Source organism: Accipiter gentilis, chromosome 9, assembly GCF_929443795.1.
Source record: "Accipiter gentilis chromosome 9, bAccGen1.1, whole genome shotgun sequence".
Classification (NCBI taxonomy): Eukaryota; Metazoa; Chordata; class Aves; order Accipitriformes; family Accipitridae; genus Astur; species Astur gentilis.
This window is the reverse complement of record NC_064888.1, coordinates 22128725-22250620: the sequence shown is the minus strand read 5'-3', so window position 1 is coordinate 22250620 and position 121896 is coordinate 22128725. Positions and strand designations below refer to the sequence as shown.

General features: G+C 47.6%; 4 protein-coding genes across 7 annotated transcripts; 2 read left to right on the top strand and 2 right to left on the bottom strand.

The window, feature by feature from the left end:
• The first annotated feature begins 964 nt into the window (after positions 1-964).
• WNT8B (Wnt family member 8B) lies at positions 965-17959 on the top strand. The gene is made up of 7 exons (XM_049811008.1): positions 965-1176; positions 7295-7328; positions 8640-8778; positions 10177-10302; positions 12411-12553; positions 12979-17726; positions 17783-17959. The coding sequence occupies exons 1-6, from the start codon at positions 1118-1120 to the stop codon at positions 13534-13536; spliced, it is 1059 nt and encodes a 352-aa protein (XP_049666965.1). The 5' UTR covers positions 965-1117; the 3' UTR covers positions 13537-17726; positions 17783-17959.
• A 548-nt stretch (positions 17960-18507) lies between these two features.
• SEC31B (SEC31 homolog B, COPII coat complex component) lies at positions 18508-54560 on the bottom strand. 4 transcript variants are annotated; one of them, XM_049810955.1, is made up of 28 exons: positions 54472-54548; positions 53911-53970; positions 49715-49803; positions 48021-48144; positions 47025-47220; positions 46148-46243; positions 44923-45063; positions 43765-43907; positions 43414-43513; positions 41355-41516; positions 39247-39399; positions 38270-38500; positions 36769-36843; positions 36078-36161; positions 35020-35128; positions 34447-34625; positions 33649-33775; positions 32370-32515; positions 30933-31106; positions 30096-30284; positions 29193-29406; positions 28485-28811; positions 27402-27440; positions 24421-24476; positions 23039-23185; positions 22503-22619; positions 21063-21134; positions 18508-20323 (listed from the first exon to the last, which is right to left on the bottom strand). In XM_049810955.1, the coding sequence occupies exons 3-28, from the start codon at positions 49791-49793 to the stop codon at positions 20144-20146; spliced, it is 3660 nt and encodes a 1219-aa protein (XP_049666912.1). In that variant the 5' UTR covers positions 49794-49803; positions 53911-53970; positions 54472-54548; the 3' UTR covers positions 18508-20143. The 4 variants fall into 4 exon arrangements, with proteins under 4 accessions (XP_049666912.1, XP_049666910.1, XP_049666911.1 ...); XM_049810953.1 differs by lacking the exon at positions 53911-53970 and having other exon boundaries at positions 54472-54560; XM_049810954.1 differs by lacking the exon at positions 54472-54548 and having other exon boundaries at positions 53911-54311.
• A 2378-nt stretch (positions 54561-56938) lies between these two features.
• NDUFB8 (NADH:ubiquinone oxidoreductase subunit B8) lies at positions 56939-60821 on the bottom strand. Its single transcript, XM_049811007.1, has 5 exons — positions 60689-60821; positions 60366-60492; positions 59646-59745; positions 57873-58028; positions 56939-57165 (listed from the first exon to the last, which is right to left on the bottom strand). The coding sequence occupies exons 1-5, from the start codon at positions 60786-60788 to the stop codon at positions 57073-57075; spliced, it is 576 nt and encodes a 191-aa protein (XP_049666964.1). The 5' UTR covers positions 60789-60821; the 3' UTR covers positions 56939-57072.
• A 2245-nt stretch (positions 60822-63066) lies between these two features.
• HIF1AN (hypoxia inducible factor 1 subunit alpha inhibitor) lies at positions 63067-73031 on the top strand. The gene is made up of 8 exons (XM_049811006.1): positions 63067-63280; positions 64467-64717; positions 66001-66149; positions 67873-68018; positions 68499-68605; positions 68998-69061; positions 69297-69407; positions 70607-73031. The coding sequence occupies exons 1-8, from the start codon at positions 63104-63106 to the stop codon at positions 70649-70651; spliced, it is 1050 nt and encodes a 349-aa protein (XP_049666963.1). The 5' UTR covers positions 63067-63103; the 3' UTR covers positions 70652-73031.
• Positions 73032-121896: the final 48865 nt, after the last annotated feature.

The window sequence follows — 121896 nt, the reverse complement described above, 5'->3', positions numbered from 1 at the left end:
TATTAACCTAGGACCGGTCAGAGTGGCTGTGGTGGGTGGCGTAACAGTAACTGGGATGTCCCACATGGCCAGGAAGCACAGGCTGGGTGCACTTCTAAGTAGCTCCAGCAGCTCTTGGCCTGGGATAAGCCCTCACTGAGAGACCGCTGACCCTCCCAAAACAAAGACCCCCTTCCATGGACTTCATAGGAAAGCCCAAAAGCAAAAAATTAAGGGGGAATGGGAAGGTTTAGTCAGAAGCTAAACCTGGGGTGAAAGTGGCATGTTGCAAACAGGAGGTGGGCAGAAAAAGCAGGTCACCGTGAAGAAGGAGGAGCAGATGGAAGTAGGAATTGGCCTCTATTCCCCTTAAAATTCTGGGGGAGACTGAGGCAGAGACGATGGTCACATATCTGTTTCCTAGCCTTCTCCCTGAAGCACGCTGCCTGGCCTCCAAGCAGCAGGCACGGGCAGCCTGAACCCAAGCCCCCCCATCCCAGAGCACCCAGTGCACCCTGGCCCCAGCAACGTCTCCAAGGCAGGAGGCAGCAAGGGCATGCCGAAAGCAGCCCTTCCAGTTGCCTTTGCGGGGGATGGAGAGGCAGGGCAGTGCTGCTGGAGATTGAATCTGGTGATTACTTTAAGGGATTTGCTGTCTCTTTCTTTATCCCTCTCTCTCTCTCTCTCATTTTCTTTCTTTTTTTTTTTTGTTTTCCCCTTTTCCCTCCCTCTTATCCCTTTCGTGGTGCATTTGTCTTCGAGGAACCTGGGGTGTTCTTTTCATCAGTTCAATCTCTCTCTGGCACTTGAGTCCTGATTGGCTGAAGGACTTAGTGAAAAAAAAAATCTTTAATTAAGTAGATAATCTCTTCTTAGGAAGTTCTGCGGCTCCATTTCACCAACCCCCTTTAGCTCTTACTTTAGGATTGGTTACCCTTTGCAGAAGTTGGGATTCAGGGGGCATACGCTTCTTCATCACACCAGGGCCGCCGGGTGGAAAATAACTCCATCCCTTCCCTAATTTTGTTGTGTTTCTTTTTTTCTTTTTTTTTTTTTTTTCTTTTCTCTGGTGGTGGTGGTACCCAAGATTTTTTTTAGGATCTCCTTTCTCCCTCTTTATTTGGATTTTATATTTCCCATGGACCCTTATCTGGGCATCTTCTTCCTCACTCCCTTCTTCCAATCCTGCTGTGCCTGGTGAGTATCAAGAGCACCTCAGTCTGTGTCACAGGCAGGTGCTCTTCCCGGACACCCTAAGGAAATTCCTCTTCACCTTCCTAAATATCCCCTCTTTCCCACTTAGCTCAGTTCTGGTCTTTAATGGGACCAGATATTTAACTAAGTCCCAACACACTCATTGGCAGAGAGGTTAGATCTAAGGAAGTCCCCTTTTTCCCCTGCACCTCCCAACAATAACTATGGGCCAAATCCTGAGGGGGGGTAAAATAGAATAGAGGAGAGCGGATGGGGAGGATCTAGCCCCTCACTTCCAACTGGGAAGATAACCCAGTGGGAGAGCCAGGGATTTCTGTTCTTCCAAAGGCTCACAGTCAGTTTGTCCCTTGTCTTAATCAAATCAAGTGGGGTTTCTCCCATACTCTCCGAAGAGGACAGTCCCCGATTAAGAGCTCAGAGCCAGCAGGGGTGACTTAGATCCACGCGTCACTCCAGATGAGCAGCCTGAGACCCAGGCTCCTCGGCAGGCACAGGGTCAGGATTACACATCTGAAATTTGTGTATTAGGATTTCCTGGGGAGAAGCTTTTGGTACAGAGATTGCTACAGCTTGGTTCCCAACCACCTGGGTCCCATCAGACCAATTCCCCCGTGCACAAACCTATGGTCTCCTGTGGGCCTCTTGCTCTGTCCTAAGGGTGGTTTTACATTTATTTCCAGGAATAAGTGTTCTGTAAGGGTGAACAGAAAGAGATTACACTTGCATCAAATCTCATATCATTCCTTGCCGAGTATATCTATCCCATGCCTGAATGGAGATGGACTCACATGACCTGGCTTTGTAGGTATTTTTTCCTATGTGACTTTTACCAAGTACCCCAAGCTTTATTCTCCATTTCTGTGATGCCCTGGGGAACCTGCTCAGTGGGTTACAGATTTATGTCTAACAGCAAGGCAAGTCTTTTTCCGTTCAGTTACTAAAATCCTGTGCCTCCCCCATAGCAGATCTCTAGGGTTATTACCATGGATGAGAAACTAAAATTACAGAAAGAGAAACTCAAGAATAAATGGGAACTCAGTCCTGTTAGGCTGGGAGTGAAATTTATGTTCTTTCAGAGCTTATTTACTCCCTTCATTAAAAGAATGTGCAACAATTTGTATGTGTCTAAATATTATACAGGAGCAAACTCAAGATAAATCTCCCTTCTGGAACAAGGGGAATATGTCTGTTATGCAGAGAGGCTAGGCAAGAATTCATGCTGCTTTTTTTTATTTTTCTGATCTTCCTGTATATGTTTCTTGCTTTCCTCAATATAAATAGATTTAGAAAACATTAAAAGATAACCCCCCCCCCCAACATTTTAAAGAAACAGTTCAAAGGGGAGAAATTTCAGACCACAAAGTAGAGTTAAATACAGAAATCCCAGGCATTTTCAATGGAATTTGGGTATCTAAATTCCCTGTCTGCCTTTTGGAAGTTTTTCTCTAAGAGAAAAGTTTATAGATAGTTCTGCTTCTCTCTGCCTGTTGTTCATAGGTCATGGTTTCCTGAAAGAAAGAAAAACTGAAAATCTTTATTCAAAACAATCATATTACAGAACCTGTCCCTTAACTCTTGAGGAGAAAAAAGCAAGGTTTGTGGGAATCATACAATAACCCTGCTTGCAGTTTTTGCTGGTTGTCTTTATCTGATCCAACAGCTTAAAATGCAACAAGATTTTTTCCTGTGATTTAATCATGAGAATGGCGGCGGGGCGGGGGGGGGGGGGGGGAGGATATAGATCAACAATTTTTTTTATATATGTATATACACACACACACACACACACATATGTGGCCACTTCTCTGAGTGTGGATTAGATTCTGCCATGTCAGCTAGGTTGAATGGTCAGCATGTTTCTAGATAAGCAAAATATCAGAGTTGTATTTAGGAACTAGAAAACAAATAAATATAAAAAAAGAGAGAGAAATGAAGGCGGGGGGCGGGGGGGGAAGTAAAGCTCCAAATGATAATGAGTTGCCTCCTGGTCTCCTATCCTGTGGGAAAAATGTGACAATCTCTGATGCAGCAGCTTGTTTCTAAATGTTTTTTTTACACTTCAGCTTTGGGATCACCTTTAGTTTCCAGTGCCACTGGTTTTCTAATAACTTGGGGGGGGGCTTGTACTTGAGAATGAAATTCAGATCCAAGATGAAATTCTATCTATTTTCTGTATTTACAGTAATGATGGTAAAGATCTAAATACAGCTTTATAATTTTCTAAAGAGCTGAACCAGCAGCACAGTAGCATGAGTAGGTGATAAGGTATCAAACAAATACTTTAATGGGAGATTTAATAAGGCTCTTGGGGCATATTAAACCAAGGAGTGGGGTGCTGTTACTGGTTAAATTTGTAACTGAACAGAAGTTATCAGAGGCTTATTAGTATTTGATATATGTAAAATATAATGGGACAGCTGCTTGGCAGGGTTATTTGCTTTCTGGTTCAACAAAACTATGATAGAGAATTCCTGCTATAGATACTCATTAGCTTTGAGATAATTTCCTAATATCAGACACAATGAAAATCACTTGCTCTAGATTTGCTTTTCACCTGCATGCATAGAGTTGCAGTGAGGGAAGCAGCGTGCCCTGCCCAGGGCCCTGCGTGGGCTGGGGAGGAGGCTGAAGAAATCAGCGGGACTTCTCTCTCTACCTGCTGAGGTCTGTCTCTGCTCTGCTTCAGTCCATGTAATGCCGTCCTGGAGTTTGAAGGTGGAGGAAAAGAGGTTTAGTTAGCTAGAAACCCTGGATCCTTTCTTGCAGAAAAGAAATAATTTCAAGTGTTTCCTTTCATGTGAGTGATGTCACAAAGTTTTAAATCAGTGTGGTGACACCGAAGTCATGGGAATTGGGCTGGTTTACACCCATTGTGGATGCAGCTAGCTAGTTAGTTTAGGATTATATTCTGCTTTCCTTTAAAGTAGTATGGAAAATTAGTAGAAATAAATAAATTTAAAAAAAAATCACACTACAGAGACAAAAATGGAGATTCATTTTCACAGTGATTCTTATTTGCAGCACAGAGATTACTCTAATGGCATTGTCAATATTGCACTACATCCGTGGAACAAGTGGCTTAATTACTCTCTGCCCTTGCTGGAGACTATATCCAGAATAGAGATGCATTTTTCTTAGCTAGATCATATGAGCAAAGACAAAGTGCACAGATTTTGTCTCCATTATTTATGCTGAGAGGGAAGGAAAGGTAATAAGAAAAATTTCAGCTAGCCTCCAGCCATACGACAGTCCCATCTCCCCTCTCCTGAATCCACTTGCAGTTGCAAGAGTTAAATGTGGGGTGTCAAGTGTACCAGTCTAAATGAATCCGTTACTTGTCTAAGTCCTACAAACTCACCCAGCAGCGTGCCCGCCTGTTGATCAGAGAGCTCAAGGAAAATGCCTTCTGTCTCTCCGACTTAATAAAAATGTTTAGAATATCCTGCTGGGAAATTGCTACTGTACCATTTGCTCAGCTGCAGATGGTGAATTGGCATATCCTGAACTTGGCCTTTTTGTGAACCTTGAGGTTTATCCTGGGAGGAACAGATCCTCTGCTTCAATGCAGTTATGTCAATTGACACCTGCTAACAGGCTGGTTTGCTGTAAACCCTGAACTCGTGGATTACTGTCCTCCTCCTAAAGCCACCGTGCAACTGCTCGGATGTTCCTAATCCAGGATGAGGCCAGCAAGGGTTTGAAGCAAATCCTTCTTGCACACTGTGATTTTGGCTTTTCCTACCCAGGTGGGAAGCAATGTATCTCTTGTTTTGACCACAAAAGCAAGAGAAGAGAGCACTTGAAATTGTCTAGATCTTGCCTACACAGGGGCATTTTACCAGAGTTTTCTCACAGCTGCTGCCAGGGGCTCAGATTCACACTGACACCATCCTGAGTGTGGTCCCCATAGCAAAGCGCTTAAGGTCAAGGCAAAGGACAGGAGGGAAACCAGATGGAAAAATGACTTGTTCATGCTGCTACCCAGTTGCGTTAGGATGGGGACCCATGGAGCTTACACAGTCTGAATAGCCCTAGGTTCATGGCCCTGTGTGATTCAGGTCACCCGATGCTCTAATCACCCGGCTACAGATGCCGTCTCTCCAAGTCCCAGGAAATATTTAATTAGCTGTACAATGCAGAAGTAGCTCCCAAAGGAAAATTCCTCTGCAAAACAGCCATCAACTTCGTGCTAAAGTACCCACGGGGGCTGGAGCATAGCTGGGTCTGGCCTGGAACAAAGGGAAAGGATCTCCTGCTCTCTCAGTGCCCTGGCACAGCCCTCTCCCTCCCGTTCTCACCCAGGGGAATCTTTCCCAAAGCAAGTTTTGTCAATATAGACACATTTCCACAAAAAAAAAAAAAAAAGTTAGAGTTGCCAGAGTGAAATTTGCAAACTAGTTCTCTCAACTCTTTCTAAACTGTAACGGCAAAGATCAGGTTTCTTGCGATTTGGACCAAGCTAAAATAACAAGACCTCCTTTTTGTGGTGCACCTTGGAGAGGATCTCCATGAGGGCAGTTCTAGTGGAGGTGAAATGGGCTTGTTGACCACAGGAGCAGTTTTCCAGGGCAGGGAAACATCCACTCTAAATCTCTCATGTGTCTGATGTCTGGGCACCAGTCCCGCCACCGTGGGTGCCCTCATGTCCATGGCAGGGCTGCAGCATGGCTACACTTTGTCCCCCAGCTTGGGACAGCAGTGCCTGCTTCTACCTGCACCCAAGCCCACTCTGGGATGGCCCTGTATTCTCTGTGCTGGATTTGTAGCACAACAGGACAGTGCCTTTCTCTCCCTTACCAAAGGATACCTCTGTCTCCAGACAGCATCACTTGAAAACACACAGGGGAAAAAAACCCATACCCTAACCTGCACCTTTCTCCCCTGCATCCAGCCATGGTCCACCCAGCTACTGGGATTTTCAGGGAATAGAGAGGCACTAGAAAACCAGCAAGCATCACTGCACACCAGATAGCCCAACTGCAGAGCAGAGCATGCTGGCCCATTGAAGGGACAGAACGCAGACGCTCCAGAGACTCATGAGAAGTAGTGATGAGGGTTATTTTGCAAACCTGGAAAGAATGGAATGAGGCATTTTTAGGAGAAACTTCCCTTTTCTTGCTTCATTTCTGGCTAGGAATATTTGGGGTTGCCTCTTAGGCCTTTTTAAAGCCTCAGTTCTTTCTGCTATGACACAGCTAAGCTGGATTCACCCAGCCATCCTCCAGATTCTTAATGATGGTCACTGCACTGCATGGAGTCCTAATGCTGATGGACCATTTGCACTGAAACAGTCTTTCACGCTGGAGAAGGAGACTGACACTGGCCAGCATCAGCTCTGCTTTGCAAGCCCCTGGAGAGAATGATGGAGACCAGCCATGCTGCCTTGTGGCCCTTAGAGATGATCCCTTCAGTGGGAACACCAGAAAGTTTAATTTTGGCTAGGACCACCCCTACGCATACCCCCACTCCACCACTGTGCAGTGCCCAGCAGGATGGGGAGGACAAGCATGTTTGTACTCAGCCATCACCATAACATGGCCAAGAGTAGAGCATGGATAGCCAGAGCTGGCACCACAGCAAAACAAGCAACCATCATCTGTGGGGGATGCTGCTGGGACACACACCATGAAGGAACAGTGGTGTGACCTCTTTCCCTCAGCATGGTCCCACAGGGAGAGTGGTGCTGGCACATGATCCAGCTCCTGGGGCTGGGGACAACGCTACTACCCTGAGTTAAGCCAAAGAGCAGTTTGGTAGGGTAAAAAGCAAGGCTGGGGGAACAGGAAAGTGAAAAAAAAAAAAAAAAAAAGAAAAGGGCAGGGGGGATTGGTATGAAGGGCAGCTGTGCAGAGGAAAGCAAAAGGAGACAGCAGCAAGGGGATTGCAGCCCAGTACAGCTTTGCTGGGGGGAATGGGGAAGGAGAAGGCACCATCCCAGCTCACAGGGAGCAGCGAAGGGAGATGCGGGAGAGACTAAAGGTGCCTGCAGCCAGGAGACAGGCAGGCTGCAGGTGCTGAGAGAAGACTCCTGGGATGCCAGGCATTCCCCAGGCCCCTCTGCCATCACCCCCTCCCTGCTAACACTGTCTCTGTCTTCCAGGTCAGTGAATAATTTCCTGATGACAGGCCCCAAGGTAAGAGAAATCCCTTTGATCTCTGTCCCTGATTCCACTAAACCCAGGGAGGGAGGGGCTCCTCCTTCCCACTCCTCTCCATCCAGCCTCAGCCAGAGCTCCCCTCACCCCCAGGTTTCCAGCATCAAGGCAGAGGGGAGCCAGCAATACCTGCTGTGAACCATAGCTCCTTGATCTTTGTCAGCTCTGAGCAAAGTTGGCCCGAGGTCCTTTTAAGCTGGCTGGGGCCAGATTTTGGAGATTTGTCTATTGGCACCAGCTGAGGTTCTCACCTGTCATCTATTGCTTCCTGATGATCAGGTTAGCATCAGGATCCACATTCATTGAGCTGAAAAGGTACTTTCTGTAGGTCCTGCAAATCATACTTCCCCCATGGAACACAAATGGAATTGCTAGGACCTTCTTCAGTATTTTTGACACACCCCCCCCGCCTTTTTTGCACCCCTCTTTCAGAGGCTTTTTTTCCTAGCCAGGACCAGGTGTAAAATTCACCTGATTTTTGTTCTAGCTATTTCCCAGGAACATCTCCAAGCCCATCTAGCTCTTTCTACAGCTCTTAATGCTAAGGTGGAGTGACCTTGCCCCAAACCACAGGCTGTCCCCCTGGAGCTGCGGTGAAGGAGGAGGCATGCTGAGGCACCTGCTGGCCTGGAGCTCCCCAGTCTCTGAGGAGAAGGCTCTGCCTCCTATTGCACTGGAGAGATAAGGGGTTCCCCATTGCAGGGGCTGGCTGGCACATCTCTTAATGTGGCTAACAGCCAACAGCTCAGCCTTCTCCCACAGGAGGCCCAGGCTCTGACCCAGCACAGCAGAAAATGCATTTGCTGCTGCTGCTGGTGGTGAGCTCCACTCCCCAGGGGAGCCAAGCCTGAGACACCTCAGTTCTGTACATCTTGTCTCTGTAAGATGGCATGCAAGTTATTTTCAGTTGAACGCCAGCCTTCTGGGGAGCCTGGGGCCATGTTCTTCCTGGTGTTTTGCACTGTGCATCTCCATCCATCTAGACCCCAAAGCAGCAGGACCCACAAAATGCAGTGCAGGGCAGGAAAGCTACACCTGCATCAGCCCCTCTACTGTGTGGGAAGCCGCTGGGGCTACACCAGCTTTGCACTGCCTGCGACAGAAACTAGAGCTGCTGAGTGACTCCCCTGGACCCTAGGAGTAGCCTGGGGACATTCCCAGTCTGTCACCCGTGGGGCTGTCCCTGTATGCTGGCCAATGTGTCCTGCCTCTGTTTTGCAAGTTAATGCTGAGGGGGCTGAAGTGGGGCACACACCATCCCCCCTTCCTGACCTGCTCCTCTGCTCCTAGGCCTATCTCATCTACTCCAGCAGCGTGGCAGCCGGGGCACAGAGCGGCATCGAGGAGTGCAAGTTCCAGTTCGCCTGGGACCGCTGGAACTGCCCAGAGAGGGCACTGCAGCTCTCCAGCCACGGCGGGCTGCGCAGCGGTAAGGAAAGCATTGGATACCACTACTGAGACCCCCTCGCTACAGGTTAGAGCCCATGGGCCCCTCTTCTTTTCCCAGGTGCCTCCTTTTCTTCCCCATCCCCATCTGGGATGTGCCTCTCCGAGGAATGCCCCGGAGGGATCGTTCCAGGAAGTCCCTTCACCCATCAGCTCCCAGACACACGCTGGGATCCAGCTTCAAGACAAGGCAGCCTCACAATGCCAGGATCACCTCCAGACCTGCTGAGCCCCAGCTTGGCAGGACAGGAGTGTCCCACCAACCCTCACACAACTGGCTCCCTGCAAGGATGCACCACCACAACGTGTGGCATGGGCTGCTGGACGTTCCATGACTATGTGGTGTCTCTTGCCAGGGTGTCCCAGGGAGGCTGAGAACCAGCACAGGGTGGTGGGGTGGCAAGCAGAGGGATATGGCCAAAGGAAGCAGGAAAGAGCTTATCAGTGGCTGTGCTCTGGCCAAGTGGCAGGAGAAAAGTCTTCCCACAGCTTCCAGATGTCAGGGTCACCTTGGGCGGAAATCCAGCATCCATGACCTGTGCCACTGCAGGGCATGGAGCTGTGGTCATTGTCACTCTATCCCATTCCTTGCCTGTTTGCAGGTGCCAGGAAATGTTTCGGTGCATACCTGGTCCTCTAGGCCCATGTATGGCATTGGGCTGAGCTCATACCTGCCCTGTACAGGCAGGACCTGGGTATGGAGGAGAGCCTCAGGCCTCTGGTAGGACTGGCAGCAGACGAGGGACCAGGGTCCCAGGCAGAGGTGGACAGAGGTTTCAAAGCGGGGCCTCGAGGAGGCAATTGCAAGACAAAGTAACGCTCTGGGACTGGGAGCGAGTCCCTGAAGCATTCCCATCAAGGTTATCTGCTCAGGTACCTTGCTGGTATTAAATGAAAGCCAAAGGCTCAGTGAAGTCCACTGATGATCACCACACTGGTCCTGGTGGGTAGGTATAGTCCCTGCTGTGAGCCCTGGACAGTGTCCAGAAGAAGGTAAGGCTTGAGATGGCTATGAGGAAGGAGCTCTTTAATACTTGGAGAGAGCCCCTTCCCCTCTGGGGTCTATTAGCACGACATGGGGGACATTTGGCTGTCTGCTGTATCCCCACTGCTGAGCTCCCACAAGGACAGCCAAGTGCTAAACTCATCCACACCCTCAGAAATGGCATGAGTCAGTCTGGACCGAATTTGGGAGCTTCTGCCTTTGTGCAAGCCAAAACTAACCTAATCTGACACGTTGGGCCTCCTCTCCACCCCACAAAGCCCTGCCCATTGCAAATTTCTTCTTATGCAGTCTCCTGCATGGCAGGAGTTGTTTCTAACACTGGTCTCGCCATGAAATCTTTAGCACATCTGCTCTCCTTGTATTTCCACTTGACAGCAAACCGAGAAACCGCTTTTGTCCATGCCATCAGCTCTGCGGGTGTCATGTACACGCTGACCCGGAACTGCAGCCTGGGAGATTTTGACAACTGTGGCTGTGACGACTCCCGCAACGGACAGCTGGGTAAGGAGAGATGAGTTGCCACCCCTCTCTCATGTCCCAGGTGGCAGGATACAGCTCCTCTCCTCTCTCCTCTCCCCTCTCCCCTCTCCCCTCTCCCTCTCCTCTCCTCTCCCCTCCAGAAACAACTCCTCCTCCTGGTCCCTGCACCTGGAAATAATGCCCAGAGCAGAGCTTTGCCTAGCTCAAACCGAAGTAGCTCTATGGAAGCTAATGGGGCCACCTCCAATTTACATCAGCCGAGGCTGGGCCCTTGGTGTTTTCCATTACTTTCTCAATGAGTAGGAAAGTAGAAGGGGGTTGCAGTTTCCCTGTTTCAAATCAAGAACCACTCTGTTTAAGCTGCTGGAGGGAATGACTGTATCATACCGGCGAAGGAGAGAATCTGATGCCGAACATCTAAATGGCAGGTCTGGTTAGAGCAGCACTGATCAGGCACCTCGGGGTTTTCAGGGTCTCCAGGACCAGAGTGGCCCCAGAGCAGAATTACCAGGAGGGAAAGTAGGGTGGCATTCATAAACCCCTCCAGCATTTGTCAGCGTGGCAGGTGCATGAAAGCACAACCAGGAGAACCGCTGTGGCAGCACACAGCCTTCACCCCATTCCTGACGCAGCAGTACCCAAGCCCACAGCCACTAAGCACCCCCGGGTGTGGAACCCAAGGCTGCACCACTCCAGTTCTCTGCTCGGCTTTTACAGAAAACATTGACATTTTGGTCTTTTGTTTTGAATGGAAAGAGGCCAAATTTCAAATTATCAAGATCTTTTAAAAGCCATTCCCCGCCCAGCTGCACTGGGCAGTTGGTACATGTTAGTTTATGACAAACTCCTCTGGAGTGTCCAATATTTAGTAATCTGCTTTATTGGCTAATAGTTTTTAAAACAGCCACTGCTTCTTAGGTGTCGGAGGCAGGGGATAGCCCATCTCTAGCAGAGCTAGACTTTTGGGCAATGACACACCCAATATTATCTTCTCTGGAAAACTGAGTTACTCATGCTACACTTCTTTTCCCCAAAACATATCTGTTTTTCATGAAAATTTTCCATTGTGAACTTAAAATCTTGGAAGGCAAAGGAAAATTTTGGGCTTGTCCAAAACAGTGTGATTCAATTCTAAATTACATTGTGCTGAATCCAAGTTGGTGAAAGGTTGCCATTCTGCCTTCGGTCCCAGCTCTTGATATGGACTTCATCATCCTCTGCAATTACTCACCTCCCATGAGACACCCCAGCCTTTCCCTGGAAGAGGGGACCGTGATCCTCTGGGGAAGTCCAGGCAAGAGCTGGGCCTTTCAAGAGAGGCACAAGGCCATTAAACCACAACTCCCAAGATGTACCGCCAAGGCACGTTAGGGTCAGAATGTTCCAGATTTCAAAACTTCAAAATTAATTTGACATTTTTCTCTAGGAGGAAAAGAAGCAAACCGCATGACATGTTTCCAGTCAGCCAAGCTAAGTTTTTGAGCTCCCACGCAGTTAGGAAAAGTACCCTCCACATCTTTCTGTGCATTCTCCCATTTCTGTGCTGACTTCTTTGTCTCTTTATGATAAGTGGAAAATCAGACCCTTCTGAGATGCTCAACATCATCCCAGGATTCTGTGTGTACCAAAAAGAGGGCCTCCTCAATACATGTGTGCTGGGCTTGGGTTGTTTCCCAGAGGAGGGGAATCTGTTCCCTCTGACCAGGATACCTCCACCAGTTTGCTAATCCATGTTAGCAAGATGCTGCCCCTGCGAGTTAGACTGAACCAGTTCAAGTCAGAGTTTGAGGGAACCTGAGTAAAGACCCAATGCTTTATCTATATGGCTGCTAATGCATGATAATTAACAGCTTCTGAATCCTGCTCTACAGAAAGCCTGGAAATCCCTGGGTTTGTCCCACAGGACATACCCCTTCCCTGCCTGAATGAGTCACTATCCAGGCCTCAGTAGAAATGTCATGAGCCCAAGGGGAGGGAATCAGGGAATATCGCGAGGTGAAAGGCTGGACTTGCCCCACAGCCTCCATTCCCTCCCATCACTTCTGAGACCCTTTCTTGTCCCCAGAGCCATAAGCCAGGCACGTGAGGGGCTGGTTCCCTGACAGCACACATCTCATCTCCTTTCCTAGGGGGGCAAGGCTGGCTGTGGGGAGGCTGCAGTGATAATGTGGGCTTCGGGGAAGCCATTTCCAAGCAGTTTGTGGATGCCCTGGAGACTGGACAAGATGCCAGAGCTGCTATGAACCTGCATAACAACGAGGCGGGTAGAAAGGTAAGCCCTTCTCTCCCTCCAGACCTGACAGTGCATACCGGATTGGCTCTGGCCATTCACTGTGGAGAGTCACAACTTGCTGTGGCTAAAAGCACGTGTCCAGAAAAAACAGCTACCGTGCTGAGGAGAAGGGGATGGCAGCAGTACTGACGTGATGGGTGATGTTTGTTCTAAGGTAGCAAACCTTCCGTGATCACACTGTTAATGGCTTCCTGCTGTAGTCTTTCTCCCGGTTCAAGCAGGGGAGTACTGTGGAGAAGCAAATCTGTGAGCTTTAAGCCAACAACCCCCGGGCAGGACTACTGTGCAGGGAGGGTCGATGGCAAACCCCTCTGCAGGCATGGAGCCATGTTTCTCCATGCACTGCAGCACAGAAATGACCCCTCTGGGCTTTATCCTGAATCCCCTCTCTCCTCACACTGTAGGCCGTGAAAGGGACCATGAAGCGGACTTGTAAATGCCATGGCGTGTCGGGGAGCTGCACCACCCAGACCTGCTGGCTGCAGCTGCCTGAGTTTCGGGAGGTGGGCACTTACCTCAAGGAGAGGTATCACAAAGCCCTGAAGGTGGACTTGCTGCAGGGGGCAGGGAACAGCGCTGCCAGCCGGGGCGCCATCGCCGAGACCTTCAGCTCCATCTCCAAGAAGGAGCTAGTCCATTTAGAAGACTCTCCTGACTACTGCCTGGAGAACAAGACGCTGGGGCTGCTGGGCACGGAGGGCAGGGAATGCCTGAAGAGGGGCAAGGCGCTCAGCAAATGGGAGAAGCGGAGCTGCCGGCGGCTGTGCGGGGACTGTGGGCTGGCAGTGGAGGAGAGGCGAGCTGAGATGGTGTCCAGCTGCAACTGCAAGTTCCACTGGTGCTGTGCCGTGCGGTGCGAGCAGTGCCGTAAAAGGGTCACCAAGTACTTCTGCGTCCGCAAGGAGAAGCGGGAGCGGAGCGGGGGTGGTGGGGCCAGCCGCAAGCTCAAGAGAAAGCTCTAACTTGCTTCTGCTCCTCCATGGCCCTTTCTGCCCCTCTGCTCTCCTGCCCTCCCCATCAGCCCCTGGCAACATTTCCCTTTGGCTTAGTTTTGTCTTGATCCCAATGCTGCCTCACTGGGGCTGGGGCAAGGCAAAAGAGCTTGCATGAGCCCCTAGACCTTGGCCATACAGGGCATTTCCCATTAATGTAGTGGGTGATGACCTCTGGGAAGACTCTCAAGTGTTGACAAAACAAGGTGAGATTTGGTCCCCTCAACTCAGAGTAACTCTATCCAGTGACTATGGTTTTATTGCTGAAAACACAGGTGGTCTTGGTGGCTCCTGCTCTTTTGAGTTTGTCTATTCCCCAAACAAGGATCTGCTCTGGGGGTTTTAGTAAGTGAGATCAGCACTTAGGAAAGCACAAGGAGATGGCACCACCACCAGTGTTGGGCAACTCAGAGTGGTAATCCCTAAAACAGAAGATGCTTCTAGTACCCTAAAAAAATAGAGGCACTAAAATAAACTTCTTGTTGCTTTTTATTAAGCCCTACTCTGAAAGGGAGTAGAAAAGGTGTGCAACTCCTTCCCGCAGCAAGCCAGCCTCCAGGAGGCCCACAGTGTCACTTCCCATTCTTTGACAGCTTTGCTAAACTCTCCAGTGCTTTACTTTGCATTCGGGATGGCAGCAGCAACACTGAAGCTGCTGCTTGGCCTGCCCATTAAACAGCTGTCCAAAAGAGGAGTCCCATCACTTGCTTTTTTCATGCTTTCTCCGTATCTTCTAAGCCTCCGGGTCTGGTCTCCCTTTTCACCCCAGCTTCCCTGCCAAAGCCCTTGACTGATGCCATAAAGATGCCCTCACACACTTCTCCAGTCCGTCTTTCCTCCCAAATCTCTCCCAGAGAGGAGCTGCCAGCTGAGCCCATTCCCCACCTCCTGGTGTACTTGCCAAGCACTCTTCCCCTGTCAGCTAACTAACTAACTCCTTCCTCCTAGTCTGAGAAAGTAAAGTCAGTTACTATTTAATGGTGTTGTAAATAGGAAAGTGAAGCACTTTGAAGTTTAATTTATTGCACAGTTACTGTGATGTATACATAACAGTTTTTCCTCTACCGCTTATTGTATATATTCTATAGGCTAAGCAAGCAGCAGGAAGATTTGGTTGCTGCATCTCTGTTCCCTTGCCAGGGTTGGGGTAGGGAGGGAAGAAGCTGTCAGCTGCAGGACCTGGGGAAGCTCACTGCACCATCACAGTGATCTCCCCCAGGCTGTGAGGTTATCATCTGCTTTGCTGTTTGAAGTGTCCTTTAGCAACATGAGAAGCCAGTAGAGCTGTGTTACTGGTCATTAGACCTGTCTTGTAGCCAGTATTTGTAAACCAATAGCCAATGCAATAAATCAGTAGCTAAGTGCTTGCAAAATGCTGTTGTGTCTGAGTTGTTGGGTATTTTTTTCATCCAATTGTGTGTGTGGATGAATGTAGTTACAGTTCTGGAGACTAAAACCCAGCCACTTACCCATCTGTCAAGCATAAGAAGAGCTGACCAGTTCCCTCCATGCAGCACAACCTTGGCCCCTACCAGGAGGGGAAAGGGCCTGCTCTCTCCTTGGGCTTGCTTAACGATGCATCCAACTGCAGTGCAGCTGCCAGGAAGAAAGGGGGTGGCAGAGGGGCAGACAGGGGCCCAGTTGCCCGCTTCAGAGATTATACATTAAAGACACTCAGCAGCTTGTATGTGTCTCTTAGTTTTCAGATAGCCCCTCAACCCTAGGACTACTTTGTTGGGGGTGGAAATGTGGACCCAGGGCAAGCTGGGGTCTCACCAGAGCAAGAGCATTCACGTCAAGCAGGAATCTGGCCCTTCAGAAATTGCAAGAAACAATCTTGACCTATTCTCAGGGAAATCCGAAACACTTCCACTTCACGCGCAAACCACCAGCTGTTTGCGCAAAGGTTCTTATTAATACAGTGACCCTGCCCACGGTCTCCCTTGCACCTCTGCCAGCAGGTCCTCAATCTTCCTGTGATGGGAATGCATCCTCGGGCAGGAAAGCAAAGAGGTGGCGAGAGCCTCTCACCCAGCAGGGAAAGCTCCAGCACAGGCTGGCTTGAGGACCACTGCAAAGCAGAGAGGACAGCTTCTACCCCCTTGTCCCTCTGTCCCCCCACTATTCCATGGCCAGCTGGAAATGCAAGAAAAGGCGAAGATGTGGAAGTTCTTTCCCCATTTCCTCCCCTTCCTCAGTGCATGGCAGGCTGTGCTACCCCGTCCCTCCCTGCTGAGATTATTGCCCCATGCGGTTGTCCCACGAAGGCCATGGCAGAGCCCAGGATGTGCCCGCTGGGCACAGTGACATGCGGGGAGCATTACAAGCGTGAGCCCCACCGCCGCACGCTTCTTTCTCTGGGAGAAAATGGCGACACCGCAGCTGCAAAATGTGCTGACCTCAGCAGCGGGTCGGGCGCGGAGGGGTCCCCCCGCCCCGGTGCAAGGAGCCCTTAGTGGCAAAGGCCCTGCTGCCATTGTGCGGCAGGATTGGATGCTTCCATGTATTCATTTCGGTTTAATGAAGGCGCATTCCTCAGAGGAGAAATATTTACATTCAGCTTCCCAGGTGGTCACCTTCGCCCAGATGACACACAAACAGGCAGCCCCCCGCTCCCTTTTCCAATCCAAACCTCTTTAGAGGGCTCAGGGAGGAGGGGAGCAAGGGGAGGGGGGCTGCTGGGGGAGCAGAATAGAGAAGGGAACAAAATGCTAATAAATCAGCCAGCCAGCCCTTTTCCCCTCCCCTCTGTGGAGTCAATGGAAAGTGTCATTTCACATGCTAATCCCCCTCCGCTCTCTTCACAACACCTTTTCCGAAAAGTGTTTGGGAAAAGTCCTTGTGGCCCGTTTACAGCTCCCTGCCGCTTCGGATTCCTTCTTGTCTAAGGCCGTGGCCCCCGTGTGGGTCTCTCCCTCCAGCAGGGCTCCTTACAAAAAAAATCTCAACAAAGACTTTGGAGTTCATCAGCCTCCCACTGAAATTCACAGCTGCTGAACAAACTAATCCCCTCTCTTGGCCTTTCTTCCTTTCAATGGGTTCTTGGCTTCAAAGACACTTTGGGAAAGGACTTTGTGGGGACTCACACTGCTCCCTCAATAGAAGTTAGTGCAAGCATTATCTGCAGAGCAAGTGGCTTTACAAACAAATACTGCCTAACAATCTCTGCCCCTCCAGCTCCCCCAAACACACACAAGCCTAGCCTGCAGACATGATGTTATCTGCAACAGGATTAGAGCTCTGTTCTCTGTGCCCAGAGATCCTTTCCTACTGCCCCCTCAATTCTTTGTCAACCCAAAGGCCTTCTTGCCCAACAGAAAAGGTTTTCTCTGTCAAGAGGCGCAGGGATGCTGTGGTAGAATGTGCCCACATGGGAGGAGGCACTGCCGAGGAGCCACTGTCCAGAGACCAGAAGCTGTTACTAGCCAGCAGAGCTAGTGCTATAAATGGAGGAGCACTTCCAGTGGGGATTGTGAGGACATATACCACACCAGGGCCCCAGCGACAGGGCTTCCACCACAAGCCTCTCAAAGACCCTCGAGTGGGTCACCTCGCTTCCCCCTGCCTGGTGTCCCTAACAAGAGTTTTAGGGACAGTGCTTGCTGGGATAAACCTGAAGCAAAACTGAGCAACAGCGGGACAAAGGGGCAAGCAGGAAGGACTCGCAGCAAAGGCAGAATAAATAGCCACTCTCTGCATGAGTCCATAGGTAGCGGGAGCTGTGCGTGCTGGAGGGAACTAAAGTCAAATGCATCTGAGAAATACATGGAAAAATCCATGCTTATTTCTCCGTGGTACAAGTGGCCTGAGTTAAAGAAAGAGAGGGGCTGGAATGCACAGGGTACTTACCGTAACTAGCAGAATCTAAGAAATACCAGGCATGTTAAATGATCTCAGAAAGCTAGGACTTCCCTTATATACTCGTTAAGCAAATGTACACCTCTGGGGCTACCTGCTCACTTGTGCAGCATCAAAAGTGGTCATAACACAAGTGCTGCCTTTGAAAATCAGCTTGCATCTTCCTGATGGGGGACAGCTGGGAGGCCAAGCCAGTTGCTAACTGCTCCCAGACCAGGCTGCAGAAGCTCTGCAAGACTCCCTTACACTTGGTGTTTGCTTCTGCCAGCAGCAGAACTAACAAAGGCTGGTTTTCCCTGAATGTTTATGCTGTGTCCATAACACCCTAGAGCTCTCATAAACCCTAGTACCTTCCCAGCAATGGCCCTTCAAAACTTCCCCATCCAATCTTTCTCAACCTTTACTTCCCCCCAGGTCCTCCAACCACAAGCCAGGTAATAGTCTTGCACATTTCAGTCTCATGTGTGCTGACTGGCTGGCCTGTACATATATACTAGCTAGCCAGCTGACAGCAAAAAGAAAACATAAGTTTGAGATTACATCAGTTTTTTTGCAGAAGCTAGTTTGATTCCCCCCAACTTTATTTCAGTACCGATGTTTCACTTCAGCCTTCTTACATCCTTAAGGGCTTACATGAAGTCAGCCAACAGATTCAGAATTTACTAACTAATGGTAAGAACTGACAATTCAATGCTGTAAATCTGATTTCCACACAGGTCAGATCCTCATCCTAGTTTAAGTGGCATGGCTTCAGTGGTGTAACAATGATTTCCAACAGGAGAGGATCTCATCAAAGGCTCTCTGTTTACTTACTGACTGAACAGTCACAACTGAGGCGGGCGGTCTGAAGAAGATCAGTTCTCTGACCCTGCAGCCTTAGGGAGTGGGCAAGGCCTAAGGTCTCACCACAGCAGGACAGCTGCTGCCCACACCAGCAGAGCCCAGAATCTGGTTTTCCCCACATCATTCTGAATTGCTCCCCTCACCAAGGCTGAGAACTCAGCTCTCAGTAGGTGGCCCTGCAGACTGAGGGAAGTCCCCTGTAGCCAGAGGTGACAAGCCTATGAAAAAAAGCTAGCAGCATCACAAAACACAGCTTTTATTTCACTGTTCTGTAATCAGTCAGTGCATCAAACCGCAGCAATAGAAACAACACAGCAGCAACAAGGAGGCACTTTGACCTGGAAAGGAGAGAATGAGACGTGTCCTCTGCCTCCCTTCTCTGGTTCTCCTCCCTCCTAAGTCTCATGGTAGAGCAAGTCACTGTGTAAGTCACTGAACCACAGGCCCACAATGGCACTATCACTCAAGCAGCAAGCAGAAGAAGCAGGGGCTGGCTGCAGCCAAATGTTGGGAAGAAGCCTTGCTCCCAGCTAGGGCCCAATGATTACGCTGCCTGGTTAGCATGAAAAAGGGTGAGAGAGGAAGGCAAGGAGGGAGGAAGAGTGGGGGACACACACACACAGAGATATGTCTTAAAATCTCATCTGTCTTGCCAGACTTCTTCCCCAGGACAGATACGCTTCATTCATCTACTTTACCACAGAGGAAGTGCCACAGTGATGAAAAGCTTCAGCACAGCCATATCCTCGAGACCTGACAGCATCACCTCCTGCAGCATATTCCTACCACCATAGTGCCAAGGGGCCTTTGAGAATCACCTTCGCACATATCTGTTACTGTAGGCAGAATGAATGCACCACACTTGGAGCAATCAGCTGTCTTCCCCTGCTCAAGTCTGGGCTGGTCAGAGTAGCTCAAGAGGATTCTTTATGGGACCTGAAAAATCCCTGCTGCTCTTAAACTGTCTGAAAAACCCAATGTAGGAAGCCTTTGGGTAACACCAGTGGGCAAAAGGCCAACTTGCTAACACAAAGGAAGTGAAAAAGTCCAGAAGCTAGAGAAGGTGGCTTTTAGCCCAAAACCAGGATGCGACCAGCTCTGGGGAAGAGCACACAGAGCAGTGCAACCTGCTAGCATTCCTGAATGGGAGAGTCCCAGGAGCTGGAAAGGGGAATCAGCCCTGGGCCTGAAACATAAAGGGCTCAAGCCTGCAGCTTATGGGGGAAAAGATATAAAGGAGGGGTGATAGAGGGTAAAAAGGAGACTCAACTATGAAAATAGAGGGCTGGGTGAAGAGATAGAGAAACAAAGCTAGCCCGGAGCAGGCTGGTAGTTAGCCCTAGTTGTAGCAGGATATGGGTACAGAGGAGTGAGAGGGTGAGTCAAGGATGAGAGTGAAAAGAAAGGAAGAACCAGAGGAGAGATCCTCACTGCAGCCCAATACAGCAGGGACACCCCAGCTTAGGTCCCAAGGGAGCCCAGCTATTACTCAGGCAGTTTACACTGAAAAAAAAAAAGCAAAAAAAAAAAGCGCAAAGTCAGCCTGGGAAAGAAGGAGTTTCCCCTTTGTGCTGGGGATACAGGGAAGAGGGAGGATCTCCATGCAACCTGGACAGCCTGAAATTGACATCTCTGGGCTGGGAAGCAGCCTCAGACTAGTTAAGAAAGAAGAGAGAGAAAGAACAGTCTCCAGGAGTCCCAGGCACCAGTGGGCTGTCTGGAGAGTGGATGGGGCCAGGTGTGCTGGCCCAGCACAGTTCCAGGCACTGGCACAGATTTATTTTTCCAGAGTCAGAAGAGTCCACAACCTGCAGCACATCAACAGGTGAGGGAGTCCATCAGCTTTCAGTGTGCACTGTTCCAGCTGCTCCACATTTTACACATTCAGCTTGCCAGCAATGGTCATGAGGACTTTCAGGATGGGCATGAAACCAGACACCTCACTGAAACTGCTGCTGCTCACCACTTGGGTGTGAACCAGGAGACCCTGTTGGTAGTTCCTAGCCTCAATGCAGCAGGCAATTTCATGAAGACCCATGAGGATGGCTGGAGAGAGCTGTGGGGAGGGAGCAGAAATGAGTCAGCATGCTCAGCTCTGTAACACAGGCCCCCCTTCCTTCACAGCCTTCCCTCCTGTTCCCCACCTCATCCTCACCAAACAGCACCTACGCAGTCAAGCACTGGCAGGAAGGATAGCCTGCTTTCTCCCTTGGTTTCCCAGCCTACAACAAACATTAATCTAATACCCAGGCTGGGTTACAGTGAATGCAGGTACTAAGTAATGATATTTCAGCATTAATTGAATATCTGATGTATCTGAGGAGGTCAAAGGTCCATCTAGCACAGAACCCTGTGTCTATATGAGGCCTGAATAGACACACAGGGAAAGGGTGTATGTTAAAAGGATTCTTCCCTTGATAGCTATCCCTCCAGCAACTGGCATCAGTAGCTTCAGAGTTTTCTAAGCCAGAGGTTATGCTAGGTTCACACTTTACAACTACCCCCAGTTGCCCCTTCCCATCTGGAATGTGTCTATATGCCAGTATACTTTCTAGGGGTAAAAGCATCCTGCAAATACCTCCCCAGTTTTTCCTTACACTATGTCTTGGCCAAGATTAAGAAAGAAGAGATAAGGCTGACTGGATTCAAGGTGCGTGGTAAGGTTTGGCACTCCCCTAGCTTTCTCAAGAGGATATGTGCTGGTAACCCCAGGACAGACACCAAGGCCCACAACCCAGTGCAAAGGTAGGATCAGGAACCCAGGTGGACACCAGGAAATGGTGGCATCTACTTACTGCCTGCTCGCGGAGCTTCTCATACAAACACTCCAGCCGCTGCAATGCATCCTCCAGCTTCCTTCGGGTTTTCTGAAGCAAAACAGGTATTGCCAGCTCTGCCAAAGCTTCAAAGCCACCTCTCCCAGAACCAAGTTGTTCTCGCTCAGTCCCTTCCCTCTTCTGTTATTCCCACAGCACCTTACAATTCAGCTGCATCTCAGCCTCAGCCAGCCACAGACTGTGATACAAGCCAGCCATGCCCTCACTGTGCACATATACATGCACGCATTCTCTCCCCAAGACAGGAAGCTGAATTTGCCCCTTTTCCCATCTCCCAGCCTAGGCATTCCTCCCTTCTGCCAGTGCTTGCAGACCATAGGACAGAGCAACTACTCCCAAAGCTTGAGAAACGTCCACTAGTTGACCCATGGGGTGTTCAGACAGTGTCACCCTGGCTGACCTAAGCAACAGCTTCTTCCTGGTCTCCTTGAGGAAGAGGGAATGTCACTCCCACTCCAGGTAACCACTAAGGAAAGGGCCTGAGTAGTGAAGCTCTGGTGGGACTAACCCCATTAACCTCACCTTGGATAATCCACTCACAGGTAAGTTATACCATGGATAGAAATGCCTGGCTCTGGGCAACACTGGGACAGGCCTGGCATCCTCAGGAGCTCAGGTGCACTGCATTGCTGTACCAACCCAGCTATTCAACCTCCATATAAGCCAAGTGCTTAAGCCCAAACCAACAGGCCTTTCTGTCCATAGAGGGAACCTTTAGGTTATCTCCCAGAAATTGCTACACTGCACTCTCAGAAAGCACAGAGCAAATATGCCAAAGCTGCTGCTACACACAAAGCAGCCTGGAGTCAGTGCTCATCCCAACACCCACTAAGCAGAGGTATTCTGGAAGGCTTCATGGTTCCCCCAAGGTCTGGGAAGACTTAGCAACTTAACACAATGCTGCAAAGACTGCTTTTCTGCTTCCAGACAGTCTGGCCTGATACATTCATGCAATGTGACGTGTATGCCAACAGCCTTCCTTCCAGGAACCACAGTGACTCGGACACAAAGATTGCCTCTTCCAGCCAGGGTATCTCAGCCTTTACCTCTAAGCTCTGAAGATAGCTGGTAATCCTAGCTCTGCAGAACTATCTACAGATCAAGCCAGTGAAAAAGGAAGCTGAATTAGCTGGGTCATTTCTTCTACTTTCCTCAGAGAGAAGAGCCAGAAGGACAGAACCCCTGCTCCAGAGAGGCAACGAAAAGCAGTGGATAAATGTTAGAGAATGCATCTCAGTTCCAAGAGATGGACAAGCCTACAGCCTAAAGGAAGGAGGCAGATGGAGATTAACTTGGTTATAGGGACAAGACTCTTCCTCTCTTTTCCCAACTAAAAGAAGGAAGCACCAGTCAAACATGAGGGCAAAAGCGCCAAATATCAGAGAAGGGAGGACTTACTGGATCAGTGGTGACAGCAGAGCAGCGTTGCACCAACCCTTCAAATGTGACCTTCAGAGCCTGGTGCTCAGGGGGCACCTCCTTCCTCTCAACCCTCTCCACAGGTAGCTGGTGATACTGACAGAGAGAGAAGCAGCTGAATGAATGCAACAGGACCATGAAAGGCTGGAGCAGGTAGATTCCCCTCCTGTAACTATGAACAGAAAGAATTTCATCCCTTTGCAAACCCAGAGAATACCTGGAAGCACAGAGTTAGATTATCATCTTCAGACTGTGGTATTGCTTCAGGCCTCTGTGTATTCCCAACTCCCAGCAGGCTGACAGCCTGCCTGGCCTCCCTCCCTCTCTCCCAGCCATACCCAGGTGTCATTTTCCACCCTGGCAATTCCTCTAACACTCAGGCAGAGATGTCTTATAAGGGCTAGGGAGCAACATAAGCCCTGCAGCTGCCAAGTAATAAGAATGTCAAAAGCCAAGTTGTTTTTCTACTTGACAAGGAGCTGGTGGCTGGGGAACACCCCACTTTTCCTGGGTACCTGCAGGCTGCCTTCCTTGGGTGCTCCTGGAGGTGACTGGCCAGATTCTTGCAACCTGGACAGCTGAGGATGGATCCCTTGGGGCTCAGCGGGCAGGCTCATTACTGGAGCTGTGATGGGGGTTGGAGGAGTAAATTTCTCAGGCAACTGTCAGCAAAAAGAAAGAAAAGGAAAAAAAATTAATTAAAAATAAAGAAAACCAAGTCCAAGGAAAAAAGGTTGGTTATACTCTCTGCAGTCAAATGCAACTTCCTTTCTAACTTGCAGAGAGCTCAGTTCTCAAGATGATGTGTAACACATCCCTGTTCTTTCAGCCCCCTGACTCAGAGTGTGGGGCCCTTCCTTTTGCATCCTAGATGAACAGTCAAAGCTACAGCAAGAAAACTCCTCTGGAATTGTTCAATCAAACAGATCCGTTGCCCCTGAAAGCACTGGTCCTCAGAAAGCCGCCTTGGCTCTGCGACGGCACGAGTCCTGAATGTAGAGATTAGCAGCAGTAAAATGTCCAACAGAGCAAGTGTTGGGGAAAATCCCACGACATGGGGGGAGAATCCTCCTGCAAACACTTCATCATGCCCCTGCTAAGCCAGAGAGTCAGGATAGATTCGCTCTGACAGGGCTAGATCAAAAGGAGATAGCTTTAACAAGAGGCTAATCCTGTTGTAGCGAGCACAGCCTGAAGCAGGTTCCCAGCTATGCTGCCAGAAAAAGGGCAAGAAGTCTGTTCCAAGCTAGAGGAGTGGGGGGTGGGAATGGTGTCAAAGAAGCTTCTTGTCACACCTGCCAGCAGGCAGCAGTAATAGAAACGGGGTACCAAGAGCATTTGTTGCAAAAGAGCTCAGCTCACAGGTCCTCCAGTGCAATCACTACAAGGCAGAGAGCAGCAGGGCCAGCATGGCAAGCAGCTCACAGCTACACCTATCTCAACTTCTTTCAGCAGAAGTGCCTTATCAGTTGGTATCAGCACCTGAGGGAAAATCTCTCACTGTGCTGAGGGGAAATGCTGCCCCCAACTGTCAGGTGTAAAGTGAGTGTGACCTCCCCAGCCACTATCAAAAAAAGCATGCGGGCAAGGGGACTAGATTAAATCCATATTTCTAGCACCAAGTGACTGTAGTCAGCCTGGGAAGTACTGACAGAGGATGCAGCATCACAGAACTGTGTTACAAAACAGCCACGCTGGACAACGGCATGTGAGTTTGGATGGCAAAGGTCAAGATGATTTAGACTCCACTGCTAGCTATGCATGTAAAGTAGAAGTAGACAGACCAGCATGGAATGAGACCTGCTGAGTGTGACAGGGAGCATTTATAGGAATGCATCTATTGCACAGAGCTCCCTGGCTAAAAGACAACCAACACATACTGCAGCTGAAAGCTTACCTTTTTTTTTTGAAGGCCTCCTCTTACAGCAGAGGCATCAGTCCAAGATTCCTGAGCTGCCAGGAAAGAGAACAAGACACAAATGTCAGACTTGAGAAGGTGGCCACAGCAACAATTTGTGGTTGCTTGCATGGTTTGGAACTTTCCTCAGCAAAAGGGCCCATGGCTCCAATTCCCCCATCATTGCACCTGCAGACCATTTCAGCTGAGGAATTTCAGGCCCAACTCATGGACCCAAGAACTGCTCTTGCTTCCCTTTCTCTTAATTACATTCTTAGCAATGGAGTATGTGCATAGGCTTCATGAGGTGATGATGTCTGATCAGATTGAATCTACTGGCACATACCCACTCCCACACAGAAAGCTTTTTTGCAACTACCTGAAGCTTTCTGCATAGGCTGCAGAAGTCAGCCTCAGCATCAGGCGTGAACCTTGTTTGGGACCTGTGTGTGTGTGCATGTCAGGGTTCAGGGAGTTCCTGGGGTTCCCCAAACAGAGAATCTAGCACTGTGGTACGACAGCGAGGGATATGTTATGGGTGAGAGCTTCTCACCAACACTCGCAAGAGTGCCTCACGGTGGCAGTATGCAGCAATGCAGGTTGCTGTGATAAAGTGGGGAAAAGTCAGGGGTAGGTTGAAATTTTCCCCTTCCAAAAATCACATTCAGAACCAAAGCTTAGCAAAATTTGCTGGCTTCCCAACTAGAAGGGAACAGACTTAACTAGTAAACATCTTGGGAGCAGAGGGGGTTCTCAGCAGATGCTTCTGTGGTACCTAGCCTCTAACCTCACTCCAGGCAATTAAAAATCCATCAGACAACATAACATCAAAAGACTTGTGACCACACTTAATTCTGCGAAGGTCAAATTCCAACTACCTTTTCTGCTGCTGTCCTGTAAGGGTACTTGCATGTCTAGACAAAACCCTGGTGCTTCTTTTGTCACCCCAGTATTAACAACCTCAAGCCCATGAGACAGGAGTAATCTGTGAGAAAGTGGCATAATTCTAAGAAGCAATATCAGAATTGCTGGAGCTCAGTGCCACACTTAATGAGCCACTGATCCTGAACTGAGCTTTAAAAATCACAGGGGAAAGACGCAAAAGGTGCTTCATTATTTTAATTACCTTTATTATTAAAATTCTGGCAGCCGCTTTTTGCCCTCCCTTTTCCCATCATTTCAAGACTCGCTCTCTGATGAGTTTGGATCAGTAGTTTAATTAAGTTGGCACTTATTTCTAGCTTGGGGATTCTGTGCCCTAGAACTCTGCGGGCCCCCACCAAGCCTGTGGCCTAGCAGTCCCTGGCACTATTCCAAGCCAGTGGTACTTTGAATCCTCACAGAAAACAGCTATTTAAATTATAATCTTTAAGCCAGGCATTTAATCATAAGACATGAGACAACAGGACTCTGCTGCATTTTGCTGGAATGAAACTCTGACTATCTTGCCTATGCTACTTGTAAAAGAGGATTTCTCACCAACCCTGAAAGGAGTGCCCCATGGCAGCAGTATCCAGCAATGCCTGTCCTAGAAAAAACAAGACTGCCACAGGGTGGAGTCAGGGATAATCCAGCCAGAAAGGAGATCAGCCAACATGTTGCTGTCCTTCACCCTGTCACTGACGCTCACCACGGGCGTGGGATTTCTACAAGTGGAGATGTCTCTTCACTGCGCTACTGAGAATGTGTTCATGAGCTGTTCACGTCATGTTCAGGAATTTCCAAAGCAAGCATGTTTGGCCAGTCAGGTTGAGTGATCTTACAGTCCCTTTCCAGGCTAAAGAAAAGTACCCATCAAAACCAGAACAATAATAGCAGGCAAGAAAGCACTCTCAAGGAAGCCAGTTTGCACTGCTGATCTGGGTGCCATATGCTGCCATTAAAACTGGGTGTAAATGCCGCCAGGAGAAGGGAACTTCCCAGCAGTGAACTCCCACAGGGCATCTTCAGACTGAGGAAGTCCTTGAAATCCTTGCCATGGAATCACCTTTCCTTTAACAAGGAAACATTGGGGTCTTTTGTTTCTCTGCTGAAAGGACAACTCCCTTTCTAGACTCCCACTCCATACAGCAAGGCTTGCTTGGTGGTGTAAGTGGCTACCAAGTACTCATATTTCCTAAATAAAGCTGGGGCTCCCAAGATAATCTTTTGTGCTTGGCAGATGGTCTTTGGCACAAGCAGCAGTCATTATGCAGAGACAGTCCACTAAAGATATTGAGGCTTACCCCACTGACAACATAGACTCAAGATACCTAGTCTCCATCATCAATGAATCCCAAGTAGAGAAATCAGTACAAAGCATCAGTCAGAAAACCTCTCCAGTCCAAATTCTCCCCAGCAGATGGACTGAGATTCAAAGCCAAACCTTGCACTGAAACCAAAGCCGAAAGGGCTTTCCAGTTCCCCTTGGAACAGAGCCCCCAAATTTTGCTTCGGAAGCTCTACTCCACCACTGCTCATGCTGGGACCCACCTCTTCCAAACGACCTGGAGAAAGCACAATCACAAGTAAAGCCATGCATAAGGCTGGGAGTGTAACAGGGAGAAAACAAGAGATGAGTTACAACCACTGGCCTGTTCCTTGCCTAGAGAACCAAGAAAGGAAAAGGGGCTGCTTCCCTGTCCTGCTGGCCCAGCAGCTGCCTGAAGGGACACAGAGACTGAGAATGCTCTAATTCCTCCAGGACTGGAGGAAAGTAGAGAAGGAAGAAGCTGGAGCCCCTGCTTTCTGTACCCTAACTCATCAGTAGGAGCACAGTGCTTTCATTTCATTTCCAACATACCCAGCTGTCACTTACTAGTTCTCAGGACAACTATGTCCACTACCCCAGCTGTATAGCTCCCCAGGCGTGCAAGGAAACAACAAATAGCAATGAGCATGCACACATGCGCACACAGTAAAACGTGCACACATCCCCCACTTTTCACTAGAAGCAGCAACATTGCCTCCCCCACAGGTCTGGAGGCTTCTCTGGGTACTACCTGCACGATCCATGTGGGGATCTAGCCAAGGGAAGAAACCTGAAAATCAAGGCAGGGTGGTAGAGTCATCATCACCAACAGCTTTTACTCAGTGAGTAATGTCCCTGGACTACTATCCCTGATACCTTTTCAGAAGGAATTCATCCAGCCTTAGCTAAGAGCCTTTGTGTGCAGTCCCCACAGGCTTCACACAGTGGGATTTGCTATCCTTGGTTAAACACAGCTCAACAAAGGATTCCAGGTGGAAGCAAACCTCAAAGCCTCAGTTCCTTCACTCTCAGACTACCCATGGCTTAGAGAAGCATCTGCTCAAAAATCTAAGGATCGTCAGCCTTGTTGTTAGGGTTCTCCACAGCCTGGCTAAACCTGTCTCTGAGACAGCAAACAAAGAATTAACAAGCACCAAATGTGGTGATGTTGTGGGAAATAGAAAGAGGGAATGCCCATCCACTGGGAACTAGGTCCAACAACACACTCTTTTTATTCATCATGCTAGCAAGGACTTCACAGTACTTGCGGGCTGTGCTGGATTCTAAATACAGAACCAAAGAGGAAAGGCTCCAGGTCTGGAGCACTGCACAGGGGAATCCAGAAGTGATTCCCAGGCAAGCACTTCATGGCAACAGGAAAAAAAATGGGAAGAACTAGAACACAGCAGAGGAATTTTATCCTGAAGCTAAGCAAGGGGTATCCCATGGACAGAGAAGCAGCACCCTGCTCTCTCAGCATTTCAAATGCACTTCTTGTGTAAGTTACATAAGCAGGGGAACCACCATCCTTTCAGTCAGAGCAGATGCCTCTGCAGTGGATGGCTGCTCAGGATACACTGAGGACCTGAAGACACAGCATCTTGTAACCTCAACCTGGGGGACAGAGCAGCTGAACAGGCTGAAGGAAGCTGTTGTCATTGCTGTGTTTTACCAGCACAGTAAGACTCAGCACAATGTGCCTGTAAGGTTAGCCTCAGCACCACATCCAGCCTTTATGGTGACAGACCAGACCTCAGAAGGTCCACGTCCATTATGTACTGAAAAGCCCATCCAGGAGCGTCCCTGATACACAAGTCACACAAGCAGTACTCACCTGTGGGAGGAGGAGGAACGCTGGCTGCTGGCAGAGGCTTAGTAGATGGAGCTCCAGGACCTCCCTGAGGGTAACCCATATTCATGGGGCAGTTGAAAGGTGCTGAAGAGAAACCTAGAGGAGACTGGCTTGCCACAGGGAGAGGACAAGCTGCAGGAAGCCGAGATGATGGGACTGAGGCTGGAGTGAACAGGGTGGGTCCGGGTGGTGGAACACCAGGAGATGTCATGGGCATGGACTGTCCTGGCAGAGAAGGCTGGCTGGGGAAGGGAGCAGGACCAACAGGTCTGACTCCCACTGGTCCGAATGGCTGAGACTGTGACACAGCTACAAATGAGAAAGAAAGTGTATCAGCATCGCTTGTTTCATGTGCAAACTATGCCTGATGCTCTCCTTCATGCTAGTAAGTCTCCAAGCCATACCCTAGAATAGCCATACCAGGCATATCCCCCATAACCCAGGCTACATCAGTCAAAGTCTGCCACAAACCCAGTTGTGGCTTCTCCACCCCTATATATGCTTAATATCAGTGCAGCAACAGATGCTAGAATTAGATGTGTCAGAAACACTGAGAGGCCTCTCAGACAGCTAACTTGTTCTTTGCAAGTACAATAGGCCTGTGAGGAAGAAGGTAGAGCAGCCATCCACGTTGAAGACTTTAGTCTAAGAAACCCTGGAGAATGAACATGACTATCAGACAATGCTTACCTGGCCCTGAAACTGTTGCTGGAACCAAGCCCAAGTTGTACTGTGGGTATGGTGGCCCTCTGGAATAGACACTTGTTTGTGGAGCTGTGCTGGCCTGGGGAGGGGCAATGTGGTGAGGTGTCATAGACATCGCTGGCACTGGCTGAGGTGTGAAGAGGGAAGGCACTGAAGGCTGAGAAGGTGCTGAAGGGGCAAATGATGACTGATAGTTGGGCTGCAATTAAAAACCAAAGAACTTGCAAATGGTCAACACAGTCATGTGCATACACACACAAGCAGATGCACTTTCTATCCCTGTCACTTTTCAGGCAAGAGAAGATGCTGCTGCTGTCAGTGCCCTGGATGGGTTGGATCAAAGGCCTTTCCTACCACATAACTTGCTCAACGAGCTGGACACCACACTTTTCAGAGTATTCTCTGGCTCTCAAGGATTAGTCCTCAGGAGCCATTTCCCATACAGTGACTTCCTCGAAGCACAACCAGAGAAAATAATGAAGGAACAATAATGAAGTAATAGAGGCTGCAAGCAAAACTTCCTGAACAGTTTTCTTGTGCAAGAACTGAGATTAAGCCATACTACACTAGTTTTACTGAGATATGAGAGTGAGATGGGCATAGGAGAGTGAACCAGCGCCCTTTTCCCTCAGTATGTGAGATCTCAGTGGATCACTACACTTGTAACAGTCTCCTCCAGTGACTGCATGTGGGACAGGGCTTTGTGAAAAGATGCCAGACAGCCTACTTTTGGATTATCACAGAGCTTGTGTTTAGTCCAGTGAAAGACATCACTGATGAGTTCTTCAATGCCTGCCATCTGTGTCATCTCATATTACTTCATATGCCTTAACCCAGTAAGCCTTCCTCCCTCTCCCCAAGCCATGAACACCGGAGTTTAAAGCCTACCTTCTCCAGATGTCTGGGACCTGTTTTGTGGACTGCTCCTTCAGGACCAGAACCACCCTTGGCTGCTGGAGATGTGTGTTTAATGACACCTACATTGACACGAGTGTAGGGAAAAGGGGGTGGCTGCTCATCACCCACATTGTCTCCTTGAGCATGGAAAAGCCGGTCTCGGAGCTGTTCGATCAGGAGCTGAAACAAACTATGCTTTAGGAGAAGTGCTTTGAGACCTCAGATGGAAGGTGCTGGGGAAGCATTCAAAGCAGACCCTGACCCACAGCACTAGGCATCAACCTGTAAAATTAACCATTTCCTCAATAGTCACCAGGAAAACAAACCAAAACCAACTGTAAGCAACAATCTGGGACATCACCTGCCATATTCCCAGGCAGATGAAGTCTCACCAATTCTTCCCCCAGTCTTTCAACTTTTCCCTCCCCAACCCCTACTCACATTTGAGCACTAGACAGATTTGTTTCAAACTACAAGGTGACCTCCTCATTCCCTTTCTCTACTAGTTTCAGGAATACATGCAGCTTCCCTGGAGAGCTGCTTCCCAGCATTGTTCTCCAGGAATCATTTTACAGTTCTATAGCTCCCTTCCTTTTTCCTGAATCAAAGGAACTACAAAGAAAAAGCAGATAAAGACAAAAGCTGTGTCCTAGAAAAAAAAACACCACAAAACCAAACAACCCAAACCCACACCTCTACTCTCAAGCCACCATAATTAAGGTGAAACCTTAAGTCCTGATGCATGTCAAAACCTAAGCTCTCTCTTGTATAAAGTACCATTTTTCCCCATATACTACTCTTTCCCACAACAACTTGTTTCTCACTCACCTCTTTAGAGCTGCTGGGTAGGTAATTCATTGCAGCTGCCAAGCACCCTTGTGATGCCAGGAGACTGGCATATTGGGTGATTCGTTCTGCCAAGACAGGGCCTGGCGCTTGTCCTGCTGTGCCTCGGAGCATCTCAATGGACCTGCTCAGCACCATCACCTTCTCTATGAGATCCTGAATAAGTCAGGGGGAGGGAAGAAATAAATCACTCAGAATCTGACTTGCTTTACCGGTCCATCTCATGCTGAGACAATACCAGATGGCTTTCCCCACTTTCAACCGACATTGGGTCCAATGTGAATAGAAGTTACTCCACTCTGCACCAGATACTACCACTGATTACCATTTCCTCAGGTGCACTTTGTGGAGAAGAACAGGAACCAGGAAGCAAACCCTGACACTGCTACTTCTATGGTAAGGGAAAACAAAAAATCAGAAGCCACAAGGACATTCCAATCAACTATGATCTTTTTACTAGGAAGTTACTACTGTAACTCTAGGAGTTACAAGCTATCGGCTTGGAAGAAGATTTAAAACCATACCAGAAGAAATTCACTAGGAAAAACTACTACTGCTGACAAATAGACCAGAAGGTTTTTAATTATTCAAAGTTCCTTCACCTCCTAGAAATCAAAGTAATGTTTATATCTGTGGAATGATATATGCATAGTTGGCTGATAACTGGGAGGAGGCCGGTTTCAAACATAACCAGGAATGCTGAAGATGCCTTTTTGTTGCTGTTATTCACTAGTGGGGTTGCAAAACCAGGGAACTCTGTAGCAGAGGGCATTATCTGCAGATATCCATGTGGAAGACTTATCTAGTTCATTCTGGCAACTGATGGACACAATAGGGGTTAGTGACTTAGCCAGGACTGGTTTAAGAGTAACAGGTAGGTAACAACACTGACTTAGAAGCCTTGATTCATCTACAAGCTGTGACTTCCCATACATCATCATTCTACTTGCAGTGGGAATAATAGAGTCTAGACTATTTTATTTTGCTAGGGGCTGTTCCGAAGGTACAGCCAGATAACTGGAGCATTACAGTTAGACATAATAAGGACAGCAGCAAATGTACTCCCAGGCAACCATCAGTAAGAAAACAGGTACAGTCTAAACTTCTCTGACTAAAAGGAAGCTCAGACATGATGTCAGTATACAAAGACAGGTGGGTAGGCCATAACTCTTGTCCATGGCTAGATTTATGTGCAATGTAATCAGTACTCTCTAAACTCACAAACCCTTAATGTTTAAGAGTGCATCTCCTTTAGATGTAAGCCCATAATCCAGGCTAGAAGGAGATACCTTGGTGACTACAAACACGTCTCCATTGTGTGCTGGAAGCCAGATACTCCGTTTGATGGCATAATGCAGACAGATCAGGGCTACCAGACTGGCCTAAAGAGGAGTCAAACCGACATTATAGCACCTGTACCTGCAGGGCAAGGGGTGATGAAGTCTCATGGTTTTTTACCCAGCATTCCACCAACCTCTCCACATTGCCTGATGAGATATAGCAGAGGCAGGCATCATTGGACAGGGCTGCATCTCCCTCTGACTCTAGGCGGGCACCCAGCATATCTAGAGAGGAAAAAATACAGCCAACATTTAACGCACACTCTTTTTCAAGAGCTCATTAACCCCAATGCTCATCTCTTAGCAATCCTACTGTGGCTTGTAATGAAAAGGTGTTGACAGCTTTGGATCTACACCTAATTCTTGGATAACACAGAGAAATTGACATCATTAAGGAATCCCAAAGCCAACTTGGTTGAAAAAAGTAGTAATTTTTTTATAATCTGCCAATTTTCATATGTCTGCCCAGACATATAAAATAAAGAAAAACCCTTAAAAATGACAGATGAATTCAGTGAAAAAGCCAATGCTTTTTTTTTTTTTTCCAAAGAGGTGTGGGAATCTCCAGGTAACAGTAGTGTCCAGTACCAGGGACAGCTAGTAATCTGGTAGTTGTCAACATTTAGCAAATGCTAGGATATAAAGGTGAGCTGAAGCTATCTCACCACTGCCTAGAATTTGGTCTGTAAAAGATGTCATGTTTTCTTGCATTTCAAGTTGTATCATCTTACTTGTATAAAGTGCTGGCATTTCTCCAACAGCACTTAGCTGTTCCCATCAGCCAGGAGCTAGCTCCCAGCTAAGCAACATGAGTAACTTCATCAGATTCAGTCACTAGACTGTGCCTGAACTCTGACTCTCAGAACAACCAGTTGCTGAGCATGTTGGACTATTAACAGGGCTGAGGAAACTACTGAAGCCATCAAACATTTATTAACCCTTGTTTCTCAGCTTAAAAGGGAGGGGAATATGCTGGAATGGTAAACCTCTTCCAGATGGAGTGAAGCCACCTGACTTTTTACTGTCAAGGAAATCCCTTTCACCCCCCAAAAAATAGTAAATAAATAGTAAGCATCACCCTCTCAGTGTCTCAGTCTAGTGCCTATCCTGTTTTTTCCATGCTATTGGTAGAGGTGACAGGAAATATCAACATATATAACTTTATACTATGACTCACAGCTACAGTGTGCATATATCATTCTCCTAACTCAACAGTCCACACTTACTTAATAAGTTCCAGCTAGCTGTAATAAGTAGGGAGTGCCTTCCTTCCTCAACAGTATCTACTTCTTTCTGAAAGCAGTCCAGAGTTGCCCTCCCCTAAGGGAAATCACATCAAAACATAGTATGCTGCATACCACAGAGCTGGGTATAGTCCTCATGCTTTGAGTATGTTAACAAGATGGCCAGTGCCTCCTTCCAGCTCTGTAGATCACAAGTGCAAACAATATCTTGCCAGTTCTGTTGCACAATGGAGGAAAGCAGCTGTAAGGGAAGCAGAAGGCCTGCCAGTCACTGAAGACAAAGATAAGCTGACTGCTTTAGCAAGTGCACCCACAGGGATAGCTCACTTTCAGGCACACTTCTCACTATGCAGCAACTACCTCACTGTACATTAAGGTCCACCAATCCCAGCATCCCAATGTTAATAGTAATTGGAACCCAATGCCTCTAAGAAAATAAAAAAAATCCAACAAAGCACTTAAGAGAATATGAAAACAGCCACACTAGGCAAGAGCAAAGATCTAATACATATCCTGTTTCAGAGCAGGTAGTATCAATGACTTGGAATATAGTATTAGGATATCCCAACCCCCGTTACACTTCCTCATTTGTCAATTAATAAGCTAGGACCTTCCTAGCCAAGCTGTAAAGGGGCGGTATGCTCCATGGGTTACAAGCATGGGGAGCTAAGGCAGAAACCATTAGATAAAAAAAAAAAAAAGGAACAGAGAACACAAACATTCTAGGTGGGCAATTGGAAATTGTCATAAAACTACCAAGAGATTAGAGCAAATGTCTAGCCAAGAGGAGATGCACAGATTCTGCTGACATTCTACTTCCTGCCAAAGCATTTCCACATATATTCAGACAAACATCTGCCAAGATATTGCACGCCTTCTCCTGCTCAGTAGGTACACAAAACTATCACTTACCAGGGAGAGTTTTGTCTTACGCATGGCAAAGTAGCGCTTCTGGGTCTCCTTCAGGAGGTTCTCCCCACCAGCTATAGCTAAGATGATGGCATCAGCAAAGCGCTCTGCCCGCATGCACAGCTCCACTGCACCCTCAAAATTCCCCAACAAAAGGGCTTGGCTGATGAGTCCATCCGTATCTACAGAGATGAGAAGCAGAGTTAACCCACAGGGACATCATCCAGATGCATTAATGATGCTCATTTTAAAGAGCAGGCAGTAAAAAACAATAAAGTATGGAAGCCCAGCTAAAAGAAGAGTTGGAAACCCAAATTAGGTTTAAAAAAACCCACACTGGCTTGACAGTAAGTCTTCCATCATCTAGAAGATTCTTCTATACTCTTAATGGGTCTCTTATCTGCAAAGAATATTTCCTGCACAATGCTGAGAGATGTTGCATGACACTGGAAGGGGTCATGTGTTTTAAAAGTACCCATCTGCTGGAGTGGACCAGATTCTTCCTGGTAATTTTCCGGGTTTTTTCCTCCTCTCCCTTTTTCCTAAGGGGGCAGAAACACATTTCATGTAACCTACCTTCTGTGACAGGAATCTCCAATGTGCTCATATTCTGTGGGATGAGGTTGTCGAAAAAGGCTGAAGAGGAGGAAACAGCAGCTACATCATCACTGGAATTTATCAAAAGCTGTGCAAAGAGTGCAAGAGGTTAATTCATTGCACACACAGATACTGCCCAAAACAGTTTAACGGATTACTGAGTGGGATGGGGCTGCTCTCCATTTAGTTGAGCATGCTCATATAAATCTGATTTCAACTTGGAAACCCATCATGTCTCCTGTCACTGCTCTATCAAGCTGCACGGTTTCACTGGGGCAGCAATAAGAGCAGTGCTGCTATTGACAAAGCTTAGGAGTTTGACAGTATAAGATATGCAATGCCAACAGTATCACTGGCCAGCATTCACCAACTCAACTGCCAGCCCTTGAGCAAACTGAATTTTGGATGGAATAGGGACAACAAGTGATATCTGTAACTAACAGGTAAGATCACAGCCATGCTTGGTGCTGTATTGAAATGTAGGACACAATTGCTACCCCTAGAATATCTCAGCAAGCGTTTAAGGTTTGTGAAGGAGATTACTAATCTGAGGATAGCAGTTTTAGATACCTTAGAGGAGCAAAATTTACAGTGCACGGTGAACCAGGCCTTGGAAGCCATCTGAAGATGGACATCCCAAAATCATGTGAGAATACATTTCGAAGGGTAGAGGTGAAAAGGGGAAGAAACGCAAAAGAAATACCACAGCAGAAGCTTCACAGAGGAAATCCAGAACAGTAGCATAAAGTTAAGCTGGGGTGAGGCTAATTCTATCACTGAAGAAATCAGCACTGGTAAAGCAAGTCTTCTTGCAGTGTTAACAGCCAGGAGTCCATCTTCATCATTCGCTGATTTGTTTTAAAGCCAGAAGGGACTGCTATGATCATTTGGTCTGACCCTGTGAGGGTCTGACAGAACTGTGAACTGCCCTCTGCGATGCCTGCATTGAGCCCAACAACTTGTAGTTGGAATTAAACCTTCCTGTTCGTTCTGCCTTCCACTTCTCTCCGAGACTGGCAAGAGGTTACAGGACATACCTGATCTGGCTGTGCAGCATTTGTCTCATCTGCCTCAGGAAAGGGCTGTTTATCTGAGATCCCATTACTCAAACATGAGGTGATCTAGAAAAGTAACAGACATTCACAGTGAAGCCTCTATCAAAGTTAAACACCTGGGCAGCAAAGCCACCAAGTGACTGGCATGCCCCAGACACAATTCCCCCAGCTCTTTCACCTGTTTGAAAAGTTCCACCTCTCCCTATTCCTGGCTGGCTGCCTATCAGAGGTTATTTATCCTTTTCAGAGCATTGTCCATGCTGCTCCAAAAGTTTCCTCCCCTGCAGCTCCATCAGTGCTATGCCAGACTGTCTTCATCTGTCACCTTCTTCCTGGCTGATGAATCCCCTGAGATGCAGAGAGCTGGATGCTAGAAGCAGCTCTCAACTGCACTGTTGCTATACATTTCCCAGAGCACCAACAACTGGAAGCAAGATAACTGTGCTCAAGATGCCTTTGGTTTGATCCAGTACAGCTACAGTTATACCCTTAAAAGTGCCCACATTTGCTTTTTTAATGGGGGATACTTGAGATGCCTCTCAGCTGAAATTTCATGCAGTTTGGTCTTTTGTGTGCTATGAGATCACTCACTCATTCCCAGTAGGGACCCTACAACTCTCCTGCAGCAGCTTTAGTCCTGTAAAGGTTTCTCTGTATTGGAAACACCCCTTACCTTTTTTTGCAGATCGTCTTTACTGTAGCCCAGCAGCTTGAGGAGTTTAGTCCTGGACTCTTGCTCCAGGTTCACCTGAGTCCCAAAGGATATTGAAAAAGACAAGAAAATATGTAAAATTCTAAACATCTACACACTGCCAACAATTGGCTGCTTCTGGCAGCAGCAAAGTCTAGAGCTCAGTTTATAGATAAAGAACACAACTATGACAAGTCTACCTAATGACTACTGTAGGAAAAATCTATGGAATTTATGTTATTATCATGATAAAAGGGTGAAATTCAAGTTTGTCACATAGTTACAATTGTGTATCAGGGCTATGACTGTATGCATACTTAGTGTACTTGGTTATTAATTCCCTGGATGGTCTAGGAATTGCCAAGCTAATCTCTGCATAGAGACAATGGACTGATTTGAGTCCAGATGAAACTGAGACAAGGTGGTTGCCTGAACTCCTAGCTGGCTTCACAAAAATTAGTTAACTAATTGTTACAGAAGCTCCCTGGGTGGGGATTTCAGACAGTCCCACAGATTCCCACAGGCTGCATGCAGCCTAATTGAGAGGCACTATTTGTATGCTTTAATGCATGATTAACATTCTGCAAGGAGAATCTGTCTGTCTCAGTAAGTCCCAGGCTGTTCCTACTACAGAAATGACCAAACTGTGCATGGATAAGATACTTGTAAACAGTCAGTAGAAACTGTTCATGCAGATGCAGAAATGGTCATGCAGAACAGTCTTTTGTACAGAAGCTTGGTTTGTAGTTTAAGACAATCAATAGTAAAAGATCTTGTATGTGCTGGAGTGGCCTCACAGGACCATGGGCCAGCTGGATTGTAAAAATTTACTAGAATGACAGTTTGACGAATCTCACCCAATGCAGCTGAAGACATTAAGGTCTTTTGTTGCATTGTTGCAATGACCCTTGCAATGAAGACTACTGTCACCACCTAGACAACAACCCATCCCACACACAGTCTGCCTACGAGTGTCTGTAAAACACTACCAAGGCTAAGCCCTGCCCCTGCAGAAGGGTGGCCACTCCTCATTACCAAACTCTTTCATATTACCAAATTGTCAATGAAACCATCATCATGCGTGGGGCTACAGTCAGTCCTGATACCACCACACCTCTCCCTTATTACTGGGGAATCTCATTGCCCATTTGGACTTTGCCTTGAGAAATAGTAACAGTAGAGTGCCACAGGTAGCAGGCAGATACAGCTTGGCAGTGGGATGAGATGAGAAAATCCTGTCTAGCACCTTGACAGGAAGCCCAAACAACTCCACCTAAAAGACCGTTCCTACTGAAAAATAAGGCAACCTCCAAGACCTCAGCTGCAAAAACTTTTCTTTAGACAAGTAACTAACTAGCCCATTCAGTGCCATTTTATATCTTAAAGAACAGGAATATAAATGGCTAGAGAGGACCATAATGAACACATTCCACCCCAGGACTGTAAAAGAACTGACCTCTCTGTTTCACCACAGCCATCCTACCTTCAAGAAGTTCCAAAGGTTCTCATCAAATGGCAACTTGGCTGTCTGGATCTTGCCCTGGCAGTAATCAAGGAGGTTCCCTGACTGCAAGGCCATCTGCAGTTCTCTAGATCGGAGCAGGAATTCAGTTTCAGTAGTGACTTGACTGATGAATACTTGGTGTGGGTATGTCTGCTGCATTTGCTGTCCAGGAGCTTTGGCAAGACCAAAGGAAATAAGTTTTCCTCCAAACTGAGAAAGACAAAGAGAGTCACAGTAAGCATTCTTATAAATGAAGGTAAAAGCAACGCAGCTCTTCATTCAGCACGGTGGACTCAAGCTCCAGCTGTGATCACAAGGAACGCAAACAGTTTAATGTGTATGGCTGGTAGGGACATTGCGGGAGTTCACATCACAAACCCTTCAGCTGAAGGCTGATAACCATGGCACTTCTGTATGTGCTATCAGGCCTAACCAACTGCAAATGCCAGAGGCACAGAGGAAGAAGTACCATTTGGAACTGTTTGTTCTTTTCTGACATGGAGAGGCAGGCTGCAATGACAGAAACAATCATGTGAATGGCAGGCACTAGACAGACAGAGAACAAGTCAAGCCACAGGCTAAAAGAACAATTCAGCCTTTTGATTTAGTAGCAAAGAGGTGAAGAAAATTAAATACCTAGATAGGAAGTAGAAAGACAGAGGAAAATGGGAACACATGTCACAGCCTACAAGGACAGCTTTTATGAGTCTTCCTTAGCTTTGTTAACTCTTACTTATAACCTTCCATTCTCTCCTGCAGGACTCTTTCTTGTTGGAAATATATCTGAATGTTGAGCAAAAGAGCTTTCCTCCATGGGACACCATACTTCACCTTAAAACAGGCATCAAAACAGCTAGCAGTGGGAAGATAAAAGGTTTCTCTAGCTAAAGAAAAGGATTGTGTCTCAAGATGACACACCTGTTGCATTTTAAGCTAACAATGCTCCATTCACTTACTGCAAATGAAACCCCCACAGGTCTGCGAATCCACTTGGGTGGCTTTTTTAATGGTGGAATCAAGGTGGTCTGAGCTACTTGCTCTGGCACCTGCAGAGGAGGAAGGATCTGTCCTGTGCCAAAGGGATCCAGGTTGTTGAAGGATGAAGAGATCTAAAATCAGATGGAGAAAGGAGTAAGATATAATTCAATTCCTCTCTGTACAGACTAAGCACAAAAACCTATTGCTTAGTAATTAGTTACTTTCCTCGCTGATGAAGAAAAAGGCTATTACAGCACCTCCCCCTGGAATACCACCAAGACTATGTGAAAGAAGTGGTATTTCCAAACAGTTCCAGAAATTATTTCTCAAGAAAGCTTCACCTTGAGAGATTTTCAAGTAATTTTTCCTTAGCAAGATGCAAATTCCCTAACATACACTGCCTGGCCTAGCAACCAGCTCATAAACACAGGAGTTACAAAATTACTAGTTTTATGCAAGACAGTGACAACATAAGCTGGACAACTTTTGACCATATTTCTTGTTTTGCTCACAAAGGAATGCTGACTCCCTTTCTGTTTTAGGGGTCTTTCAAATGGGGTAGTTTTATGGACTGTCTCAAGCATTTATAGCTTAGATGAGAATGGTGAAATAATCTCTCCAGACTTTCTTGCCTAGACAAGAGAGTGTCAAAAGTAGCCTCTCATCTGGATTTCTGACGTTTAGGAAGTCAGTGAGCATACATACAATGCTGTTCACAAGCATTCTTAATTTTTAACACTGTTGGCATAGATTCGTTGTTTGCTAAAGATAACCCTGTTCAAGTTTGACTGGACCATAGGGCACAGCTCTAAAATAATACAGCTGAAGGGCGTACCTGAACAGAAGCAACACAAGGCTCATCAAGCTAAGGTTACCAAACAAAGAATCACAGGCAAGACCTACGTGTTTTGTCTTTCAAGTCTTTCTTGAGGGGAAACCAATTCCAAAGACAGACCGTTTCCTGGAGGAACAGCTTATACCTAATAAATCAATCACTCTAAATCTTAAAAAAATAGATACACACTACCAGGGTACCAGTAACATCAACCACCAGGTCTTTTACAGAGTTTCTGTCCTGTTACCATGGAATCCAGAGGAAAGAGGCCCCTTGTTCATGAACTCCCCATCTCCATAATTGTCCTTATCTCCTCCTATTTTTGTTCTTATTTGTTATTCTATTTATCTAGGAGTTATTCTACCCTACTGTTCTCCAATTTTGAAAAGTGGAAGTGGGGTGCATGCACATGAAGAATGCACAGAAAGAAAATTCTCCATGGGTTAAATAAATCCTTAATCTCCTACAGCTGTTGCTTGATAAAATATTTTCTTTCTCTTGCAAATCCTATGAAACTGAACTCAGTCAGCTGTAAATGACTATACAAATAACATTTAAGCCAGCTCATACGTATTCTCTTAAAACCTGTATTGCAAGGCATTTGTTGGCTGGGAGAGAGGGAGGGAATTAAAAGACTAGACACCAGATTAAAAGTAAAATTTTAGACAGTACTAACATTTAATCTGTTCAGAGTTTGCCCATCTATTCATTGGCTAAGTAATGGGTTTCAGTATCAAAATATTAACATGCTCCAAGTTATAGTCAATTAACTGGAGGAAAATTGCTAATAGCGGCTTATAAGCTAGTTTTTAGAATTCTCTGCTGAACTAATAACGAACATGTTGTATTAATTAGTATCAATGTATTTAATTTTAACCTAATGACAAGACAAGCTTGTTGCTCCAACAGGTGTGCTGCTTTATTTTTAGTCTAGCAAAAATAACCATAAAATATATATAACATCAAAACTATACCTGATCTTGGCTCTTTTTCCACACTTTAATGAATTTTACAAGAAATTCGGAGACACCTTTGTCAAGAGGCAATGTAGTTCCTTTGGTACTTGGTAGATATTAAGTCCCCACATAGGTAGCTTCTGGTTCCCACACCATATAGCTATATGTCCTGGTGTGTGGGACAGACTGCATCGCTTAAAAATCATACTGTTACATACATGTGCTTCTAACGCTCTCAGAAGCCAGGTGAGTAATTGCCAATTTGTCAAGCTGTAACGTGCTCACAGGACTTTACCTTGTCAGCCTGGGTCCTCTGCTGAGCTTCTAAGTTCCCACCCATAACAGAATAAATGTTGATCCACCCATCGAAAGTGGCAGCAGAGAAGACTGAAGGATTCCTAGGACACCACTGGACGTCAAAGCACCACTGACTCCGAATGGGCAACTCATAAACCACCTATCACAGAAAGAGAGAAGGCAGAAGCACAACACAAATAGTCCCCTGCTTTCCCCAAATTACTTGCTCACAGCAAGTGTGTCACACTTTATTTACATATCACCACTGTATACAAGTGTCTTATTTTTGCTTCTTGAAAGACACGTTGCAACCAAGTTATAGCACATTGAGCCCAAATGGCAGAAAGCCACAGAAAGCTGCTGTACCATAGGATTCCTACTGTAGAACAAAATGCGAACGCAACAAGTCAATACTGTCACAGCGGCTGTTAACCAAGGGAGACACATCAGAAAACAACGCAAGAAAACCAGAAGCCAAAAGGCAAAAAGGTATCATGAGCAAGAACATGTAGGCAGAAAGAATAGTCTGGAATAATAAATTTTACAAGGAAAATAAAAGTCTACAGAAAAAAGTAGAACAACAAAAGAGGACTGTAATAGATGCAGATGAACTATGAACCAACAGGTTTCTGGTCCAGCACTCAAAAATCCAAAGTTCAATTCATGGCCCAGTCGCAGACTTCCTGCCTGATGTTGAGCAACTCACTAACACAACCTTGACTTTGAACCTCTAGTATGTAAAATTAAGAGATTTCCTTTATGCCTCACAGGCACAAAGCACAGAGAATCACAGCTTCCTTCTCTGTCAGAACATGATCTGTTTTCTGTTCCCAGGTACAAAACTTTACATTTGCTTATATTAAAATCTGGACTGGTAAATTAAAAAAAAAAAAAAAAAAAAAAAAAAAAAAAAAAGACAACCCCCCTTCCCAAATATCCCCCCAAAACAAAGAAACCAACTCTTCCCCAAACTCACCAGATCAGTCATTCTGTTAACTGTACTGATTTTTGTATTACCTGAAAATTTTCTATTAATTGGTACCAAGTCAAGAACAGTTTGTGCATAAATGCCTAAGTTGAATTTGGACTCTGCAAATCTACAGTAGCATGCATAAAGATGAGCCAGCTGCACTAAAATTGTTTTGTTGGGTTTTTTTTTTAATTTTTCTGCTAAAACACAGTGAACAGATTTTAGTAAAAATTAGACTTCAGGAACCTTTCAGAGTCTGATTCTCTTCTAACCACTAGACATCTGTACAGAGTAAGCATTAAATCCCATGAAACCACAACAGCAGCATTTCATGCATTTTATGGAAATGGAATATTTTTTCCATGCCTCCAAGGCAAAGGTGGTCAGCTAAGTGAAACTGTCCCATTAAATGAATCCAGCCTGGCGCTCCCAGCTGGACTTTCTTCAGTATTGTTACTTTCCCCATGTTATCATCAAGATCAACTGCTTGAATTCTGTTCAAAGTTCAAAATTCAGTTTTATCCAGAAATTCAGCATTGAATGAGTAGGTGTGCAGAAAAATTTTTTTTACACAGTCCTATTTTAATTCCGGTGATACCAAAATATTTCAAAGATGGTAATTTTGAGATACACGACTAACCTGAAACCACTGTACTATGAATAAAGTTTACACACATATTAGTTACATTGTTCCCCTCTCAATGACCCTAACAAATGCTTCCTCATTCTCCTTCAAGTTTCCCCCCCAAAAAAACTTACTACCCTAGGAGAAGGAAGAAGAAGAAACAAATGGACACAGAGAACACTACATGTGTGAACATAGCAAGAGTAATCATAATTAGCTGAAACTAAGTTTTAGTTAAAGCTTTCTTCCCTCTATGATTTCTGGACATAGATATATCAGAGAAAATCTCTGCCTGTCTCTGTTGTTTTCAGACTCATTCACTCCAGACAGAAGAATGCAGAATACATACTGGAGGAAATTACATTGACACTCGACAAGGATATAGAGAAGGGACACATACATAGCATAGCACACAACTCTGTATAAAGCAGACCATGTGTACTTATAGCTGTGGTTATGTACCTCCCCCACACTTGGGTTCCAGCACAAGATCCGGTTGTCTTTGGCGCTACTCAACAGCAGTTCGGGGTCAGCCTGGCACCAAGAGATGGAGAGAACTCCCCTAAAATAGATCAGAAAGAAATCAGTCATATTTCACACCCAGTCCACTCTCCCACCCTGTCACCAAGAAAGCAGCAGAAATGCTGCTTAAGCTCAGAAATGCTAGTTCTCATCTCTACCCTCAACCAGATTCATCTGTGAAACAAAGCAGGCCTAGCAAAAAATCATAGCTGTCCTAAGTCCAGTCTCCCAGATGTCTGCCTTTTAAAGACGGAGATCCTTGAAAAGACAACAGAACAAGCAGGCCCTCACCTCGTGTGCCCTTCCAGCTGGCTCAGAGGAGAGGTAGCAAAACGTAAGTCCCATATTTGTATCACTGGCAAGCGGTCATCCTCAGAGGAAAGGACTAGCTGGGTTGCAACTTCTGGATGCCAGGCCATTCCTGAGCAATGCATCTAGGGACAAAAATAACATAGGCTGAAATTCAGCAAAGCAAGTTGGCAATAGCAAAAATGGCCCAGAGCCACATCATTCTGCACTTAACTTGCCTAGAATGCTTGACATAAAGCAAGTCTAGCAACGTCTTGCTGTAGGAAGCAAGTATTTCTACCTTCTTGTCATGGTTCAAGCCCAGCCACCAACTAGGCACCATGCAGCTGCTCGCTCACTCCCCCCACCCCAGTGGGATGGGGAAGAGAATCGGAAAAAAAAGTAAAACTCATGGGTTGAAATAAGAATGATTTAATAACTAAAGTAAAATACAATGTAATACTAAAAATAATAATGAAAATATTATTATAATAATTGTAATGAAAAGGAATATAATAAAATAAAAAACCAGGTGATGCACAAAGCAATTGCTCACCACCCACTGACCAATGCCCAAGCACCGATCTGCCTCTCCTGGCCAACCCTCCCCCCCCGCCCCCCCGCTCCAGTTTACATACTGAGCATGACCTTCTATGATATGGAATATCCCTTTGGCTAGTTTGGGTCAGCTGTCCTGGCTGTGCTCCTTCCCAGCTTCTTGTACACCTGCTTGCTGGCAGAGCACAGGAAACTGAAAAAGCCTTAACTTAGGCAGAGGAAAATTAACTCTATCCCAGCTGAAACCCAGACACTTCTCCACAGAGCAAAAAACACACTAACCATACAGAAGTTGAAGGACTAGTTCAAAGCTGGTCTAGGAAGACAGCTGGGAGTAAAACACAGGAGGCTTCTCATAAATGAGCTGTGAACATAGAAATTGAATGCAAGGGTGCCCTAATTTTAAGAACAGATAGGGGTCTTGTTTCTCCATTTCATTAGGGAAAAAAAGAGATAAGCGCTTTGATGCTACAGTTCCAAGAGAACCAGCCCCAACAGCTCCCACAATAAAAACACTTGATCCCAAGAGCCTGTGCCACTGCTTTGCAGTCACATGTGGCATTGTTATAAGCTAGTCAGAATCACAGGCTTTCCTCCACTCACTCTGTTGCTGTGGTCACTGACTTTGATGATAGGCTCATTCTTCCTGAGGTCCCAAACCACAGCCTTGCCGCTGGGGTGAGCGGAGGACAGGATATGCTGTACCTGCCGATTCCAGGACACCACACTGACATCTTCATGGGGCTGCCAAGACAGGAAAGGCCACACATCCATTATTCCCATGTTGAGGGAACACTAATCACAGGATTCTGTCACTAACTTAAATAAGGGATTTGAGGATATATAGATTCCTCTCTTCAATCACTGATCAACTAACTGGAAATAGCAGCACTGACCAGAAAGACTAGGGACCATGGAAAGTCCTTTACTCAGAATGTACAGTGGACAGTCAAGTCCTACGGGGAAGGTCACCTGGAAAAGCATCTTTGCATTTTGGGAGCAGGTACTGGATTCTGCATTGGCCAAATGTGTCATAAATCAGTCCAGAGAGAACTGCAGCTGAGGGAACATAGATGCTTCTACCCTGACTCCTGGGATGAACTTAAATGGAAAGATGACCTTGTGCAACATTTCAGGGGTGCAGCAAGATGGAAAACGATGAAGCATTCAAGGATAATTGCCGTTACTGTATCTACTGCAATGCAGGAGATAAGTCCCCCATTTGTGTCCTTGCCTATTGCAGGAAAAACATGGCCTGCTTTTAGGCAAATTTACTATGATTTTTTTACTTTCAACAGTTGATTGCCTTGAATAACATAATCAGCATCAGAAGATCAGAAGCTTCTTCCTCTTCAAACTCTGGAAACATTATCTGTGAGTAATAGCCAAGATGCATTAAATGGCTCACTGGCTCTGCAAGGTATATTACTTTCATGAGATATGAAAAGCTTCAACTGAAGCCTGAAGTAAATTCATTCCTCAGAGAAGGTCCAATAAGCCTTCTTAATTCATCACACATGCACCAGCTGGATCACAAGATAAACTGGTCAGTTACTTGATTCAAATCCACAAAGAGCTTACCCATCCATGCAAAGTGCACCCTTCCAGAGCTTGCCAGTCTATCTCCCCACCCTTATAACACCCTTTCCACCTCCCCAGAATGAAGTTGATCAGTCAGTTCTGATTCATCTTTCTCCTGACAGACATCAAGGTCGTTTCCCCTTCACAGACTGACTAGACCAGGATGACTCCACACACTCACATCTTTTTGCCTTGCCTACTGAGATATAAAACTGCAGGGATATTGCCCAAAGAAAAACTTGTTTACCTGTGATTTAGCCCCTGGAGTCATAGGCACACTGAAGTTATTCAAGTCCCAGATGAAAATTTCAGAATCATTGGCTCCAGAAGCCAAGAGGTTACTCTGTAGAAAAAAAAGAAATGCTCAGCTGAGTTTCACAGGGAAAGAGGACAGATTTCTTAAAAATAAATGTAAGCAAAAAACCCAAAAGCTTCCAAAGTGAGGCGAGAGCTGCATTTCACAGCCACTGGTAAGCAGAAAACTACTAACTGGATTATAAACCAGGCACATTTGTGGCCTCCATGCCTTCAGCTGTGCCATGGTACAGACCTGTTCAAAATTTGTCTAGCAAGCTACATGTTCTAGTGTTACTCATCATGAAACTCTGCTACAGGCCTGGAAGCTGCTGTCTCTGGCCAGTTGAGCCTTTGCCCTGCATCCTGGCACCAGGGACATGTCTTCTGACAAGATGCAGGCTTCCCACAAGGGTCTGCAGACAACTGTCAATTTGCCTTTGTGCTACCACAAGAACTTCTGTTCACTACTCGCTTATGTTGCAGTCCCTTCAAGTGTGATGAGAGCCCCACTGAATTAAACACCAACTGAACAAATAAAAAAAGTTCTGATTTCAAATGGGTAATGGTCTAACACGTAACAGTATTACAAGACATGTTTTTACAGAGAAATAAGAGACTTGATCAAAGTCACAAGGGAATTCATTGGCAAAGCTGTGAACAGAACTCAAATCTGAGTCCCAAAGCAGCCTTGTGTCACAACTACCAGGCCTCTTTCAGGTTAAAGACTGTTCCTTCAGTTTATAAATCTCTATACACAAGGGGAAAACATATTTTTTTAATATGGAGGTTAATTTTCATTTGGTTATAAGTATCTTAATGTTGCATACCTGGAAAGGGTTGAAGTCAAGAGCTCGAACAGGACCTGAATGCTTCTCCGTCTGCCCAATTACAGGCTCACTCTTTGAAGCCAAGATGCGGTGCACACTGTACATTGTCAGTACACCATTATCCCCTCCACCAATGATCACTCCGGAGGACTCCGGGGACCCATTTCCAAAGTTACCCCAGATCAGCTTATGAAACCTAAAAAAAGACAAAAATAAAGCTTGCATAGGCCTCAACATTTGGTGGACGTCAAGACACCATCTGCATTACCAAAAACTACATCCATCTTCCAACTTATCAAACATAACCATCAGTCTGCACCTTAAATAGCCATTTCCCTTTGAAGATGACTGTGGCTCTTACGTGGAAAAAAAGAAATGAGCCTCCTTCCAAAGACTTTTAAGGGGAACTTAAAAAGGAAGAGCTAGTCTGTCTCTTTTTTTGTTGTTTTTTTTTTTACCTTAAAACATTCAGGACCTCATATGGGATTTGGTGGGTGAACTTGTCTAACCTATGCTATATAGAAGATTAGATTACAGGATGATATGCCTTCTTTTCCAGAGCTATGATCTGAAAAATATGTTTACCAACTGTAAAAGCTGCTAGTTACAAATCAAGGCTGTGTTTTACACCGGATGTAAATGTCACCCCCACTGATGAGCCTAAGAAAATCACCTTGTCTTAAAAAGCTGGAAGGCAATTTTCACTCTTCCTCTAGTCTCTTTATTGCAAATCATTAGCCCCAGCAAATTCACATGATACAGAATGACTCTGACTACCATATAAGTCCTTTCAGCCTTCTACAATGGTCCAACTGCTGTACTTTTACACCCAACATGATTTGTGTCAACAAAAATATTCAGTTCTTGAAGATGGAGGTCAACTGACCCAAAAGATCACTTTATACCCCAAAAATATGATCTCCTCCTCTCATTTCTTGTACCAGAAAAGCCCTTTCCAGCTCCACTGATTGATATGTCAGCATGAGCACCTAGTACCTGTTTGAGGCAGGAAGTGTTCCTTTCTGCTTCATATCCAGGGAGGGATCCCTGAAGTCAACCTCGAATATTTCCAAGGTGGCATTTGTACTGAAGGATGCATCCAGTTGTTGGGCAGATGTTCCTAGCAGAAGTACAAGGGCAAAACAAGTGGGCTCTTTTTTCAAGAGCACAAGATACAAAAAGAGCAACGCACTGGAAACCTTTCTTGATAGTCAACACAACCTTGGTTGTGCCTGTTCAAGGAGAGGACGTGTCTGAATACCTCGGAAAGAGGAACCAACAATTATGACAAAGACTTTGAAATAAATTAGAACTTCTTCAAGAAATTCTGGGCATTAGGGTCAGTGCTGCGCAAATACCTTTCTCTCTTGAGATAAATATAATTCATATACCCTCTTCCAAGCAGCCACATCTTCTGATATGAAGCCCTTATCTAAATTACAAATGCAGTTGCATCATGAAACCCCACTACACATATGATCCCAAACACTTTTGTATACTGCTCCTCAACCACAACCATATGTCTTGATCAAGCCTTCTAAACCTCATCTACAGCAAAAGTTCTTCAGCCTTAGCCAACTACACACTCCCCAACAACTCACGGACAGCTAGCAGTCACACAGTGGTGGCTTCCTTCCTACTCCCTAGCTTACAGAATAAAAGCTAAAAGTAGATTTAATATTGCCTAATGGGACACTGCCAGGCAAAGAGTCACCCAGTTACCACAGAGGTGCTTTGTAACAGCCTATGGCATGGAAAGTGCCTAAGAGACTATTAAAAAGCAGTACAAATTATGAAACTATGCAGTTTGTGGTCTAAAGCAGACTGAAGCCAAGGCCTTTGGTCCAACCAAAAATCTGTCCTTATTAGAGAAATAGACTATCTACCCCAAAAATGGTAATGTTGCTTTTAAGGCAACAGCCGAACTTTTGTCACTTTCTTTTGACAGTCACTCCTGGAAAAAAAAAAAAAAGCAAAACAATAGAGCAGCACTGCACAACCCAGGCAGGAGACAGAGCTGGCTAGTTCTCATGTAGGGCAGACAACCCAAGCTGTTTGTCCCATACAGACACTAAACTCACCCACTGCCAACTCAGTGAACAGGCTGACTTTGTGCTTCAGGAAATAAAATTATTATAAGAATAGTGAATAATGAATAATATCAACAAAATGCAAATTTAAAATTTTGCAGAAATATTGAAAATCGAATGATAACTGAAACATGCAACTTTAGAAAGAAGGGATTGTTATTATTTGATTTTAAAATCATGTGATAGTGTCTGAAAACCAACAAAGTAAAGGTAAGCTTAAATGAACACAATTAGAATGATTATTTTTTTTTCCACAGACATACCAAGTAAGTAACCTTATTTTGGTTTAATTTTTATAGCAAGCACATGTTGGAGTTCATACAGACTTAATTAGAAGTTAGATCAAAAAAGCCATGTATTCACCCTTTGAAAAAATCACTGGCCTTTAAGGTGTCAAAGCTGGGTGTACAAATAGACCTCTACAGGTCACTTAAAAAAAAAAAAAAAAAAGATTAAGGCTGCAATGTTTTCGGTATGTTGCTTCTAAGTTTTCCAGGGATTATTAAAGTGGGAATTGTTGAAAGTTAAAGCCAATACAACTCTACATAAGATCTCTCTGTGAATCATACTTTAATCTTCACAAATTGTGAAGAAATTTACCTGTTGCAAGATAAATTGGGTGGTGGTTTGCTGGACTCCATGCCTGGACAGCTGTTCGCTCAATTTCCTTTAGCTTCATTTTCTAGAGTCTAGAAGAAATTTCACGCAGTGGTTAGAATAGCCAGATAAAGTCAACACAAAAACAATCACACCAGTAACAAAATATCCCCCTTACGAAGGTACCGCATGAAAAAATTGCTCACAATAGAGAGAAGTTACTTGTTACTTCCTGAGCTAGTGAATATAGTTTCACAGGAATGAATTAGGGCATTTTAGAATTCATGAAAAAAATCCAAACAATGCCAGCTGTCTGATCCCAGATTTTCTTTCATATATAGCTCTCTTTTTCATAAACCCCAATTACAGTAGAGTTTCAGTAAAAGGAAGGGGATCTAAATTAAGCAACATACTCAAGTCTTCAGTCCAGGCTGGTTTAAATCAGCTGCAGATATTAATTTAAACAAATGTATTTGCAAAGCACTAGTTGCTGTCTCTGAACAAGCTGATGCCAATATATACATAGGCAAAAAGGGAGCAGAATGAATCTCAGGGCAGGCTAAATTCCAAGCAGAAAAGTGACGTGGCAACAGAAAACAAAGTACAATGCTATCACGTGCCAATTCAGTTAATGTACTTTGTTCTTATCCTCTGAGAAGTGAAAGGAAAAAAATCATTTGACTTCCTGCCTGAGTTTGTAAATGGTAGAAGGTGAGAAGAAGCGATCCAGAAGTAACTGCTGGGTTCCAATCTCAGTTCTGACAACAGTTCTTTTTATTTACTCTGGATAGATCAACTGACACCTGTAAAATGGAAACACAACTTCCCCATGTCACTGGAGAGAGATTAGCTGGGCATTAATGTAGCGGGATAATTGCAAGTCAAAAAACAGCAGGCAGCCAGGAGGTTGCAAAACTGAATATAAATACAAATTATTGTTCCATGTAGGATCCCGTTCTTGCTGAGGAGAAAGCAACCAGCACCTCTCCATCCCAGACTATGCCCAGGCCTTCCAGGCATGCCAGTAATACAAACGATGTGTGGACATATCATTCACAGGCTAGCGAGGTCACTCTCATAAGTGGTTCCTAAACCTTTCAAGCTTGGTTGCAGTGCAGTCTTTTAACTCTAGCTAAACAGAGCTGCTAACTATGCACTCAGATGATATCATGCTGAATAAAGTAAACTGTCAGCAGGCAGCACAGCAAAACACTGTGCATCTTGCCAGCTCGCTGTGATTAACCTCTCCTGGTTACTTGACACTGTTTGCGTTAGCTGGGCTGACAGTTAAACCACAGTTTGCATCCATGGCCCTCTCCAGATGCAGGGCTACAAGTCTAAGTGCTTCAGAGTTTGGCCTTACTCAGGCCAGAGTATGGATGTTTATTTGCAACCAAGTTCATAAAGGTAGCTTGCTGTGGCCAGCCCACTGTCTGGCCAAACCATCCAAAAAAACCAAACCAGTTTTGAAAAAGCCTTTTGTCATCTTGTGGTTTATATGAAGCTGTGGCCTCCCAAGGCCCACACAAATGGAAATCTGGTCAGTATTACTTATTGGGCTTGGACCTCCTGGGTAATAACTCCACACTCTTTTAAGGGTTTCTTCTCCACAGCCAGGCTGAAGCTAAGGACATCCTCTCTCTCTCCCATGCACTATCAGGACATGCTGTTTGATTAGAATTTAATTAACGCTTTTTAGCATTAGTCTGCAGTAGTATCTCCCAAAGCCCAAAGTGCCTATTGCTGTTCTCACATTAACCTTGTCCCAACTTAGCTGAGGCCCAGTGCAATCTGAACAGAACTCTTGTACGATAAGACAAGTGCAACTATTTCCTCACGCAGCCCAGGAACAGAGGTGGAAAGGTCATCTCATCACTGTAACAGACCTCTAAAGCTCATTTTCCTATCTTCCAGCACACAATTTGCAGAGTACTTGTTAGGGCTCCACCACATTCTCTCTGCCAAGAAGTTCCAGTGCCTACTCATCTGTCTCCCATACTAGCGCACAAACACTGTCTGGGTCTCCTCTCTTCAATGAAAACATCCCCAGGAGTCATCAGGTGAGCCTGCTGGCAACAGCCTACTGCACAAAGCACCACTTGACTTCACTGATGTGGGGGAGCAGGACAGCTGGTATGTTCCTTACCAGTCCCTTTCTTGTCTGTTCCTCCTCCAGTTACAATCCATCAATTGTAGGAGCTGGCTGTACATTCAGGCCTCACTGCTTCTTGGCTTTTGAGAGGGTAACTCGCCTGTGAACATTATTAGACAGTGGCCAAGAGACTTCTTCCCTCTAGTAAATTAACTGGTAAGGAAGCAATGAAGAGCACAACCACCACGAACTTAGAATGGTACAAGCTCCCACTCCTTACCCTCTGTGCTGGACTGACTGCATGGGCAGCACAATTTCCATTCAACACACAAACAAAGACCAGCCACAAAAAATGTGCAGAACAGTATTGATCAATTGTCAGCTTTTCTTGTCAATAGAGCATTTTGCATATGGAAGTCAATGTTATTGTTCTCTTTTCACAAATTTAAGTCAGGACAGAACATGAAGGTAAAGTGTCTTGGCTGTGATAACTCACCCAGACATAGGAAAGCAAACAAGGCACCATTTAGAGTGGCTCAATATCAGCAGAACAACTGTAGGTATTGAACAGGTACACTGTGTCCCTGATCCTCAAGGCAAGGCAGCAGTAGTGCCAACAGACTTGAGAAGGCCCACAGGAGATGCAGAAGAAGCCAAGATCACAGTATCACACCATCTCTTAAGCACCTCCTACCAGTTTGGCTCCATTACAGCTGAGGTTCTGCAGGGATGCAGTAGCACCTCCTCCTTAAATCAGTGAGCTCTGAGTTTGGAACGGAAAAAAAAGCCTGATTTGAGTCTTAGTCTTAGAGAAGTGATTGTTCTATACACTGTGCGTGTCTGTATCCAGGACAGGACTCAATGATCCTTAAAGCTGGAAAAAGCCCTTCTTTAGCAACCTCTTGTGGCTGCCTGAGAAAAATTCACAAGCATCGGACTCTTCCATAGGAGAATTTTTAGGGAGCCATTGCCACATGGTGTCATCTCCCAAAATAGCATCTAAGACTCCTGAGAAAGCTCATGCTTTTCTCAGGACTTCTAATTAATTAATCATGACAATTCCTCCTCCTTCTACAGACATCCGATTACAGAGCTAACGTATTAACAAACCTCAGCCCCAAAGGGAGCCACAGGACAGAAGCAGCATTTCCCCACAGCCTCCCCCGCCATGGTTTCCTGCACAGTGTCCTTAAAAGGTAACACTGTCTGCAAAGCAAAACCGGGCAGGTCAGAGCACTCCCCACCACTGGGAAATGGAGAGCACACACCTAAACAGTGAAAAGTAAAAGCACATGCTCTTAAACCATGACAGACCATGCAGGCAATGCTGACAAGAGGCAAAAATTCCTCACCTACACTAACTTGAAATACTTGTGGCTTAGAATATATCCTAAAAGACTGTGGTTGTTGTATCAGCTAATTGACCCTCAAAGCTGCCATGATAATCATCCCAGGTATCACTCTAGTAAGGCCTTCTCTCTCTTGTACCACCCAAATACTGTCAATCAGAAATCCCCTCCTACCAATTTCCCCAATCCTCCTCCCACCACTGGGCACCCAACCATTTCTCTTTGAACAGTTCCTGCTGATACTGGACTTCCAGCACAGCACACAAAGGAGCTGATAGCCTGATCCCCCTTAGCTAAAGGTGAAACTTGAGCAGAACAGAAAAGACTTGTCCAAGGTCACCCATGTGACAAGCAGCCATCCTAAGAATTGAAAAAGGCCTCACAGCCATGACACATGGGTTAAGATGTAAACCATCATACAGTCTCTACGTCCCAGCATCGATTTGAAATCTTTGTACTGCCCCTTCCCTTTGCATTGCTCTGACGCTCTCCCTTCACAGCTGCCCGATGTCCTATAGCCAGGCTATTCTCATAAATTCTTATTATAAACCCCGATTACAGAAGGCAGAAGGCACAGAGACACTAATCTCAGCTAATCGTTGGTGTTTGCAAGGCGGGGTTGTTGCAGGGCAGGGCTCAGCACATTCCTCCATGACAGCTCCCATGGTACCTAAAGAAACTTCCTGTGCTCCAAGTACTTTCAAAAGCTATTGCTAAGTGCCACAGCACTGTGCAGACGGCAGTGTGTACACACGTACCTAGCCAGCTGGCTCCGCACAACGGCGTTACACCGTCTGATAGTCGAAAGGAGCGAAGGTCTGGGAAGAAAGCATTGGCCTCGGACACCGGGTGTCACAGAACAGGCTCTCGGCTGCGCCAGAGGCCCCTCCGCGGCCCGGGTCAAACAGCCTAGCCCCCCGCCCCCCAAGCGCTCCCCGCTTGCCGCTGCCCAGAAGCCGGCCCACCGGCGGAGGGGAAGCGAACTCCGGGGCTCCCGGGGCAGAAGGGTCGGGACGGAGCCACGGGACCTGGGGACGGAGCCGGCACAGCGACACCGGGACCGGCAGGGCAGAAAAGCAGGCCGGGGCTGGGGGAGGGCGCCGGGGTCAAGGGGTCCGGCCCCGGGGCGCGGCAGGGCAGCGGCGCCGCAGGCGGGGCTGGGCTGGGCCGGCCCGGGGCGGCTCCCGGGCCCCTGCCGCCGGTGGCGGAGCCTGAGGGGCGCGCGGGCCGGGCCAGCCCAGGAGCAGCCGCCCGCGCCAGGCCGAGCGGCTCGGAGGCGGCGGAGGAGGAGGGAGGGGGAGGCCGCCGGCGGCCCTTACCGGCTCGCTGGCCGTCCCCGCCGCGCCGCCGACCCAAGCCCGAACAGCTCCCGCAGCCGAGCCCTCGCGACGGTGGCCGCCGGGAGCCGAAAAGCCCCCGCCCGCGAAGCGCCGCCCCGTGGCCCCGCCCCCGCGGCGCCCGCCTGCGCAGGCGCCGGCGGGAGCCCTCAGAGCTGCCGTACCGCCGACGGCTCCGGGGCCGCCGCGCAGGGCGGGAGCCGTCACCGCCGGCGAGGGTGCGGGAGCCCGTCCCCTTGCGGGGTCTGGGCACTACCGGCCCGCGAGTGTGTCCCGAGCCGGGGAGGGGGGGCGCGGAGAGGCTGCTTTTCGTCTCTCCTGCCCAGGTTCGGTGCGTCCGCGGCCGGGGGCCTCAGCAGCAGCCCGGGGCTCCCAAGCCAGAAGACTGTTTGTTGGGCACAGTTCCTGTTTTTAAGATACTTGAATACGCTCCCTCCACTAGTCCGAAATGGTTCATGCTGGAGGGCAAGGAACACCGTAGCTGGAGCCGGGGTCTGCTGCCTCTGAAGTCACCCCTCTCGGAAGAGCTTTGCCTCAGCTGCAGATTCAAGCCTTCCTGAGAGGGCACGCAGAGGGAAAGGCACACAGCTTAGGAAAATATATTCCTGAAAGCATTTTAGCTGCCAGGAAAAACAAACAAACACCCGAAGAAACGCAGAAGGGCCCAGACCTCCTTCCATCACCTCGCTCCTGTTTTGAGAAAATTTGCCTACACTACAAACCCCATTTTTAAGGATTTCTGAGCCATGTTCTTTGCCCAACCTATTATGCCTTCCCAATGATGAATAACGCCATTAAGTTACCGGTTAGATACAGACTGGGTGTGAAACTCCCAAAAGGAGGAGGCAGCGAACAAGGCTGGGGCAGGGCAGCCCTGTGGTATGCAGTACAGTAAGCAGGATGGGCTGCAACCTGCCTCTGTGCAACTGCTGCATTATCATTTTACATACACTAAAATAAGGTTCCTATTACTGCTATGATCGTTTTACTTTTACTTGAAGACTCTTACAACTCTCACAACACTGTATATAGTGCTGTCACGTAACTGCAGTGGATGGCAATTCTTACTCAAGTACTCCTAACAAGTATTTTCCTCTGCATAATACTTTGTAACAGAATTCATTTTCTAGGTCCCACAGCTCAAAAAATACTTTAGAAACCCTTCTGGGGTAAATCATCATTGTCCATAATTTAAAAGCAAGCATTTCTGTACCTAGAAGAGAAAGCAACAGCTTACAAAAACCAGGAGGAATGGTGATCGTTCAGCACCTCCAAAGAGGTTAGGTTTATTTACATGTAAATATTCATATGTCCTAGCAGTCAATCATGTAATTCCCTTGAACATAACACCCTTATGAAACCCCTACACAGAGATCAAGCTAAGTGTCCTTTAGATCTGGGGTTTAAAATCTTTATAGATTGAAAAATCATGAATCACTGTCTTCAAACACCTGCTTCTCTTAAAGCACAAAACTATGAGTCATGATGGGGCACTGAAAGCAGAGCACAGCATCCAGTTTATAGGAAACAGCCAGAACAGCCCAAGCCCTTAGCCTTCTGTGATCACCCACTCCTGCAGCCAAACAGCATGGTCTAAGACATAGCATAGGGGAGCTGAGAAAACTTTCACTGTAAATCAGTACTGAAGGTACTGTCTCCTCCAGTAACAAGGCAGGGGTGGGGGGGGGGGGTGGGGGGGGTGGGGGAGGAACTTATGTTAAAGGAAGAGTTGAGCTGGACAAATCTAGGAGCTTAATAAAATTGTATGTGTAACTGTCCCAAGAAAACAGTTGATGAAGCCATAGGAGGTCATACACCTGTGGTTTGCAGAAAGACAGGCAGACTTTGTGGGTCAGGCATAACTCCAACCTTGGTGGATAAGCTCAGGCCACACAGGAGCAACATGGGCATCCGTGCTCTTGGACCACAGCCCAGGCACAGCAGAACAGGTGTGGCCAGAATTGGACTTGCTCATTGGCCTTTTGGTACCGCTGCTGTCCACAGCTCTTCTGTCAGCTTCAAGCTATACACTGCAAGGCTCCGTGCCTCACTAGTGCTCCCTACTGGTTGTGCAAGCTTCACTTAAGAGGGCATCTAGACCAGGAAGAGATCAAAGCCAAATCCCAGTTAGGACAGACAGTTATTCACAAGGTATGAGACTTCCAAGCACTGGCACTTGCCAGTCTGGTTCTGCCCATCATTTCACATTAAATGATGACACTAGTTCAACTCCAAGCAGCACCTGCAGTAAGCCACTTGGTAACAAACAATATCTGCATAAACAGGCTTAGCTAAGGAATGTTTGTGCACAAGGTACATAAGCTAGCAGCAGTCCTAGGACTGCACTCAGAATTTTGCCCTGCAGATACTAGCCCATTTAGAAAAAAGGCAAAGGTCATTCAATTTCACTGGTTCAGCCTTCTCAAACCAACAGAAGACAACTAGCACAGTAGGTATCATTGATATATTTCACTGGAGTTAGTGGTTGAACATTGAAGAACAAGTGTTATATGCCACAGTGAATGCTAGAGAAGATGCCATCCCCAGCAGAGCTGACACAGGAGAAACAGAGCACTTCAACTTTCAGATTTCATAGTGCGTCACCACTGGTGGCTCTTTATTGGGGTCTCCTCCTCTCTCCAGGTACAGGTTATTGAAGGGATATTGCTTCGGTCCCTACAAGGAGAGATAAAGAGTGGCAAATTCACCACATTCACCAAGCAAATTAAGGGGTAAGGGGAAAATGTCTCATCCCATCCCACCTCCCCAAATCAAGGCTTGTCATTTACAACAAATGTCTATTTCTTAAGTGCTTCAGCAGGAATAGTAAAGTACAAGGGAAGTATATTCAGAGACAGAGTTCTTTTTATAAACCCATGTCCTTTAGCAGAAACATCAAGGTGGTCTTGCATTTGATCTTAACCAACAGTTCATCTCACAGCATGAGGATGATATATTGCAAAAGCAGTTTGTATAGTCAGATATATTTTTCTGAAGTACATTCTAGATGATCCAGATCATGAGATATAACTAAAAAACACAGGACAAGAGAAGAGATAAAGCATCTTCCTCAAGCAGATGCACACACGGAAGGAGAACACCTAAACCAAAGAAGGGATACTGTGAGAAGCATAGCTTAAAATTAGTTCCATGTAAACAGGAACTGCTCACTATGAAACAGAACCTGTGAGCTGAGCCAAGCCAGTCAACAGAACAACTGAGGCTGGATGAGGCTGCAGAACGTCTCTTGGCCCATGCCCTGCCAGCAGCAGGGTTTTGCATTCACCTTCATCACTCAGCTTCAGTCAAACCATTCTTAGGGGCATCAGCAGTGACAAGAAACACAGCTAGTTTTCCTCCCTTTACCCAAGTATGCCACTCACCACAGGCCTGTAAGCTGGAAAGATCTCTCCAAGACCAAACATGATCAGCATGGTACTCAAAAAGATAAGGAAGTGTTTGCGCATGGTGTGCCAGGGAACTGGAGTGGGGGATGTATCAACACGGTTCCGAATATACATGTCAAAGTCCCAGTGCATCTAAAGAACAAAAGAAAATGGCTGCACATTTACCAAAAGCGCTCAAGCTGCTTTTATCAAGGGAAGTAGTGCTTTACAACACTCACAAAACTGCCATAAGCTGTTTCATCTTCACCTCGCAGGTGGAGATAAAGCCACAGAGGAGATTAAGTGATTTACCTACAGTCACAGCAAGTTGTCACTTACAGTAAAACTCAGGAGTCCAAATGCCATCCTATGCTTATACCAGACCATATGCTTAATTATAGGATAGCAGCAGCTTTTATTTATGTACATAATCACTCCACCTTAGATTTGCTCCCCAGCACTGTTGAAAAGGCATGGTACAAATCAGTACCCTCATTTATGGAAGTTCAGTCACATACCCAAACAGAAGGAGCAGCGTTATTTCAAACAAAGCAGCAACTACCTGCCACTTGGAAGGTGGTTCCTCAAAACAGGTAGAGCACCTGTCACTGTTACCACAAGAGCAGGGCTGGTAGCAAGCTAATGCCCTTCCTGATTGAAGCAGAAGGGCATTTAAGCTTCTGCCTTAAAATATACATAGGGAAGTCCCAAGCACATTCTGCCTATAGTCTCCTTTCACATTAACGAAAGCAGAGAACTCAATAATTTGCAGCTCAAGTACTGCCTCTAGTTCCCCAGCCTTCCTCTTTGCACACAGAGCCACTGGCTATCAAACCCCGAGAGCCAGACTGAGCAGAATTCGGTTGCCTAAACAGAGGCATCTCCTGACACCTGGGATGCACCAGTATATTCTGCTTGGTCCCCACTGCCAACCCATCTGCAAAAGTACCTATACAAGCCTTCCTGTACCAAGCACGACAGCAACACAGAATCACTGTGGGTTTTTTCATGTGCTTCTACAGTTATTACAACATACACTTTACTGCAGTACTCTAGAGCTGTGATGCTCTGGCATGTTTATACTATGATATATTACATACCCATGCTTACATAATCTCTACTTTTAGTAAGGAGAGCTCAAGTCAATTACCAAGTTCAGTAATCACGGTTAGATTGCAGTCATTCACAGAAAGACCATGCACTAACTGAAAAGTTACTCCTGACAAGGAGTTTGAGGAACTCAGATTTTGAAAGTTTGAAAGTTAACATAAGTGCTCTATTCATCCATTTCTCTTAAGGATAACTTGCAAGCTTTCTTCAGAGAAAGCCTCCTTATTTGTATTCTATCCCAAAACAACCTTGGACTAATAAAGCAGCAATAGCTATTTCCGTTGTACTAAGAGGACTTTACTCAAACAATGGCTTCTTTGCTAAATGATTCTGAACTAAGCTCTCATACTGAGTCAGATCAGCCAAAGAAAATGGATGACACTTTCCTATTCCTACAGAGAAACTTAAGATTGTAAAGTCTCCCTCCTCATATGTAATAAGATGTTAACATTCCTCAGAACTTTCAAAATATTTACCCTGATGGCCATAGCCTACCTTTCCCTCCAGCTGACTGTCCTGTTTGCATAGGCAACACACACCTGCACTTGGGGATGCAATCACACAACAAATTAAACAGAAAGCACTAACAAGACATGCATGTCAGTATTTAATAACAGTAGCATTGATTAGCAGCTTGAAAAGTGCTACTAGCATTCCTACCGGCTCTCCCCAGTTATGCCTCATGTCTGGCTGGTCCCATGAGTACCAGGGGTCTCTCTCATGGAAAGACTTATTAGGGAGCTTGGGATAGTCACCATACCTGTGAGAAAGACAAAAAAACAAATAGATGTCTGTATTAATTTAGATAAATTTTGTACAGGACACTACAGGGTAGGCCTATGGAAATGGAAAACTTAAACCTTACCTTATTTTTATAGCTCCTATGCATATAGATGTTTTAAATGCATGCATGCAACTAGCACAACAATCATCACCTTGATATCAGGTGTTGCAACAAGTAGCCCAAAAAGGCCACTTTGAGGAACACTATAGTAGTGGGAAGAAAATGCAAGCTTAACTGAAATACAGAACCCTAGCTGTCTTGCATTTTGCACATAACAAAGTATTCCCCAACACTTAGACACCTTCTGAAATCTTTATTCCAGAGATGGCCTTCAGTTCATCCCTCTTAGCCTTGCATTACAACAGCATATGAAGTCTCTTGTACAGCATTTTATTCACATGGGCCTCCAACTCATTCCATTTCTCCCTGTTTTAAAACACTGACATGTGCCTTCAAAGCACTAAGCTCACAGCACAGCGCCCGCAAGCGTGCAGCGGGGACTACCAGCCCACAACAACTCGCCCCAAAGCCGGGAGGCGCTGGCCTCGGCCTGCTCCCCGGCCGCAGGGGCACGGGACCCCCGCGTCCCCGCTCACCCGAAGCCGTCGTCGGGGTAGGGCTCATAGTCCTCCACCCGCATGTTGTACTTCTTCGCGGCGGCTGCCCGCTCCTCCGGTGTGCGGGGGTACGGCCCGGGCATCAGGTCCTTGGACATCTCCGAGGCTGCCGGGAGAGCGACGAGGCAGGGTGGGCGCGGGCCCCGCCGGCAGCGGCAGCCACAACCGCAGCCAGGCCGGGGAGGTCGCGCCGCCCTCACACCCCGGCGTCACCGGCCCACCGGCCCGCCGCCCCGAGGACGCCCGCCGCCCCGAGGACGCCCGCCGCCCCGAGGACGCCCGCCGCGCCCCCGCCCGCTCACCCGCCCGCGCCCCTGAGGGCGCCGCCGCGGCGGCCCGCGCCGCCCACAGCCGGGCGGCCGCCCGCTGCCAGAGGACACCGCGAAGCCTGGCCGCCGCCATCACCTCCGCCGCGCAAGCGCGGCCGACGGTGGCCGGTAGGGACGGAAGACCTCGTGCGGGGCGTGGCTAGTGCGGAGGGAGGCGGGGCTAGGGAGGGGGCGGGGATGGGGCGAGGCTAGTGCGGAGGGAGGCGGGGCTAGGGAGAGGGCGGGGACGGGGCGAGGCCAGCCTCCGCCTGCGCTGCCGGGTACAACCCCCCCGCCCCGTCCGGGGCGTTAATTAATCAGCTGCCGTTAGTGCAGTACTGACACAAGAGCTAATGGACGGAGAGGGCGTGGGTGCGATGTTTCGCTCTGGCTGTCACGGTCCGAAGCGGGGCGATGGGAGCTTGCGGCAGGTATTCCCTTCCAGAGGCGGGGCCGCCTCCTGCGGGGCAGCCCCCTCAGCGCTCAGTGGGATCGATGCCCTGGCTGGAGGTGTTATGCAAATCGCCTTGTTTGTATTAAAGTTAATACCCGAACGTAATCGCCTTATCTGTGTGGAGCCAGGGAAACGCGAACAGCTGAAATGAAATGGCACGCTAATTTAGCGATGCTGTTCTTCAAACGTAAGCGATATATTATTGTAGATAAAATCGATATAAGCATTAAAGGATTTTGCAGTTTACTTCATTATGTAAACTCTGTGGTAGTCGAACTCATTTTCCTTCAGTTATTCACATCAGCCATAATGGCTAATGTCTCTATAACGATCTACATTATAAGCCTTTGCAGATCAAAAACTATCACGGACAATTTGTCATTAAAGTCATTCCTTCTAATAACAACATTAATTGTAAACCTACTAAGTGAATGAAGATGGCAACGAACCACAAAAATACATCTGAGATACGGTGTGCCTGAGGTGGGGGCATTGCCGCAGGCTAGAATAGGATCCTTTCACTTATCCAAAGAAAGGCCTCGTCATGTCATTTTAGGGACTAGGGACGGTATCTCAATTCAGCCAACTCCCTTACAACCACGTATGCAGTAAAGTTAGTATGTCAATTAGTTATTCAATAAAGTTACTAACTCTGAGCCCAACCCTCCGGTGCAGAGGCTCCTGGTGCTTTCCAGGGAGCAGCGTTCGGTCCCTGTCCCCACTCTGCAGTGCGTGGTGGTTTGGGGACAGCAAGGTCGCGCTGGAAGCAGGGACCTTCGGTTCCTGGCTGCGCCGTTGATCTGGGCTCAGACCTCGCTGCAGGCTCAGATTGTGGTTGGCTGCTCCTTACATCGGCTCTTCACTGCTGGGTATTTACTTTCTGGCTTATGCGTGAATCTCCCACAGATGTGGCTCAAGCTTCCTAAACATGCGAGTATGTTTGCAAATATGTTGTAAAGATTTTTCTTAACCTGTACAGGAGCAGCGCTGTAGATTTAAAGGGCAAGGGGGCATTCATTTTCCTGGAAGCTAAGCATATTAATAAATTTTGGAAGGACAGAGGAAAATAGATTGCATTCTTTATTCTCATGAAGGCAAAGTTCTATGCAGCCAAACCAGCAAATCTACCTGCTGTAAGATGAAAACCACTGAATGCCAGAGATCGAAATTTTCTCGAGACCTGATGCCTAATGTGGCACACGTTCTTGGGGAAAGGGCAATCATCATTCTTGCTGCTTCCAGTTTAAAAGCAAAACGTAGATTTGTCTCACGTGATAAAGATACACTAAGAAAAACAATCACTAGCTCCGGCCCTAGGCACACAGTTCATGCAATCTTGCTACAACGATGTAGTCATGCAATGTCCGTTCGTGATCGAAAGGCAGGTGCTAGTTATGCCGAGCAGCGCTAGGTACTTCTTGTCGCAGGCGTTAATTAAACCCCTAGCTTTCAGGCACAAACGCCGCTGTACGTCTCCCGCAGACGGCCCGAGGACAGCGGGCAGTTCGCTGCTGCCGCCGGGGTCCCACACGGCAGCAGAGCAGCTCCCCATTTTGAGCCGCACTCCCGGCCTGGCAGCTCTGGCGGCCTCGAGGGGAAGGGGCCGGCAGCTGAAGGCACGCAGGGTGGCACGGCGCCGAGCACGGCGGGCCACGAAGGCCCGCAGAAGGCTTCACAGACGATGCTTTCCCTTCTCGGTTGTGTTTGTTTTCCCGCGGGTGCTCCCGGCCCCCACGGGTGTCCGACAACCTCGGAAGGGGCCAAGAGGCGGCGAGTCGCAGAAGCCGCCCGTAACCTCCCCCCGCGCGGGGGCGCTGCTCGCCGCCGCCGCACCCTCTTGCCCTCTCCATGGTGCCCCCTCTGCCTCCCGCCTTCCCCTTCGCTTCCGGCGTTGCCATGGGCGGGCAACTTCCGCTTCTGGCTTTCTAGTTCCGGGTTCTCCGGTGGAGGCGGCGATGGCGGCGGCCTCCTCCTCGGCGGCGGCTGCGAGCTGCCGGGAGGGCCCGGTGGTGGCGGCAGCGGCAGGGCCCGGCTGGAGCGATTCCCAGTTCCGTCGTTACTCCTTCGAGACGCGGCCTATCCCGCGGCTCAGCCACAGCGACCCCCGCGCCGAGGAGCTCATCGAGAACGAGGTGCGGCGGCGGCCCGGCCCGGCCCGGCCCGGCCCGGGGGCTGCGGCGGGGCCGGGAGGCTTGTGCTTTGCGGCGCGGGGGTTGCCAGCCCTGCCCGTCAGGCCGGGCGGAGCAGGGCCCGCAGAGCGGCTGGCAGAGCGCGGGGCTCTGCCGGGTGCTGGTGCCGTCTCGGGTGCGCTCGCCTCCCCATCCCGGCTCTGTTCCTCTGGGCGACGGGGTGTCTGCCGTCTGCCGCGGGGCGTCCGCTGAGTCCCCTCCCTGCGCGGACTCGGTCGTTGCCCCTCTCCCGATACCCTTAGTCGTAGCAGACGTTTCCTTTCGGTGCCCCAGCGTTGACTTGTGAAATTTGCAGGAAACGTTTGCTTTAAGTGCTTTGTTGTCCGGATGGAAATCGTGGAAATGTTGTGTAAAACCATGGGCACGTGTTCGTTATTTTCTAAGTGAGAGTGACCACAGACGTGAAGGTTGCCTTGCAATAATGGCTCTTGTGTTGGTTCTGGACAAGCTCAATCTCGTTTTGGTAAGATTGCTAGTTGTTTATTTTCCTTCAAAGAAGGCCCGCAAGAAGGGAAGTTGTGCGTGCACAGCTTGGAAACACAGCAGCTGCCGTTCTTGTTTAGGTTGCTTACTACTTACAGGTGAGGAGATAGGCAGCGTCCTTTGTCTTCCTTTTGTGGTGGTTCTTTTTTTGGCATAGAAGAGATGGGGTGATGTCAGTTTTTTGATGGCTGAAGGTTATCTGTGATCCTCTGAGAAAAGAGATGAGTGCTGTCTCTTTTTTCTGGATTCAGAGGTATCTTTCTGCCAGCCTTTACCCCTTCATAGCTGAGGCTGGAGGTGACCAGACAGAATCTACTGTGTCTCCTTGTTACGTGGCAGGACCAAGTAGGCCTAAAACTGTTCCCGGCTAGTGTTTGTCTAACCTCACGTGCTAGAGATTAGCTAAGTAGATAGTGGAATCTGTCCCATTGCTGCCAGGAGCTCGCTGCAGGAGCAGGCCACTGCTTCCTTGAAACTTCCTGTCACGTTTTGCTTGTTTTTCTCCCCAGACCAAGGCACCTGATTACTCTAAATGCCTTTTCCAATTCCCTGTTTTCAAAAAGAGGTGGTGTGATTGCAGTAATGAATGTGATCATTCTCAAGTTCAAGAGGTCCTTGAATCAATAAACTTCCTGTTTTCCTCTAGGAGCCTGTGGTCCTGACAGATACCAATCTGGTTTATCCTGCTCTGAAATGGGACCTGGACTACCTCCAGGAAAACATTGGCAATGGGGACTTCTCAGTGTATAGTGCCAGCACACACAAGTTTTTGTACTACGATGAGAAAAAGATGGCCAATTTTAAGAACTTCAAACCCAAGTCAAGCAGGGAAGAGATGAAATTTAATGAGTTTGTGGACAGACTCAAAGAAATACAACAAAAAGGGAGTGCTGAGAGGTAAGTGATCTGTGGAGGTTTTTCCATTTCTGCAGGGCTAAGTAGGGTGTAAGTTTCTTATCAGTGAGTGTTGATGACTAAAACCTCTCAAACTTTTCACTTTTTTTACAGCCCTGCTTTTCCTGCAGGGCTGCTAGTTGACAGCAGCCTTGTTACCTGATTAAAAAAGTCATACCATTAGTTAATCAAACTGTTCACATTGTCTGCAGAGATTTATTTATTTATTTTCTTCTCTGTCCAAGGCAGCGTTTGAATAGAGAAAGCCTTAAGCTTTGCTTTCTTTTGGTAGACTATGGTATTGGTAGAGGAGCTTAGTTATGAAAAGATGCAGGCTGTGGCACTCAGCCTTTTTCACAGAATGCCAAGGTGTTTCACCAGAATACCAGCTGGTGTTAACCTTCTTTCAGAAAGATGAAAAAAGATTGCATATGTGCTGTATACTTGTTGGTAGCGATGGCCTACACCACTAACAGAGCTGTAAGTTACCGAGAGGAGCTTTACGTTTACATGGAATATAACTATTCGCAACTGTTCTTAAACCCTTAGTTAATTTTATCAGTCACCAGCCCTCTGAAAGGACTTACAGATGCTTAATTGTGCCTTAATTGGAAGCAACTCTGTGTCTGTGTCCACTTGTTGTCCGTGCCTTTCTCTTCTTTCTCAGCTTTGGGTGTGCTTTTTCCCAGAGAGAAGGCAGTCCTTGAACTTAAAAATGCATTTTTCTTCCAGCATTGTAGACAGTAGTCTGTAATACTGCAGTTGTTAATACAGATGTTTGATTCCTCTGATCCTCTATGTCTAAACGTGTGTGGCTCCAAAGTAACTTGATAAGGAAACATGCTGGGTTTCCTGAGCCCTTTTTTGCCCTCATGCGCTTTTACTAGAAGAGGTAATTCCTATCGCAGTTAAGTTAGAGTGGTGGCATCTATCTGGGGATTATTCATAAATGCATTTGATATTTGATAGTGGCCAGTCTGTTTAGAGTTTCCTCCTCCTGCACTGCAAGGGGGTCGTTCTTGCTCTAAAATTCACTTTTCCCCTTGTGATTGTTCAAGCAGAACTGAGTTCTGTTCCTTTCTGTACCAGGAAGTCTTTCAGCAAAGTTTGGGGACTTTTTGAAACTGTTTCCTTCCACGGTTGTTTATGGTGTGTGGTGACAGAGCAGAATGTTTAGGAGTTATGTATCTTTATTTTGAAATCTTTCTGAAGGGATGCAGAGATATGTCTTTATGTTCATGACAAAGCTGAATACTTGATTTCTGCTTGTCTCTGGGAATATACAGGCTATATCTGCAGCAAACCCTGAATGACACAGTTGGAAGGAAGATTGTGGTGGATTTCCTTGGCTTCAACTGGAACTGGATTAACAAGCAGCAAGGGAAACGTGGCTGGGGTCAATTGACTTCTAACTTGCTCCTTATTGGCATGGAAGGTAAGCAGTTTCCTCTGATTGGAGGAGAAGGGGAAAAGATTTGGTCAGCAGTTCTGTATTTCAGTTCCAGAAGGTCTTTCAAATGGATTTTCCACTAGTTTCTAAGTGTTCCCTCAGAGCAGGCAGTTTAAAGCTTTGGGTTGGGGGGGCCTGTTGTCACTACTTAACTTGGGTTATAGAGAGGAAACAACCAAAGGAATAGCTTGTATCTCCCCAGGGACATACTGTGAATGCCTGGATGTAATCTGCTCATGGAAAGGCTCTGTGTGGTGCTGGTAGGGCTGTGTTTTCAGTAATTGCTAATCATATTCTGAGACCTGTTTATTGTTTGAATGCTTCAGATGCTGTATATTTAAAATGCTCAGAGTCTTCAAATTTAAAATGCAAAAGGGTTTGCAAGTTGAGAAAAGTTTGTGTTCTGGGCTTTTCTTAGCATGTCCAATGTCTACCCAGGAGGAAATGTTGATTATTCTGTGAAGCATTTGTTCTTATTTGAGCTGGTACACTGTGGGGAGGAATTCTCTTTCAATTAGGAGCTGAATTTCTTCTTGGGGAGGTTGGAGGGCATTGGAGAACTTGAAGATGGATAAATCGTAAAAATATCTGGATGGAGTGGAATTCCAAATCCATGTGGAGACTGACTCATAGGCAGGCATCTTAGAAGACAGAGGTATTACTATGCTGTTGACAAGGAGAGCATTCTAGTAGAAAGTAATCTCAATAACTGGGCAAGGAACATACACAGTTTCATGAAGTGGGATGGCCTATAATCAATGTGGCCATCACATCCAATTATAATTACTTGGCAATTCATAGCTGTTCAGTTCTGACAGCAGATATTTTTTCTCCTTTGCAACGTCATGCTCAACTTACAGTAGTTTCTTTGCCATGTGTTTTACTAGCTGAGAGAAGAGAACTTCACATAAAAGCACTGCACCAACACTTCCCTACAGGTCATAAATCCTATTGTCAACAGTTTATGCACAAGAACCAAAGAATTGTCTTGAACCAGTGTTCAAGGAGCATCTTTACAGGAGCATGCGATTGTATGATCTATTTGATGATATGGGCTTAACAGTTATCTTAATTCTCTTTAGTGAAAATACATATAAAGAACAAGCTGAAAGAGTAATATCTGAATTGGCAAACACCCTGAAAAATGTAGTTGTGAGGGGTAAAAAATGTCCCGCTGTATTTAAAGATTTGATTAAATTTAAGACCTAGTGGCAATAGTCAAGCTTCAGAACTGTTAATCAGACTGAGGAGGTGCTATTGGGACACCCAATGACAAAGGGATCTGTTTACTTGTTCTCTTGCAAAACTACTAGGAGTTTTTTCAAAATCAGACTGTTAAACTCCTTTTCTCTAGACTAATAATTTTTGAAAGTCCATTCCACAACTTGTCATCTAAAGAGAGTGCTTTATGAAAAAGCTTCCTGTCAACACTGACCATCTGCCGTTCATGGAAACAAGCTGGAAATCCTAATCCTGTAGAGCATAAGTTGCCGAATATGGATTTAGAATGGAAATTAAGTAGCAACTGCTCAATAAAGGCAGACTGATAATAGTGATCAGTTTGTAATGTTCCTGTGGTCATCTTCCTTGTTTAGTTTTTTAAATATGTGAGAGTGTATTTACTGTCTTTAGCAAGGAATACAACTTGCTTCCATCTTTCATACCTGTACTGAGAGTGTCTTGTTTATCATCTTTTCTCTCTGTGTAGGGAATGTGACACCAGCTCATTATGATGAGCAGCAGAACTTCTTCGCTCAGATTAAGGGTTACAAGAGGTGTATCCTGTTCCCTCCTGATCAGTTTGAATGCCTCTACCCTTATCCTGTGCACCATCCATGTGACAGACAGAGCCAGGTGAGAGTAGCAGATCTGTTCTCTGCCCTATGCCAAAAATGGGCATTTGTGAAGATGCTAGGTGGGAGGAAGCTGCACTGGAAGGAAAGCTGCATACCACTTGCTGAGCTTTTGCAAAACCTGTGTTCAGATCTGTTAACTGGTGAATACATGGAAGGACTAGTGATGTTTTTGTTTGTGTCTGGTCCTGACTTCTAAGTGCTAGGGCTATAAACATCCCCTTACTGATAGCACAACTGGGCTGCAGTTGCTACCTTCTCTGTTCTGTTTCATTGGTCACTTGGTCAAACGGAGATTTGCTTAGAGATAAATTGCAGGACTCCTGTCTAAGTTGGTGGTACTTTGGGGGTACTGCAGGACCTCACAATGGGAATGCAGAAGCTATATAGGAAGATCAGGATGACTTGATAGTGGGAACCAGTAATGAGGACTTTGATTGCAGGAAGCTCTTCTGATTTTCTTAATGTTTTCTTCTGTTAGGTGGACTTTGACAATCCTGACTATGAGAAGTTTCCAAACTTCCGGAGCGTGGTTGGCTATGAGACGGTGGTGGGTCCGGGGGATGTGCTATACATACCTATGTACTGGTAAGAAGGATGGTGGGACTGCACAGTGACCAGCAAACAGCGATTTAAAAAGTGTTCTGCTTAAAGTGTTGGGTTGGCTCTTAAAAGACTTTTGTTTTGACTTCTCCAGCAAGAATGATATTTTCTGTGATATCTTCAGCCAGTCTGCTTCTACTTCCTGTCTGTTGGATGAGAGTGGTAATTCTCCCTGATGCTGTGTTATTGTGCAAGTACTCCACTAATGTGTGTGAGATCTGTATTTAAATAAGGGGAGTTTTCCAGAAGTTCTGAGGTCTTGATGATGGAGGTATAGGTCAAGGCTTGCCTAGTGCTGTCTGAACTCATCCATCCAAGGTATTTCACTATAAGCTACGGCAATAGTTTATTTTCTTTTTTGTGTGGTTTCCATGCAGGTGGCACCACATTGAGTCTCTCCTGAATGGGGGTATTACCATCACTGTGAACTTCTGGTACAAGGTGAGTACAAGCATCTTCCTGTACAGCTTGGATAGGTCTATCCCAGAGGATTTTTTCAAATAGAGATGTTTTGGCACACGTCCATATGAGAACTTCATTGCACCAAATCCTTTGCCTTAAAGCTGAAAGCTACTTTCTCCCTTTAGAGTGGTGTGTGAAGAACTGGGTGGCTGGGAGAAGGTGGAATAATCTGCCAATTCAGGAAGCATGCAATGGGCTATTTTTGATATTTCAGGGTGCCCCAACCCCAAAGAGAATTGAATATCCATTAAAGGCTCATCAGAAAGTGGCGATAATGAGGAACATTGAGAAGATGTTGGGAGAAGCCTTAGGAAATCCACAAGAGGTACAAAAAAGAATCATATAGTCACTGCTGCTGAAATCACTGTGGCTTAATGCAAAACTCGAGATGCCAACTATTTGGCTCTGCAGGTGTCACAGTGAGGGTAGAGGAAAGCAGGGTTGCTCTGTTGCTGTGAATGGTTCTTCCCGCAGTCTTCAGAAGGTCCTTTGGCTACAAAAAGGCAAGCTCTTTAAATTATAATTCTGGAGAGGACCACTACAAACAGTGGAGTAATTGTTCTTGTATGTGGGGGAAGGTATACTTTGGCTTTGGGCACTGCCAGGAAAGTGTTGCTCCCAAACTCCCTGTAGCCTTCAGTGCAGCAACAATACCAAGTATTTGCCAAAAAAATGAAACTGTTTTACCTGTTGAATCCAAATCTCTTATTTAAGAGAAATCTCTTCTAGTAAGTCATGCACTTTCCCCTTAACGCAGGTCTTGGTCATCTCTGAATTCATTGCAGTTTTAACCAACTGGTATTTCAAAAAACAGATTGAAGTACTAAGAGTATGCTTTTGAAGATCTCTTGCTGATCTGAAATTGGAAATACTGGATGTGAATAAAAATGTTTTCATGGTCTGTAACCCTTACCACTGTGCAAGAACTCCTCTTTAGCGCACTCATGCCTCTCCCTTGAGATGATTTTACTGCCATATAGCATGCTGAACTTCCCTCAGTGATCAGGCAATGCTGAGAAATGGGGAGTGGTCTTGACTGAAAACAAAACCTTAGCAAAATTGTCAGTCCTAGCCTTCCTTCCAAGTGACCCTAAGGACCAGAGATGATTCAATGAGTTCTGAGGATTCGACAAGAATGTTCCTTCTCTGCCCTGCAAAAAGCAACCCCTGATGACTATTAGCTCCTTTTTAATAGCAGCTACTGAGAAATCACAAATCTAGGGTGAAAAAGTTTCAAAAAAATACCAATGGATGCAATGTTTTGGTGACAGCTAAAGTTGGGTGTTGGCAGAGAACCTTGCAATTTTGGTAGGGTATTTGAGGATGTGGTCAAGGATGCCCCAGTGTTTTATCTAGAAAATACTTTGAAACTGATTTGGTCTACCTTAGGCTCAGTTTGTGTGCCGAGATCCTCTGCCCTGGGCTGCTCAGCTTATAAAGTGTTGTGATGCAGAGGGAGCAGGCTCTGCAGCTGCCATTTCTCTGTAACTGTCCTAGCTAACAATCTGTTTCTGCTTTGAACAGGTGGGTCCCTTGTTGAATATGATGATTAAGGGACGGTATGACTAATGCCTGGCTGCCTGGGTGACTGATGTTGGAGCTGCTTTGTTCACAAGCAATGGAAGATACTGAGCGCTAGTATTGCACGCAGCACTTAAGAGACTGATGGGTTTCCTGGCCCATCCCTGCCCCACTACAATAAAGGGGGCTACTGGAACTGCAAAACCGTTAGTACCCCATTCATCCTCCACTCTCATCTAACTGAACCTCCCAAGAAAGAGTCTGCACTTACTGGAAGCTGGATTCGTGTTCACTAACTTGTTTTTTCTCCCTCTGCCCTGTTTGCCACAACAAGGAGCATGGCTTCTGGCACTTGGATGTGTCACTTCAGGATTTTCAGGCATTTGAAGAAGAGCTTGGATGAGAACCAGGAGTGATCTTGTTTCCTCAGCCTCATGGGCTTTGGGCCTCCTCGCTGGGTTTATGTGTTGGTGCCTGCAGTGGATATAAGATGGGAAATGATAGGTCTCATGGTCCTCCCTTGTTAAGAGGACCTGTCCATGCTCAACTCTGCCACCTTTTTGTATAACAGAAACAACTATGTGATATGGCCTGTGTGTGATAAGCAACTGGACAAATGATTCAATTTCTTCAACTTAAGACATCTATGCTTTGGACTTAGTACAGGGTAGACATCAGAGTGAATTCATCTAGTGTGTGAGCGCCAAATCCTGTGCTGTCCAAATAACATCTGTGTTGTAGGAGTGTAGATAAACCTCCTTTGTGACAGCTTTCTCTGGGGAGTGAAGGCTTCTCTTCTGCTCTTCTGAAACTGCAGTGTGATTAAAAGGGGATGTAGCATTATGAAGGGAGATGCGTAAATGCCAGGGCACTCTCCAAGTCTTGAATGATTAAGCCACATTTTTAAATAAAATTCCCCAGGGGTGCCGAGCTAGACTGTCAAAACACAGTGTCAGATAGGTACAGAAGCTCCCATCTCCCCATCAGGGGTGCTGGCTCCTCAGACTAACATGGGAAAGAAAGTGCCCTTTTTACTGAAACTGCAAGAACTCAAGTGTGTGTGGCTGCGCACAGGTGCGCATGTTTGTGTGATGTTGTGTGGCTCCTGTCCATCAGTTAAATCCATGCCAGTGTGTGGTTCCCTTCTTTGTACAGTCATGTGAAAGAGGTCAGGGCTTTCTGTTTAAATGTGGTTAAGTTTATCTTGATCCTTGTATTCCGGGACTTGAAATGGCAGGCTAGGAAGTGACAAGACCAGGGCACAGGAAGCATACAAGCCTCTATTTAAGAGTCCTCAGCAATCACCCTGAAAAATCATTTTGCTTTCTTCCTCCTCTTCCATGCAAAAGCCTTAGGCTTATATGGAGGCTGGCTTTTTATTCCCTGAGGTGTGCTGCATTGCTGTCCCTGGTTTGGGGTGTGGTGCAAAGGTCTTGTATATTTGATGCGGCTGTAATGGGTCCCAAGAGCTAGAGGTGTGAGAAGCTGTTCATAGCCCGTATACCTCATCCCAGAGAATAGTGGGGAATTTGTTCTGTTGAGACTTCCAGTGCTTCAGGGCTTGTTCTGACAAGGGATTCTGACAAAAGTGTTGAGAGCATGCTGCTCAAGAAGCACTCCATCTTTGGCCTTGGGTCCCATCTTTTGCTGGGACAGCTCCTGCACCACTTGCAGTGAGCTTGTCTTGCACAAAGGTGAAAGGCTTCTCAAACAGGAGGTCCCAGGGGCTAGGTTTCTGGCTGCTTTACAGGTCAGAACAAATGAAGTGTATGTAATTGGCAGCTGCAGGGTCCTTGTTTAAGAAATACATTTGCGTCACTGAGTAGTCTGCCACATTACTTGTTGCAGACTCTCCAGAGCTGTGGTTAGATCCAGATGAAGGTCACTCAGCTGGATACTTATCAATGCTCAGCATTTGGGCAGGTGGGGAAGAAGGCTAAGCTGCTGACTCTGGCCAAAAGCAAGGCCTTCCCAGGAATCCTGGGCACATGCCCTTGGTTGAAAGATGCTCAAATGTAATCCCTTCTCTGTCCTATTTATTCAGTACATGGTAGTATCCAGTACTACTTGTTAGACACCATCAACTCCTGAAACTCAGGGTGTGAGTTCATATCCCATGTGGAGAGAGAATGGTACTTAGAGAAGTTTAGGATCCTTTTTTTTTCTTTATTTGCCAAAGGTCTAACTTTTAAGTGTCTGAACAGGTTTTGCTGCACTTGACTTCGTGAAAGCTCATTTACAATGCACTGATGGACTGACTTCCCTCCCCCTTCCCTTTTCACCTTGTGCTTTCAATGCCCCTTGCCATGGTATTGGGAAGCTGTGTGTGTTCTCTGCTAGGGGTGTGTGTGCAGGGGGTGGGGTGTGACAAACACACGGTACCTTCTGAAGTGTAGTTCTTAAATACAACCATTGTTGAACAACAGAACTGTGTGGCTTTTGTTTTGTGAGCTGCTGTATAGGAGAGCCATATAAGGAGATGTGCATATAAAGCTACCTTTAAGTCTTTCTAGTAACTCCACTTGTGTTCTTCACTGGTGAAAGCTGCTGGTCTCCAGAACTGCCTTCAAAACAGCAATACCAACTGCATTACTGTGTGTCCTCACAACTTTCCCCATCCTACTTCCATAAGCCTGAAAGGAAAGCTGGGAATAAGATGGTATCCTTGAACCCTGTCAACAGCAAGTGTTGGTGGGGAGGGAAGAAATTCCCCTCCCTGCTGACCTGAATGGTGTCACCATGCTCTGGTCACTGACAGGATGTTGGAGCAAACTACACTATCGGGTCTAATGAGTTCTATCAGTTGCTTATCCTTTGGGATATCTTGTCTTCCATTTGGTCCTTTATCCAGTTCATACTTTGGTCAAGATTTTGGGGGGACGCTCCCTCTGTGTACCTGTGCTGTATGTTAGCAGCCTTGGTGGTGGAGTCCTCTCTCTACGTAATAAAGACACAGGTTATTTTATGGTAATATTAACTCTACAGCAATCTTGGCATCTAACCGTCAGTGAAATGTTGGCTAAATCTGAAGAAATTTCTAATGTGTAGTGAAATGGGGAAGCATTGAATAGAGATTGGGGATGTTGGGGCTGGTGATGGGAAGAAGGACAGCAGCCTGAGCCTGGGTTACCACAATTGGCATTCTGTCCTCATGCCCTTAGGGGGCAGGGTAAATGTGGAGGGAGTAGGAAAGACAAGTGGATAAAGTCTTCTCTGACCATGGGTGTTCACCCTTCCCTGCTGTACCTGGTGGGATCATCATCTCTGAACACATACTTGCTTCTGTTCCACTGAACTTAGTGGTCTGTTACATCTGAGCCTGTAGGCTTTCTGTTGTGCATGTGCCTCTTTGGGTAACATGCACGGCTGGCACCAATGTCTCAGGTTGTACAGAGAAGCAGAGGAAACTGAGGGATGAGAACTGTGTCATTTGAAAACCTGATCAGACTCCCAAGATTTTTCACTTTCAGGCTTTTTCTTGTTTGCTTTTATTACCTTAGGTCATATAATACCTTTCTTCTCTTTTGTATCCTCCAGTTCCCTGTTCCTTGAAAAGTGGGATTTTTCTAAGGAGAAGTGACCTTTCTCTTGCTGCTTGTGGGTCATGGCTGCAGGATCTTTCCCATGGAAAGAGAAGAGCATGAGACAGATACTTAGTGATCAGAGTCAGGCTCAGCTCAGTAATCATCCAGGAAATTTAGAGTGATAAAGCAGGTCCAAGCTGAAGCCAGTGGGTCAGGATCAGGGCCAGGGTTGAGGGGGTATGAGACATAGCTGCAGTGCAGGGGCAATCTAACATAGGTGGGGGTGAACAGGGAGACCCTCAGCATCAAAGCAGCTCTTGAGGGAAAGAGGGGCAGGCCTGGGCTGAGACTGCTGCTTCTTTTCTTTGCAGCAGTTCTTAGCAGTGAACAAGTTGACCTTGAACACAGCCAACTGCTCTTTGAAGTCCTAGAATGGGGATGGTACACTCAGGGTCTTGGCTATCTTTTGGCAGGCCTCTGTGTTGATGCATGGTCAACCCATGCTGCTGTCTCAGCCCTGGAGGCAGAGCAGCAACTGCAGTGGGATACTGCCTTTGCATGTGTATTTTTTCAAAGCCCTTTTCTCTAAGCCTCTCTTCTGCCACATGTGTGTGAGAAGCTTCCTTGCATTCTGGTCTATGGTCTTCATCTTCTGTTCCTGTTTCGGCAACGGCGCCTCTGCCATCAATGCCCTGGAAAGTCCTGAAGTCATCGTCTTCCCTGGGCCCTTCTCTGCATTGGCACTGCCTAGAAGGAAAGGGAAAGAGATGCTGTTACTGTGACAAACACATGCAAAGTAAGTTCTAATTACTGCCTTGCAAAGTCAAATATTTGTTGCAAGCAGAGGACTAATTGTGGGGGGAGGGAGCGGAAGTTGAGGCTCTTGGAGTGTAAGTGGAACAGATGCCCGGACGCCTTGGGGAAACGCAGCTTTCCTCTACAAATCAGAGCTTTAAATTACAAGGCTTTTACCAACGAGAACAGTTGTGGGAAGTCGTCTGCTCTCATTTGCGTAATGGCTTCTGTCACTGGTGATTAGACACAGGATGAAGGAAAAGAAATTTGACAATTAGGAATGAGCGATCATTAATCAGAATCTTTGTTAGAAGGAGGAAAGGGGGGGAGAATATCCCACAAACAATGGAGGCAGCCACTAGAGCCACAGTGAAGTCCATGAGATGCATAACTGTGAGTGCTACTGATGCTCTACAGAGCCCCCGCCGCCTAGGTACGGAGCAGCAGCAAGGGTCTTGGCTGGGTTAGAAAGCTTGTGGAGGAAGGCAGCTAGGCGAAATCCTTCCCGTGCTGTTCAGTGATTCTCAGCAATCTGCTTAGTAAGGGAGGGAGCGCATCTTTGAACCCTCTCATTGCCCCATCAACACCTTGTGCTTCCTTCTCAGTGCCTGGCTGCAAACTGCCAGCAAAAACCACGGAAACAACTTAAAATTTTTGTGGTCTCCTTTCCCCACACCTTGCATGCAGCCTTGCAGTTTCTGCTGCAGAGGAGAGCAGGCATGGGCCTTGACTGGCATGCAGAAAGATTAGGATGAGCAATGTGAAAGCAGTTCCAGGCTCTTTTCCCAATAATGTCATTTTCTACAAGAACAAGGGGGAACCTGATGGCCTGCATGACAGGTAAAGAAAAGAAGGCAGTTGTTACTTCTCTGTCTGTCATTTGCTGGTTTAGCGCATCATCCAGCCATGCACAATCCAGTGTACGCATTTGTTTGCATTTTGTGGGTTTTGATCAAATTGTCAGTACACATGAGATGTTACCTGTTTTTTCTACAGCTGTCATTCAAAGTTTTGTCAGGTTAAATATTTTGGTATAATTTACATGAAGAGGCACTGTCTCTGATTAGATCAACAGCTATAACTTGGAGGGGGGAATGTCAGACCACTTGTGGGATGTATAATGCTGGTGGGTTCATCTCAAAACTTAAGCTTACTGGATTCATTGATTTCAGTGACAATTCCTGTCTTTGCAAGGCTGGGTCATTCACTTGAGGCAGAGGTCTCCGTCAGGGTGATTATTCTTTCTGTGACTGGAAATCAAAGTGGATATCTCCAAAATGGAGAGCTGAAGCCATGTTGCCTTGTTCCCAGCTGGCTCTGAGCTCAGACAAATGATAGCAGCTTGTATTTTCAGCCTCTTCCCATGGCTAGTGTTGTTTACCACAGGAACTCAAAATGAAAGAGAAAACAGTGGATCTTGGGACAGGATCTTACAGGGCTTTCATCCAGTGCTTATCATGAGAGAATTCAGGAGAATCATTGGTCACATTGCTCAGGGTGGGGAGATGTGTCAGGTAGTGACTTTTATCCCCTCTTAAACACGTTGGGGGAGGGCTGCTGCTCATTCACAGCAACATTTTAACACGTGTTTACATTTGGAGGAATGCACCTCATGCTTTCTGTTGATGGTAAGGCAGCTTGTGTGTTGTGGGGTTGCTGTCAGAATTCACTTCATAAACTTGCAGTAAACCCTGAGGAATTCCAGACTTTGACATGGCAGGGTATTGCCCTTCCTGTAGGAAATGTTACTGTGCTGGATGGCAGGAGCCACAGGTGCAACTTTCATCTCAGAGTTTCAGTTGTGTTTTTTTCCTGAATAGTCAGGATTTGCCACCAGGTGCCTTTACAGGGAGGACCTTTGGATGTGACCTGAAACCCCTTGGGAAGCCAGGAAGGGAGGACAGTGTATGCTATTCTGTGCGTAGGTAATCTGTGTTATGAGATCTGCTGCGTGCCCTGGTGCTCCTTGAGCTGCTTAAGCACTGCTGGCCTCATGCAGTGAGCTGTGTGAGGGCTCTGGCTGAGCTGAAAGCAGCTAAAAGGGTGAGGTCAAATCATTTGCTTCTATAAAGGGACAGTACCTGTGCCCACAGAGCGGGCACATAGGATTATAACGGCATCCAAGGGGGTAGTTTCTTTGGGAGAGCCTAATACCACTGGCGATGGACTGATTCTGCTCCAAGTTCCTCTGCCAGGACCTTTGACAGTCTCAGAAGCTGCTCCTATCCAGCTGTGTTTCACTGGGGTAGAATGCTTCTGGCAGCAAAGAATTAATGGTGCTGGTGGGTATTTATGTCAAATGCCAGCCACTACAGGCTGTGGAGCTGGAGGGTGTGGGGTGGTAGGGCCTTGCTTGGCATTTGAGGTAATAAGCTTTTGGTCTGTTCGATCACGTGAACTGCAGAGACTGGTAGAGCTGGGGAGTCGCAGAGCCATGTTACTTGGGCTGTCAAGTCTGACAATGCTCTGGCAGGGCAGACCTTAGTGCTCTTTGAGCCTGTGATTGGGGGTGGTGCAAACCTGGGGTGTGAGCAGAGATGGGAATCTCCAAGTGGAGTTTGGGGCTCTGATGGACCCATTCATCTACCACCGGTTCACTCCAAGCACAGCCTGAGGCCCCTTGCTTCCACCTCCTCCCCAGAGCAGAGGCAATCCTGTGTCTCCTGCTTTTGCTGTTTGTTTATAGCTCTCCCCATCCCATCTGTCTTTCTCTCCTCCTTCCTCCCCGTCCTTTTCCCTCCCTCTCCCTCCTCCCCCTCATTCCCTGTAAGCGATTAATCATTCTGACAGGCTCGGCGATGGCCTTTATTTCCTTGAGGCGGCCAAGAAATGTCTGTGAGCACCTTCTCTGACACCCCTCCTGTTCTCTCGCCAATCAGATCAGTCACTTTGCTTGGAGTGACACCACCAGAAATGCAAGGAAGGAAGCAGGGGGGGAAACTCCAGCAGAGCCAGCTGGGAAATGGGCAGTGGGGCAGCATCCAGTTGGGGTGCCATGTGGGCCCCCATTAGCTGTGATGAATATGTAATTTCACTATAGCTTGAATGTGTCGTACTTCGCTCCCTCCCTCTCCCCAGGCTCCCCTTCAAATCTTGGTTTCAGTGCAAAGGCAGTTGTGGAAGAAATCAGGCTGCTCAGAAAAATACCAGCCTCCAACAGAGTGGCTGGAGGGAAGAGCTGTCGGAGAAGAAAGAAGAGCAGGCTGGGATCATCAAGAGAAAAAGAATGGGGATGATTTTGCAGATGGATGTGGAAGCCTTCCTGGGAAACTCCCCTTTGCCTTATGCAGGAAGGAAGTTGCTTCTGAGTCTCTGTCATGATTCACCTGGACTAGTCATGCTGTCATAAGGATGCTTTCCATTCACCTGCAGCCAGGGGAGCTCTTGGGCCACAGTATGTGCTATTGCAAATGCTCTGCCAACTAACTAGAATGAAAATGAGGTGGATCAGGGTGCATGATTATTCGCCAAAGGATTTTTTTATCTGCTCTAATCAAGCTTTACAGCACTCTCTGTCTCCTCAGCATGGAACCAAGGAATGCTGTAATTCTAGAGTTATTCTTTTTCCTTTTAGCATGAAAGCAAATATCCTCCACAGAGGGAAGGAGAGGCCCAGGAATAACCATTCTGCCGAGGGCCTCTGGGGATGTCTAGGGACCCTTTGTGCAGAGCAACGGATTGCAACTAACATTTACAGAAATGGAGGAGGTAGGGAAGGAGAGGAAAGTTGAAGATGATGTACTAGAATGTGGAATGTGGTGTGAGGATCTTGCATAAGGTGGTCAGGTATCGTAAGGCAGGAGGCTTATGCATATAGTGACCCAAAGGATCCTCTCTAATCTTGTGTTCCTAGTAAATAAGCCCTGAGTTGAGCCTCCAAGACATTGAATAGGCTCATCCTGGATGAAAGGCCCTAGAGTAAGACTGCCCCAACTCTTCAAGTAGGCCAAAGAGCAGGGCAGATGGAATGAGGTGTCTGTGCTTTGAAGTCGCCACCTCTTGAGATGGGGCAAGGCAGAAACACAAGGCCAAACCCCCTAGCTCAATGCAGCTATGCCTCTGGGAGGAGTAGCCAAGCAGTTGATAGCTCCCAATTGACTCTGGAAGCTCACACCCTCTTATGAAACATCACTGCTTGCTATTCACATGAGCTTGGGTTCTTGCCATATGTGAAAGGCACGAGAGTCAGTTTTAGCAGCAGGCTGGATGGCTTCAGTGAAAATGCTAAGGAAAAACCACCACCTCGCTCCTGTACCTCCCTGTTGTTTGTTTTCTCCTTGTGAAAATGTTTTCCTTCAGGTACAAACCTAAAAGCTGATACAGCCTAAGTCCAAAGGGAGGGCAACGAACTCATCTGGAATAAGTGTCTTTGCCCCTTGTGGACTGACTGCATCAGATCTCTGGAAGGTAGGAAGACTCAAACTAAAGAGGAGTTAACAGGCACTTCCCAGCAGATGAAAAGGCAGTGTATGCTCCCTCTGATAGACATGCTGCCCCATGTCTTGGGAGTGACCTCTGCCAAGGTCACTGCGGAGTTTCTCTAAACTAGCGTTTCTCTCAAGGAAATATTGATTTTGTGCTGGTGGCGCTAAGCAGTGTTGTTGAATGAGAGGCTGTAAATGCTTGGCAGAACACTGGTGGCCCTTCTTGGCAGCTAGGCATACTGATCTGGCTTGCTTTCTGCATGCTTGTGCTCATGTGTCCAGGGTGAGGAACACTGGCTTTGGGCTTCCAGACTAGTGACCACTAATGGCTTCAGTGCTTCTTCTCCAGTGTGGGGTAGTTATGTTCGCTCCCCTGTGTTTGGTCAAGGACAGGAGATGTTCATTAGCAGCAGAAAGTGGCCTGTCACCAGTCAGTTTATATCCAGTAATAGGTAGTAACATTTATTTCTTGAATATAACATAAGAAGGGAACATGGCAGAGGTCTTAAACAGTTTCTCTTAGGCCTGGGAGTTTTCAGAGAGAATGTATGGGATCTGGAGAAATTAAGTCCAACCAATGCAGTTAATGCTGGCTATCCTAGAAAGCCTGTTTCAAATCATCAACAGCCCTAGTGAGATCTAGGTCTTTAAGGGTTCCTGCCTGTAAGCGTGCACTCAAGGCTTTGAATCACATAGCACTGCAGTGCCAAAATTCGTGCCTTTGCCCTCCTAAGCCATGAGCAGCAAGCAGAACACAATGCTGTCTGTCTTTTCTTCTCTTTTTATGAGGCCAAACCGTGGAAAGAGGAACCTGAGAGTGTGCAGCAGTATTCTTGCTATTGCTTGCATCTGTTGAATTCACCTTTCCTTGCCCAGAGAAGTTGTTGTGTCTCCATCCTTAGAAATACTAACTTGGCTGGCCAAGGCTGTGAGCAATCTGATCTAATTGTACCTGCTTTAAGCAGAACTAGATGATCTCCTGAGGCCTCTTCCAACCTAGATTGTTCTGTGATCCTATGGGTTTGTCCAAGAGATCTCATCACCTGATGTGCTGTATTTCATCACACCCCATAGATAACCCAGAACATAAGGGAAATATCAGACTATTCTATTTTTTGATATAGAAGCCTTTGTGGCAGGATTTGTAAGCTTTCTTTGGTCTCCAGGGTTATGAAGAGCTTCCTCACTGAACTTGCACCATGTCTGTCAGCAGAGCTGGTCGGTAAAGCAGGCTCAGATAGATGCTAATGGATTGAGAGTTTTTGATCATCACATGGAAGATGCTTGTCAATTCCCCACAATGAGTGTCCATACCATGCAGTGGAGACTGTGGGATATAGCAGGGCAAGGGCAGGGCTGTTTGACTGCAGAACCAAAGTAGTGTTGCCGCATCAGCATTGTATTGAGGCTTGGCTCACTTACTGCAGAGGTCTTACCACTGCAGCTGAGCCTGCATCCTCTGCTCAGTGCTGTGCTGAGCTTGCATGGGGATGTCAGTGTTGCTGTGTAGATGCATCCATCCTCTCCTGGAAGGCTGTGGCGTGGTTCCATGAGCACCGTTGTGGCCCTGAGCCAGCTGGAGTTAAGGGGACCTGTGTTCTCAGGCAGGGGCTGACCTTCTGGCCAGGGTGCCATGTGCTATGATAAGGTGACAAGTTGCAAATGGGCAGGTGTTGCAATCAGGAGCTCTGATGCCCACTGTGGACAAGCTGGACTATGCCCAGTTAGTTGAAGGCTGAACAAGAACTCACTCCTGCTTTCAGGAGTGCAGGATCTCATTCCAGAACTGGTCTGTGCTGCATGCTGGGCTGTTGCTGTCCCTATGGACTTCTACAGCTTCAGGTTTAGGTGCTAAGCACCCTTTTGTAGTGGCCTGGGTCATCCCCTGTCTCCTGGAAAATTTGCAATATCCTTGGTTATTGGCAAGCATCTCCACATTGTGCAGCTGTTCCAGACTTATGAGCAGCACCTGGTGCTTAATGGGAAAGCTGGGGCATAAAGCTAACTTTGTGTGTTCCTTTAGGTGACAGAGGTGCTTGCGCCCTTGAGGACTTCAGGATTAGAGGTTGGTTCGGTTGGATTTAGGAATCTCACATTTTGAGGTGACCAGCAGAGGCCAGTGGAGACATTTGTGTCTGGGCTCTGTCTGTCTGGGCTGCTCTGAACGTTATGGATGTGTTGCTGCTGTCTTTGCGGAGTGGATGAAAGTGTTTGTGGTAAAATGTAATCAAGTGGAAAATTGCAGTGCATATAAACACATATGGCACTCAATGACTGGGCATTAGGCACAGTGACTGCAGGCAAAAAAAAAATTATCTATAAACGTTTCGCAGCAAGTTTCGAAATCTTAAAGAACAATAAGATATTAGCAATTTAATGGGGTGATTCAGTGAGGCAGCGATCCTTGGTTTGGGAGAACGAGGATGCATGCAGCTGCAGTGATGGAAGCGGCTGGGATTACTCAGCCAAGCTCAACAAGCCCTGTCTCCCAGCACAAGACAGCTGCCAAAGGTCTCCCTCGCATGGCAAGGTGGCTGTGCTTGGAGAGGAGAGAGCCAGGAGGTGGCCCGTCAACCTTACCAGTGCCACCTTCCAGCCTCCTCCAAGAGCCTGCTGTTTACAGCAGCATTTGGAAGAGGTTGCATGTGGTCAATGAGGCAGAACTGATGGGCTAGGTGGATCAGGCCTGGCTCAGGTTGGGAGCCGTGGAAGCACTGCAGGTTAACGGCTGGCTTGGCCTCCCAGAAATGGAGAACTGGGTCCTGTTCACCTCCTGTGCCTCCAGGCTCTATCTGCTTACACTGCCCAGAATAGCACCTTCCCAGCTACTGCAGAGCCCACAGCAGTCCAAATCCTTCCTGGGGGCAACTGTTTTGCGCCGTGCCAAGGAGCTCTGTCATCTACTGGAACTGCACTTGGATCTTTCACATCTAATACCATGGGACTTCACTGCCTGAACTGGTTGTCCATCTCCAAACCCGTCGCATTGATCCCGCTGCTTACAGGGGACAAAGGTGTGTTAGGCCAGTGTATGAAAGTGATTTTTGCTGAGTGATGCAAGTACCAGAAAGGTGTTTTTCTTCTCTTGCCTTATGATGACTTCCCTTTTTCTGACATGAAGAAGGTTACCTTTGAGTGGGAGAAGAAATGCACCTTGCCAGTGTCACTGGTGTGCCTTTTCCAAGGGACACAGGAAAGCAGCTTCAATACTAGGAGGAATATAGCTTTGGTGGCTTTACTGACTGCCCTGAGGTCCTGGATCTGGTGGCCAAACTTGCTGAGCAGTTGGTAAGGGAACAGCTTCTGAAGAAGGAGGGAAGAGGGCACGAAATGGGAAAACCCAAGGGTATTGGCAGCTTGGTCCAGCAAAGCCTGGCTGATTCCAATCATGTCTGGGGAGAAGTCTTCCCAAACTAACCAGTGACAGTAAGAACTGCCCAAATGAAATAAAAATAAACAAAATCAGTGTTTCTGGGCTGTAAGTGACTGCTTTCCAGCAATGTAAGGAACATAGTGGGGCCCTAAGCTAATGTGAGTAGAGTAGTATGTTCTCTTCATCTCCCTGCATAGGACCTTTCATTTTCATGCTAGTTCATATACAACCATGAGAACATGCCTTTTCTTGGATCTGATCCTGGAAACTGAGACCCAAGTGCCTGGATCATTAGCAAAGTGTAACTTCAGTGAGATTACAGGCAGGCCTGTATAGATGTCTTTGGCTTCATCTGGCAAACTGCCTAAGGCTGGGCTTCGGTCAGACAACATACCTGCCACACTTGTGTATTCAACTCTGGATAGAACTGATGAGAATAATGGCTTTTAATGAATTGCTATTAAATAATGTTTATTTTCATTACAAGTTTTTATCCATTTAAGAAATTTCTGCTTTTAATCTTCTTAAATGTGCTATATTAGAAAAAAAATTTATTTCTTGCCTTGTGTCACCTGCTGGTTTAGGCACTTACAGTGTTTACATCTATAAGCATTCTTGCTCTTGATGATACATAAGTACCATAGGGAAGTCATTATCCTACTGGCAAATCAAGTTGATGAGGCACGCCTACCTCTATTGAGTACAGATATATTTACCTACAGAATTCCCCTGCCTTTATAAACTTTACATGAAGCCAGCCCTCAAAGGACTGCCCAGAAAACCTACAAAATATTCTGCTGTTGTCAAATTCAAATGTGAAGTTCTTCTCAAACCTTGCCCCTTCTAAAGGGTTCTGCATTTGCTTGAACTAGCTCCCTGCCTGTTCCAATCTCTGCTTTGCTACTTGTGGACTGTAATTTGCTGCCAGCTTCATCTTTTCTCTGGGTATTTCCATGATGCTGCAGCACTAAACCCAGGGGGTTTGAGCCTCCTTTCCTCACATAAAAAAGGGTTAGTAATCCCTGCCCTTTGCCAGCTTGATCTCACCAGTCTGCACATAGGTCTGGAGTCAGAGGTGTACTAAACCATCCATGTATGATGCCCAGAGCAACACAGTCTTTACCTACCTACCTCAGAGAGCTGAGGGCTGCCAGCTGAGAGGATCATGTCTGCTGGGATTTGGATGGAGATGTAATGCCCAGTTTCCACAGGGAAGTGCAGGACTATAGAACAGTAAGGCTTTCTCTTTCTGGGTACATTGATATCATCAGTCCCAGCTAATATATGTCCTCTTTGTCCATCGCATAAGTCCTCTTGTGAGCCTTGCATGCATGGTGCTACATGAAAATTCATCCTCGGGACCTATGGACCACTCAAGGCTCTCCACTGTGATCTATGTTTGCTTGAAGTTCCCTGGATTTCAAATATGTCGGAGGTAACTTCATCCATCTTGCCTTAGAGCTGGAGTCAGATCACTGGTAGGCAGGAAGCCTCTGGGTAAAGGGAGCAGAGTCGCGGTCCGGGGTTTAGGGGATTCAAGTGCAAATGGCAGTAAATGTGTGATGGCTGAATTTTCCTGGAGCTGTTCATTATGGTGTATTTGCCTGAGGCATGCATTGGTCTAGCTACAGGGCTGATGTGTCTGGCATCATAGGGGGCTTCTACATGAGCTGTCAGTCATGGCATAGCCCTTCAGCATGAGTGAACAAACAACAGTCTGAAGCAGGGCCCTACACTCGTGAGTCTATGTATACCAGTTTCTTCAGGGAGTTGCTGGGACTATGTGGGCTTAATTGGGAGAGCCTTTGCTGAGCTCACAAGGGTGAGGTATTTCTGAGAAGGGGAGACTTTATGGTTCCCTGTGGACAACTGGTATCTGCCCCTGAGCCTGAAGTGCAAATAGGTCCTACCTGCATTGGCAGCTGCTTCTGTGCCCAGGGGTTACAGTACAGTTACTGTCACCCTGGTGAAGGTCCTCCAGAGGATGACATGTGGGTCTTCCTTCTGGCTTATGACCAGAGGAGGGGAGAAAGTCTGTGAGCAATTGTGTGAGAGACTTTGTAGATAGCTGGTGAACCAGAAGACTGCTCTCTTTGAGTAGGTATTGTCACCTCCACTGCTCCTGTGGCTCAAGTGCTCTTCTGAGACAGGCAACTGGTGGTGCTCTTTATGCAGGCCGAGAACAGCAAAACATTCCTCTTGCTTGTTATAGCAGGTGGTTTGATGCTCAGATAGGCAAACTAGAAATGGTAGAGTTGATAGAGTGCATGTGCTGGCTGTTCCTGTGACAGATTATGAAGCCACCTGAGTCGCTGTCCCATTGTCCCCACCCACATGGAGGCTATGGTACTGGAGGCAGGTCTGTCTGTCACACCTGAAAGAGCTGTAGAGCTCAAGCACAGCCAGGGAGAGATTTTAAGTCAAGAAGCAGCTGTTCAGTCACTTGGTGTAAGCTTGTGGGTAACTGAGGGAATTCTCCTGGTTTCTTTTGTCTAAATCCCTCCTTCCCAAAAGGCCTCCTGTCAGGGTTTGAAGGCACTGGGACAGAAAATCTACCACTGCTCTGAGGAATTTGCTCCAGAGGTGAAAGACCCCCATCACTTCATATAAAACCCATCACTGGATCTCACTTTTGACTGGAATTTGTTTGGGTTTACTGTAGGTTCTTCTCTTTCTCTGTCAGCATCAGGAACCTGCGTGGAAAATGGGCGCACTCCCCCAGCCCCCAATACTCAAGTTGCCTTTGACCTCTGGGTGCCACTCTACCTGCTGTGCTGATTTTTTGATTTATTTGGCCTGCAGATGCCCTTGCTGAACAGCAGCCAGACCTTGCTACTCAGCTTGGCCTGGCATGCGGGAGGATTTGCCATCAGGCTGGCTGCTGCCTTTATCCCTGCCTGCAGCCTCTGGTGCTGCGATGATGACCTGCCTTTCCCAAAGTGGGTCTCCAGCTCTGCAAGCATCACTGTGCTCCTCAGGAGCAGTTGTGATGAGCTGTGTGCCCTGGTGCAGCTGGCCAAGGTATTGCCGTCACCTCTGGCAGTTGCTGTACAGCTGTCAGACCCTCTTGCTCCTTCCTGAGCAGGGCAGAGCTGCTGCTAGCACCTGCTGATGCTGATATTGCCTCCTGCATCCAAGAGGCTGGACTGTTGTTGCTGGTTTATTAGATATTGCGCTGGTAAGTCACTATCAAATACTTGCACCCTGGCCAAAACCAGACCATCACTGCCCAGCAGTTTCCAGGCACTGGGACAAACATATCTACCTGATGCTGGATGTGTCTGCAAGTGCCCACATACACTAGGACAGAAAAAGAGCAGGCCTGGGTGGGCAAATTCCCATGGTACGGCCCTGTATAAGGGTTGCAATGAAAGGTGACGGATATGGTGGGATATGAAAGCCCCAGGATCTGACAGCTCAGGACGTGGCCTTACTCTTCAAGTGCTTAAAGGCAGCCAAATAATCGGAGAGTGAGTGAGCGAGCAAATGGGGAGCCATCCTGTGGGTCCAAAAGAGGGTGCTCAGACCCAAAGGAGCTGAGTTTTGAAGTGTCTGGGCTGTGATCAGGTTTGGGGACACCAGTGTTGATGAAGGTGGAGGTGTCTGAGGTGAGCAGAGGGGGAGAGCAATGAAAAAACTTTCCTACGAGGAAGGCACAGACAGACAAAAGCACCACCCTCCCTTGTAAGAAAGAGATGGCAAGAGAAGGGGTCGGGACCTGCAGCTATCGGGGTGTGTGGCAGTGACTTAGGGGCGGTGTTCGTGTTGGCAGAGCCGCGGGTGACCCGCCGGGGGAAGGAAGGGGCTGGCAGTCCCCGTCCCGGGGCTGCCGTGCGCTGCTGCGGTCTGGCCACAGCGTGGAGCCCGCGGTCCGTGCGGAGCTCCGCGGGGCTGCCCACGGGGGACGGGGCTGCCCACGGGCGGCGGGGGCTGCTGGGACCCCTAGAGGGGGAATGCTCTCCGCCTGCAGAGGTGCCCAAGCTACCGCAGGGGTTTCAAGCTGAGCTATCAGGAGGGTCAAAAACCTAATTCTGAACCGAGGTCTCATAGAAGCAGCTTTCCCGTGAGAATCCTCTCTCCTGGCACGGAGTCCTGATGTGTCTGTCAGAGGCACCAGGCATGAACCTGAATACAGCTTCAGCCTCAGCTTTGTAACACAGATGCTAGGCCTGGATTGGGCTTGCCTCTTCTAGACCCTACATACAGGTGCTGGGGATGTACATGAGAACAGGTACCTACACCTGAATATTGGCATTGCAGGATAGGTGCTGACTGCCATGCTAGGTGCTGTACAATCACAAGCGTACAATGCAAGTCATATTTTCACTGTGCCACATATGTTGTCCCATACCAACACAATCCTGCTGAGGTCTGTGTGTACTCTAGTCACACTGCTGGAAGAAGATTGTGTGTGTGTGAGAGCTAACGTTGGCTAATCGCATTTCCCCTAGTGTCGTGTCGTGTTCCCCCCCCCGTAAAACAAAAGACAAGTTCTCCCCTGTTTAATCTGCTTCTCTAGCAGGTAAATTAAGTCCAGGTCTGTTTTCTATGGCTTGCATTGCTTTGTTACTTTGCACCACTGGCTGTTTTTCTATCTTTCCCAGCACTAGAAATAAAACTGGGGTGTACTTCAAGCTTGGAAAAAGCTTTCAGGATGTAACTGCACTCAGCTGTCCATTGAACAGCCCCAGCAGCCTGTGGACACATTGGGCTCAGCTGTGATATCTGCCTGTTGGGAGGAAAGAAGGCAGGATAGATGACCTGTGATGCCCCTTCCAAAGTGGAGGTGATACTCTAGCCCCTGTGAGCACTCTCTCTAGTGCAGGGGGTTCTTGTTCTTCACCCTCTTTTCCACCACCAGCAGAGCTGGGCCTGAAACCTGCCCGATGTCTTCCCTGGTCCAGACCCAAACCGGCGAGCTGTCTGCCTTTTCCCCCTTGCCCTTCCTCCTGGCAGGAGAAGGCACGACTTGCGCCTCGGCTCTCCACAAGGAAGGGTGCGGGCGAGGGTGCTGCGGGGGCTGGTGCGGGGTGGGGGGGGGCTGCAATGTGTGCGCTGGACCCACGAGGGCAGCAAAACACTGCGGGAGAAGCGGGCTCGCCGCCGAGGTGGCCCCGGGCTGGTGACAAAAGGGACACCGACTCGGGGCTCTTCACAGGCTGGGGGCGGTTCCAGGGCTGCTGCCTGAGAGGCTCAGAAGATGCTGCCGGAGAAGTCAGGCACACTGCCTCCCTCGGGAAGGACCCGTCTCCGTCCCGGCTTGGGAGCAGGGCTCACCCCGGGCTTGTCCAGGGTCTATTTTGCACGTCTGAGACTTAGCGGGGGTAGGAATTGGGCTGTGCCCCAGACCCTGTTCCCAAGGGGATGGAGCTGCCAAACTAGCATCACACTGGCGTGCCCTTGCCCTGGCACCTGTTGAAGCACTTCTGGGTCTGCCTTATGCTTGGCCATCAGCCCCCTCGCAGAGCAGGTCTGTCCAGGGAAACACATTGGAAGGGGGTCTGTTTTGGTGGTTTTCTCTGCATCTGCATGCCAGGGCTCTGAGCATGGCTCTCACAACCCTCACCAAGCATCGCCTGTGTTTCTCATGGCTCAGAGAAGCTTGAATGCCCTTTTCAGTGCACAAGATGGAGAGCATTGTGCCTCTGGCCAGGCGGTGCGCTTGGTGGCCTAGCTTGTGCCTTTCTCCTCTCCCAGCAGAGGCAAAGCCCCTCGGGGAGAAATGAGAGGGAGTCAAGGATCTGTTGAAGCCCCTGGTGGAGCCACACAGCTCTCATTCCCCAGAGCTCCTGAGGCTTGGGGATGCCAGAGGCTAAGGTGAACTCTGACCCAGACTGCAAATACAAAGCCCCAAATAAAGCAAGGCAGTGCTGTGGAGAGCCCGTCCCCTTTTCCCTGCTAGTTATGTATCTACCACCACATCCAGGCCATGGGCTTGGGCCCAGCGGGTGCTCCCCAGCACCCACTGAGGCGAGCAGCGGAGGGCAGGGAGGGCTGCTTGGCCTTTCTTCATGGGGCAGATGTGGAGGGAAGGTGCCACAGCACAGTGTGCAGAGGCGGCGGCCTTTGCTTCCACAAAGCAGGGTATGGCGGCTGCAGCAAGCAACTCATGAGACCCAGACAGCACAGCCAGCTACCTCCATGCCAGACCTCTGTTCACCAGCACCGTGCTCCCAGCCCGTCTCTGCAGCCCCCTCCCTTCCCTTCCTTTCCAATCCTCTTGTACTGTTTTCTTGGCAAGGGTGCTGGCTTTCAGCCCCTGCACCTCATGTGCCCTATTGATAGCTGGTAATTTATGTAAATCTCCTAATATATGGATTCTGGGATCAGGACGGAGGGTTTGTGTGTGAGATGAGATTAATATGTTTGCAGATTCTCTCTGCAAAGAGAGGGAGAGAGGCAGGCAGGGCCAGGAAGTTCACCCTAGGTCTCTATTAGCACCTCTGCGTGCACCAGCTGTGCCTGGTCTCTGCCTCCCCGTGGCTGGCGGTGCGGGTGACTCTCACTGCTTTGGCCACTCTGGTCACCCACAGCCAGCCTTGCTGGCCAGCAAGGCCACAAAGCACCCAGTAGCAGTTTCCATCTCTCTCTGCTCCCCTGAAGTTTCAGCATCTCCGGAAGGTGGCCGGGCTGAGCTGTGACGAAAGCTGCTGCCACTGCAGGATCGTGTGGTCCCCTGGAAGTGTTGGAAAACTGCGGCTCAGCTTTATTCTCCCCGTGACAGTTCAGGACAGCAGAGGCTGCTTGTAGCCACTGGCCTCTTGGTGCAACTGGGGCTCAGGCTCTCCTGGTCAAGGTCAAAATTAGGGATGGGGTGGTTTAAGGAGCAGAGTACGGGCTGGGGGGACCTGTGTGCCAGTGGGGTGGCAGGGCACAGGGCCTGAGCAGGGGGAAGACAGTGAGCCCAGCACCTGGCTTGGTGTCCACTCATTGGGCTGACATGATGGGTCGAGGCTGAAGGATGGGCAGGGGGATGCCACGTGCTCCTGTCCTGTCCCTCCTGGGGACTGCAGTCCCTGGGGTGAGAGGTGCTACATTTACACCCAGTACTGTCCTGGGACTGCATGCCTTTTCCATGCACATGTCCCAGCCTGGCACCTGCGCTTGCCTGCCTGGGCTCGGCATGGTGCCATGCTGGTGGGTTGGATGGGGAGGCAGAGCCCGCTGAAGCATGCTGGGGGCTGAGTGGAGCTGGGGGGCAGGCAGTGGGGAACAGACCCACCCTCTAATTCAGATGTTCCCAAGGAGTTCCCATTCTACACCTGACATTTAGAAACCAGGAATCCTGCTGATGGATAGGATTTGATGTGGTGGAGTGTATTTCATACTGTGTCATTTATCCTGGTGCTGCCTCATGTGAAATGTCAGCTGTCCAGGAGCTTTTCTGATCGCTCTTTGAAGTACTGGTTTCTGATAAACTCGGGAGAAGGACAATTCCGCACCCCCCCCCCCAGGGCAGGGACCAGGAGTGGCAACAACTTTTCTCCTCTCTGTGCAGAGTCCCTCGGTAGGACCTGCCAGCTCAACCCTGTGTACTGAGGGTCATGGTGGGGGTCCTGCTGCCCTCCCTTCCCCTGGTGCACCCCTGCTCCTTTTTGGGACCGTACAAACCGCTTTCTCCCACACCACCTCTCTCTGACAGCACCCCGTCTCATGGTCCCTCTCCCTGCCTGTGTCTGATTTGCTCCCAACACTCTTTTTAGCCTTTGGAGGAATATTTTAAACTCTCCTGGGGTTGCGGCTGTTGACAATGGAAATCTATTGTGTTTTATGTGCCTGGAAAATGAATTTCCATGTCAGAAGAGGAGAGCAATTACCACAAGCAAGAGAGATCAAATTGGGTCTTTAAAAAGAAAATAAAGTTCAGATCTTATCTGATTAATGAGATTTCTTCCAAACCTTAACAAATCTTAATTACAGTGACTCTGCTGGAAGGGATGAGGTAAAGCTAGGATTGGGGGCTATCTAAACAGAACCTCTCTCTTCTGAGCTAGAGTACATCCCTGCATGAAAGCAGCAGGGACGGCCGTTGAGTGTGGAAAGCTGCTCAGCTGGAAATCAGCAAGGCAGGATTCTCCATGGAGCCTGAGCAGCTCCTTCCCCAAAGGCTTGCGGTGCTGGGGGAGAGCCCTGCTGGCCCCAACCAGCAGCGAGCCTGCTGCCTCACTCTGTCCTGGATCCTGGCATTGTTTTTGCTCCCAAACCCTCCTTGCTGCTACAAAATTTTCACCTTTTTTTCTCCTGTAATAATTGTTCAGTTGTCAAAGGTTTTTATTCTCACTTTCCTGATTGTTTAAAAATAAGCCCTGTTTAAAATAAGCTGAGGGATGCAAAGATGTTCATTCAGTTTAAGCTCACAAAACATTTTCTGATTATTTTATTGGATTGCCTGTGTAACATGGGCCGGAGATTGTCCCCCTGTTATCCCTCTATTGAACACAATAACTTTCTTCCTGAAAGAATACGAGTCTTGAGCTGAAAATGTTGAGAAAGGGAGACTCCAACACTTCCCGTAACAGGCTGCTCTAATGGTTAATCACTCTGATTTCCTCAGACAAAGTAAAACAAAATAAAAAAGGTCCAGTATTTTATTTTTAATTGGGACTTGTCTGGCTTCAGCATTTATCCATTGGCTCTTGTTACGGCTTTCTCTGGCAGATTAAAGAGTTTTTAGTACCTGGTATTTCTTCCCTAGGAAGAAATTTATATGCGGGAAGTAAGTCACCTCTTGATCTTTTTAATAAACTAAACAAATGGCTCCCTTCAAATCCTTGGTGAAGTATGTTTTCCCCCTGTTTTGGGTAATGTTTGGGGCTCTTCAATCCTGTCACCAGAAAACAAGCTGAGACGGAAAGAGGAGGAAACAGAAATAAGTCCAAACCCCTGGAAAATCAGACAGCCAAACCCTCCCTCCCCTTTGTCTGTATGAATACATTGTTTCCCTTCCCATTGTCTTTGGAACAAATTTGGGAAAATATCACTCATCTAAAAGATGTTTTCCCAATCTCTGTATAATTTCAGATTAATTATTAACAGCAATTAGCAGAGACGGAACTGGCTGTCAGCATCTGAGTGAGGGGTAAAAATGACAACAGATCTGTGTATTTAAGCACACGTAGATTTACAGTGTATTGGTGGGAATTACAGGACATGTTGTGGAGTGCCCGAGCATCCCCTCTCTGCGCTCCATCGCAGAGCCCGGCTGAGGCAGCGAGCAAATGGGCCCCGATGGGAGTTTGTTCTCCAGTCGGCTCTGGGAATGAGGCAGCCTGAGAAGCTGAAATCGTGCAAAAGAGCCAGTCACAGCAGGATCTGAAAAGGAGGAAAATAAAGCAGGTACCAATGATGCACATGCATCCTCTAAAAACTTTCTGCTGTTGGACTCCTAGGATCTGTACCTAGTGTTTCCAGCTTAAACTGCTAGACACAAATTTTGCTTGTGTCCCTGATTTATTCACCAAGATTTCACCCTCTCTTCTCAGTCCTGTAAAGTTTCAAAATGTGTGAATAATTTAAATTATTTTTGCCTCATTTCCACTGTCCAATATGATTCTCATCTGCCTGTCTTGTTTGCCTGATTTATGAAGGTTTGGGTTTTTTAGGCATTGCCTCAGTTTTTACTAAGGGAGAGAATTTTTTTAATCATGATAAATTTTGTTATTTTACTGACAGTTTTCTCCTCAAGGCTCTGATTTGGTGAAGCCTTTCTACAGTTGTTCCACTTTAGGCATGTGCTTAAATCACCTCAGAAGAAATTATCTTGGGCACAGAATTAAAATTAAATATTTTCCTAAAACGAGAGTCAAATCTTCAGCAAATATCCCAACTTGCCCTGCTCCTAGTTGTGATTACATTTGCAACCTTTAATTTCTTTCAGGACACCAGGAGAGGAACAACCACAAATACATTTAGAGAAAACTGTCATTTTCCTTCCAATTCTTTACACTTTGCAACAAAAGCTGCTTTTTGCATTTAAAAAAAGGACACCTCTTCCTTAGTATTAACAACTTTAACTGTTCAAAAATCAAAGAGCAAGCCCTCAAACCAGGAAGATTATAAAAATAACATAGTTGGGATTCTTGTACTGGCTTTCTGTTTTAGAGGGGGTGCATGTGTCACATTTTTGAGCCAAATAATTCTCTGCATTATCCAAGATTAGAAAGTTACTATTTAATTGAAGGCTGAATTCCTGATCCCAACACGTGCCCTTTTTCTTCCTGTGCCTCCTTTTTTCCCCGAACTCCGCATATTATTTTAGCTGCAATGATCTCATTTCTGCCTGTGATACTGCTCTCCCAAGGCAATGCCATTGGGTTAGGAGCAGGCAACTGGGCACTGAAGCTCACCAAGCCAGTGTGAATCTACAAGCAGAGCCTGGCTTGACTGTGCCGACTCTTCAAAAATCATGGGCTTGATCCCCATTCACCTTTCACAGTTGCAAAACTGGCTTAAAAATCACCATGTTAAAAAAAAAAAGGGAATTAGCAAGTGGCTTCTTTTCTGATGCCATTGTGTTGTGGAACAGCAGGCCAGCTTTTAAGCTTTTTGCTGCATCCACAACAAATAGTTATTTCTTAAGAAAAAGGATTAAAAAAGTCGGCTCAGAGCTTTGCATATAATCCTATGACTCCAGGACCCAAGGCTTTGAGTAATATCAAAATCGAAATAAATTCTCCCTGTGAGAATCATAAGAATCTGCCAAATTAGTTCACAGGGGTAAACAAACAGCCAAATATTAGTATTCCACACTAAGAGCTAAATCCTATAAGTGGGGCCAGGGTTGCACATGGATTATCCTTTTATAGTTCAGGCATGGATTTACCGAGGGGATTATAGGCCTTCCCCTCTCTACCCTCCCTTTCTCCCCTCCACCCCTGGCGTTGCCCAGTGCCGTACGCTCCTACCACACCGCACAGTTCCTCCCGCTGCCCAACACCCTTCCCCGGGCAGGGAGCTGAATCTGCCCCCTCGCTCCTCTGCTCCGAGCAGCCTGGGAGCAGGGCAAATGGTCACCCCCATGTTCAAGATGACAAAAGCAGGACCGGGAGTGATGCAGAGGTCGGTCGCTTCCAGGTCCTGAATGGGTGCAGCATCCCTGGGGGATGGGGGATTAGACCCCAGATGTCCCGACCTCCTTTCTTCCTGCCACTACTTTGCATTGCCCTGCCCGATGCAGTTTCCTGAACGGGGATAACGACAATTCAAGCTGACACCCCGCTTCAGTTTTACTTCCCTACTGGTCCGATATTGCAGTCCTGATGGCTTGTCACTCTTAATATCCTGCACAATTCCACTGAGTCTCTCGGAGCGTCAGAAGGCTTTGATTGCACCCAGGGTACTTTGCATGTTGCCGAGGTGCCACATACTTTTAGATCTGATGGACTTATTCCCTCCTTGACTCTCTTTTCCTACTGTATGCACATGTGTATATATATCTGCATGTGCATGCACAATCACTCACACACACATATTTTATTACCAAAGTAAACGTAGCCATTTTTAACCGGATTTTTGCTGCTCTTTTCAGGCAGAAACAATTCTGCAACATCACTTGCTTGCTCTGATCCTTTTTTTGTGTGTGTGTGTATTTTATAGATTATTACTATTACATAAAAGTGCCCAGTGCTTTACAAGACACAAAATACAGATAATCTCTGTCATGAAGCGTGCGCCATCTAAACAAAACAGACAATGTAGACAGGGCTCCCTGAGAACCACAGAGGAGTGAAGATTAGTCTTGTTTTGTTTTTATAAATATATTGCTAACAGTATTGGACAAGAAATAGACATGTTTTCTTCTTCCCCTTTCATCCTCCCATGTAATAATACTTCCCTCTCATTTGCACAATAGAGTTATGATGCAACATGAAATAAAGCCCAGTTTAGGCTGCTGGCCCTGATTCAACAGCCCTGAATTCCATGCTTGCTCCCAAGCACTCACATGCTTAAAATTTCTCTGGATTGGTGCCTTGGATCGTGCAGTCTATTGACAGCTGCCCTTTCGCTTACAAATGAAACCGTCCCTAAATCAATAAGGAAAAAACCCTTATTTTCATCACCTGTTTAATGCCATGGCTGTGGATTGCTGTAAGATTTGTGAACAAGCTGATGTCTACAGGGAAAGCAGTAAGAAAAAGAACACCTTCCCTACCAAAGGGAGCAGGTGTTCTGTGTTTACATACAAATCACCTTCTGGGGCTTTTGTTGGTTGGCACTAGAAATTTGCTGGGTGGATTGACAAACAGGGGCTATTGTCTGGTGTACTTCTGCCCAATGCAGAGCCCTATCACTTCAAACAGACACTCGCATCTTGACCACAGTTTTGAGCAAGGCACATCTTGGAAGGAATCTGCATTTGGGTAACGAGCATTTCTCAAATCACTTTTATGATTCCTTTTTTTTTTTTTTTAACAAAAGGTCTTCTTGCCTCCTTCCTCCATACTCATACTTACCTCCCGTCCTAATAGTGTTAAGGATTTGGGGGTTGCAAGGGCAATAGAATTCTGTGATACAGAAGAAACCATGTATGTGGCCCTGTACAAAGGCAGTGGAATAGGGGTTAAAGTCAGTGCCCAACCAAATCAAGTGCAGGTCCCCTGGAATGGAAGAATTTTCTGGCTGCACGGGGCTCACCTGGCACTCAGCTGACAGATTTAATGGCATTTTCTTGCTATGTGACCTACGTCCAAGTCACTGGATGAGTCCTATGGCTCAGATTCCTAGCTGGAAGACAGAGATGCCTTGTGAAGTTAGGGAAGTTTGTGTGCGCAGAAGAAAAGCAACTAGCAGTTGAGATGCTTTGCACATGTTTCTCATCTCAGCATACTTAATTGCTCACTGCCATCATCTTCCTGGATACAGTGTGTGGAGGGACCTCTCCCCTGCACATCAGTCACAGAGGTTTGGAGAAGAGGGCTGGCTGGGGAAGGTGCTAGGGGAGCCCCCACATGTATCCCTAGGTGGGAAGAGGACATTTCAGGAAGGTACACTGGAAAATGCAGAGATGAAGCCGGGATGGTCCCATTTGGTCTCCCCTTCTCATTTTCCCTGGAGGTGGTACAGCCTCAAAAGATGCAAGTGTGGCAACATGGGAGGTCTCAGCCAAAGCAGCATATGGGAAAGGCGAGCCTTCATTCATAGGTGGGCACCCATCAAATCACATATGCAGGCATCATCAAGACAGGTGTGTCTCAAACCCTCTTTCACATGATTTGTGATGCCCAACGAAAGCCTTAATGCCAGTGCCCCAGCCATGCCATGCAAAGCCACTGGCTTGCCCATGCCTTGTACAGCTGCTCATCTCATGGCAGGCCTGGGATGAACTATTTCTGCTGATGGTTTCACTGGTGGAGTGGGATAACGTGTGGGATTACCTGCCAGGTCAAGATTTGGGGTTTCTCTCACAACCCTTCCCCAGCATGACAAAAGGAGGCTCCTGGTACTGGCTGGCAGAGGCATGAATGTTGGCCATAACTGTGGCTCTGCAGCTGGCTTGCAGGGTGGCCTTGGACCCGTCATTTACTTCTCTCTGTGCCTTCTGTTCTTTCCCTTTTGTTGCCTGCTGTGTTGGTCGCCATTTTGGGGCAGGCAAGTCCTCTCCTTTGGCCATCCACAGTGCTTGGTTGCCACTGAAACAACTAGCGGCACATCTGCAGCACAAGATCCCCTCCCTCCTCCAACCAGAGCAGCAGAAGGTCACATTGCTGGCATGCCATGGCCATGATTCAAACCCTACTGGTGACCCATATTTGCTTCTGCACCCAAGTTGTGTGTCCTGCATCAGACCAGTCACTTTTGACAGGAGGTTTTGGCTACTGCCCGGGTGAATTAGATCTCAGATCCTGTTGGTCTGATGCTGAAATCGGGACCTTCTCCCTGGAGATTGTCTAAGCTGTCGCGGCTAGCCCGTCTGCCTGTCATCATTGCCCATGCACAGTTTCATTACCAGCACATTCTTCTTCTGAAACTGATATATCAGGTTTAATTAGTTAGGTTTTCTCTTTCTATCTAGAGGAGCCTCCTGCCTTCAAAGACCAACTTTCAAACATTAACTCTTCTAAATGTTTCCCCCCACATATGAACCCCTCCCCATCCTGCCTTGTAAATTATGTTCAGTCCTTTACTTTTAGCAGGCAGGTACTTAGTGTGATAAATTCAGGTTAGTGTCTCCTTAAGTTTACGTATGTATGTGTGTATCTCTTTGTGTGTGTAAAGAAGGAGCAAAATAACGTTGTATCAAGCCATAAATTACTGCTCCAGCATCATAAATTGCCAAGAGAAAGCTCCATTTTTGGACTTTTCTTTCAACTAAATGAGATAATTAATGTAAAAGGAAAAAAAATGGAGGAGACCTTCCCTCTCCCTGGAGCCCTTTGCCTTGATGTTTGGCTATGAAACTTCAAGGTTGTAGTGGAGTGAAGATCTCAGTTCTGGAGCGGGGGGAAATGGCAAAGGAGCCGGAGATCTGGAATAGTGGGGGTCATGGGGATGGGCAAGTGTTTTCATTTTGCCAGGGCCGTGGGAGGGACTCTAATGCAGACTGTGACCCTATTTAATAAAATGCCTAGGAAAGCAAGGGGCCAGGAGGGGGGGCGAGAGGGAGACGCAGTGGCTCGGGCTGGCAGGAGACTGTCATGAGATGAAAGTGGCCCTTCGTCCATTCCTTTCCTCCCTCTCCGCTGTCAGCACTTTTTAATGTCAAACACTGTGAGTGGTCGGTGGGGCTAGTTTCTGTCTCCACATACGTATTCTTTTTTCACTTTCCCCAGAACTTCAGCCAGATGAATTCACTGCTTGGGAGCGACTAGCAAGCGGTGCGGGTGGCCCTGCAGCCATCCTTTTCACCAGGACCTTGAGCTGAACTTTTTTTTTTCAGGTCTTTCTCTGAGGCAAAAGCTTGTCAGGGGATGTGTCCTTCCTGCCCTACCACCCTCAAGTCCTAGACCACCCCGGGTCTAAAGCTGTTCTTACAAGCTGCCACTGAAACCAGTGTGGGCATCACACCGTGAATACTGTCCACATGATAATCCAGTCCCTGCACACTGGATTGAAATTTAGGGAACTTGGGTGTCTCTGTGGTCCCTGTCACCAGTCGGTTGGGAGACACTGGGTCATCTATCACACAGTGCCAGAGTTTCCCTGCCTTTAAAATGGGGGTAATCATGATTGCTTCATTTGTGATGAACTTTAAGAGGTACAAAAAATGGAAGGTAAGAAACTGTTGCTTTTATCAGCTGTGGTAATCTGTAGGTGAGATAGTACCATACAGGCCCAAAATGCCCTTTAGCAAGGTGGCTGGCCATGCTGGGATTATGGCCACAGGGGCAGGTGACCCCAGAGCAGCAAGTGGTGGTAAGTGTTGCCACGGTGTCACTGCCCATGTGGCATCAAGTTCTGGACATCTCTTCTGTGGCTCTCACTTGGCACAGGCATGCTGCACCAGCTGCACACAGCTGCAGCATGGTCTGTGCAGACACCCACGTATGGGTCTAACTTGCACGTGTGGGTAGCGCCAGGTCCTGCTGTAGGGTGCCTTCTGTGCAGCACCATGTACCCCTTGTGCTGTATGGGAACTACCTTAGGAGGGTGCTGGGTGTGTGTGTCTATGGCTGTAAGTGGTAGCCACTTCCAGCTGAAGAAGGGCTGCAGTTTTGATATCACCATCCCTTGTAAAAGCAGCATCAGGCACCTGGCTTTTCTGTGCTCCAGATGAACACAGCTATGTACCCCTCAGTGCCAGAGCCAGCACAACTGCAGTGTGTCACACGCATGTACTCTGGTGTGTGCAGGCAGTCTAAGGATTGCTTCAGAAGATATGGAGATCCAGGTTTAGGCTTCATGCCTCTTTTTTTGATACAGACTTCTTACACATGGCCTTAGGACCTATCTCAGTTCTGGTCTCTCTCCTTTTTCTAATCTTGGTCCACAGGGCATAGTACCAGACTATCACAGTGTTGAGAGAGTAAATATTTCCTACACTGGGAGGTGCTACAGGTAGGTATCTATATGGTACCAGAAATTATGACCATGGCTCCATGTGTTTGCAGTGTTTGGGATGGGTTGGTTGAGCATGGAAACTGCAGGAGGTATGCTGACACTGCTGTTTTCCACATAGCCTGTGTGGCATCACCTGGTAGGCCTGTGTACTGAGCCACAGTGAGTGACTCTGGGTGTGGGTTCATTTTTGATTGCCCCATGGTATTTCAGAAGGCCCAGAGGGGCCCAGCCCTCATGGGTGAAGACAATTCGTCTTTGCAGTGGAGCTGGGCCACAAGACCCCCAAGAAAAGTGATCTCTGCAGCTTTGCTGATGGGAGCTACCTGACTAAACTGGGGCAAGCTGATTGCTTATGGTCATGAGCCTGAGTCTAGGTTCTGCAGATGCAGGTGAGGATACATTTTGACACCAATGAAACTGAAACCGTCACCTTTTTGTAAGTTTAAGCTCAGGTAACCCAGCTGAGGCAATTGCACTCACTGTCTGTCATTTGTCCCCTTCCTCACCACAATGTTTAACCTACCTGTCAATGTCAACCATAGCTGACACAAGGACAGACCCCACCAAACTATTCTGCACCTGAAAAACATGTCAAAATTAATGATGGGTTAAAGAAGAGAGGTTCACATTAGTGCCAACAACAGACTACTCTGCTTGTTTTCTCTGCTGGCCAGCCAACACCTCCATGCCCAGTGGCCAAACAGCACATGACTTGGAGCCAGTGACAGCACATAAACTGAGGGTTTCTCTGCAGCAATGGGAGGCACTGGAGGAGAGGTTGTCCGCTGCGGTTATTGCAGTGGTGACAGAAGGAGGACAAAGGAATCATGACACAAAGCCATCAGAAACCAAGTTTCACTAGTCCTGCTGATCCCAAGACTTGCTTTGTCCTCCTTTTTTTAGGTCTATGGAAAACCCTGCATCTCCACTCTGGCCTGGCCATGGGGTTTGCTTGAATGAGACAACGTAAAGCTGCGAATCATTTTCTACCTGGAAAGGTGCAGCTGGGAAGGAGGAGATAGGAGGAAAGGGAAGGGTCTGAGCTGGGCACCTCTTTGTCCCTGGTGTGGGGTGCCTGTGTGGGGGGCACATCTGCACGTGCCAGGGATGCTTTGCAGTAGTCAGAGGTCCGGGTGCGCCTGGGTGGGAGCATTGCCACCTTGGCCATGCCGCGCTGGCGTGGGGCATGGGCCGAGGGGATGCTGCTCGTGCGTGGGGTAGGGGGAGCTGGCTGCCTCTCTGCAGCGGGTGGGTGCGTGCTGTGCTGTTTCACAGCGGTGTGTGTTTGGTGAGGAGCTTTGGCTGTCTTAAGCACCTTTCGAATACATTGGGCACAGCTCATTGAATCCTCTAACAATCCAGCTCCTGTCTCCTCTCCCCCCTCTTCCCCACAGCCAGCACCTTTTTTCAAGAAACAGCAACGACGCCTGTGCCCCAAGCTCCTGGGGACTCTGTCCCCATCCCTCCCGCCCAGGGCCTGTGCCCCCTCGCCACCCCATTTCACAGTCCCTCCTCTGAAAAGAGGATTTTGTTGCTGGCAAAAGGTTCCTTGATGGTAAGGATTTTCCAGAACTCAGCAATTCCCAGGCCCTACCCCTGCCTGGAGAGAGCTAGTTAATGGGCCATTAACCAGAGAAAGGGGAACTCTCCAGTGGCTGCAAGCAACAATAACAACAAAACAACCCAAAACCAACAAAGCATACCCAAGAAAAATGCACCAAACATCAGGAGGAGTTTTGGGGGGGGGGACGGGGACGGGGGGGACGGGGGACGACGACATGACACACCAAATACGGAGAGATGCGATTGTAAAACCTTGGTTAAAAACCAAAGCTTTGGTAAAGTAATTGCCTTCTCTGGTGAAGAGGAGAGGGGTTTCAACTTGACTTACATAGCCCCAAGAGCTCCTCTTCCCCCTGCCCTCTCCAGCCCTGTCCCAAAACGCTCACTCCCGGACTGGGGACGCAGCAGGACAGTGAGGGATGGCACCTTGGAACCTCAGTGTCTGTGCCCTGGGTAGGAGCCTGGCTCTGGGAAAGGTGAGAAGGTACGTAGGAAGGTAAGGGAAGGAGTGGATACAGGCTCAGGAATGTGGGTAGTCAGGGAGAGGGTGCTCTCTGGGGAATGCGTGGATATGTTAAGGCTTGGGGAGTGAGAAGCTGGGGAGCAGGGGTGCTGAGTGTGTGCAGATGGCAGCTATCCAGGGAGGTAATGAAGTGCAGGGGTTTGAAAATGAAGCAATACAGGAGCAGGCTTAGTACTTGCAGTAGCCACAATGTCCCTGAGCTAGCTAGTGTCAATGGCTTGTAAATCTTTAATGGCTTACCCATTTAGTTGAGCTGTGCACCCAATATAATAAAGCTCTTTGGGCAGGGAATGAGCACCCACTTGGGAATTAGACCTGTGCTGTTGTGCTGAGGCACTTGTCTCACTAGCACATGCTGGGGGGGAGCTCTTTTACAATACGATCGTGGAGTGCCTTGCACTGGAGAGCCCCACGGTGTCTGCAACCTGCCAGCACTGCTGCAACACAAACAATGCAAATCATTCTTTCCAGAACTGCATCCACAGTTTCACTGTTCTTATTGCAAATTCACTTGCTTTGCTCTCCAGCTAAATACTTTGCACCTGGAAACATGCCCTTGAATGCCATTTTGGTGGTGCTTGCTGGTTGGAAATCAATATTAATTTACTTGTGCATGTAAATACAGAAACGTATTTATAAGTTTCAGATCAGTTGCAAACACATGCAAATTCTGTACATAAATTCTCACTCATTTATGTAATCTGTTCAGTAATATCATTAAAGAGAGCACATCTACTGCCTGACTAGAGTTACATTTGCAATGCGCTGAGATCAGCTGTGACTATTCACTTACCACACTCCCTTGCCCATGCAGCTCCCAGCAGTGGGTGATGCTCTGGCTCCAGGTATCTCCTGCTCTTTTCCTGTGATGTGCTATTACTATTTTCAAGGGTGTTTTTGTGTGTCTTTTCAGCACAAGTAGGCTTGGTTCAGGATTTGGGGAAATCTTCTGTGGTTTGTGGCACAGGGAGGGATATTGTGGTTTCTTTCAGACCAAACACCTGCTGCAAACTGATTGCAAATGCACTGGACTTGATTGCATAGTTGGCCTCCTCCAGTCTCGTGTCCCTCCAGCTACAGATCACAAGAAGAGTAGGAATTATTTACAATTCTACAAAAAAGAAACATGGTCAAGCAAGGCATCATTAAAATACACTCTTAACAAGACGTGGTGTGTGTATTTCTCAGAGTTGTCATTTGAGAACTGCCCACTAAATTACTGCTCAGAGAAGTAACTCTGAGTGAAAGGAAAAATCGTCTGGTTAAACATATTGTATGTCAGTGCTAAGAAAATCATTAACATATATATGCTGTAGAGAAGAGAATTCACCAGCTAAAGTCTATCAATAAAGATATACCACATTTTTATGACTCTAGAATTAGAGACCTGATAGAAAAATACCACACTCATTTTATTAAAAAATATGGTCTTGTCAAAGCTGTTTCCTTTCCAGGATAAATGAAACTCAGCCATATCAATATTACTGATTTTAAATTGTCGTTTTTAAGCTCAATGCTTTATTATTTGTAATTATTTAATACTTCCAGCAGATGTGAATTGGTCAAATCCCTGATTTCTTGGTAAGACATTTTGACTATTGAAAATACTACGAAAGCAATCCTTAAAAAATGGCACTGAATTTCATAGGCGCAACAAAATATTCCTTAGTATTGCCACTTTTCACACCAAAATGTTTCTGAAGGAGGCTTTTAGTTCAATGAATAACCAGCCTGCATTAAAAGTTGTAAAATGAAGCACACAGGAGTAAAGACTCTTCCTTGTATGTACGTAAGGTGGAAGAAAGTGCCTACTGTGTTGCATTATTTGATAGGTAATATATGGTTATAGCAGCTGACAGAGTTTCACCTCAGGGCAGAATTAAGGCTAAATATTAACTTTTGGCTTTTTTATTTCCTGTTGCATAGGAGCCTGCATTGCATGAACATGAATTTTTGCATTTGTTTCCTAAACTATTTTAAAAAAGGAAAAATGAAACAAAGACGAACAGGAACAAATAAAACTCAAGAGTAAGTGTGTGCTGATGGTGGCTGATTGCAAAAAAGGGGACTAACAGCTTCAACCAGCCTATAATAGGTCCAGATACTCAAGCATGTATGTATGTTAAAATACTCTGAGTGATTACTTAGCCCAAGGAGAGATACCAACCCACCCTGCTTACAGAAAGCTGGAGTTCTCTCTACTTAGCATGGTAGCTTCAAGATTGAGTTCACGATAATGTGTCTCTATATAGGGCATATTGGTATTAAAATAACTGTCTTGCAGATATGTTTTATTGTGTGCTGGATACATGAGATCTTTGCTGCGTACATGCTGGCTCAGTTTTTCTGAGCTGAGGACATGAATCGTCCTCCAAACTGCCATTAGTTTTGATGAGAACTGGGTAGCTATTTGACTTGGATGTCTCAGCCGACAGGAGTAGATCACACTGGAAAATGTTGCTGCAGAAGCACACACACACCACAGGCAGGTTTTGCACGCTGTGCTGCGGCTTTGGTCTGGAGCCAGAGGGAAACCAGCCCTGGGCAGGACGGTGGAAAGGTGTGGGGCAATCTTTGTTTGCCTGCACATCGCGTTGAGGCTGCAGAGCTCCCTCACGTAGAAGGGATGTGTGTCAGTTACACTCCGTACGCACGTGCTTGTTAGTGGGTAATCTGATGGTGCACATTCGCTGTGGCTTGTGCAACTGAATGACTGCACACAGGGGGCTGGGTATTAATTACACGCTTGAGAGATGTGTGTCTGTGTGTGGAGCTGTGGTCCTGGGGAAGACCCTGGGTTTGTCGTGTACTCCTTGTGTTCGTGCAGCTGCGGTGTGCGGTGTAGAGCCATGACTCGCTATCTGCATCCTCGATGGGTTTCACAGACCTCACCAGGCAGCTTCTGCGTGGGGTGATGTGATGCTACAGTGTGTGCAGGTAGGGTAGGTTTGCTGCCCACTGGGTGGGTTTTATAGACTCTGCGTGTGTCTTCCTGAGCACAGCTCTGAGACTACAGTCAGCCGCTGAACTCCGGTGGTAACAAACAGCCCCATTAATGCAGTGTCACAGATTTCATTAGGGCGTCAGTCCCAACCAACATGGCCATAAATCAGGGAGATGGTACAAGGGCTTGCAGGCCCTGGTTTCAAGGGCCACATAGCCAGAGACTCATAACGCTCAAGAGGAAATGATCATGAATATTATTTAAAAAAATCAGAAATGTATATTAGAAAATCTCTGAGCTTATCAGATGGAGTGAGGTTGGGTAATAGCTGTTATTTATACTGCTTGTGCAGAGTGATAAAGTGGTGCTTTATGACCTGTGGTTTATCACTTAGAATAAGAGTCATGTGACTCCATTAAGGTTCCTTCTGTAGAAATGAAAAAGGGTAAATTAATGTGGTTTTTTTATTGTTAAATATTTGCACTCTCCTAAACCCAGTTTTTATTTTCTCTACTTAAGAAGTAGCGTATAAGCACAAATAAGTTTAAGTTTTGATTGATGGAGAGGTGGGGTGAAAACTCCCTTTATGTCAAAGGCACTCTGGAGTGAGCCAGCCTCCCACCCACTAATGTCTATCAGCGGGGCTGGGTTCAGAAAGGAGGGAAAGGCAACACAGTCAGCAGGGTTACACCCGAAAAGCCGCTCCCCTCAGCATCTCTGACCCATTGTCTGCTGGCGAAACATACTGTAGTCCTGCTGCCGCCTCAGACCTCATTGCTGCTCTGGGAAGGGAGAGGGGGATCTGTGGAGACCAGGGTTGAAGCAACCCTGGGCCTGAGCAATGAGAAGGAAGAGCTGTTGGCTGACGAGACAGTCCCAGGAAAGCACAGGCTCTGCCTGAGTGAAAAGAAAGTGGATTCTTCAACGATGTCTTGAAGTGAGCACTGGAAACTGTCCTTATAGTTATCTATATGGGCCCTGCCAAGGCAATGAGCTCCATGGAGATCCATGGACGATCTGCCAGGACGGTGCAGTTGCTGAAACCTGAATGGAGAGAAAAGCCACAGCAGCGTTGTTCAAGAGACTATACCATTGCTGTGGGCATACACCCCACAAGACTACTGAGCTGCAGCCGCCGGGAAGGCAGTGGGCACACACAGAGCTGATGGGCAATGACCAGGTGCCCTGGGGCACAGGAAAGCATAAAGAGACCAGCAAACTCCAAGGAGTTGCTGGGCTTTCACAGGAGTCAAACCCAGATCTTCTTTGGGGCTTCTGGTTTAGTCTGAGGTGCTCACAGATGGGGTTTCAGGAGAGAAGCAAGACTGAGCTGCTCAGGAGGAAAGCATGATAGCAGGCAGATGCAGCCAAGGGCTTTGCTCAGTGACAGTGATGGACACGCTCCTCTGTCGTCTCTTGGGACTCCTGTGTTCACAGCTCTGCAGCACCTACATGGTGCTTCAGGGCAAGTGAAGGGTCTTTCAGCTAACTACCCGGGGGGGGGGGGGGGGGCGCTCCTTTAGCAAGGTGATGAGTGTGGGCCAGCAGAGGAGTGGAAGTAGAGTTAGGTTATTAACAGCACGTTTACAGCCCCAGCTTTACAAAGAGATCAGAGCACACTGGGTAGCTAATTATGGGACTCAGCAATAAAAAAGAAGATGCCCCAGAGGGGCAGGAGCCCAATGCTTGGATTTGTCTGTATGTGACTCCGTTTTCCTGCTTGTAAAGTGGGGGTTACCATGTCCACCTTCATCAGAACATATCTGGCAAGGATAATTTTAAAAATACCTGTGGAGATAAAAAGGACTGCAAGTTTGCTAAATTTTTTGATAAAATTTTCTCAAATTTTCTCTCTCAAAATCTGAATCTTTTTCTGTTTTGAAGAACAGAAGTATTTTTGACTTCTCAGAACTGGAGGAAAAAAGTTTCAGTAAGCTAAAAAAACCCCACATGGAAATGTGGGAAAATTGTCAGCACATTTTTGCCATCTCTCTTCCCTTAGATTTTGAAAGAGTGAGTTTGAATACTTGGTGCTTGTTTTAAAATTCAAGTCTTTAAGAGTGCTTGCAGGGAGGGAGCTGCCTGGAAGTGCGAGAGGGATGGTGGATCAAGTATCACAGGCACACATAATAATCTCTGCCGTTCCTGGAAAGCGCTCCGAAGCAAGGATTTGATTTGGTGGCGTTCAAAAAGCCCCTTCACCCCTCCTCTTCCCTGCACACCCCTCCATACCGTGTGCTTGGTTTGTCTATCCACAGTATTTGTATGCTGGCAGGATCTACAGTCCCCAGTGGCAGTGTGGTGCCCACAGCACTATACCAGCCCACAACAAAGAGGGAGTCCTTCCCTGGCCAGACCCCAGGGCCCAGTTCCTGCCAGGCATTGACTGGTACTGCAGAAGCCACTGCCACAAAACGAAAGAAGGGAAGGAGAAACTGTGATGGCTTGGGAAAAGAAAACAACAGACAAACCCAAAATAAGAAGAGGAAGATAACCAGATATATTTTTTTTCAGTCTCTTGTTGGTTATGTTTCACCTCTAATGGCAAAGCCTTCTGAAGCTGGCAGAGAAGTCTGTAGCCTTAAGAACAGTTGCTACAACTCTTCCTGGGACTGAGTTACAACTTGGGGAAGGTCTCAGAGTCACAGAACAGTTCAGGTTGGAAGACACCCTGCGAGGTGTCCAGACTAGCCTCCACCTAAGGCAGGGTCAACCCCCAAATCAGACACAGTAAGAAGACACACTTCTCTCCAAGAGCAGGAGCAGTCTAAGCAGGCAGAAGGGGCTTTGAGGGCACACACAAAATCAATAGCATAACAGGCAGGAGACTGGGGTCTCTATCTCTTTCTGGCCAGCAGATGCTAGCTCCCCAGAGGACTCTGCATTCAAACTGTACCCTCAGACAGATGTGCCCCTGGAGCTGTTCAGTCTGTATTGCTATGCATTCTGCCCAGTGATGGGGGTGGCTTTTCTCTCCAGGTGAGTATTTGAGCACAGGTGGTGGCTTTCAAGTGACCTTGTCTGTAGGCAGAATTCAGCCTGATGTCTAGCTCTCTCAGCATATTGCCTGTGTGTTCCTCATAGTCATTTCCCATCATGGCTACGTGCTAATTGTCTCTAGGGGAAGTGAGGAGAAGGCTTATTAATCTGAGCACTCAGGAAAGGTTGTAAATCACCGTGTGTTTCCAGCGATAAAATTGGCTAAATAAATTAAAACAAGCACTAATGACCCAAACAGAGCTCTGATGTAGTGGGAGTGGGCTGGGGCATATAGCTATGTTTGGGTATAGGGTACACCTCAATCATATACTTTCTTTTTTCTGACGGCATCCTTGCATATCTCTAGCCATAGTCCCTTCACCCCAGCTGGTGTGTCCCAGTGCATCACCAGTACTGCACACTGTTCTCTGCCCTCTGCTGCAGTGATGGCCTTAGCTTTTTAGCTCAGTTTTTCTATTCCCTTAGCTTTTCAGTCCAGCAGAGCTTGGAGTTAATTCATCCTTGTTCTCTGGCACTTCTCAACAAACCCAGTGAACTTTTCTTTAATGCAGATATGCTAAACAGCACAGAAGCCAATAGAGATGTACATCCATTAACAACAGCACAGCTGTCCTTTCAGATATTAGTGTAAAAAGTCCGTTCAGAAAGATTTCACACAGTAAATAAAAAGGCAGGTTTGCAAACAGCCTGTCTGGTGATGAACAGCCAGGGTGGAAAAGTCACCCCATAGTCCTGTTTTCCAACAATCTCTTTCATCTGGGAGGCCTGCGAAATCCTTCACCGACTATTCATCAAGTGCCACTGAAATGTCTGATCTAGCTCTCTAGAGAAGACATTGGTACCAGACAGTTCTATGTTTTCTATGCAGTAAGTGTCCCTACAAGAAACCTTCTGAGAATATCGTCCAACATTTCTGGGATGATTAAATAGTGCTCTGTTTTGCCTCACCATCCAGCTTCGGCCTCTTGATATTAAGCAGAAATGACTCATTTTATACCCACCAATATAAGAGCTGCCTCTCAAACCAGCAGCACTCTGCTGCTGCTTAGGATAGCTTACCTGCCTCAGGCTGTACCTTGCCGCCTTCCTTGGAGACCATGTCTCTCAAAAGAGATCATAAGGAAAGGAATTTCCTTGGTATGGTCTTCACAGAGGATGCACTGAATCAGTGTATCCTTCAGTCCCTGCAAGCTCACCAACTTTCTGCTTTCTTCCCAGAAGGTGTGGGTCTCTGGGCTTTCCCTTGCCAGCAGAGGCTGAAGGAGGCTGCATGTCCCAGCAGACGGCCACCTCTGCTGGGACATGCACAAACGTCAGCAGCAGAACTGAGCAACGGTGAGCAAGGTGAGGTGCTGCTATGTGAAGCCAGGGTTGTGAGCAGATCCTGCTCCACAGTGCACTCCCCAGGCTCCAGGGTTGTCTGTTCCCAGATTCAATTCACGCAAAATCCTTCTCTTGTTTCCTCCCAGGTGGATTTGGTGCTTCTAGACGTCACAGAGAGTCAAGACACTGGACTGTCAGGGTGGCAGTGCCTGTGCTCCCTTGTCTGCCCACTCAGAACCACAAATTTCTGCAGGAGCTGAGTCTAGCAGCATAACTAGGCATCGATTCAAACTGCCTGCAGGAGCTCACTAAACCTGGGTGCCTCTATTTACCACACAGGAGCAGGAGAGCACCAGCTGTCCGCCAGCCTCAAGCTGGACTCAGGCAGCAACTCAAAAGTAACATAATTTCTCTTGTATCAGTTGCCTGAGTCCTGTGGGCCCAAACTCTCTGATTTGTATTTGTATCTTATCTTAACCATAAGAACTGCTAAGAGAAGTGTTTTCAAAGTGGTCAAAACAATCAATTATGCCTTTCTTTCATTTATGCTTTCTGTGAAAAACATACAAATGGATTCCACCAGCCCAATCGAGCTCAGAAGCCTGAAGAGCTTTTATTCCAGTTGGTATCACTACTGCACCAGTCCACAGCAGACACCAGCTCAGTCCCTTGGGCCTTATTAGAGCTCTTTTCTGTGTTTCCATACAGCAAGACAGCTCACGATTTGTTCCTGAAAACACAAAACTTCTTGTAAACAGTTTTCCCCTTTGGAATTTTTTTCCATATCTGTTACTCAAAATATTTTCTCTTTTCATTCACTGTAATTTTTTAATTTTTGCCTACTTGTCATTCTTGCCGCTTTTCCTAATTCCAATCATTCTCAAAATCAGTAGTGCTGAAGGATGGTAAAGAGAAACAGAAGAGATTATCCCCCTAAAAAAAAAATAAAAATCTCCAATCAGTAAGCCAGGAAACAAAACCAACAAGGAGAGCTTTGAGCTTTCTGTTTTGCTCGAAAAACTGTCAATTCCTTTTGCACCAAGTGCTGGGCCTGATTCTTCTCCGGCAGAGTGCAGCCAAGAATTACAAAGCGAGTCAACAGACAGTGGAACTGAGTTAATCTGAAAAGTAGCCAGAAAAAACCTCGGACTATGTTCAAGGTGTCCATTTTTAGAAGGAAATTTGCTTAGGCAGAGGAATACCAGCATATTCAGGATGAGTGACTCTGTGTGTGTGCGTATGTGTTTTGGATCTCAGCACAAGGAAGGGGTGTCTTGCCACCCCCAGGGGTCGGGAATAGTGCATGCATGGGGAGGACCTATTATATTATTTTTCTTCCACCTTAATGAACTCCTCTCATGTCCACCTCTGATCAGTGGAGTATGACAGAGGGTGATTGAAGACCAGTCTCCCAGGAAATGAAGTTTGTTCACACAGCCCAAGTATGCTGGCCCTACTGCTGCCTGCCTCTGATTTATAGGACCGAAAATTCCTTCCTCCGGTAACAATAACGCTCTTAAACTCCAGACCCCTCTCCCTCACAGAACCTCCAGACAGGGCAGCCCGAGCCCAGGAGAGACGGGAGGCACCCAGCAAATATATCCATCAACACAACTCGGGTTTCAAAGGAATACGAGACCCCACAGGGTTAGGCTCACAAAGGCAGAGAGCGGAGGAGTCTGGCCACCACTCTGCAGCACCTCCTCCTGGGAAGGGGCAGCAACAGGAGTGACTATGGCCCAGAACTGGGCAGGACCCACAGCATCTCCTACCAGCCAGCTGGCACAGAGGGCCCACGGTGGTGTTTACAGGGGAAATTTGGGCCCTCTGGCCGATGCTTGATTCTGGGGCTGGGAACGAGTCTGCTCTGAGGTCTCCTAACGTCAGAGGTTTCTTCCTGCAATGTCTCCTCTGGGATGGGGCTGCTGGTTAGGGAGCAGTCCAAAGGCTTCATCTCTCTTTTGTGTTGTGCTTGGTTTTGCGAGGAGCTTTCCTGTGAGCTCAGTGTGTTTGGTAGCACTTAAAGGCAGCAGCGGATGGCTGTGACTGCTGGTTCTGCAGCACCATGGCACCTACATGGCACCGGGCTGGTACTGAGAAAGGCCATCACAGGCAAGTGCCATACCTTGCTACTACATCTCAGGAAACTACATGATGGGGCCCTGAAGTGCAGCATGCAACTGTGTCCAGGGGTGCAAGGTGTGCTGGAGGTTTTGTCCATGCTGTCTAGTGGGGCTGGTTGGTGGCACATTGGGGGCAAGGCACTGCCCGAGAGACTGAACCATCTCCCTGCCAGGGAGCCTGTAGTTAATTAAACAGTATGGATGATCTGGGGGGCACATAGTTTCCAGGCTTTGTTTTATTTAGTAACATAGACATGGACATACGGTGTAGCTATCAGGGCAGCCTCTGAGCTGGCAAGACCTGCACATGTGCACACACGCATGCACACTTTTGGGGGTTGAGGCCCCATGCTCGAGCTTAATGTTACTGTCAGAGTTTTGGTTCAAGGAGACAAAAAGAACTTGAGCCCTTTTGCAACAGCACAGTTGCAGTTGCCAAATTGCAAGGCAAGTCCTGGCAAGAAACAAGTTCATTCTGTAACTTTTTTTTTATCATTTACCTATTAACAGCTCTCTCTGGCTCTCACCTGAAGCTGCTGACCTGTTCCTCCTAGACAGGGCAATTAGCAGGGAGACAATGATCTGCAGAGGGCAAGGAGCAGCCTGCACTGGGGTGGGTGTGGAGGTGGGGAAGGGCTGTGGGAGGCCGAGGGTCACAGAGGAAAGAGCTATTTATGGCCCCAAGAGGGAGGATTCTGTAAAAGGCCATCTAGCTTGACTTGACTTCCTCTTGACCTATTGCTTCTGGGAGATACTGCTGTACGTCCCTGCCCCCACAGGCTTCCAGTGTCCCCACTGGATGGGTACAGGGATAGACTGGTGAAGGTGGCAGTGGGCAGAAGAGAATGTGGTGGGCCGTGTGCTAGCTCCATTAAACCTGTGAGGTGGTATTTTAAGTGGGAAGGAAGAGATCTTGTAGTCTTCTCCACCACTAGCCCCAGTAACTGCTTCTGGACAGAGAAACAGGAAAGCTCCTTGCTCTGCCCATTGTAAAGGCTCAGTTTCCCCTCCCAGTCTCTGCTGTGGTTATTTTGACAGAAGGTCTGTGGGACAGTAACTCTGCGTTCATGCTGGTAGCTAGCACAGAGATGTCTGATCTTTATCTCACGGTCTCCTGTGCTAACTGCAGTGCAAGTAATTGCTTGACAAAGAGAGAGAGCAAGTCTGGCTTACAGATGTGTATCTGACCTCCACATCTGGCCCCTTGACGTCCTGCCACAAACACTGTTTTGCAACATACCTCTTGTAAATTGTGAGTCTTTGCATATTTCTGTCCTTCAGACCACCTTCCCTTCTTTGCTGGAACCTGCTGAGACTGGTCACAACCGCAAGGGGCTTCCTAGGCTGACACCTCGGCAAGAAATGAGCTTCATGGTGTAACTGAGTGACAACACATAAGAAAAACCCTTCCTCTAAATAACTGCCTGCAGAGAGAAGGGCTAAAGGCATGATATTACGTTAGATAACCATGTTAAATTTCATCTAAAAAGGAAGTTAGTAATTCCTACTATATTTTTTGATGAAAAATTGACCTTTAAAATGAAAAGCACTTTTATGGAGCAATCTTGTGAGATGCCAAATGTTTTGGCCCTGATCTAGCTTGATATTTAACCATGCACTTTATTTCTTAAGCTGCTCATGTGCTTAAATATTTTGCTGGATCAAGTCCAGAGCTCTCAGCATTCTGTGTGGTGTCAAAGGACCAGGTCTGCATTTCCAGTAGCATTGCTGAACTCGGCCTATAATGATTTCAATCATCACAGAGAAGGCATTTTCCATTAAAGTACTATCCAACAAAAGACTTAAATTTCCTTGGAATTTCTCTCTTCGATGTGTGTTTTCTGATGGTGTTCTAGCAGAGAGGTTTATTAGCCAGAGTATTTGTGAAACAAGGCACTTGTAAAGTAAAATGTGGCGGGAGCTAATGGAAAACTATTTTGTTCTAAAATTTCTGGGATTGTCACCCAAGACCTGACTTTAAAAGTGACTGAAGACCCACAGGGAAAGAAATGGAGTGCATGACCACTCCATCTAGTCAACCAAGCTGACCAAGATAGTTTGAACCATTCACAGAAATTATTTAGAAATCATTTCAAACAACAGATGGGGAAGAATTATCAGGTGATGGCAGACAACTGGTGAGCAGAGAAAGAGACCAAGTTCTTGAGCAAAGTAGTTCCCTGCAGATGGCTGGGTTCAATAAGAAACAATAAAAAATGAACCTGACCATTAAGAAAAAGTGGACTAGCTGAGTTTCACTGGTCGTATTGAAGGGATTACAAAGAACAAGAAACAAACAGCACTAGGTGGGAAAAAGTGAGTCTGATTTCTAATCTTGTGTGTTGTAATTATGGTGTTAAATGTGCAAGTGCAAAGTGAATGGATGAGATGGCATAACTAGAAAGAATTTGTGGAAGAGAGCTGAGCAGAAACAGGCTCTGTCAAAGCCAAAAAGGATGCATGCCAACGTTGTTTCTCTTGGCATAGGTCAAAAAGCAGACTGTGTGACAAGAGAGAAATTGGAGAAGGCTGAGATAATGCCCAATTAGATCATGCAGTTCACCTCCCTGGGGCCTGTGACAGACTGGTAAGGAATTTTTCTGCTGGGGAGGGAAAAAAGAAGTTGTCAGAAATTCGAAGAACTTTTTTTCTTTCTCTTCCCCAAAAAACTTCACTCAAAACAAAACCCCACTGAAAAATGTAATTTTCAGCTTAATACGTTCACTCCCTGCTGACTTATCTTACAAGAAAAAAACTCAGATACTGACTGTGGAAATGCTCAGTTAAGTCAGTGCTCCAATTTCCTGCTATGACAAAATTTTGGGAAGACCTAATTGTGCCTCTTGTTATCAGTCACATATAATCCTGAGCCCCATTGCATCAGAGCGTCACAGGTGTGTTGTTAGAGATGTTCTTGATAGTGCACTGCCAGAGCAGAGCCTGACTCACCAGCACCTGGGTTAGCCCAAGCTGGGATGAGCCATTTGCCCCACAAAAATGAATTGCTTCATTCTTGTGGCTCCTTTTCATACATGTTGTTACAACTGCCAGCAACTCTTGCAGCTCCAGAGGGAGGCTGACCACTTCTGTAGTTGCTTGCAAGTGAATTGTGAGCCTGCCTCAATTCTGAGAAGACTTTGTGGAATTATTATCATTCTCCTGGGCCCAGAAGTCACGATGCTCAGGTTACTCTGAGAGCCTGGCTGGGTGGGCTAAATTTGGCCAGAGACTTCTGTATGTAGACAGTAGGAGGGATGGGAGCAGCATCTGAGCGTGTGCTGAATTTAGTCTGTGATGAGGCTGTACTGTGAGCTGGTATTGGGGCCAAGAACAAAACTGTGATTCCCCAAGCCCTGTGCTACCTATTGTGTACCACGATGTCTACTCAGGCTCTTCTGGTACCAAAATATTCCCTGTAGCCTTTTTCCTCAGTGCAATCTTCAAAAGCTTTAAATAGTGAAGATTCTAGTAGATTTCGCTGCCAGGAAGTTTCTCCCTTAATTTTATTATGCTTCATTTTTATCTCCTTATCTTTAGAGAGAAGTCCCTGCTGTTATCCTACCATCCTACTGGTTGGTTTTGTTATTATCTTCCACCTAAACCCTGGTTTTGTTATTATCTTCCACCTAAATTTCCCAGGTTTGCCTCCATCTTTAGCAATGTTTTTAACACTCCTGGGACCTCGTACTGAAATTCTGCTCCGTGATGTGCTGGTGGGGATGTAAATCCAGCTTACCAGACAGTAACAATCAGAATTATTTATTTTGGAAAATGCTGACTATGAAGTATTTTCTCAGCATTACTGTATTTCCTTATTGCCCTGTATAATAGGGTGAGTTGAAGACACCTGCTGCAGGGAAGGACTGGCTTGTACATACGCAGATCTTCCCTCAGAAGAGGAGCAGTCCTGCTCCTCATTACACTCTCTAATGAGTAGGGGCACCAGTAGGGGTAGCTCCAGTAAGACTGGTGGATTTGAACCTGAGCTGGTCAGACTTTAGAGAACATGTGCAACTGGAGGGAAAACACTGGGGTTTGTGACTGTATCTTCAGGGCAGAAGGAAGCAGAAGAGAGAGGAGCAAAATCACCCCAACGGAGGCAGCATTGCACATTCGTTGGGAGGTGGTTGCAGCTGACAGATCTCTGGCTCTTCCCTCCAGCTAAGTGTTGAGGAGAGCTCCCCAGGTGTGGGAACAGCCACCGTCTGGGCTGGAGACCTCGGTCCCTCCCCACGTGTGTGGGACCAGAGGGGTGGATGGCAGAGGAGGCTGCTCTGACATTTCCTCTCCCAGCGAGGAGGGACCCTGTCCTTGCCAGGCTGTCGAAGGCCAGCTCAGCCCTGCGTGACCAACTACAACTGCCGCTCCTGTGTCCTTTCCCCCCGGGTGCTGCGTTCATTAGTTGTGAGGCCTTAGTTTTATGGGAACCCTCCCACCCGGCTTCCTCCTGGCTTAATGACAGGCCCATTAAAGAGAAGCCAATAAAGCTACAGTGCGAGAACAGCGCGAGGGCCGGCTGCCTGCACGTCTTCTTCATGCGTGAGCCAGGTCTGGGGGCAGCAGGAGGCAGAGACACCCCCGAGTTACGCAGAGGTGACCCCTGAGAGCGGGGAGAGCCCACAGCCTGCAGGGCAGCTTTCGTGCTCTGCTTTGGGGCTCTCTTGCATAAACTTTTCCCAGTGTGGGGTTGGGGGTTTTTGTGTTGTTTTTTTTTTCATCTCTGAGGAGGGAGGAACAAGGTCTTTTAATGAGGGGAGGATTAACAGGCCATAAGACTCAGCCCTGAAAGAGCCATCGGTCTGTGGGGCCGCTCAGCAGGATGCAGGGTAATTGGATTGGATCCCGAAGAGCACCTTGAATCGGTTCTGAGGCGGCCGCGGCGGGTTGCTCTGGAGGGGGCTGGGGGCCGGGGAGGAGGGGAGCGTGTGGCTCTTTAGAGAAGCCAGAGCCAAGATGGGGGATCAGCCGGCTCATTAAGGGATTAGAGTGTTTGTTCTTCTCAAGACTTTTGTTGCTAAAACACTTTGCGCAGCATTTTCTGGAGCCTGGGGAGCTTAAAGAGCTTGTCGGAGCCCTGCTCTTGTCCCCGCACAGGAGCAGAGACACTCCTTCCTCTGGCCTTCCTGCCGATGCCAACAGCAGCTATTTGCTAAGCGACAGCTCCGCTCTCTCAGCCCTTCCCATCTCTGGTCAGAGCACTTCTGTCTCCTGTGGGTTTTGAGGTAAAGAGGCAGGATGACAAAGAGGACGAAGCAAAAGAAGCACATCAGGAGGGAGTCCTTTGACAGTGAGGGACGCTCTAACTTGGGCTTTTTCCTTAGTATTTGGTGCATGGACAATGAAGGACTTTGCATGTTCTGTGGTGCTCTCTGAAACCTTTTACTTCCCCATGGGCCCTGTGCTTGGTTTCCAGCACTTGTGGCAGCAAGTTTGGGACACAAACTGCTCTAATTTGGTTATCTGGCCTTCATAGGAATGTTGTAGCTAGAAATTATTGCATAGACTAATTTGCCTACCAGCATCATCTGAAATGGGCCAGCTGTTGAAATACAGTGCCAGAAGAGGCTAGACAAGGAAGGAATGGTGCAGTGAGACCTTCCCTGAGAGCACAGCTGGCCAAGAAGCTTGGATCTCCTCTGGACTGTGGGGAGAAGCTAAAATCAAGAAGCTCAAATCAAGAAGTGCTCAGATAGCAGAGTGGGCTATTAGGAGAGGATGTCAATGGCATATGTGGATAAAGCTCTGTTGTCACCAATTCATCCACCCTCATGGCCCACACAGAGACTTCTCACCTGACTGTCCTTTACCTGAGCTGCTCTGAGGCACATGGCTCTGGGCATGGACAAACCCTGCCCTGGCTGGCCAGGGGTGGAAGTCTGGAACCACTGGCAGAGCAAAGACCAGGGGAGGTGGTAGAGGGGCTATGCAGTACTGGGGATTATCCCATTTTAAGGCCCTCTTTCCCTCCCATCACTGTGGGATTGGTGTGTGACCACCAATTTCTCACATGTGTAGGTACGAGGGCAATGCTGTGGGAGCTCTCCCTCCTGTCCATTGGGTGGCTACACTGGTGGGAGGCAGTTCTCCTGTGACTGCCTTACAAGGACACTTGGAGGCTGAGCTCACTGAATTTGGAGCTTCACCCCCGAGTCCTGCCAGCGGGGCTCTGGCTGGTCAACACACAGTTCGCACCCAGAGCCTCAGGCCCCAGCTGGGTAATTGCGTGCTCACTCACCACCTTTCCATGCAGATTGGGATGTGGTCCTCTTCCTTGCAGGGTGGCTGGCTGCAGGCACAGGGTGTTAGTTTCTGGGAGAATTTGGCCTCCACCTTTAGAGAAGTCTGGGTACTGGGCAAGGGGGTTTAATCAGTTGTGTGGAGCAGCAAATGGAAGGGAGTTCAGCAGGACCTCTCCAGCTCCCCATGTAAGTTGCACTCCCACCTCCTGTCTCTGCTGAGCAGGAGATTCAACTGGGAAGTGTGTATATGGGGGGGGAGAACAGGACAGACAGGCAAGCAGGGTAGGGGTGGGGGGAGAGGGTTACAGGGAAAATAAATGAGACTCCCCTGAAATTAATTGTTTGAAGGGAGTGCCCCACTCGGCTGTGAATTCTGAAATGATTATTGGATTTGCAGGCAGACGGGGAACAGAACGGGTCGGGTGCACGATTAATATCTTATTGATAGCGGATTAAGAGAGCGAGATCAAATCTTTAACTGAGTGGAGATGCAGTTTATCAATTTGTCACAAAAAATGTAGCAATCAGAAGCGGAGAACATCAGGGGCGGCTTGTGGATCGATCTGTGTCAGTGCCTCGCAGCACGCCTCTGCAACGAGGCCGGCTTCCCCCCAGGTGCCCAGATTGCTGGAAGAGACTAGCTTAGTGCTGACCATGCCAAGAAGGGCAGGCCCAGGGACAGCCAGACCTCTGGATGCAGGGGCACCACCAGGAGAACTGCAGGCAGGTGATGTCATACTCCCACAGATACTGCACGGCAGTGCTCCAGCATGGGATGCAAGCAAAGCAATGGTGCCTAGGGAGCACTGGCTTCTGAGATGGTGATAGTGGGCGATGTGAAGGTTCAGCCCTTACTACAGCAGCAGGAGGGCTTCCACCCCTTCCCAGGCTCCAGAACAAGGTGGGGAACCTGCTAAATAAACTTTTCAAAATTACTTCAGGTGCAGCTGAATGGTATTTAGTGAGGAAAAAGCTCATGTGCTATTGGGTCATATGATGTAAAGCTGTGAGTACTGTCTAGCTTACTGGCTGTGGGTTTCCCATCCCGGTTAGAGTCCTGATGTGTTGTTAACATCTGGCTGTTGATACTTCTGAATTCTGTGCACAGTTCTGCTGTCTTGGTCCTGCTGATGACAGCTTTCCTCTGAGCAGCCTGACATCGATGTGTGTTCTGTGTTTTGGGAGTCCAGTTTGTTGACCAACTCCTCAGCCTTGATCTGTCAGTATTTGTGGCTCATGCATGGAAGGTATTTGCAGCTATTGGAAAACATCTCAATAGCTGGGCAAAAAGGCAGGAACTCCACCAAAAATATCCAGGTTAGAAAACAGTCTTTTCTGCTTCTTGAGGTAGTTCTGTAACATGAAACCCGTTTTGCCAGCTCTAGAGTGTATTGGCTACTTGGGGACTTCTCAAAAAGCCTGATCTTTTAGTTGAAAATCTCAGGTTTCTCAATTAGAAAATAAAAATCACTTCTAGCCCATGTGGCAAGGGCAAGGAAGAGGAGCCCAGAGTCAGGTGGGTGGTAGTATTTGTTTTTATGACATCAAACTTTTGATTAGCAGCCCTCCCTTATAGATTTTTGTTGTGAATGTTTGGTTTTAGCAAACAGGGAAAATAAACCTAAGGCAAATGTTTAATGAGCACCTCTTTCAGAGCAGGCACTGTAAGCAGCTGTGATGTCTCTGCAGCAGAGTCTGGCACCAGACTTCAGTCACCAGTTGGACTCCAGCATTTTTTATTTTTTATTGCTAACGTAAAACTTCCTGCTATTCCAACAGATGGGGGACGGCCTGTAGAAGCCAGCAGCCTCCTTGGTGGGCTGTGGAGTCAACAGGAGTCTCTGATAGCAATTTCCCGTCTCTTAAGGCCTTGCAGAGCTTTTTCAGTCCCTTGGGCCTTTGCAAAAGATGTTGCGCACCTGGGTAAGGCATGTGATGGTGGAAAGGCTGTTCATACTGAAGGCAGTCTCTCACGCCGGCACTGCTAGCTTTGAAGGCAATTACATTCTCACTAGGGTTGTTGGGTTTCCGTGTGAGGCCTCCTGACTGTTAGCAGTCATTCTCAGAGTCCTGGAGTGCAATGGGGGCCTCTGGGTCTTGGAGGCATACAGGTGAGAAAAGGGGCCCCAGCTGGAAGCCCTTAGAAGTGGATAGAGAAGACAGAAGGGGGAAGAAAATCAAAGATGAGTTGGTTAATCCATGGCCTTGGTTTGCTGCCTGCTGTTTACTCCTCTATACCATGCTGCTTTTTCCCCACCAGCACGTCAGAGCCTGTGAAGAGCTTTGCCTCCTGCCAGGTTTTTGGAGTGCTCTGAGAGCCACGCTGCCATGAGAGCTGTGAGCACTATGACGGAGGGCCTGGGAGCTGATGAATCCTTGAGCTTGATAACATTGCCAGTTAAATCTGGAGATGTGATTTGTTCTGTACTGGCACCAGGACAAAAGGCTGTATGTCAGCCTGGTTTAACTGGTGTGTGTTAGCTGAGTGAGACTGGTGCGTGCTCACTGCAAGGATGTGAGGTCTTGGGGTCTGCTACACTGTAGACCCCAAAGAGAAGGGAAAGAGAAGGCAACACACGGAGGTGCGGGTGTGCACTGAGATGCCCTCAGCCTGGGCTGGTTCATGACAGAGACCATGAGGTGGAGAAAGCTGTTGGCCATCACCTTCATTGTTTGCAGGTGTAGCCAAGTGGAACAGAGTTGGGGAGGAATTCATGACCCAACCACCTGCCCTGGTCTTCATCTGTGACCTTCTTCTCCCCCTGGCTCTTTCACTGATCTCACCACTGTCCCTGAGGTCTCATATAGCTCCCTGCACCTCCCTCTGTCCCTTTGCCAGGCAAGCGAAGGCTGGTGTGTGTCTGAGCTACCTTGCTCATTAGATGGAGAAGACCATGTGGCCCTGGTGCAGCCACTGATTTAACCTGGGGATTCCTATTTGACTTGAAGCACATGGTTGTCTTCTCTTTTTTTACAGAACCCACTTTGGGACATGTAATGGCATGGCCTCTGCTAAGTCTTGCATCTGATGTTGTTCAAGTTCAGGGGAAAAAAGACAGAGCTAGGGCGGACTCTTCCCTTTGCCAGCAGTAGCTTCCTAATGTGCGGCTGCTGTGTTAGGACTCCTGTAGCCATGAGCTTCCCTGTGCTGAGTGTCCCCAACTGGGAGCACATGGGGTGTCACAGCCGTGGATGCCTCACGGCAAAGCCTTGGGAAGTCCCTAGAAAGCAAAGCATGTGTGGCGGGGGAGAAAAATGTGAATTTGTAGCAAGAAAGCGTCTGAGGAGAAGGAGGCAGTGCTGAAGATGTGCTGAACATGTGCGGAGGGAAGGCGGAGAAGGAGGAGATAGGGAGGGGGCCCTTGAAGTGACATTTCGCTGCTCTTTCTGTGCAGTATTGTGTAAGCATGTTGAAAGCCATAGAGAGCCTTTGTTTTGGAAAGAGCCCCGAATTAATTGTGATGTACAGGCTGCCCGTCAACAAGCTCTGGGCCTCTTGTTCATTTCTTCCCCCAGCCTTTCCATAGCACCAGCCCCCAGAAAGAGCAGGGCCCAGCGGCCCCCCTCCACCCGGCTCCTGCTGCACCCCCAGGGCTGGCAGTGGAAGACAGACCCCGTCCAGAGCCCCCTGCACCACAGGGTGCCCTCACAGAGAGGGGTGCTGCAGGGCTGGCACCCCCCGCCCAGCCCAGGCTTCCCTCCGCCACATCCCACCCGAGGCCGTGGGGAGGACCGGGGCACGTTGACACTCCCTTGAGGGCCAGGCCACTCGTGGCTGTCATATGACCGGTGTGGCCTTTCCCGGCACCGAACTCGGGGGAGGGGGGTGCTAATTAGCGCATTCAGGGGCGCTGCTGGAGTGGAAAGGCGCTTGTCTGGCGGCGGGGAGCTAGGCGGTGACCTGGGGGGCTGGCGCTCGCAGCACTCCTCCTCCTCCTCCTCTTCCTCCCACGCCGCCGGCCAGGCCTCCCCTCCGCCGGCCGGGGCGAGGGCAGGCAGCTTCTGGGAAGGGCGGGAGGGAGGGGAGGGAGAGCGGGGAAGGCCGCCGCGGCCTTCCTTCGCGGACGGTGGTTCGGCTAATTTGCAGGGCAGGGCGGCCGGAGAGGCCGGGTCGGGCAGGCGCTGCCGGCCGAGGCGCTGCGCGGTGCCGGCGGGCGAGGGGCGCCGCGGGGCCCTCTCCTCTGCTCTCCCTCTCCTCTCCTTTCACTGCCTCCCGGTTCTGCTCCACAGAACCTCCCTTTGTCAGCCCTCTGAATGGGAGCCCTGCCTGCCGCGGCCCCGCTTTTAATTAGGGCTTCCGCTGCCCGCGCCTGCCCCTCCGCTGCCGCCCGGCCCCCCTCTGCCTCTCCCCCCGCCGCTTTTAAATTCTTTGACACAATTTCGCCTTCGCTCTCGCTTGCCCTGGCTGCCGGCCGGGACGGGAGAAAGAGGAAGAGAAGCCGGCCTGGCGTGCCACCATTCCCCGGGCTGTGGGCCCGGGGGGCTCGGCCACGCTTGTAAGGGCTCATGCGGGAAGGATGCTCACAGCTGAAAAGCCCCGAGCCAGCTCTCCACCCCACGGGCTCGGGGTGTGTGGGGGGGAGGGGGCTAGAACTGGGTTTAGCCCGTGACATGTGGCCGAGAGGTGGTTTTGCTTTTTATTTTTTGTAAAAATCCGAATCGTACCTCTCGTGGCATGTCAGTGGCTCTTGCCAGAAGTTCTTGGGAAGACCTTGGTGGAAAATGTGATTTCACATTTGGAAGGCAAATGAAAGGAAGCCCGTGTTTTGTTACAACTTCCGTCTTTGCTTTGCACTGCATGGTGGTGCTTGATGGGCTATTCAGGAGTTGATGGGCAGCCAGGAGTTTTCATGGTTACGTCCTCCAGACTTTTCCAGACCTCAGGTGTGTCTGTACCCAAGGCAAAGGTTTGCATCTTTTTCTATGCAGAACACATTTTGATGTCCCACACAGATACCTCTTCAAGAGACTTGAATGTGTATGACTAGTCTCAGAGAAGCGTGGTGCTATGTTTATGCAGATAAACACAATGAAAGAAAGCAGCTCCAGCTGGATTTATGGATCTGTCCTGGACTAGGTCACATCTTGTTGGCTCTTCCTTGGAATGCTTGATCCAGAAGAGTCCCCTTGGCTTTTGCTTGTCACTTTTGATATCCGGGCTCTTATTTCCTTCTGGGGTGACCTTTCATTCAGGTGAAATGCAGTTGTCCCCCCAGAAGCAACAGCTGGTGCCTCAGCAACAGCCAGCCCTGTTGCTTCTTGTCCCTGCGCTGTCCCTGTGCAAGGGGCCACCGAGACTCAGGGCTCTGGGGTGTGATGTCCTGCATGGACCCTTCGGCCTGCATCCGCTGCCACGGGTGGGCAGAGAGGAGGTTGAACATGATGGAGGTCCTCACGCAATTGCTGCCCCATCTGCTGCTGCATGGGTTTCTGGGTGACCACGGAGAGTCTGCAGGGAAGAAACCT

Bases quoted from the DNA above. Each gene is read 5' to 3' on its own strand.
- SEC31B (XM_049810953.1), bottom strand. From the start codon at position 49,793: ATGAAGCTAAAGGAAATTGAGCGAACAGCTGTCCAGGCATGGAGTCCA. The intron at 41,517-43,413 runs GTACATAACCAC...TTTCTGTGATAG, and splicing joins GGAACCCAAGTGTGGGGGAG to GTGGTTTATGAGTTGCCCAT. The intron at 34,626-35,019 runs GTAGGTTACATG...TCATCTCTGTAG, and splicing joins GGAGATTCCTGTCACAGAAG to ATACGGATGGACTCATCAGC.
- NDUFB8 (XM_049811007.1), bottom strand. From the start codon at position 60,788: ATGGCGGCGGCCAGGCTTCGCGGTGTCCTCTGGCAGCGGGCGGCCGCC. The intron at 60,493-60,688 runs GTGAGCGGGCGG...CTCTCCCGGCAG, and splicing joins GCCCTCAGGGGCGCGGGCGG to CCTCGGAGATGTCCAAGGAC. The intron at 59,746-60,365 runs GTGAGCGGGGAC...TCTTTCTCACAG, and splicing joins TACCCCGACGACGGCTTCGG to GTATGGTGACTATCCCAAGC.
- WNT8B (XM_049811008.1), top strand. From the start codon at position 1,118: ATGGACCCTTATCTGGGCATCTTCTTCCTCACTCCCTTCTTCCAATCC. The intron at 1,177-7,294 runs GTGAGTATCAAG...TCTGTCTTCCAG, and splicing joins TTCCAATCCTGCTGTGCCTG to GTCAGTGAATAATTTCCTGA. The intron at 10,303-12,410 runs GTAAGGAGAGAT...CTCCTTTCCTAG, and splicing joins CTCCCGCAACGGACAGCTGG to GGGGGCAAGGCTGGCTGTGG.
- HIF1AN (XM_049811006.1), top strand. From the start codon at position 63,104: ATGGCGGCGGCCTCCTCCTCGGCGGCGGCTGCGAGCTGCCGGGAGGGC. The intron at 68,019-68,498 runs GTGAGAGTAGCA...TTCTTCTGTTAG, and splicing joins CATGTGACAGACAGAGCCAG to GTGGACTTTGACAATCCTGA. The intron at 68,606-68,997 runs GTAAGAAGGATG...GTTTCCATGCAG, and splicing joins CTATACATACCTATGTACTG to GTGGCACCACATTGAGTCTC.